This window comes from Podarcis liolepis (genome assembly GCF_965112155.1).
Source record: "Podarcis liolepis genome assembly, chromosome: 4".
NCBI classification, from domain to species: Eukaryota; Metazoa; Chordata; class Lepidosauria; order Squamata; family Lacertidae; genus Podarcis; species Podarcis liolepis.
This window is the reverse complement of record NC_139558.1, coordinates 83,789,010-83,933,188: the sequence shown is the minus strand read 5'-3', so window position 1 is coordinate 83,933,188 and position 144,179 is coordinate 83,789,010. Positions and strand designations below refer to the sequence as shown.

Sequence of the window (144,179 nt, the reverse complement as noted above, 5' to 3'; positions counted from 1 at the left end):
GCCCCTGACTCCCATCTGCAACTCCTTCTGCCCCTGGAGGGAAGATGCTGGAACCTGGATAATGCCTCAGCTGCCAGGTGCTAGAGGAGGCAGCCATCAACACCTCTACATATTCCAAACACAGTGTTCCTCATCTGTGGGTTTTTTAACCGCAAGCTACATTAAGAGAACCCATCTACTTATTTGTTTTTAAGATGCACACCTTGTCTTTCGATCAAATTACAGTGGTACCTCGGGTTACAGACCCTTCAGGTTACATACGCTTCAGGTTACAAACTCCACTATCCCCACCCCCTACGCATGTAGGAATGGGATTGGGGATGGTCTGATGGCCTCGCCGCTGCTCTCGGCCCTCCTTCTCAGCCTTCCACGCCTGAACCACTGTGCACTGCTTCCCCACCACCACCACCAATGAACCAACAACTCAGGGGCTGCCCAGGCTCATGGAGAAAGGAGATAGAAGCCTCGGAGGAAAGGGAAACGTGGCGGTTGAGGTCAAGGCGGTGGCCGCCCCTCTGCCACCACCATCCTTGCAGCATCAATGTAGTAATTAATTAATTAATTAATCAATCAATCAATTAAAGTGTCCCCAGATTCATTGAAAAAAAATCTGGTAACCTTAGATTATTGTGCATGTATCCCGGGCTTGCGCCCCACGCAGGGGCTGGTTTCACCAATCCCTAGGTACCCCTAGTGCCTCTGGCTCTTCCAATGAGCTTCAATTCCTCCCCTTACATCCTGTTCCTTGTAGGTTGCCTTGAGAATACAGTGGTACCTCGGGTTAAGTACTTAATTCGTTCCGGAGGTCCGTTCTTAACCTGAAACTGTTCTTATCCTGAAGCACCACTTTAGCTAACGGGGCCTCCCGCTGCCGCCACCACGCGATTTCTGTTCTCATCCTGAAGCAAAGTTCTTAACCCGAGGTACTATTTCTGAGAAGAGAAGACTCCCTGGAAAAGACCCTGATGCTGGGAAAGATGGAGGGCACAAGGAGAAGGGGACGACAGAGGACGAGATGGTTGGACAGTGTTCTCGAAGCTACCAGCATGAGTTTGACCAAACTGCGGGAGGCAGTGGAAGACAGGAATGCCTGGCGTGCTCTGGTCCATGGGGTCACGAAGAATCGGACACAACTAAACGACTAAACAACAACAAAATTTATTTATTTACACCCTGCCTTTTTCCCTAACAGGACTCAAGGGAGCTTACAGATAAAAACAAGAACTACTAAAAACACAGGGGGGAAATGATCATAAAAAAGTTAAACAGAATTAAAACTATATACGTATATGAGACCTATTTAATACATGCCATCCATCTTGTTAGGTTTTCTGAGTTCCAACATTGTTTCCTCTGTTGTTTCATCCCTGTAGTGGTTAGCACTTCAGTAGTGTTTCTGATATCTCAGTGGTTCTCATGTGCTCTGGCAACATGTGCGCAAGAGGCAGATGGGGCGTTCTTGTGCTGTCACACTCCCCTGACAACGTTTGCGCCAACTCTCCCCTCTCCCCAGGATCCACACCTACAGCACAAATACCTGCCAAATGGGTTTGTTTCTAAATATATCCCATGGGCAGATTTTCGCTCACCTGCCTGGATCGGCTGGTCTTTAAGAAAAAGGACCAGGAACAAGCAGCTTAAGGAGTGCGGCATCCGTACCACCCATTTAAGGCACATTGAAAGCAGATGGCTTCCTCCAGCAACTCCCAGGAGCTGCCATTTAACCCTCATTGAGCTATAATTCTCATCAGCACCCGTAGCAAACTACAGCTCCCGGGATTCTCTGGAGGAAGTTACGTGCCTTAAATGGACTGCAAATGTGTGGTGTGTTGATTAGACATACACATTGGCTTTCCACCGAGAACTCAGTTCGGAAACGGTGCAGCGAATGAGAAAAATATATAGCAGGTGAGAGAGAAAATAATGGAAGTGTAAGGCTGTATTTGCAATGAGCATTTCCCAGAAGGCAATGGCTGGAGTGCAGGGATTAATGTGGAGTCACCTTACAATCCTGCTAGTGTAATAAATGGATTGATGGGGATTGTGAGAACAAGAGAAAAAGGCCCATATCTGTTGGGGGGGGGGGATAAAGGATATCTACACTCTCTGCTCAATAGGCTGGGGTGGTGATGGAGGAATTGGGGCCATTCTTGACATCTGCTTCAGTCTGCAAATTACAAGGGATGTTGGCTCATGCCTCACGCAGTTGCTGAAGCTGTCATCAAAAGTGACACATTCAGATGAAAACTGCAAAGAGTAGATTATCCAGAATTCAATCTAAGCAGCTAAGCAGGGAGGGAGCACTGTTTAAAAAACATTTTGAGTAGAATTATAGAAGTTGTGGGAAGGGGGCTTGAACGTCTTGCTGTCAAAACTGCTACTCAAAGGATTCTGCAGCCCTGGAATTGGTTTCTGTTATTTATCTTTTTCATTTCTATCCCACCTTTTGCTCCAATGAGCTCAAGGCATGCATGGTTCTACTCCTCCTCAACTGAATCTCCACAACAACCCTGCGAATAGGCTGAGAGGCAGTGATCGGCCCAAGATCAGCCAGTGTGCTTTATCGCCAAATGAGATTTGAACCCTAGTCCCCCAGATCCTAGACCAGGGGTCAGCAAACTTTTTCAGCAGGGGGCCGGTCCACTGTCCCTCAGACCTTGTGGGGGCCCGGACTATATTTTTTAGGGGTGGGAATGAATGAATTCCTATGCCCCACAAATATCCCAGAGTTGCATTTTAAATGAAGGCACACATTCTACTCATGTGAAAACACCAGGCAGGCCCCACAAATAACCCAGAGATGCATTTTAAATAAAAGCACACAGTCTACTCATGTAAAAACATGCTGATTCCCGGACCATCCACAGGCATGATTTAGAAGGTGATTGGGCTGGATCCAGCCCCCGGGCCTTAGTTTGCCTACCCATGTCCTAGACTGATACTCTAACCACCAAGGAAGTTATTTTAGTGATAAATCAAAATCTACCCTCTTCTGACACCTGTTAGATCTAGTTTTGCCCTTTGGTGGAGCAGATGATCAGCACTGGCCCACCCATGAGGTGGACTGAAGCAGCTGCCTCAGGTGGCAGAATCCTATGGGGTGGTGCCCTCCCAGGTGCTCCACGCACCCCTACCGCCACCAGGGTTCTGTGGTGAGATCTTGCCAGAAGTCGCCACCACAGGAGCCATGTGACCCCAGTAAGTGAGGCTCTGGAAGCAGGGCTGTCTTCTCATTTTGCCTCAGGTGGCGAAACGGGATGGGCCGCAGTTGCAGAGGACAAGTCTTTGCCCCCCAGAGGCGTTCCCAGCTACTAAAAGGGCTCAGGGCACAGGCCCATGACTCAAAGTCGCAGAATATTTGTGTCAGGAGATGGCAGAATACTGCACCACTCTCCATGCTTCGCCTTCAATGGCCCTACTAGGTAGAAGAAGAAGAAGAGTTTGGATTTGATATCCCGCCTTTCATTCCATTTAAGGAGTCTCAAAGCGGCTAACATCCTCCTTTCCCTTCCTCCCCCACAACAAACACTCTGTGAGGTGAGTGGGGCTGAGAGACTTCAGAGAAGTGTGACTGGCCCAAGGTCACCCAGCAGCTGCATGTGGAGGAGCGGGGAAGCGAACCCGGTTCACCAGATTACGAGTCTACCGCTCTTAACCACTACACCACACTGGCTCTCCAGGTAATGAGATGGACAGATCAGAGAGAGACTCTGAGGACCCTGAAGACTTGGGGTGGCGATGGGGAACTTGTCACAATCTGGTAATTGCATCGTATGGGAATTTATATGCACAGATGCCTCTGGGAAATTAGAAAGAAAGGTGGTTGGGGTGTCACCAACGCTGTGCTTTGTAGTGCACCCACCTCAGCCTTTCTAAGGAGGAAGGGCAGAGAATCCAGGTTGCAGATGAACTAACCATGTCCCATTGCTACCACCACCTGGCCCCATCCATCAGCCAGAGGACAAAGGGCTGCTGTGTTTGTTTCTTGGGGTGTTTGTTTCTCATTGTATTATTGCCATCTATTTTAAGCCACCTTGAGAATCTTTTGAATCTTCAGGTTAAATAGGTCCGATCTCTATTTTAAAAAGACAGAAAGCTGTGTTCTACATTATCTGCCAGGAAAATGGAAATAAGAACTGGGGTCATTTATTACGATCACCATTGTTTTCATAAAACAAAATACAAAACCACTCAAATAGCTACTGTCACTACACTGAAGGTTGTTCATAGCTTATAAAGTTCACGTGGAAAAAAATTCTTGACAGGAGGGTGGACATTAATTAATCTAAATTGCAACAGAGAACCTGGTATTTGAAATGCTCCAAAACAAAATGAATTCTTCCTCATTATTATTGATATCATGAATGTCAAAGGGATTAATAATTGTTAGCCAGCTGTCACTGGTGTCAAGTGAAATTTCTTCTAGGACATTTGAATTATTAACTATTTCTTCAAGCAGATTGCTTTGGTTTAAGAGGACCCATGCACCAGGAATCTTCAAATAATCAAGTAAGTATTCTGAGAGAGATCGCACAAAGGGGCAAAGCCCCTGATGTGAAGTCCTTTGGCAGATCCCCACTATGGCCCATTGGCACCCTGAAGTACTCTGAAAATTTCAATCATGTTCAAGATCTGGAAGCCAAACCACTAAGTAGGCAAAGGTCCAATATATACCAGTACATGATTGTTAGACATGGTTTGGGTGGGAAATCTGGCTTCCCAATTCAATTGAGCTCAATACCATAATGAGCTAAAACCTTAAGCCTTAAGCCATGGTCATGCATGCCTCAGGTACCATCAAGGATGGATGACTTAGTTTCTCTACACAATAGTGCCTTTGAAAAACATCTGCAAATTTAAACCAATAGCCATTTTATAGAGCATGTGACTCCTTATCGATTTCACCAGATGCTGGTCCACTTCTGAGCTTAATTCTATGTTCTGGTTACTATTACCTATAAAGCCCTAAACATCTTGGGACTCCTCCTCCTTGGGACCAACTCCTCTCACATGATCCTGTCTACAGTGGTACCCCGCAAGACAAATGCCTCACAAGACGGAAAACCCGCAAGACGAAAGGGTTTTCTGTTTTGGAGGCGCTTCGCAAGACGAATTTCCCTATGGGCTTGCTTCGCAAGACGAAAGCCCATAGGGAAATCTCCGGGGACCTCTTTTAAATGCTGCGGTGGGGAGCAAAGCCTTTCCCCCCCTCCGGCCTTCAGAAGAGGTCCAGGAAGGCCGGCGGGGGCCGAAAGGCTTTGCTCCCCACCGCCAGCATTTTAAAAGCAGTCCGGCATAGCAGGGAAGAGCTTCCCGCTATCGCGGACGGCTTTTGAAGGCAGGCGGGGGGAGCAAAGACTTTCGCCCCCCGCCGGCCTTCAGAAGAGGTCCTGGACCTCTTCTGAAGGCCGGCGGGGGGCGAAAGTCTTTGCTCCCCCCTGCCTGCCTTCCCGGGAGAGCGGAGAAAGGCAGCGCCTTTCTCCGCTGTTCCCGACGGCTTTTGAAGGCCGGCGGGGGGCGAAAGTTTCCCCCCCCCCGCCTGCCTTCCCGGGAGAGCGGAGAAAGGCAGCGCCTTTCTCCGCTGTTCCCGACGGCTTTTGAAGGCAGGCGGGGGGGAAAGACTTTCGCCCCCCGCCCGCCTTCAGAAGAGGTCCAGGACCTCTTCTGAAGGCCGGCGGGGGGCAAAAGTCTTTGCTCCCCCCGCCTGCCTTCCCGGGGCAGCGGAGACTTCTCTGCTGTCCCGGGCGATCTTAAAATGCTGGCGGGCGGCAGCGAAGCTTTCGCTGCCACCCACCAGCATTTTAAAATCGCCCCGGGACAGCGGGGGCTTTTAAAATGCTGGCAGTCGGCAGCAAAGCCCTCCTGTCCCCGGAGCTTGCGGGGCGGGAGGTGGGGAGAAGGGCTTTTCTTCCCACCCCCAGCCTTCAGAACAGCCTTCTGAAGGCTGGGGGTGGGAAGAAAAGCCCTTCTCCCCCCCCCAGCCTTCAGAAGAAGGCGGTCTGAAGGCGGTTTCCCTAGGAACGCATTAATTGATTTTCAATGCATTCCTATGGGAAACCGTGCATCGCAAGACGAAAAACTCGCAAGAAGAAAAAACTTGCGGAACGAATTAATTTCGTCTTGCGAGGCACCACTGTATCTCCTTAAGTCAGCTGGAGAGGTGGTTTTGCATGTTCCACCTCCACCTGAGGTGCAGTTGGTGGAACACATGGTGAATTGGCAGAATCAATGCAGTACTTCCGCTGGTACAAATTTTGTACCATGCCAAATTCGGTGCCATTTCTTGCGGTGGTTATTTAAATTTATATACCTTCATCAAAAAGGCTGCAGGGCCATTTACAACATGGCGTAGACCAGGCATAGGCAAATTCGGCCCTCCAGATGTTTTGGGACTACAACTCCCATCATCCCTGACCACTGGTCCTGTAAGCTAGGGATGATGGGAGTTGTAGTCCCAAACATCTGGAGGGCCGAGTTTGCCTATGCCTGGCATAGGCCTTGGGCTAGAAAAATTCTATAAACTGCTCCGCGGAGTCTATGGAAGAATGGTCATATTTCCAATATCATCCATACAAAGTAATCCAATCAGACAAATCAGTTAAGCTTGTGTTCAGATAGACGGGAGCAAACTCGAGTCATTGATGACAGTTCTTTTGATCAAATTGCAGCTTAAGAGCTAATTAATTGATTGAGCGGTTGCAAGAAATTGAGTTTGATGGCTGTGTTGACAGACTCAGGGAAATGGATTGATTTGGCTTTAAATAATATTTATAAGGATGACAGCATGGGTATAGCATAGGTTGTCGCAGTCCTCATCAATTGCCCTTTTCTCTTATCCACCCTCATCATTCTGTCTCTGGAACCTGTTATGTATTAGCTTCTAATAATAGGTGATAAGCCAGCTACTCCGAAGTAGTGGTACCTCGGGTTAAGAACTTAATTCATTCTGGAGGTCCGTTCTTAACCTGAAACTGTTCTTAACCTGAAGCACAACTTTAGCTAATGGGACCTCCTGCTGCTGCTGCGCCACCGGAGCAAGATTTCTGTTGTCATCCTGAAGCAAAGTTCTTAACCCGAGGTACTATTTCTGGGTTAGTGGAGTCTGTAACCTGAAGCGTCTGTAACCCGAGGTACCACGGTATATATATAGCAATCTTAGTCATACTCAGTGTGGATCCTCTGAAATCAATGGACTCTACTCTGCGTATGACTAACATTAGTTATCACCCAATGATTCTGTAGTCTTACATTTATATATATTCTTATTTCTTTTCTTAAATCAAGCTGTGTACAAGTCTGTCTTTCAGCTTCTCGCCCACACCAGATGCGTGAGAAATGATGAGATCAGGATCTTCCAAAACCTGCTTAGGAACTGTCAGGGACTGGGCAGAGGAGGAATGGTGGAAACCACCTCCCCAGCTTGACCCTTTCAGGGAGGTGGAGAATGAAGACAGTTTAGATTTACAACAAGGGTTTGAGGGAGGGAAAGTTGGGAAATAATGGAAGAGGAGGGAGAGGAAGAGGAAGCACCAGGAGGTGACAGCTGATGGACACAGTGTCTTTAGAGAACACTCCAGACCCGCCCCCAAGAACCTGATTAGCCTTGAAAGTAGGAGAGCAAAAAGCTCAAAGACAGAGGGCATGTAACAGCACCCGTAGAAGAGATAATGCGAATGATGAATGAGGAAATGGGAGAGATGGGGAGTGGAGATTCACTCGGGACAACGCCATTATCCAAGAGGCTGGGTTCTATAGCCTCTCTCTGTAAATACTGATTTATAAGAGGACGGTAAGAAACTTTTCCATGTCTATGTACGTTCCTGGGCAACCAGCCAGGAGTCGCCGACAGCAGCCTGACAGAAATGATCGCTCAAATTCAAAATGGTTATTTTGCAGTGTTAAACACAGTGGAGAGCTTTGGGCTTTCAAATTTTAGCACTGTGGAATGCTAAAATTCGGCACCCCCTGACTCCCACACTCCGTCCAATAGCATTGTTGTGGTACCCAGTGAATCTGAGCTGGTCGTTGTTGTTGTTTAGTCATTTACTCATGCTGGTAGCTTCGAGAACACTATCCAACCATCTCGTCTTCTGTCGTCCCCTTCTCCTTGTGCCCTCCATCTTTCCCAACATCAGGGTCTGAGCTGGTCACACTACCCTAAAACCACCTCTGCTAAACATATTCACAAGTTGAAGTGGAAGGAGGAGCATGTTGCTTGTGAAGAGGGGGACCATCACACAGGCAGCTGCATTCACCTTTTTCAGATGATTGGGATTCCTTAAAGGTCTGCTTCGGGTTCTGCCAAGTGTAAGGAATCGATCTTTCGCTTTGGCAACACCTACCTACCCTTCTGACTCAGGCGGCACTCAGACAGCACTTCATTCCATTTTTCCAATGTAAATTTCCATGGTTGTTTTTTTTGGGGGGGGGTGATCTTTCACATGACAAAAAAGTCACTTCTGGAAACCTAGCGGAAGTTTGCCACTCGTTTTTGTGTTAATTTCCTTCGAGGGGAATTACAACCCTGTTCAACCCTGTTAACTCAGAAAATCATGGCAGTTTGGGGCTGTCCCCCCCCCCGCTCTTTTCACGGATCACACCACTGCTGTGATGCAATCCATGCAGTTATTTATGGCCATTTTCATGGGAGTGTCAGTGTTTGTAGAAAAGCAAAAAAAAAGAAGGAAAGGGTTCTGACCTCCCTTTATCTTCTCAGTCTCCTTGTTGGCACAAAAAGAGTCCACGGGAATATCCTTGCAGAGTTTTATTAAAAGTCTTTGTGCAAAACACGACTGAATACCACGACTGAAACACACCAGCACCAACCAACCCAAACACCAGCCAACACCCAAACCAACAGTTCTCACCTATATATACAGCCTGCTGCAAGCCGCTGAGTCATGCTGACCCAGCTTTATTCACATTAAAGAAACAGCGGCCATTTTAGCCGTGACACCCCTTCTGTTTCTTAAATGCGAAAAACCCCAACAGAAACAATACATTACAACAATACAACAATACATTATATACATAAACCCAGTTTTGTCATCAGTTCATTATGGCATGTTGCTGGCAAAGGCTTGGTAAACAAATCAGCAATATTATCTTGTGACTGACAATACTCCAGTTTGATTACCCCATTCTGTACACAATCTCTCACATTCGCATGACGGATAGCAATATGTTTTGATGCGGATTTCATTATTTCCGAGCCCGCTAATGCAATGCACATTGGCTATCTTCATACACTTGGATAGGCAAATCTACTTTACAATCTAGATCTTTTAGTATCTGTATAAACCACATGATTTCATTGCATGCTAGCGACAGGCTCCCATATTCTGCCTCACAGGATGAGGTTGCAACAAATCCTTGTTTCTTTGACCTCCATCCAATTATGGAATTGGCAAACATCATAACCATTCCACTTGTAGATTTTCTGGTAGCTACACAGCTTCCCCAGTCCGCATCAACAAATACTTCTAGTTTTTCATCTTGTGTACTAGATATCTTTAAACATACATTTAATGTCCCCTTTAGATATCTGATAAGCCTTTTCAAAGCACACCAATCGGCAGTACTGGGTTTAGATACACGTTGGCTCAGAACATTTGTAGCACATGCAATGTCTGGCCTTGACCACTGGCTTAAATACAACAGTGATCCTATTTTTGAGTGATACAACTCAGGCTGATCAAATTCATCATCACACAGTGTCTTTGGGAAATCTGGTGTCATGGGAGTCTGAACTGGCTTGCAGTTTTCCATGCCAAACTGCTCTATTAAATGAAGAATTTTCTCTTTCTGGCTCAATAGGAAGCTTCCATCAGCTTCCTGCCTTACTTCTACTCCCAAGTAATTGCTTACAGGCCCTAAAGCTTTAAGCTTAAACCTCTTCTCTAGTTGACTTGTGAGCTTCTGGATCTCATCTGTGGAACTCCCTGCCACAAGCAAATCATCAACAAAGACTAAGAGCATTAGATATTTGTTGCCTGTCCCCTTGGTGTACAAGCATGGATCAGCCACACTCCTTTTAAAGCCAAGTTTTACAAGGGCTTCATTTAAACACTGGTTCCAACACCTTCCACTTTGTTTGAGACCGTAAACAGCCTTTCTCAAACGCCAGACTGCACCATTCTCCTCTTCAAACCCAGGGGGTTGTCTCATTAACACTTCATGGTCTAAATTTGCATGCAGATATGCAGCATCAACATCAAAATGGTGCACTGCTAGTTGTCTTACAGCAGCAATGGAAAGCATTAAACGAAAAGTTTCACTCTTTACCGTGGGAGAAAACACTTCATCATAACTCTCCCCTTTAATCTGAGTGAACCCTCTGGCTACTAATCTGGCTCGAAAACATGGTTCCCCAGATGCAAGGGTTTTCCTTTTGTAAACCCACTTGCATGACACCACTCTGCCACCAGGTGGCGGCATTATGACCTCAAACACTTTGTTACGTTTAAAAGAGTCCATTTCTTCTTTCATAGCTTGTTCCCACAAAGCACGTTCCCCAGGGGGTAAGTCTAAGACTTCATTATAACTTTGTGGTTCCACACAACTCACATTGCATACTCTCACTCCTCCTAGGGTCAAACGCTGAGGAGGTACACCCTTGTTTGAACGCTGGGAGCGCCTAGGCACAACTACTTCTTCTTCCCCCCTTATCTCTGGCTCTTCTTCCTCTTCCTCTAGAGAAGTATTATCTATTGCCACATCTTTTGGGGAAACCTGTGCCTCCTCCTCATTCTGCTCCTGTGTTGCCAATGGCTGAGAAGAAGCCTCTTCTCTTACTTGCAGGGGCAGTAGGCAATCAGGGTTGGCATGGATCGCAGTCCATCTGTCCTGGTCAGCAAAGTCTGCACTTCGTGACAGAACCACGCGTCCTGGGCGTAAATTGAAACGCCACCCTTTGCCATAGGACTGATATCCCACAAACCGCAGTTTCTGCGCTCTAGCGCCCCCTTTCTGGCGCTGAGCTTTGGGAATGTTTACATGTGCCCAAGAACCCCAATTATGGAGCATTGTCCACTCTGGTTCTTTACCAAACAGCACACGATATGGAATATCTTTTATAGAGCTAGACCAGGTTCTATTAATCAAAAAGTTCGCGGTCAGAAAAGCCTCGCCCCACAGCCTATGGTTGTGGCCCAATCCTGCATCCACTAGCAGGCAGTCCTTTACTGACTGTATCACAGCCCCACGTCTTTCACACAGACCATTTTCAGCAGGGCTATAAGGGTTAGTCAAACGGTGAGTGATCCCCTTACGTCGCAACCATGCCCCAAATTGTTTGTTCAGAAATTCTCCGCCCCTATCTGTTTGCAGCTGCACAACAGGCCGAGCGAAGAGCTTTTCAACTTGGGCAACCCATTCTCTGAATGTGGGGAAACACTCAGATTTCTGCTTTAACAAAAACAGCCAACTAAAACGTGATTTGTCATCTATTACCAGAAAAGCATATCTGGCGCCCCCTTCAGTCTTCTGTGGAAAAGGGCCTATCACGTCACAATGGACAAGTTCTAAAACCTCTTTAGATACTCTGTCGCTTTTAGAAGCCACAGGCTTCCTCTTAGATTTGGCCATTTTACATACATTGCAATCTAGGAAACAGTTACAGCTATTTACTTTTAGGTTCTTGCACACCTTTTGCATTTCTGAAAGCACACGGAAATTGGCGTGACCCAGTTTTCTGTGCAGTTGATGTACACACCCCTTATGAACTGGCAAATTATCCTGAACCACCTGGGCTGCTTTAACAGGTTTGTCCTGCATTACATATAACCCATTTTCCAACTTTGCATGGCCACATACCTGAGTTCCATTCTTTATCAGACAGCCATCCTGCGTGAACTTAACACTATACCCTGCATTAATCAAACAGCTTACAGACAGTAAACAATAGTCCAAACTGCTGACAAACAGAGTCTCTGGTAGAGTAGTGTTCAAGCACTGCAGGAAACATGTTCCCTGGCCATCAATCTTGCTTCTACGACCATCAGCAAGATAAATTGAGTCTTTTCCATCAGCTGGCTTCTCCAGGGTCTTAAAGTCCTCCCGACTATTGCAGATAATCCTGCTGCTGCCAGAGTCCAGCAACCATGTTCCTCGAGGTATCTTCCTCTCCTCCCGAGAAAATGCAGACACAAACTGAGCAGAACGCGTGTTCTTCTTCTCTGAAGAGAACCCCTTCTGCTTACGTTTCTGTGTCGATTGCTGTCTCTGCTCCACGTCGTCTCCTGGAAGTCTTGCCCTGCATTGACGTTGGAGATGCCCGGGTTGGTTGCATCTATAGCATCTCCTCACCGCCATGGCCAAGTCCAAGCCTTGGCGTTGCTCCATTGGCAGATTCTGCTGCTGGCCCCCTTTGCTGTAACTCCTCCGCTCTTGGAGTTTAGCATGTCTATCTGACCTTCTTTCTGCTTCTTCGGTCAATCTGCCAACCACATACTCAAGGGTCAGATCTCGGGGACGCATACTCTCCATGCTGTTAATTACGGGCACCCAGCTTTCAGGCAAACTTGAAAGGATAATGTAGGTTTGGTCAGTCTCATCATAATGCTTACCTCTCTGCTGTAGTTGAAGAAACAGAGATTTCAGCGTTTGAAGATGAGTTGCCAAACTCTCACCTTCTTTCATAACAGTCCTGAACAGCCTTCTGGTCAGAGAAATGATAGTTCCAGCAGTTTCTCTGACATGCATTGCCCTTAATAAATTCCAGCACTCAAACGCTGTGCTGGCATTTGCTACATGCAATAACTGAGAGTTGCTCAAACACAGCATAATTTGGGCACGGGCCCTTTCATCTAGCCGTTTTTTCTCAGCAGAGTCCCGTCTCAAAACCTCAGTTTCAACACAGTCCCATAGTCCATCTCTCCTTAACAACTGCTGCATTTTAATTGACCAACTCAGCCAGTTGCTCTCTGAGAGAAGTTCAAAAGGGATGCCTCCCCCAATATTTACAACTTGGGAAGACTGGAAATCTGCCATCTCTGCTGGTGCTTGCTGAGCCCCTTCTGTAGGGCCTCCAGCAATCTCTCCTGACTCTCTCTTTAGAGTCCAACTGGATGGTCCTGTCTGGCACTCACCGGCTTCTAGCTGCTGCCTCTGTTGACCCTCAGGTCCCGCCTGGCTCTGCAACTGGTGTAGCCGCTCTGTGAGTCGCCTACTGTGGTCCTCTAGCAGTTCAAACTGTTCCAGCAGCCGACGCTGAGTGCTTTCCTGATCCTCAGATCCTAGCCACTCCAGTGTTGCTGCAGACAGTTACAGCTTGCCACCAACTGCTCCAACGCACAGCCACTGTCTCCGTACACCACCAGGACTCACCAGCTCCTTGCTGAAATGCTGTCAGTCGTTTTGCACTCTGCACATGCTCAGAAACACTGGGCCCATAACCTGTCAGTGTTTGTAGAAAAGCAAAAAAAAAGAAGGAAAGGGTTCTGACCTCCCATTATCTTCTCAGTCTCCTTGTTGGCACAAAAAGAGTCCACGGGAATATCCTTGCAGAGTTTTATTAAAAGTCTTTGTGCAAAACACGACTGAATACCACGACTGAAACACACCAGCACCAACCAACCCAAACACCAGCCAACACCCAAACCAACAGTTCTCACCTATATATACAGCCTGCTGCAAGCCGCTGAGTCATGCTGACCCAGCTTTATTCACATTAAAGAAACAGCGGCCATTTTAGCCGTGACAGGGAGAACAGACGGGCACATGCACATCAAGGTGTGTGTGTGTGACATGTCTGATGACACCCACTGTCGTGTCACACTGCAGCCACTGGTATGAATGACATTATTATTATTATTATTATTATTATTATTTATTCTTTGTACCCCGACCATCTGGCTGGGTTTCCCCAGCCACTCTGGGCAGCTTCCAAAAAATATTAAAATACAATAGCCTATTAAGCATTAAAAGCTTCCCTAAACAGGGCTGCCTTCAGATGTCTTCTAAAAGTCTGGTAGTTGTTTTTCTCTTTGACATCTGGTGGGAGGACGTTCCATTTAGTGCCATGTATAGTGGTACCTCAGGTTACAAACACCTTGGGTTACAAACACTTCAGGTTACAGACTCCATTAACTTGGAATCAGTACCTCGGGTTAAGAAATTTACCTCAGGATAAGAACAGAAATCACATGCCGGTGGCGTGGCGGCAACAAGAGGCCCCATTAGCTAAAGTGGTACCTCAGGTTAAGAACGTTTTCAGGTTAAGAACGGACCTCCAGAACGAATTAAGTTAATAACCAGAGGTACCACTTTAGCAGTATATTGATCAAAACGTCACAAGTCCATAACACAAAAGGTAACAGAGGGTGAAAGGAATGTTATAAACCAGGGCTAGCATTATAACCAGGAAAACTAATACAATAACCCCCACATCTGAATGCAACTTCAGAATTAGGCAGTGTGCATTTCTATGTCCACACATGCATGTGCAAAAAGGTGTTCAATTAGATTGCTTGCCACATAATTGCCTGATACCTCCAGTATTTCTAAATTCATCTTACGCTTTTGATAATCTACCTTCCTCTTCTGGGATTGGACCGCTGATCCTTTTCTACATTTCTTTCCATTGTACATTTAGAACATTTCAGGCGGTTTGTTAGCAACAGACGCAGTCCTGGAGTGAACTACACCGTCCTAGCTTTCATCTGCTGCCATGTCAAAGAACACCTGTTTGGTTCATTTGTTATCTATTAGCACATGCCAGAAATGCAGCCTGTGCGCTGGAAGGAGCCAAACCATCTGGGAATCTTGTCTTTGAAAAGAAGAAGAAGAAGAAGAAGAAGAAGAAGATTGTCAAAAGTAAACTGTTAAATCATTATTTAGTCATCTGTCACTCCGAGTGTGGAAATAAACCGGCCACTTGAAAAGTGATGGTTAAATATTTCATGTTATGATTATTATCAAAATTTATATCTTCCTCCAGGGAGCTCAGGATAGTATGAAACATTCCGTCCCCCTCCCTTTGGCTCAGCGAATCACATGGTGGCTGGCAGCTCAGGATCAACCAATGAGATTCATAACTGAGTCAGGATTTGAACCTGGGCCTCCTCATGCTGAGACCAGCATGCAAACTGCAATGGTTCCAATGCTTAGCTTCAGATCTATTGCTTCAAAGTCAGTGATCCCCAAAGTATCAAGACCTGATGACTGGTTAGCGCCAGCAAGGCTAATTCAGTTCCCATACACGTCAACATGTTTGTTCAGTTTCCAAACCAGAGCATACATCTTCCCATCCATGTGCCTGCATGAGTCATGTGACCTGCATGAGATCACAGAACTCAAAAGACACACTTTTGGGGGAATGTGCTGTCATTGCAGGGTGCCATTTGAGATCGCAGCCCCAAAAGCGCTTTTTTCGAGGCGCAATATTGTGGCAAAATCACACGAAATCCGGGCAACCAAAATGGCCGGCGTGCTCTCGTGGGGGGAAACGGGATGTCTCATTTTTTCTGGAACACTTGTGGGGTATGTAGTTCAGTTCCATCATGGACTGAGTCAAGAAACAAGCTGCTCAGCCCCACTCCCTTGAATTGGAGGGCCTTGCATGACACCACAGAAGAACAAGGGCAGGAAATGCTGCCTGAATACATAGGAAGCTGCCTCATACCAAGGCCACATTCAAACCGTACACTGAATGCACTATGATACCACCTTAAACAGCCATGGCTCCCCTCAAAGAATTCTGGGAGCTAAGAGTTGTTAAGAGACCATTTGCCTCACAGATCTGCAGTTTCTGGAGTGGTTTAACAATCAAGCCCTCTTCTCAGGGAACCCTGGCATTCTTGTAACCATTAGTTGGAGAACCGTGTCATATGATTCAGATAACTGCATGTTTTGAAGGTTAGCTGATTTCAGTGTACATTTGAAGAAAGGGCAAATTTGATAGATTTGCCCTGAAAGATGAACAGAGTCCAATATCTCCCCCATCCCTAGATATAAGTATTCTAAATAAATATATGGGGCATGCTACTGTACTTTAAGGTGTGCTGTGGTGTGCCTTGAAACAGAAAGTCACCATGTTGGATAATAATAATAATATTTTATTATTTGTACCCCGCCCATCTGGCTGGGTTTCCCCAGCCACTCTGGGTGGCTTCCACAAAAACCAAAAATACACTAAGATGTCACACATTAAAAACTTCCCTGAACAGGGCTGCCTTCAGATGTCTTCTGAATGTCAGGTAGTTGTTTATCTCTTTGACATCTGATGGGAGGGTGTTCCACAGGGTGAGAGCCACTACTGAGAAGGCCCTCTGCCTGGTTCCCTGTAACTTGGCTTCTCGCAATGAGGGAACCGCCAGAAGGCCCTCGGCGCTGGACCTCAGCGTCCCAGCAGAACGATGGGGGTGGAGACGCTCCTTCAAGTATACTGGGTCGAGGCCGTTTAGGGCTTTTAAGGTCAACACCAACACTTTGAATTGTGCTCGGAAACGTACTAGGAGCCAATGTAGGTCTTTCAAGACCGGTGTTATGTGGTCTCGGCGGCCACTCTCAGTCACCAGTCTAGCTGCCGCATTGTGGATTAGTTGTAGTTTCCGGGTCACCTTCAAAGGTAGCCCCATGTAGAGCGCATTGCAGTAGTCCAAGCGGGAGATAACCAGAGCATGCACCACTCTGGCGAGACAGTCCGCGGGCAGGTAGGGTCTTAGCCTGCGTACCAGGTGGAGCTGGTAGACAGCTGCCCTGGATACAGAGTGGATGCATCTTTCAGAACGAGATCAGTGTCTTCATTTCTCTGTCAGGATTAGGGCACTGACACCCCTCTGAGGTGGAGAGAAGGATGCACTTAGTTGACATAGGAATAGCCTGTGGCAGCTGATAGGCATGAAAGAATTCCAGAATTATTTTCACAAGGAAGTAGCTTTAACAGCTTCTCTCCGGTAACCACTGAAAGTATCCTTTGTTGCATTTTGTGACGCAGTTGTGCACGGACTCCCAGAGAAACCGCCCTGTTGTGCCTAACACTGCAATTTTGTCCCATAAACATTTCGGGATTATTAATTTTTACCAATGCTATATCTTTGGCTCTTCCAGGCATAGCTTTCTCTGTGCATGTGCAACTCAGTGGCAATTGCCAAACCGAAAGAATGTAATTCACATTAAGTAAGTATGACCTTCTGTTCTACAGAGACGAGAGCAATCATATTCATCACCGGCCGAAGGAAGTTGAAGCGAACAGCCCTGGGTAGAATGGAACACTGCCATCTTCTGTTTTGGCTCAGCAGTTGATCTATGGTTCTGCTAGGATTGAATTATGAGTGTATTACAGGAGGCTGCTGGGTTTCTCCTTTGAATTGTTGCTGTTTAAAGGCTGGTTTGTTCATTCAGCAGAATCAAGTGGCAAAGCTTTTTCTAGAACTGCAAAATTGGGTCAGGGAGCTCATTCAGCTCAGTGGGTGTCCATTTCCAGCTTCTCTCTCACACACAAACTCACCCTACCATTGCAAGCGCTGCAAGCAAGGAACTCCCTTTAACATTATAATATAACAAATATAATATAATATAATGCTATTGAAGGCAGGCCAAGGGATAATGTTGTTGTTGTTTAGTCATGTCTGACTCTTCGTGACCCCATGGACCAGAGCACGCCAGGCACTCCTGTCTTCCACTGCCTCCTGCAGTTTGGTCAAACTCATGCTGGTAGCTTCGAGAACACTGTCCAACCATCTCATCCTCTGTCGCCCCTTTTCCTTGTGCCCGCCATCTTTCCCAACATCAGGGTCTTTTCCAGGGAGTCTTCTCTTCTCATGAGGTGGCCAAAGTATTGGAGCCTCAGCTTCACAATCTGTCCTTCCAGTGAGCACTCAGGGCTGATTTCCTTAAGAATGGAGAGGTTTGATCTTCTTGCAGTCCATGGGACTCTCAAGAGTCTCCTCCAGCACCATAATTAAAAAGCATCAATTCTTTGGCGACCAGCCTTCTTTATGGTCCAGCTCTCACTTCCATACATCACTACTGGGAAAACCATAGCTTTAACTATACGGACCTTTGTTGGCAAGATCACTGCCCCTTCATGGATCACTGCCTTGCCGTGGCAAAGGGGCTTGAATAACACAGAGAAGCTATGAGCTATGCTGTGCTGGGCCACCCAAGATGGACAGGTCATAGTGGAGAGTTTTGACCAAACGTGATCCACCTGGAGCAGGAACCGGCAAGCCACTCCAGCATCCCTGCCAAGAAAACTCCATGGACAAAGTCAACAGGCAAGGGATAATACAAGGCTCAAAAAGGAGAGGAAACAAACTGAATCCAAAACATAGAAGCAAGGTGCTGGGGACTGTTTAATTTTGAAAATGCTCCAATAAAACTTTTATCTGCTATGTTAATTGAAGTATATGTTAACATAAACATTAGCCAGACTTGGTCACTCCTGGTCTAGGAACACAAATCTTGAACCACCCTGAGATCTAGGGATGGAGGACAGTATACAAATTTAAAGAAGAAGAAGAGGAGGAGGAGGAGGAGGAGGAGGAGGAGGAGGAAGAAGAAGAAGAAGAAGAAGAAGAAGAAGAAGAAGAAGAAGAAGAAGAAGAAGAAGAAGAAGAAATCCTTGCCCCAAACACAGAAAGAGGATTTCAGTCCTGAGAAGCCCTCTCTGTCTTTGTATTTTTACCGTGTTGGTTTCTGCTCCAATGATGGGCAATGGAACGGAGCAAAATCAAAGACCAGCTTTACTGGAGACCATGTTGAGATTTTTTTAAAAAGTGGATATGCACACAGTGGACACCTCTATCACCCCAATCCTCAAAAACCTGTCATCTGTACTTGATCTCTCCTTTGTTGTTTTAGCTTTCTCTTTGAGAAGTTTGGAAATCACCAGAGGAAATCCTAGGAGTAAGTGGAAAGAGCGCGACAGAGTTAAGTACCAAGGATCCTCTGCAAAATGTTAATAGTTCTCAGCATGATATTTAGGAGAGAAGGGGATTTGTTGTTGAAGCTTAAGCCAATGACAGACAGTAAGAGTGCATTAATTAAACAGCGAGGTGTCCTACAGAGACTTGCACAGTAAGTAGAGGTTATAGCCAAGGTTATTTTAATAAAGGACAAAATGGACACAAGAATGCCGTGGAAAGGGGGGTTGCCAAGAAAAGTTCCTTTCTTCTTAGTGAATATCCCCCCTGCCACCACCGTATTTATTAATGGGAAGGACAACGTCGAACTCTACGAGGACTTGAACTATGGGGAAATGGTATGGAACCCACAAGCCAAACTAGCTGCTCCTAAGTTTTACCTCACCATATTCCCCTGGAATTTCTCTCACGTCGTAACTTAGAAATGGTGCTTTGCACTCTTAACAAACTGTGTCCTGAACGCACACATGTGTCTGCTCATCCACTGGGTGCAATCCTGAGCAGAATAAGGGTTGTACCCAATGCTCATCCTGCTCAGAGCCGACCCATTGAAAGTAATAGACCTAAGTTGCCCGCGTTCATTCATTTCAATGGGTCAACTCTGAGTACAACCAATATTGGATTCAGCCCTAAAATCCTCCTCTGCTCCTCTTCCCCGATTTCCACACAAGAGCATCAAGTTACAGAAACGGGTGCTTCGACTCACCCATCAATCAAAGCTCAGCCTCTAGTGGCACAGCCCTCAATGAGAACAAGCTCCCTTCTTCCTTTGTTTCCTCTGTTCCATAGGACAATCTGCTTCCATGAAATATACACCAATCCTTCAAAGAGGATGGACTTGCTCCTTTGAAAGATCCCACCAAGGGATTCAAGGTGGGCTTTTGTCAACTCACTTCCACTTTTCCACCAGCTTTGCAATGCTCAGTCTGTCTTCCATGTCGCTGTCACCAAGGAATGTCTAGGCTGTCCATCATAATGGAGACATTCAAGTTACACATTATGATATTATTCATTTGAGCCCATTAATATTCCTTCCCTGCTTCTGCCTAATGAGTTTCTGATTTGTAAGCTTTCCCTACTCCCAACCTGGCTCTGCCACTGCCCAGGCAGCTATTGTTTACTTCCCATAATCCTTCTCAGGGCGCCTTCTGTTGTCCCTCCTCATATCTTCTCAATGCGCCATTCATCCTGGAAAACATTTATCGAGGATTAATTTGCAATAAATTGCTGCCGTACCCTCATCTTACTGAAGTCTCTGGTAGGATATAGATTGTCCTTCTGTCAAAGAGCTAAGGGTAAAACCATTAATCTAACTCTCTCCCACCCCTCTTCTTCCCGCTTCCACAGAGGACGGGATTTGCATTCTTTAAAAATAAAATATGGCTCTGATTATTCAGCTTTGAGCTTTTTGTTTAGCGTCAGGCTGAAAACATTTGCCCCAATCCAACCAGTGGAAATGTGCCTGGTAAGGGATGCTGCCCATGTATTTTTCTGGGCTGAACTGAATATGAATATGTCAGGGCTGGGCCACGGTAATAGTCTGAGATAGGAGCTGGGGATAAATTCAATTCAGGTTACATTTAAAGACAAATCGGTCAAGTTCAAACTTCCTGAAACAATTTGAAGACAGAACCGTGGCCAACCTTCAAAATTTGCTTATATGATAATATTACAATATAGTACTCCAATCAAAGAATTTTTACCCCCCCCCCAAAAAAACCCACATATCAGAGGGAATTGTGCATAAAATTCAATATATTCATGAAAATGACGTTTGTTGTGTTATTTTGCTTGCAAAATTGTCACCTATTTAAGCCTGAGAGATATTACTGAGGCAATTTTTACCAAACCTTTAGGTTAGCATGACTAACTGTTCTCATTATAAATAACCTAGAAATGGGACAGCAGTTATTGGGGGTGTATTTATTTAAATCAGAGAAACATCATTAAAATTGGGGGGGGGGACTGTCATGTGAGTACAGCTTGTGTCAGCTGCTGAGCCTCTACCATTACTTGACTGAATAAAATTCTCTCCCATACTTACCAGTAAGAGTCGCTTTCTGCATGTGTTGGAGCGCAGTCAAAACCTCAGACTTTCATCTCTCTCTTACCCCCAATGCCTGTGTTGGGAGCCCTGTGCAGAAGTTAGTAACAACTGTGCATAGCCTGCATTCAAGGGACACCGTCCCCCATCAACAAGCATTCAACTTTGTTGGACTGGTCATGTTGTGCAGATGCCTGATTATCGTCTTCCAAAGCAACTACTCTATTCTGAACATAAAAATGGAAAGTGTAATGCTGGTGGTCAGCAAAAAAGGTTTAAAGACTCTCTCAAGGCAAATCTAAAAAATGTAGTATAAACACCAACAACTGGGAAACACTGGCCTGCGAGCACTCCAACTGGAGAACAGCCTTTACCAAAGGTGTCATGGGCTTTGAAGACTCTTGAACTCAGGACGAAAGGGTGAAACGTGCTAAGAGGAAGGCACGCTTGGCAAACCCTCACCATGATCAACTCCTGCCCAGAAACCTATTTCCCCACTGTGGAAGGACGTGTTGATCCAGAACTGACCTCCACAATCACTTAGGGACTCACTGTTAAGACTGTGTTCATGGAAGACAATCTTACTCAGCTACGAGTGATCGCCAGAAAAGAAGAAGGTTCCTTCCTGGAACCAACATGACAAGGTTGCTTTCATTTGTTCGTGAACTGCCTGGGTCTTTCTTCTTGAAATGGAAGAGGGCATATAAATTATTCTATTAATATTAAGTAAATAATAATTGCTGACATCTAGAATCATAGAATCATAGAATCATAGAGTTGGAAGAGACCACAAGGGCCATCGAGTCCAACCCCCTGCCAAGCAGGAAACACCATCAGAGCACTCCTGACATATGGTTGTCAAGCCTCTGCTTAAAGATCTAGTAAACTGATGATAAAGCACACCCCCATATTCAAGCAGAGGACAAGGATTGCTGGACCCGTCTCGGTCATTTCTGGCTCAAGAATTTGCATTGGCACATGGATGCATCTTTCCCCATTTGATGAAGTTGATGAGCTATAAACAGTTGCAGTGACTGGCTTTTGTTTGGCTTCATCATGTGTTGTTGTCATGACCTCTGCAGAACATGCACAATGTTTAGCTTTAGGCACAAAGGTTACCGCTTCTTTTATTTTCAAAATAATATATCAACTCTGCCAAACGCAGAGAGATCCTGTGGAGGTTCTTTGAGCCGAGATCTCATTCGCCCTTGCTGCGGGAAGTTTGTCTGCACACACGCTCCCCACTGCCACAACTTAAAAAAATAAAATAAAAATGGCCGCACCGTGGTACCTGCTGGCCCATTCCTCCCAGGAAGAGGGGATTGATCACTCCAGAGCAACCACTTCATGCAGCATTTAAGGACATTAAGGACCCAGGAAATATGTTGGTGCAGCTTACGCTTCCGGCATGCTAAGTAACTGCCTGTGCTGCTCCCCACTGCATATCTTAATGAAATGCTGACAGTTTGGCACCTCATTGGATAACAGCATTCCGGATTATCAGTCACAACTGACAGCTGTTCAGGAAAAGTGTACAAAATAATCTCAGAGACAGGAGCTTCGCCACGGCCACACGGTGCATTATTTATATCCTAGTTATAGGTGGCAACAGAAAGCCAACATTTTAGGCACAGTACATCTTTAGATCTAGCAGGAAATGATGCACCACCAATTTGTCTCTTGGTACAGAAGGATCGGTGCAAGGTTTTAAAAGCAGCATTTGCAACTGCCCCGTCTCTGGTGCCGGGCTGGGCGTAAGGGGAAATGGTGCTTTTTTTACTTGTAAGGAGCAGGCAAAGGGCATCTCTAGTGCTTGGTGCTTGGGCAGGAAATAAAAGATCCCTCTGGCTGGCCTTTAGAAAGGATCTCGAAACTTACAGCCAGGGGAGCCTGTTGAAGCTGCTTGCTGGCTTGCGAGGAAGGGCAATGACTGCTGTAGTTGGAGGCGAGGGTGATCCTTTTGCAAGATCTCAGCAGGCCCTGCATCTCATGCAACCTGGCAGGATTGTGGGGCGGCCTTTAAAAGGACCAGTCGCAATCCTGCCTAGGCTTCTTGATTTGATTTATGATATTTCTATATCGCTTCTCATTCAAACCCCAAAGTGGCTTACAAACAGTGAAAAACAATAACATGGTAGAATCATAGAATCATGGAACTGTAGAGTTGAAAGAGACCCTGAGGGTCATCTGGTCTAACCCGCGCAACGCAGGAATCTTTTGCCCAATGTGGGATTCAAACCTATGACTCGAAAACTAATCCAGAATGCGGCAGCTAGACTGGTGACTGGGAGCGGCCGCCGAGACCACATAACACCAGTCTTGAAAGATCTACATTGGCTCCCAGTACGTTTCCGAGCACAATTCAAAGTGTTGGTGCTGACCTTGAAAGCCCTAAATGGCCTTGGCCCAGTATACCTGAAGGAGCGTCTCCAACCCCATCGTTCAGCCCAGACACTGAGGTCCAGCTCCGAGGGCCTTCTGGCAGTTCCCTCACTGCGAGAAGCCAAGTTACAGGGAACCAGGCAGAGGGCCTTCTCGGTAGTAGCACCCGCCCTGTAGAACGCCATCCCACCAGATGTCAAAGAAAATAACAACTACCAGACTTTTAGAAGACATCTGAAGGCAGCCCTGTTTAGGGAAGCTTTTAATCTTTAACAAAGTATTTTAATACTTTGTTGGAAGCCGCCCAGAGTGGCTGGGGAAAACCAGCCAGATGGGCGGGGTATAAATAATAAATTATTATTATTATTATTATTATTATTATTATTATTATTATTATTAACTATGAGATTAAAAGTCTCATGCTCTACTGACTGAGCTAGGAAGAGACAGGTAGATCTAGCAGCAGCAGCAGCAACAACAACAACAGATTTAGGGTGTAGTGAATTAATTGTACACTATCCCTGTGAAAACAACCCAGACTCTGGCTTCTCTCTTTCCTTCTGGTCTAGTAGAAACCCTTCTATTGGTCTGTACCTTAGAGTCCTGCTGGGGGATTGCATACGACCCTATTAAATTAACTTGTTTTATTATATAACATGTGTGTGAAGCCAGAATCAGTAGCTAAGTTGCAACAGCCAACATTTGGTGCTAGACCTTTCATGGCCACCTCGTCCCGCTGGAAACAGACCATAAACCATCGGAGAGCATACTCAAAAATCATCTCACTTCAGCACCACCGAGACCTCCAAAGCTCTGCAGAGCCAAACACAAATCTGGAAAGAAGAACAGAAAGACTGCAGTCCCCCATCTCACAGTCTTCCACAGAGGCCCAATTTGCTAAAGAGAGGTGACCTTGAACCACTGAAAGATTGTACCTCCTGCCTCCTGCACTCAGTTCCATAAGGCAGGTCCTGCTGCGCTAAAGGCAGAACATCGCAGCAAGGGAAAGACTCCCCTGACCCCATCTACTGGCCTGAGAAGGAATAGCTGCCGGGAGTGGGAAGCTCCCATCCTTGCCAAAGGCCAGCTTATTCTTGGTCTGTAATACATGTTGTTTCCATCCATCATTCAGAGGGCTAAAATGTATATTGTGTGTGTTATTATTAGTATGAGCTCCTTGTAAGCTGCCTTCAGAATCATTTAACTGAAAGGCAAGGTATAAAATCTTCAAAATAAGATGGGATAGCTTAGTCAGTACAACATGAGGCTGATGATCTCAGGGTTGTGGGTTCAAGCCCCAGGTTGGACAAACGATTCCTGCACTGCAGGGGTTGGACTAGATGACCCTCATGGACCCTTTCAACTCTTTCATTCCATGTTTTTAGGAAAAAAGTAGATTGGCTCTCAACAGGGCAGCCAAGAGGCAGGTCCAGAAGGTACTAGTGTACCAGGCCTAAGGACAGCAGTGGACCTGAGACACGAAGCTTTCATTCTGAAAAAGAGTAAGTCTCTTGCCCTCCTAGAAAGAAAAATATGAAGCAGGTAACTTTCTGTGAAATGTGCCAGTCTTGCTGCTTCTACCTTCCAGTGTTTTTAGCCAATAAGTGAAGTCAGAGTTGTGATTGACAAGTGAGATGTTTGGACACCAGGTGATAAGAAACACCAAGGTCCTAAAGCACACCTTCCAAGTGTCTCTATTTTCCAGGGACTTTGCTGATTTAGGGGAGCCGTCCCAGTTTCTGATTTGATCCCAGAATGTCCCACTTTTCCATAGGATGTCCCTATTTTCATTGGAGAAATGCTGGAGGGTATGGAGTTATTGGACTCCCAAACTGTCTGAAGGCAATCCTGTATAGGGAAGGGTTTTTTTCATGTTTAATGTTTTATTATTTTTTTTATATGTTGGAAGCTGCCCAGAGTGGCAGGGAAGACCCAGTAAGATTTGTGGGATATAAATAGTAAAATTATCGTTATGGAATGGGACATCCCTATTTTCATCAGAGAAATGTTGGAGGGTATGAAAGAGCTACTGTTTTCCCTTCCCCATTGCATTTTCACTGCTTCTGTCTCATATTCCACTCCTTGAAAGCTGGAAGTGCAAGTGTACATGGTCCCACAACACTTCCTCATCTCCACCAGTCCGTCAATGGAAATGGCAAAGACAAAGGCAGAGAGTGCTGCTGCATTGAGCTTTTCTGCCCAAAAAAACACTACAAGGACAGAATGGCCTGCACAAAAACAACAGGTTCCTAAATCAATCAACAATCTTGAGCAGGTGATAAACACAGAGTGTTGCCCATGATCAACATTCTAGTAATGAAGTTACCAGTTGCTTGGGAATTCTAAGAAACGAAAAGATTTCAGAGCAGCTTTTAAAACAGTGGTTAAAATCAGAGCAGTTTTGATAGGTTCAATCTGCCATCTTGAATCAAAATGGCATCCAAATATATTCAGACATAGACGAAAACCTCCTCCTTGATCTTAGGAAGAGTGGCTGGGGAAACCCAGCCAGATGGGTGGGATATAAATTTGTTGCTGTTGTTGTTAACCATCATGCAAAACGTAATTATAGCCTAAGATTTACAATGCATAACGAACACACAACTTTCCTAAATATATAGTAGTTCATAATTTAGGATCATTTTGGTGTGCTCATCCTCCATTCTACCCCATAAATATCTTTCCCAAATATTTGACAAAGAAAACCAAGACTCAACCCTATATTTAAATGATTCCTATCCCTAAATTTTGTCTGTGAGCCTCCCAGCCATTGCACAGGTTTGCTCCTCGTAGTTGTTTGGTTCTTGCCATCCCACAAAAAGGTCATGCCTTTCCTTTCTCATACCCAAGTAGGCCATTTGGGCCTTATTTTTAGAAAGGATTTATTCAGGTAGTAGCAGGTGACCTTTCTTACACACTGTATTGATTGCACTGCAATGTCTCAGGCTGACAAGGTGAAAATGGCTACAGTATTTTACAGTTTACAGTGCTTGTTTATTTACCTGCTTATGTAATACATTCATGCACTGCCTGGGCTTGATTGATTTATTGCTTGCGGCCTGGCTAGGGGAATTTCTTCAGCTGCTTGCTTATATGCGGCGCTCTCTGTGAATTAACAAATTATGGATAAGGAATTCACCCAAGAGCATTGTGTCTGCGCTTTGTATACGAACAGCAGGTGTGGGTGCGAAAACTGTTCCTAGAATCATAATGCTGGACTGGGTGATCCTTTAGTTTGATCTAGTTCTTACTATGGAAGACTGCAGCTATTTATTATCTATTTCATAAAAGTATTTATTTGCCACCCTCTCATAAAATATTAGAGACGTATATAGCATAAGAAAACAAAAAACACTGTTAAAAAACAGTGCAAAAGAATCATTAATGTGGTTGGCTAATCAAATAACAGCAGCAAAGGCCTGTTGTGCTTGTAGTTTCCAAGACGTCTTCAAAGGTAGCCCCACATAGAGCACATTGCAGTAGTCCAAGTGGGAGATAACTAGAGCGTGTACCCCTCTGTCGAAACAGTGCGTGGGCAGTTAGGGTCTCACATACCCTCCAACATTTCTCTGATGAAAATAGGGATGTCCTATTCCATTGTCGTCGTCATCATTTTATTATTTATACCCCACCCATCTGGCTGGGTTGCCCCAGCTACTCTGGGCAGCTTCCAACATATATAAAAACATAATAAAACATTAAACATAAAAAACTTCCCTATTGGGGGCTACCTTAAGATGTCTTCTAAAGGTTGTATAGTTACTTATCTCCTTGGCTTGGAGGTTGCATAACTCTATACCCCCAACATTTATCCAATGAAAATAGGGACATCCTAAGGGAAAGTGGGACATTCTGGGATCAAATCAGAAACCGGGGCAGCTTCTGTCAATCCGGAACTGTCCCTGGAAAACAGGAACACTTGGAGGGTCTCAGCTGACATAGCAGATGGAGCTGGTAGACAACCGCCCTGGACACAGAATTACCTGTGTCTCCATGGACAGCTGTGAGTCCAAAATGACTCCCAGGCTGCACACCTGGTCCTTTAGAGGCACAGTTACCCCATTCAGAACCAGGGAGTCCCCCACACCTGCCCACACCCTGTCCCCCAGAAACAGTACAACAGATTCACCTCCATCCGTTGACTGCCATCCAACCTCCAACCACCTCCAGATACCTACACAGGAAAGAGTTATTGCCCTTATGTCCTGCTTATGGGCTTCCCCAGAGACATCTCGTTGGCCACTAAAGGGAAAAGGATGCTGGACTAGACAGGTCTTTGGTTTGATGCAGCAATGTTATTTCGATATTCTTATGCACAGTGCAGCTCTCAGGTATGTGCCCAGCCACAGTCCCACTGATATTTTTTTAGAATGTGCTCCAACCTAATACTTTATTAATGCATCCTATTTGCCCTCAAATGTGAGCGGCTGCTGCTGTATGAGAAGCTATCGATTATTATTTTGGCCTGCAAAACAACAATTTTGAATCTAATCACTCAGAAGCTTTGGAGAAAAGTAACACGAGTAAAAGGGAAAGCATATTGCTGAATAATAAATGAAACATAACCATTCAGATTATGGTAGCGAGTCAAAGAAAGGTGACTCATATTTCTCCTTAGTTTTTAGCAGAAGGTTTAGACTTCAGCTGGGCAGAAGTAGGACCTATGCCTCCATTCAGCGATCTGACTTCTTCCACAAAATATTACTATTATCGAAGAGGGACGCGGGTGGCGCTGCGGTCTAAACCACTGAGCCTCTTGGGCTTATCAATCAGAAGGTCAGCGGTTCGAATCCCCTTGACAGAGTGAGCCCCCGTAGCTCGGTCCCAGCTCCTGCCAACCAAGCAGTCTGAAAGCATGCCAGTGCAAGTAGATAAACAGGTACTGCTGTAGCGGGAAGGTAAGCTGCGTTTCTGTGTGCTCTGGTTTCCGTCACAGTGTCCCGTTGTGCCAGAGGTGGTTTAGTCCTGCTGGCCACATGATCAAGAAAGCTATCTGTGGACTAACGCCGGCTCCCTCGGCCTGAAAGCGAGATGGGCACCACAACCCCACAGTCGTCTTTGACTGGACTTAACCATCCAGGGGTCCTTTACCTTTTTTTACCTTTACTATTATCAAGGTGACGTGACTTTGAGACTGCAGTGACATCTCAGAATAATATTACATGCTTATGCGGCAAAGAGTAACCATCAGGTATAATTCCAAAGCCCATAATTAATCAATGGAATGGAATATTTATATTTACAGAAACAAACCAATAATAATAATAATAATAATAATAATAATAATAATAATAATATACTTTTAAAAACCTCGGTATGTCTGAAGCCACTAAACTTAATCCTGCTTGCTGTCAGCGCCTCATCCCTGCTGCCCATATGGCTGCAAAGGAATGAAGCAGGGGCAGTATGAAAATGAAACCGACATTAGGCAAAACAAGCTATGATTACTTTGTCTGCAAGCCTAATCCTGGTTTGTGCAACAAACCATAGTTAAAGCAAACCACAGTTAAGCATTACATGCAAATGCAGCCAGTCTAGCTTTTAAACAAAACTTTTAAAAGTATTTTTGTGTAATATTTTAGCAGATTCAGTACTTTTGAATCTATTAATCTCTGACCAATGGTTCAATTAAATGTTGCTTCTTTAGTAAAGATTTTTCAAATAACCTTAGAAGAGGGCAGGTGCCTTTCCCAAGTCATATCAACTTGCCCTGAACAGGATTAGATGACGCAGTTAGCTAGATTGGATAGCTAAAGCATTAAATTGCAAGGTTTAAAAGATCTACTCCTTGCTTTTATATCACAGCTTCTGTTTCTTCTGTGAAGCAGCACCACGGAACAATGTACCAAAGTGATTTTTTTCTGCCATAGGTGAAATCCTGGTGGTGATTTATGATCCAAGCTTTAACAGTGACTTGGCAATGCTCTTGGAAGCCGGAATCCAGAGCACATTTTTCCTTTTGTGCTCTGTGATGTGAGTGTAGTGCACATTAACAGCAGGCATAAATTGTAATTTGTCCAATATAATTAAGGATAATCTCCAGAAAAGAATTAATAAGTTTGTGCTGAATCAAGAGGCACTACAACGATGGCAAGGTTGGCTGAAACTCCACACCGCATTTTAATCACAGTAATGCAATTACAAGCGTTTTTTTTCCTTTTATTGAAAACAAATGCTGTCCTTTGAAAAGAAGAAAAAGCCAAAGAATGCCATTAATTATTGGTAATGATTTTTTATCTCTCTTCTAATGGTCGAGCAAAATGAATGTGAAACGCAGGCCCGTAATTAAAAGAGGCTCCCAAGTGAAAGCATTGCACATCTCCAATGCAAATTCTTCTGTTCCCAAATCATCGTTACCGAAAATGATGCGGCGCTTCCCATTCAGGAAATTCTACAAGATTTTGCGGTAGAGATAAAAACAAGAAAAGGGAGTCATGTAGGCAGTAGTGATGAGTGCCTGCAGTCTCTTTGTGATATACAGTATTAACAAGCGTGGGTTTTCAAACCATGACACTTTGACATCAGGTGTCCATTTCTCCTAAGCAGTGGTGAGCTGCCAGCTGTTCAGTAAGTAATATATATGGAGGTGGGTTTTTTAATGCATTGTACTTAATTAAATGTAAATGTAAAAATCAGCTTACTATCCTGGACTGGTTGGACTCAGAGAAATGATGCAAAGAACCAGCTGGGGAACCCCCAAGGGAAGAAGGCTCAGAGACTGTGGATTGGTGGTAGGACGATGATGAGTGGTCAGAGGGAGAAGAGGGAAAAGGAAGCTGGAGAGGTGACAGGACTTAGTGAGCGGGGGGAGTCTGTGGTAGAGAGCAGTCCAGAATCAGAGGCAGAAGCTGAAGCTGCAGAGGAGGGAGGCCAAGAGGCAGAGATGAGTCCAGCTGGTGAAGAGTCACAGGTGTCTCTCCTTCCTGCTGTGACAAGCTCCCCTCCCCCTGGCCTCCCAGAACCAGGAGAGGTGTGAAGAGGGTGGAGAAGTTAGCTTCATGCAGACACAGTCTCCGACTGCTTGGGGAGAACCCTGGAGAGGAGACTTAGGCAGCTGTAGGAAGATGGGGACGTTCAGTTTCAGCAGCTGCTTCATGAAGGCAAGACCTACCGGAGAGGAGTTGCTATGCTCATTAGGCCTGATACTCTTGTGCAGATCCTGCTTTTGCTAATAAAGCGTTATCTCCGATTTGCTTGGTATGTTTTACTGCCAGCTCACTCCCATCACTCATTCTGCGTTATCTTGTAACCCATTCTTTGTAACTTTGGGTTGAGCTGTAGCTCGGTGAGACAGCATCTCCAGACACGACTGAGAGAGACTTCTGCCTGAATGGATGGAGAGCTTCTGCCAGTCAGTGTAGAAAACACTGGCCTAGATGGACAAGGGGCTGGAATCAGTATAAGGCAGCTTCCTATGTTTCTAACCCTAAAATATCATGTGATAGTGAAGCACACACAAAAGGTGCAGAGGAAGAATGACTGCTGGGCAGGCGTGCCAACGTTATGAGGCTGTTATGAGATGGACATCAACAACTTGTACAGCCATTAGGGTTGGAAGGAAATATCCTGGCAGAGTTTTGCTTATTAGAATCATAGATTTGTAGAATTGCAAAGTTGGAAGGAAGCCCTAGGGTCATCAAGTCCAACCCCCTGCAATGCTTGGAATCTCAACTAAAGCACCCTATCGCTAAACTATTAGTTTGTATCCTTTTCTGATACCGGCTGTGTTTGCCACTGCAAAATTAACCATTGCTCCACAGACTTGCACCATACTACAAATCATGCGGCTGGCGCATGAGAAGGGCAATGGAGCATTGCCGTGCCGTTGTCTGTGCCGTTGATGCAGCGCATCCCGCCAGCCGAGAAGGCAGTTGGAAAAGCTGCATCATAATAATGCAGATATCAATGGAATCCTGCAGGGTTTCAGGCTCGGTGCACCGCCAAGGCCCTGTAGCGATCTTTATAGTTCAGGTTTTCTGCTCCTGTTGCTTTCATTATCATTTCTTCTCCCCCTGTCGGAAATAAGATATTTGGAACGCGGAGTCTTAAGTGACGGTCCCAGAGCAGGTGCCATTCAAAAGCAACAGAGATATTTCATGTAGAACAAAATACTGCAAGGTGTGTCGAGTACCAAAAAAACAAAAAAAAAAAAAAATACAAAAAAATGCCTGGAAAATGTATCAGTCTGAAACCAATGAAATAAAATTCTACAAAGCAATACATATTGTTTACAAAATATAAAAGAGCAGAAGCTAAGGAGGAGAGAGAGAGAGAGAGAGATGTATGGCAGTGGTAGAGATTTTGGTGGCTTTGGGGGCCTCATTAGGCACAGCAGGGGTCCTAATTTGGCTCATGAGGCCATTTCCCCCAAGCCACACCCACACACCCAACATTTAACATCATATATACAGTGGTAACTCGGGTTACAGATGCTTCAAGTTACAGCCACTTCAGGTTACAGACTCCGCTAACCCAGAAATAGAACCTCGGGTTAAGAACTTTGCTTCAGGATGAGAACAGAAATCGCAGGGCGGTGGCGTGGCAGCAGCAGGAGGCCCTCTTAGCTAAAGTGGTATCTCAGGTTAAGAACAGTTTCAGGTTAAGAGCGGACCTCCAGAACGAATTAAGTTCTTAACCCGAGGTACCACTGTACATCAAAATAAAAAGAATAAAAAAAGAAAATTATCCAGTAGCACCTTATAGACCAACTAAGTTTGTTCTGGTATAAGCTTTGAAGAAGTGTGCATGCACATGAAAGCTTTTACCAGAACAAACTTAGCTGGTCTATATAAGGTGCTACTGGACAATTTTTATTATTTATATTTTTATTTCGACTATGTCAGACCAACATGGCTACCTACCTGAATCTAGAATGATGTCAGATTCGGGGCAAGTAAAGACACAGCTGTGTAGGAACAGTCCGGAGCCTTAGAAAGAGCTCCGGCTTGCTCCTAGCAAGTGGCACTTGTGTTCAGCATCTGTTGAATTTGGCAACCAATGCCAGTGCTCCTGGGACCGGTTTCACCTCCCAATCAGAGCTCCTGAGTGGCTCCAATCTCTGATGAACAGCAGGGAGCAAAGTCAGCGCTAATCAGCCAATTAGCTCTTTTTTTAAGCCTTGTTGGGCCCGGCTCCACTCCAAAGGTTCTCTAATCAAGAACTCAAGAGCGCAGCTGATGTATGTGTGTGGTTTTGTGTCAGCGTCGCTTGTGCAGGTTCTCTTTACTACAGTGGTACCTCTGGTTGCGAACGGGATCCATTCCAGAGGCCTGTTCGCAGCATGAAAGGAACGCAACCCTCAGCGGCAAGTCTGCACACGTGTGGGTTGCGATTTGCCGCTTCTGCGCATGCATGTGACATCATTTTGCACGTCTGTGCATGCGCAAGCGGCGAAACCCAGAATTAACCCTTTCCAGTACTTCCAGGTCGCCGCAGGACACAATCTGAAAAAATGTAACATGAAGCAAACGTAACATGAGGTATGGCTGTATTCACTTGTGTTCCTTTGGTGGTGAGAGAGGTTGGGGTTGGCCCACGGTGTGGTTGTTTGTTTGTGATTGGCTGTGCCGAACTTTGTTTTCATTTGTGAGTGGGGTGGGTGGGTGTTTTTCAATCAGGTTAGCCATATTGATTCATATGCTGTTGGTGGGTTCTTGTCGTCGTCTTGTTGGGCTGTGTATGTGATAAAGGGGAGCCATGCCGGGGTGAAGGCACCTTCTTCTATTTGTCCCGGTGTCAGTTTCAGTTTATTGGTTCGTTTTTCTAATAAGGCTGTTTCCCACACTATTTGGTACCATTGCTTGCTCCTGACAGGTCTCTCCAGTGTCTGGCTATGATGTTACTGGCTACTGAGAGTAGGTGGGTTATGAGCTCTTTATGACGTGAGTGGGCATTATTATCTTGGAAGATGTTGTGATACAGGTATGTAAAAAATGTAACTTGAAAAAAGAGACATTGCACATTGCACTTAACTTGTTTTAGAGGGGGAGAACAAGAAAAAAAATGGTCCGGAGGACCATGGTCCGGTGCGTCCAATAGAGCGAAAAATACGGTACTTTTGTAAACCAAGAAATCTTTAATTTAAAAAATGTTGTTTTTTTTAAAAAAAGAGCACAGCTGATCCAAACCATAATTTCAAGCCCTGGTTTGAGTAGCTAAGGTTTTCCTTTGCAGCATGATTCGAACTCAAGCCATGCTGCAAATTGGGCAGCAGGGGTGGGAAGGGTCACCTGGCATCACAGTCGGAGGCTTAGCCCACCTCTCAAAGTGGCTCCCCAAGGGTGAGAGGGAGTTAAGAATCCAACCCACTGGGCTGAAAAGGATCCCTACCCCTGATGTACAGAGACAGGTGTAACCTTGAGGTCCTCTCTTTCCAGATACATTTCTCCATCATCTGCACCTTTTCTCTTTTTGAAACATTTCCAGCAAAATGTTGATAGGAGGAGGACTGGCCTAGCTGGGTCTAGTGGGGATGGGTGAGGGGGAAGCGTAACTCTCATCAGAGTTTAGTTTGATTCCACTTGCTTGCTCCTGTACAGAAGTTAACAGTTCTCTCTGCCACGGCTCAACCTTGATATTTATAATGTCCCTGTGCACCCTACCATATGGCTATAATGATGAATTAGTCTTCATACATTGCTGAAATGAAGCCTAGGTACGTATAACCACATCTGCGAAACATTTAATCCCTATGGCTTCTCCATTCCTCCTCTGTCATCAGCCTCACAGTCAGTGTCTAGATTGTAGGGTTAGAAGAGACCCCAATACAGGAATGCTGGCTAAAGCATCCATGGCCATCCAACCTATGCTTATGTGCTAATATGCCTCCTCTTTACTTTCCAATTTCCTCCCCCCCCCCCTTTCCAATTTTCACAATCACCAGGTTGGTGCAATCTACGTGTGTGTGTTAGTGATTAACACCAAACTCCCGTGCTAAATGGAATTAAAGTTAGAAGACTCGCTGAAGGTTCCAAATAGTTCAAACTCATGGCTTCGACTCCTGTCTTCAGTGGAGAGTGTGAACATTTGTTCCCTCACTTCTTTCCAACATCCTTGTAAATATTTTAGAACTGTCAACATATTTCCCCTACGCTCATCTGTTCTCTAGACTAAACAGACCAAGGAGTGATTTGTCTTCTAACCCTTTCAGAATCCTCAAAGTTCTCCCCTTGTAACTTGTCAACATCCTTCTTAAAATCCTTCTTAAAATGGTGTTGTCCCGTCCCCCCCCCCCCAATAAAACAGACAAGGCTCAGAACAAATGAATGTTGTTTTTCTTTAAAGATCCGGATCTGAAATAGATATGCTTGCAAGGATGCAGTGTCTCTCAGCAGGCATGTAGCAGCAGGGAGAAAAAAATCATGGATATCTGAATCACTGATATCCTGGTCAAAGAGACACTTTGTCCTAGAGTTTGGCAGGTAAACATATAGACTGCAGTGAAGCTGATGGGAAACTCACCAATGGGGATGTGAATTGCAAAGATAATTTACAGGTTTTGTTGCAGCAAAGACTTAGGTAGCATCAAATATGCTTTCCTGCTTTTTGTAAACAGGTGTGTTTATTCTGCTCCAAATAAGAGTTTCTTCTTCTCTCTCTCTCTTTTGAATGGGCACCAAGGTTTGTAATGCAGAGAACCAAATCAATTTGCAAATTGAAATGCAGCCACCCTCTGAAATTCACACGTCTCCTAATTTTGCAACGTGAACAGCAATATTATTTTGGGAACACGTGTGCCAAAAAGCATTATACTGGGGAAAACTGCTTTGCAAAATTATGTATGTTCACAAACGGATGCTGAAATGTGGAGAAGTGAAGGGTGGGGAAATGAGAAACCAAAACTGACATATTTGCTCAGCTTTAGTCATCGGTGCGTCTGTCTGTTGTGCAAACTGTGACTGCTGTTCTGCTGCATCTGTCTCTCCCCTTACTCCTTTGCAGAACTCACAGCAATCTATGTGTGTCAGAAAATACAATCCCCTCTCATGCCTTCTAATTTCATTCTAATGGCCTGAGGGGAGAGAAACGCCTGAGTGATCGTTTAATTGTTTCTCGCAGAGCAGCAGGCAGAGCAAAAGTATAAATATGCAAAGGCCACTTCATTTCAGAGGAGTGTGGATAACTAGCAGATGGGCAGCTGGACGTGAAGCTCTTTCTTATCAAGAGAAACTGCCCTCCCCAGTACAAATGGCACCCATCTGGCTGGATACCACAGCCCGCTTGGGGAGAAGGGGGCCAAAGGATTGTGGGAGATCCTAACTTCATTTGCATGTGGCAGCAATGATAATCACTATCACCGTGTGCAACTTTTTCCATTTCTTCACTAGCACACAACAATGCATGCTTTAGTATGCTGTTGAGAAGCATTCTGCACCCCTTTGCAAGCTCTGCCTTCATGCACCTTCAAGAATAAAAAGCTTGTAGCATTATGATTTTTATTTAACCAAAGTTATAAACCCGTTAATGAGACGTGTGTGCTTAACATAAAATAATACAAAACATTCAAAAGAAAATGCAGATAAAATCAACAGACTTTCTTTTAAAGGGGAGGGAGGCATAATGGTTTGTATTCAAAGTAGCACTAAAGAGAATATTCCAGCAGTGCAAGGATTTTCCTGGAACTTTCTCCCATCTCCTCCTGCCTCTTGCCCCCTAAATCTGTTCTGGGGGCTCCCCTCCAACCTTCCAGAGCTTTCCAGCCCAGTCACCTGAAAGGCCTTCAGCTTTTTCCACCCCAGCTGGTCAAAAAATGAACATGTAATTAACAACTACTTGACTCTGCTTATTTCCTCCTTCCTCCTGATCCATTTTCCTTTGGTGTCATGTCTTTTTACATTGTAAGCTGCCCTGGGAGCCCTTTTTGCCTGAAGAGTGCGATAGAAATCCAACAGCAACAACAATAGGAGTCTCTTCCTTCCTCTTTAATCCAAGAGCACACAGTTCTGGCCTGCAGCTTATCCTGCAGACCAGGCCCTCTAAACTGGTATTAAACAAACTTCCTATTTCCCTACCAAGTCACTGGAAAATGAAGAAACTTGAACTGCCAACCTAACTGGTTAGTTTTTGTATTCTCATTGGCCCTCGTCCAAACATTCTTATGTGTGGCAGTGAGTTTTGTGGTTGCTTCAGAGGGCAAAGAGCTTCCAGCTTAGCAGATGGACTATTCTATCAGCTTTGACAGGACTGATCTCCTATTTGCAGGGAGAGAGAGAAAGAGAGAGAGTGCTTTTAATTAGTCCCACCTGTAGTTGTCTCTGCCTCCGGCAACAGTTAATGCCTGAGCCATTTTTGTACCCACAGATCACCATTTACTGGGACAGTGGGAAAAACACAGCTGCATATTCTCCAACGAAAATACGGACGTCCCATTCCATAATGATAATTTTACTATTTATGCCCCACACATCTTACTGGGTTGCCCCTGCCACTCTGGAGAGCTTCCAACATATATAAAAACATAGTAAAATGTTAAACAGCCGTGTCATGTTTATGATAATATTTTATTCTCTTGTCCTTTGTAATGTTTTATTTTGAAATCTTTAAGATAATATTTTAGTTTCCTGTGAATTATGTTGCCTTGACTGTATACTTTATATTTGACTTTCTTCAGAAGTGTTTGATCCTGGATTGTTTTATTGATGTTTAATATGCTGTAAACCGCTTTGAGATTTTTCTTAAAAATATAAAGTGGTATCGAAATGAAAATAATAAATAAAATAAAATAAACATTTTAAAAAACTTCCCTATGCAGAATTGCCTTCAGACTGCTGGGGGGGGGTGTCAGATAACTCCATACCCTCAACATTTCTCCAATGAAAATTTGTTGTTTAGTCATGTCCAACTCTTCGTGACCCCATGGACCAGAGCATGCCAGGCACTCCTGTCTTCCACTGCCTCCCGCAGTTAGGTCAGACTCATGTTTGTATCTTCGAGAACACTGTCCACCATCTCGTCCTCTGTCGTCCCCTTCTCCTTCTGCCCTCAATCTTTCCCAACATCAGGGTCTTTTCCAGGGAGTCTTCTCTTCTCATGAGGTGGCCAAAGTATTGGAGCCTCAGCTTCACGATCTGTCCTTCCAGTGAGCACTTAGGGCTGATTTCCTTCAGAATGGATAGGTTTGATCTTCTTGCAGTCCATGGGACTCTCAAGAGTCTCCTCCAGCAACATAATTCAAAAGCATCAATTCTTCAGCGTTCGGCCTTCTTTATGGTCCAGCTCTCACTTCCATACATCACTACTGGGAAAACCATGGCTTTAACTATACGGACCTTTGTCGGCAAGGTGATGTCTCTGCTTTTAAAGATGCTGTCTAGGTTTGCCATCGCTTTTCTCCCAAGGAGCAGGCGTCTTTTAATTTCGTGACTGCTGTCACCATCTGCAGTGATCATGGAGCCCAAGAAAGTAAAATCTCTCACTGCCTCCATTTCTTCCTCTTCTATTTGCCAGGAGGTGATGGGATCAGTGGCCATGATCTTCGTTTTTTTGATGTTGAGCTTTAGACCATATTTTGCGCTCTCCTCTTTCACCCTCATTAAAAGGTTCTTTAATTCCTCCTCACTTTCTGCCATCAATGTTGTATCATCTGCATATCTGAGGTTGTTGATATTTATTCCAGCAATCTTAATTCCGGCTTGGGATTCATCCAGCCCAGCCTTTCGCATGATGAATTCTGCGTGTAAGTTAAATAATCAGGGAGAGAATATACAGCCTTGTGGTACTCCTTTCCCAATTTTGAACCAATCAATTGTTCCATATCCAGTTCTAACTGTAGCTTCGTGTCCCACATAGAGATTTCTCAGGAGACAGATGAGGTGATCAGGCACTCCCTTTTCAGGGACATCCCTGGAAAATAGGGACACTTGGAGGGTCTGCAAGCGCACAATGGCTGGGGTCTGTTTGAATCCATCACGGCACCTATGGAAGAAACAAGACACTCTTGGGGTGTTAATGCTGTGAACCCCTCCTCTGTAGGCTCAGGTTGTATATATGTGTAAATAAACCAAAGACCACAGTCTCCGCTATGCCTCATTTCCAAAAGGAAACACGAACCTTGGGCAAAGTGTTTGGAAACCCCTGGAGTCTCGCACTGTGGTTGGCGTGCAAAAATAGTATGAGGAATTCACACTGAAATACTGATGAGAGGCCTTTCAAAAACTTGTAGAGTGTTGTCAAAATGTGAACTTGGAAGATTAAAAAAATGAGAAAGGAAGAGAAACGGACATTGACAGCTTTGCTCACCCTTACTCACAAGGCTTTTCCACTGTAGGATTATTTGGCGATAAGATGAATGAGGATAGGAGCAGAACCTGTAGATTTTTTGCTGTCCTCTGCCAAATATATCTTCTTCTTCTTCTTCTTCTTCTTCTTCTTCTTCTTCTTCTTCTCCTCCTCCTCCTCCTCCTCCTCCTCCTCCTCCTCCTCCTCCTCCTCCTCCCTTTCTCTGGCTTGTTTTCTGAGCTCTCCATCATTACTGAAGGCAGAAATGTGATTTTTAATTTTTCTACTCCCGTACCCTTCATCCAAGGATACATAGGCTGCTGTCCTAGAAAGTTGCCACAGTGCCCTCTAGTGCCTTCCTAAGAGCAAAATATTTTCTTTCTATTCAGTATTGCCTCTGCCTTACTGTGTATCACAACCTTTTGAGGCAAAAGGGATTTCTCTGCCTTGGAAGATGGTGAAGTCTCCTTCGTAGAGGTTTTTAAAGCAGAAGGCTGCCTGCCCAGCTCTCAGGGACGTAGTAGTAGAAGATTCCTTCGCAGGCCGTGGAGCAGGGAATGGATTGGGTGATCTCTGAAGCACCTGACAAGGAATCATAGAGTTGGAAGAGACCCCCGATGGTCATAAAGTCTAACCCCCTGCAATGCAGGAATCTCAGCTAAAGAAAGAGAAGGTATTTTTGCTGCCGGTGCCTCGGGGGGTTGGGTGGGGCTTAAGCATGAGACAGGTCTCTTTCTTTTTATTGCGTTTTATAATTTTATGAAGCTAAAAATGAAAATAAGACGTAACAGAAAAAGAAGCATCCCATAATCCCCACCCCTCACCTCCCTAGCCCTCAGTCATACAGTTAGATTACAAGTTACTTAATAATTATTAGGCTCTTGGTTTTGTTTTGTTACTTGGAGTCATCGGAAGGAGTCTGGGTGGAGTTTCGTTTCTCCGTTGCAGTGGAGATTGTCAGGAGATTGTCCTACACTCGAGTAGGACCTTGGCCGAGACACATGCCCGACTGGCATGTTCTTTCCCTCTTGATCAATTGTTCGGGAGCTTCATTAGCTTTCTTCAGCCTGAACATCACAGCGACCGATGCCAACAGACATCCGCAGAGTCTTCACAGCTTGGGTGACAGACCTCAACAACTCAGCATTTTGGCTAATCTACTTTATTTACATATAAACACACATGGAGCACTGCAACATGGCTCTCTCTCTCTCTAGCATCAGACAGCAAAAGGACAAAGGACAATAGTCCCACATCACAGAACACAGTAACACAAACATCCTGTCTCCGTCACTTCCCACTTTGTGGAGTCAAAACATATACTGTCATGTGATAGACAACAATCCCATGACTGCAATCATGGAGCAGGAATTCTAACAGATACAGAAGAAGACCAACAACCTGTTCTCATGATGCTATTTGATGCTCATACATTGATGCTATGATAGCCATATCTGTCTTTGAATGGGTGATAATTGGTCTGCCCCATGATTGTCATTAGTATATTTAATAAAAGGCCACCAAACCGTAAATAAAAATCTATTTGCTTTGAGCGACATGGATGTCTTTTAAAAAATATTTCCCTCATTGAAATGTTCCTCCATTTTTGAAGGAAGCAGTCTAATAAGCAACTAATAGCAGCTTGCAGGTGGTTTGAACACCAGCACTAATTGCAGCATACTTGGTGTGACCGAGTGCTGGAGCCAATCCTGTGACCCTGTCAGTATGTCAATACAGTCCCAACCTTGGCCCAGCTGCATCCAAATAAGACCCCCTAGTCCCCACATGGAACTGCTCTCAGAGCAGTTTAACAGTCAACCCTTGTCCCAGGGAACTCTGGGAATTGCAGAAATGGGGGGAGAATAGGAGTCTCCTTAAAAAAAAACATCAGAATATAATAATGAGGATAATAAATCAGAAATGGAAGTTGAGGGAAGTCCAAAGGGAGGGAGGAGGAGGTTATGCAAATTGTATATTATGGATATAAGTATATTTGTGATGTGAAGAAGAAAATCAATAAAATGAGAGAGAGAGAGAGAGAGAGAGAGAGAGAGAGAGAGAGAGAGAGAATGAATGAATAAGAATCTCCTTACAACTTTCTTTGTGGGAAGCAACAATTGCCTGGCAATGGAAATCTGAGAGCAGCTTTCTCAGCATACTCTCCAACATTGCTCCAATGAAAATAGGGATGTCCTATTCAATTATTATTATTATTATTATTATTATTATTATTATTATTATTACCCACCCATCTGATTGGATTGCCCCAGAGATTCTGGGCAGCTTCCAATTGATATAAAAACATAACAAAACATTAAACATTAAAAAGCTTCCCTGTACAGGGCTACCTTCATATGTCTTATCTCTTTTGCTCGAGGGTCACATAACTCCATAGCCTCCAACATTTCTCTGATGGAAATAGGGACATCCTAAGGAAAAACGGGATATTTCAGTTTCAAATCAGAAACCGAGATGGCTACTGCAAATCCAGGATTGTCCCTCATAAATAGGGACCCTTGGAGGGTCTGCTTTCTGTCCTAAGAAATGTATTGGGCTAGAACTAGAAGTAAATACATACTCAGCTTGATGGTCATAAAAATACAGTCAAGGAATCTGCTATGGTGTTACTAGGCAGGGAGTTCCGAAGTCCCTGCGCTGCCACAATAACAGACTGATTTCTCACAAGAGGGGGACGAGGAGGAGGAGGAGGAGGAGGAGGAAGAAGAGGAGGAGGAGGAGGAGGAGGAGGAGGAGGAGCAGTTTGGATTTGATATCCCGCTTTATCACTACCCGAAGGAGTCTCAAAGCGGCTAACTTTCTCCTTTCCCTTCCTCCCCCACAACAAACACTCTGTGAGGTGAGTGGGGCTGAGAGACTTCAAAGAAGTGTGACTAGCCCAAGGTCACCCAGCAGCTGCATGTGGAGGAGCAGGGAAGCGAACCCGGTTCACCAGATTACGAGTCCACCGCTCTTAACCACTACACCACACTGGTATTATGGGATACCTCTAATTGTGCCAGTTCTGCAGATCAAAGGATTGAGTTGGCATGGGTAAGGTGATCTTGAAAGTAAACTGGTACCAAGCCTTTAAGGGCTTTATACTGTATACTAACAGTAACACCTTGAACTTGACCTGGCAGCAAAAAGACAACCAGTGGAAGCCTCTAAGCAGAGGTCTTATATGCAGAGATATGCAAACACTGGGGTTTCAGGGTGGGATACAGGTATCTATTCTGCGGCTCGTGCTTACAACAAATCAATCAGAGCACAATCTCTGCTATTAAAACATGTTGTGAGCAGTTTTGTGCAGAGAAATAATCCCTTAAAGAAAACAAAGAAAATTAATCTCAGTAGTGCTATTTAAGACTACAATCTTATACATTCTTTTCTGGAAGCAAGCCCTGTTGAATATATTGGGACCTACTTCAGAGTAAACATGCACAACCCCCAGCTTGGCTAGTCCCAAAGATGCTTACAGAACCACTACTGTTAACATTTCTATTGTTAGTAGTTATCAGAAATACTCATGACTACCCACTAGAGGACACCATCCCATAAGCTTAGAGAAGCAAAAACAAGCGAAATGCCAGCTCGAGTTCCATTTACTCCTCCACCTCCCTTAAAACCCTACAAGTTTGCTGTTGAAAATGGGCAGAGTCCAGGCAAATGAAGCTCTTGGGAACAAAACTGATTTCAACAGGAGAGATTTTGAGCAGATGCTATATTCTTCTATTGAGATCAAGTGTACTTAACAACCGTTTCATCTGATCTTGCTTATGCCTTAATTTGTTATCCATTGAGCAAAAGTGAGAAGGCTCCCTTCATTTTCAAAAATTCTTTTTTCTTTCGTAGGGTCTGTTTTCAGTTTTATCATAGAAGCAGCAATCTAGCCCAGGGGTGTCCAAGAGACTGTGATCTACTTCTTGTTGTTGTTGTTCAGTCGTTTAGTCGTGTCCGGCTCTTCGTGACCCCATGGACCAGAGGACACCAGGCACTTCTGTCTTCCACTGCCTCCCGCAGTTTGGTCAAACTCATGCTGGTAGCTTCGAGGACACTGTCCAACCATCTCGTCCTCTGTCATCCCCTTCTCCTTGTGCCCTCCATCTTTCCCAACATCAGGGTCTTTTCCAGGGAGTCTTCTCTTCTCATGAGGTGGCCAAAGTATTGGAGCCTCAGCTTCACAATCTGTCCTTCCAGTGAGCACTCAGGGCTGATTTCCTTCAGAATGGAGAGGTTTGATCTTCTTGCAGTCCATGGGACTCTCAAGAGTCTCCTCCAGCACCATAATTCAAAAGCATCAATTCTTCTATTGATGTGATCTACTATCACTATAAAAGAAGTGTCAGTGCTCTACCCATTGGATTGACCATAGTTGTTGAGCTTTTTGAGGGGAGGCTTCACCAAACTTATTGAGCTATTTTTAGGGGGAGAGACCAGAGTTGTTGAGCTCTTTTATTTTTATTTTTTCAAAAAAATAATAATGGGGGGGGAATCAATGGAGATCACATGATCGACCAGGGACAGGCTGCGATCGACCGGTGGGTAGCTATCGACCAGTTGGACAGGCCTGATCTAGCCCATTCTGTGCTAATTGGATGGTGGATAGCTTGGTCTCAATGCAGCTGAGGAATCCCCAAAGTGAGGCTGCCACGAGTCCCATTCACCCTTTTAAGCCAAACCCGCCATATCTTCTTTATTTTTTGAAATATTTAAGCTTTCATAAAAATGCAGCAAGGCAGTATGCAGCATACGAATTACAACATCAATAAAACATTGGGGGGAATCAATAAATATTGATTGTTAAAAGAAAAAAAACACTACACATTACAAACCCTTGTGTTTTTCAGGGACTTCTCAAAGAAGGCAGGAATTTTCTTTTTCCGTGTCTCAATCTTCAAACACTTTAACTCTGCATTTGGCATCCATATTACAGAAATCAAACTGGTACAGCTATGATGATTAATTGAAACAACGGGACTGGTGGCATATGTTGAGTGTACTAACATTTTGTGTGTGTGGCGGCCACTTCATGCCCCACTCCAAATGTCCCAGAATGGGGCAATGTGCAAAGTACAGTGCATGCTGGGAAAATTAAATGGCAGCAACCAAGAGGCAACTGGTGAAATCTGCTCCCTTGTCAGTGTCACAGATGAGACCGACGCTTCAAAGAGTGGTGCAACTACAGGTATGTATCTGAATCCATCCTGTTGGGTTTGAAAATCCTTTCCGTTGAAAACAACAAGCACTCTCTAGAGAATTTGACTTCTTCTCAGTATATTCATGTGATTATTGAATATGATGACAGCCTGTTTTTAAGTTAATGCTTAATGTTCAGAGCCCACTCAGAGGAACTTGGAATCAATTCATGTACTTCTCCAAGTGTCTTTCTAATGAGAACATTTTATTTATGTTCTCAAAAGGATGTGGTTACTCATCATTTCAGGCTCTGCTAGGATTTTACTAAGATGTCATATTGGTAAAGGTAAAAGGTAAAGGACTCCTGGACGGTTAAGTCTAGTCAAAGGCGACTATGGGGTGTGGCACTCATCTTGCTTCAGGCCAAGGGAGCCAGCGTTTGTCCACAGACAGCTTTCTGGGTCATGTGGCCAGCATGACTAAACCGCTTCTGGCGTAATGGAATACCTTGACGGAAGCCAGAACGCATGGAAACTCTGTTTACCTTCCCGTCACAGCAGTACCTATTTTTCTCCTTGCACTGGTGTTAGGTTGGCAGAAGGTGGGACAGAGCAACAGGAGCTCATCCTGTCACACAGAATCAAACTGCCGACAGCAAGCTGAAGAGGGAGCAGGTGGCGCTGTCATATTGATATAACCCATCTCTGCCTGCCTGCCAGGGAAATCCAGTAAGCAGGCAAAGCCTAGAAGCCCACAGATCTGCAAAGCAATGTTACCCCTTCCTTGTTATTTTTTCATGAACGACAACACTTTGCAAGGCCACTGACTGATATGCTCTTGTAATGCACTCTTCCTGTTTTCCCAGCATAGCAATGACGTTGTTTGCTGAATGACTTGTTTGCTGAAAGCGAGAAGAAAATAAAATAATGCTTTTAATGTTGTCCATTCAAACACCGGAGGCCTATGCAGGCAAGCAGCAGAAAAGTGGGGGTGGATGTTGTTGTTTTTTAAAAAAATACTTTATTGTCACTTGTACAACTTGTATACAGTGAGATTACACGAGCACCCCCCACTCAGCTCTGTTAGTCTTAATTTCCCTCGTTTACTGACGCACACCCACCAAACCCGAAAGTCAGTTGTCCTGAAGTTATCTTTTCATTCAGCAGCCTAACAGCCCACGGATAGAAGCTGTTCTTTACCCTGTTGGTGCACCCTGCTGGTGCAACTAATGATGCTTCTATATCTTCTATATCTTCTGCCCAAGGGCAGGAGATCAAGAAAGTGCCGGCCAGGGTGTGAATCATCCCTGAGAATTTTCCTCACTCTCCTGAGGCAACGTTCTTCCACGATGTCATCCAGCGTATTCACGGGACAGCTAATAATAATAATAATAATAATAATAATAATAATAATAATAACAGTAAATAATTTACACCCCGCCCATCTGGCTGAGTTTCCCCAGCCACTCTGGGCGGCTCCCAATCAGGTGTTAAAAACAGTACAGCGTTAAATATTAAAAACTTCCCTGAACAGGGCTGCCTTCAGATGTCTTTTAAAGATAGGATAGCTGCTTATTTCCTTCACATCTGAAGGGAGGGTGTTCCACAGGGTGGGCGCCACTACTGAGAAGGCCCTCTGCCTGGTTCCCTGTAACCTCACTTCTCGCAATGAGGGAACCGCCAGAAGGCCCTCGGCGCTAGATCTCAATATCTTGTGCTGTATTCACCACCCTCTGTAGGCACTTCCTATCAGTTGATGTCAAACCAGCATACCACACTGTGATGCAGTATGAAAGGACACTTTCTATAGTGGACCGGTAGAAGGAGATCATCAAATGTTGATTGACATCGTTCTTTCGCAATACTCTGAGGAGATGGAGTCTCTGTTGCGCTTTCTTAACCACCTGGGTTGTATTGATTTTCCAAGTAAGGTCTTCACTGAGATAAACTCCTAGGAACTCCCCTCCCCGATGTACAGCGGGACTAGTTCTCCTCTCTTCCTCTGAAAGTCCAACACCATCTCCTTTGCCTTGCTGATATTAAGGTCTAGGTTGTTAAGAACATAGGAAGAGTCTGCTAGATCAGACCAGTAGCCCATGTAGTCCAGTGGCCTATTTTCACAGTGGCCACCCAGAAGCCTATGGGAAACCTTAAGCAGGACCTGAGAACAAGAGCACTCTACCCTTCTGTGGTTTCCAGCAACTGGCATTCAGAAACATTGCTGGTTCCAACTGTGGAGGCGGGGCATAGTCATCATGGCTAGTAGATGCTGATAGCCTTATCTTCCATGAATTTGTCCAATCCTGTTTTAAGTCATACAAGTTGGTAGCTCTCATTGCCTCTTGTAGGAGAGAGTTCGACAGTTCCACCATGTGCTGTGTGAAGAAGTACTTTCTTTTGAATTGCCTCTCAGGCTATTTGTCAACTATTTGTCAATTCAAAACAAAAATTTATGGAAAAGTGGGATAGATATAAGATATACGTTCAAAAATACAGTAAAGGTTCGCTATCTATGCTAGCATTCGATTAGCATTGGAGAGAGACTGAGTTGAGAAATAAGACCAAGGGTACATATTGATATAGGAATGTATTAGATAAAATGTAAAGAAATATACAATAATAAGAGTACATTCATTTGTAAAAAAGGGGATATACAACGGGATAAACAGGAAGTCCAAAGTGTTGGTACATATATGATTTTGGAATAGTTTTTTTGTTCTTGTTTTTTTTCCCTTTAGGTACATAAACTTTGTATATAAACTTTGTATACATGCTGAAAATTATATTATAATAAGCCTTGTAATGTAATATGATAAGGTTTACCGATGTAACATAAGAGCATTAATAAATAAATAAAACTCAAAAGAAAAAGAAGTATTTTCTTTTATCTGTCCTGAATCTTTCAACATATGAATGCTAGTGTTATGAGAGAGGGAGAAGAAAGCTTTGCTCTATCTAATTTCTCCATGCCAGGCATAATTTTATACACTTCTGTCATGTCACCTCTCGCTCACCTTTCCCCTAAACTAGAAAGTCTCAAAAACTGCAACCTTTCTTTTGGGTTGCATGCCTGAATGCTCCCAATCACCAAAAAAAAAAAAAAACCCACCCCAAAAATCCTCTGCACCCAGCAAACAAGCACATCAAGGAGAAAAGCATTCTGAATCCTTCTCCTTAACATGCTGATTTTCTAGGTGTAGGATTGTCTTTCACAGGGGAACATTAAAATATGAACTAATAAACACACCATTACACTATTTAAACTTGCATATTCCAGGGAAAGGTATGGTAACTGATTGTGCTGTTTGTAGACTCTGTGTTGAGTTGACAAGTTCTGGCAAGAAGTTGTTTTAGATCTCGATATCTAGGGCTGCAATCTAGCTGGGACTTCTGAGTAGATGTGGTTATAATTGTCCTGTACATTTCCCACCCCTTGTGGAGCCACATGTGGGGGATTAAGTTTCAACAGGGCTCAAGTTTCAACAGCCATCAGAATGCATGCCAAAGAGGGTAGAAAGAATAAGGAAAGGAAGAGCAAATGCCCTTTAAAAAAGAGGGGGAGTTAGCAAGAAGAAGAAGAAGAGAAGAGTTTGGATTTGATATCCCGCTTTATCACTACCCGAAGGAGTCTCAAAGCAGCTAACATTCTCCTTTCCCTTCTTCCCCCACAACAAACACTCTGTGAGGTGAGTGGGGCTGAGAGACTTCAGAGAAGTGTGACTAGCCTAAGGTCACCCAGCAGCTGCAGGCGGAGGAGCGGAGATGTGAACCCAGTTCACCAGATTACGAGTCTACTGCTCTTAACCACTACACCACACTGGCTTTAGAAGATTTAGAAGAATACGCATCTTTTAATGCTAAAAAGAATTTGAACAAAAATGCAGCCAAGTTCCAGAACCCAAATAGGAATGTTAAAAACTCCTTTTAAAATAGGAAAACCAGGTAGTTTTCTACTCATAATGAAGACTCTGGGATGTATGTCTAAGAAAGCAACAGTTTGTTGGGGGGTGGGGAGTGTGTGGGAGAAAAATACAATGCATTGCCTTTGGCCTTCACAACTAAGACTCCGGGATCTTAAAACCAACCATCTATTGAAATGACAAGCCCCAAAATAATTGTGCATGGGGCTTAAAAGCTCCCATAAAAGCAAGCAGAAAATTGATGACAATTACTTGTGAATGGCAGGTACACTCTCCCACTCAGTGTGGGGGCAGAAGATATGGAAATTTAGTTCATCATTCCCCTTTGTTTCATGGATCTTGTTCATCAGATCTTCTATGAACTCATGAACGATAGGGGCTTTTAACTGAACAAGTGAAAGAAGTTATGACTACTATGTAGTTATGCCTATCCCCCCGCCCCACCATGGTATAAGTTGTTATTCTTTTCCCTGAAAGAAACATCCTGGCACTTCTTCCGTGGAAAAATATGGACATCTCATGAAGTCCATTAACAGAGCCAGCGTTTATGTTGTGTGTGTGTGTGTGTGTGTGTGTGTGTGTGTGTGATGAGTGACAAATCCCATACATATGAGGCTCTCTTAAAGAGAAGTGGAGCTACTTGAGGGAAAGGAGGTGATGTTGGCTCTGAACAACTAGTCCTCCTCCAGCATTTCACCTCACCAGGTGTTCCAGCAAATAAATATTTCATTATTTGAAAATAATGAAGTTCTATAGATCCACCAAGAAAAGAGAGAAGAGAGGTGGTCTTGGCTCTGGGCCATATGTACTTTTGAATCTCAGAAATACAGTGGTACCTCAGGTTAAGTACTTAACTCGTTCCAGAGGTCCGTTCTTAACCTGAAACTGTTCTTAACCTGAAGCACCACTTTAGCTAATCGGGCCTCCTGCTCCTGCCACGCTGCTGGAGCACAATTTCTGTTCTCATCCTGAAGCAAACTTCTTAACCCGAGATACTATTTCTGCGTTAGCGGAGTCTGTAACCTGAAGCATGTGTAACCTGAAGTGTATGTTAACCGAGATACCACTGTACATGGACTTTCTCAGAAATACACTAAGAAAGGAGTGAGTGTGGAAAAGAAAGTAGCAGAAAGGGACAATTGATCCACTCATCAAAAACCATCAAAACAAATAATCTGTCACCCTAAATGGAACAGTTTGGATCCCAATTTTCCCCAGCTTTTGGGATTATCCCCATATCAGATAAACCCGAGTTTACAGAGGGAAAGCATTAAGATTGGTGTCATCTGAGAGCTAACGTCATGTGGACTACACAAATTAAATGGAAACACAAACAGCAGCAAACACACAGGAAACTCTGGCTTGGACAAACCTTAGGTTTTCTTGCTTTCAGCCTAATGTGCATCCTGGGGAGGCTGTAATCATAAAAGGATATAAAGATCAATTGGTATCTGTTCTTTATATAGTTCAGATTATGTCTGAAAGAGATCAAAGTTGTAGAACACAGTTTTTAAAGGGTTGCTATCCCCTGCAGATGTTACAATCTCCTCTGACATGATTATTCACTGATAACAATGTTTCTTCCCAGAAGTAATGACATTGATTAGATCTGAGTGTCTATAAGGCTTTCTTTTGGTGATTTTCCCCTCCTGCTGATTTCCCCTTTTTAAACTCAGGCAGGGTGATTAAACCTGACTCATCTATAAAACACAGGCACAAAAACATAGGGCTCACACGCTTGCTTTGCTTGAATAGAACGCTAACTATCTTACCACATTTATAGATTACCAAGTAGAATAGCTACCTTAAAAAAAAAGAAAGAACTGGAACAAGCTGTTTTTTAAAAATAAGTAATCAGTTTCATGCAATCTTTCCATCTACTCTTCAAAAAAAGCTATTAGGGTACTTATTTTGAAAAGGGTTCTATTTTATGGGTTTTTGTCAAGCCATTTTTTCACTGAGATCCAAGAGAATTGAAGCAGGAACAGAATATACACTTGTCCTCACATTTTTTCATTCCCAATATACTGAGTGATTGACTGAGTTTAATTATATGCCGCCTATCAATCCAAAACATTTACAACCAAGATCCACTTATCAAAGTTCAAAGTGTTGGAATCGGGGGCAGGGCGGGGGGGGGGGAGAGAAGTAAGTTTGCAAGACATAAAACCAATAAACTCAAACAGGACGAAGGTCAACAATTCGGCAAACAGAGAATAAACTCGGTGTTGCAAAGGGAATCATAGAATCATAGAATTTTAGAGTTGGAAGGGCCCCGGAAATTATCTCTTTCAGCTTCTGCCTTCTGGAAGAAGATATAGGGTTATAAAGACCAGGACTAGCCGCCTGAGAAACAGTTTCTACCCCAATGCAATTCTGGTTCTAAACGCAGTATAATGAGTCTCCATAGTATATTGTATTTTAAAATGGGGTTTCAGAGTTTTCAGGGGTTTTTGAATGTCTTTTGTAGATTTTTCAATTTCATTGTTCTGCATGGGACAATGACAATAAAGGTATCGTACCGTTTCGTATCTCGCCCAACCCCCTGCAATGAAGGGATAATCTAGACATAAACAGGAAAAAGAAAATGAACAAAATTCCAATTATTAATGCAAGTCTTATTTCACTCCAAGGAGCATCCACATCGGAAGGGAAGGGCCCCTGGAATGGGCAGGGAGCCAATCGGTTTTACGGTGTCTTGGAGATGAACCTTTGGCATGGGACTCCACCACAGCTCTTAGAGAGAGAGAGAGAGAGAGAGAGAGAGAGAGAGAGAGAGAGAGAGAGAGAGAGAAGAAATGGGAACAGAAACAGTATTGGTAGGAGCACTTTAGCAGAGATGCTAAACACCTGCTCTTCCCATCCATCTTATGCCGCTCCCTAAATCTTTCCACCTTCTAAATGCATGCATGATACGATACAATACAATACAATACAATAATCTTTATTGCCATTGTCCCACACAGAACAACGAAATTGAAAAAAATCTACATCAGACATTCAAAAACCAACAAGCTTGCTATCCCAGCTATCCCAGCCTGGTTAACCCCCTAAAAACTCTGATACCCCATAATTAAATACAATATACTCCCACAGAGACTACCTTACACTGTGTTTAAAACCAAAATCGCATTTGGATAGAAACTGTTTCTGAGGCAGCTAGTCCTAGTCTTTATAACCCTGTACCTTCTTCCAGAAGGCAGAAGCTGAAAGAGATAATTTCTGCAGCTTTCTTATGGCACCTGGAAGCATAGATTTGATCCAAGGTGGGAAGAGTGCACCCAATTATTCTCTCTGCAGTCTTTACAACCCTGGACAGCATTGGTTTTTTCCCTGACCGTGCAGCTCCCAAACCACACACACAGACCACACAGTGTGCTGCAGCTAGAGGCTGTGGGAAAAGTGTTACTGTTTAAAACAAAAGTTCCAGTTTGAAATCTTTCTAATCATATTTTGAAATATGATTGCAACAGAAACTCTTTAGAAAAACGAGGCAGGCCTCTGGTCCTGCATAAAAGAGGAAACCATTGCATCCAGGAACCAAATTATTCATGGCTTATGGAGCCTTCCAGGAACTCATGAGGGGAAAGTGTTAGAATTATTAATGTGCAGAATACGTAAACAGGGATGAGAGATATTCTGCTCACGGGAAGGCTGCTGTTGTGAAAAATGAATATACTCTGTGTCAGGGTCAAGCGCAGCATATAATCTCCTTTCCAAATAGCCAGCTGACTGGACGCTCTTACATATCTGTCGTTACACAACTTTACATTTGATGCACAACTGCAACAAATCAACCAAAGTTCAGCACTTTCAAATCCCTTTGATTTCAGCTGGAGCATATAGAACCATAGAGTTGTAGAGTTGGAAGGGACCCTCAAGAGTCATCTAGTCCAACTCTCGCAATGCCGGAATCTCAACTAGATCATACATGACAGATGACCAACCAAGCGCAGCTTTAAAATCTCCCAGGAAGGAGAGTCCCAAGGGAGTCCATTCCACTGTTTGAACAGCTCTTACTGTCAGAAAGTTCTTCCTGATGTTTAGTTCGAATCTCCTTTCTTGTAACTTGAAACCATTGGTTTGAGTCCTACCTTCCAGAGCAGGAGAAAACAAGCTTGCTCTCTCTTCCATGTGACAGTCCTTGAGATCGTTGAAGATGCCTATCATATCTCCTCACAGTCTCCTGATGAGAATCCCTTCAATTCCTTCATCTACATCATTTACATCATCTGATAGGAAGTGCCTGTAGAGGGTGATGAATACAGCATAAGATATTATGGGCTGTCCTGTGAATCCACTGGATGACATCGTGGAAGAACGTTGCCTTAGGAGAGTGAGGAAAATTCTCAGGGATGATTCACACCCTGGCCGGCACTTTCTTGAACTCCTGCCCTCAGGCAGAAGATACAGAAGCATGATTAGTCGCACCAACAGGGTAAAGAACAGCTTCTATCCGTGGGCTGTTAGGCTGCTGAATGAAAAGATAACAACAGGGCAACTGACTTTCGGGTTTGGTGGGTGTGCGTCTGTAAACAAGGGAAATTAAGACTAAGAGAGCTGAGTGGGGGTGCTTGTGTAATCTCACTGTATACAAGTTGTACAAGTGACAATAAAGTGTTTCAATTTATAAAGATGTTGAACAACAACGAGCCTAGGATAGACCCCTGTGCCACCCACCACTTGTCACTTTTTTCCAGGAGGACAAGCAACCATTAGTCAGCACTCTTTGTGTTTGTTCAGCCAGCCAGCTACAAATCCACCTAACCATTATCTTATCCAACCCACATTTGACCAGCTTCTCCGCAAGAATATCATGGGGGGCCTTTGTGAAATCAAGATATATCACATCCATAGCATTCCCCTGATCCACCAAGCTTGTAGCTCCAAAAGGAAGGAAGGAAGGAAGGAAGGAAGGAAGGAAGGAAGGAAGGAAGGAAGGAAGGAAGGAAGGAAGGAGGGAAGGAAGGAAGGAAGGAAGGAAGGAAGGAAGATTTGTCTTGCATGACTTGTTTTTGAGAAACCTATTCTGGGTCCTAGTAATCACAACATCCTTTTCTAAGTGCTCACAGACTGACTGCTTAATTATCTGTTCTAGGACCTTTCCTGGTGTCAATGTCAAGCTCACCAGTCAGTAGTTACCTGGATCTTCTTAGGCCTGCCATGAAATGAATAGTGTTGAAATTTGGTTGGATTGCATCTATACTATGGGACCCTGAACTTCATGGAAGTACAATGTGATAATAAAACAATGGCACTCTCTAATCACACTAATTCAGTGGTGTACACGGAAGCAAATGCAGTCATGCATCCCAAGAATATACATTAGAGCAGATGTCACCAACAAATCTGTGCTGGAAGAGAGTGTTTCACAACATGGGGCTGGTGACACTAAAAGCCGGACTTCTCATTGAGGCCATTTGGGCCTCTGTAACATGGGTGACAGAGTGCTCCTCTCAGTAATTGAACTGGGCTTGAGTTGTCCGGAGCTTTGTGTATGAATACAAGAACATTGAACCAGTCCTGGTAGGATATGGGCAGCTAATACAGATGTTTTAGCAGAAGTGTCACATGCTGTCACTCAGTATAAAGGGACAGAATTGCAAGGGCTTAGAGTACAGAGGCTATTAAGTGTATTTCATAGTCCTCAAAATACAGCTCTGTGCAAGTATTCGTGTAAGAGATTGCCACTGGAAATTATATAGAATGGGTTGCTTTGCAACACACTCAGATCACTGTCACCTTTCATCCATGACAACCAAAACCAGAGAAACAAATACTTTCATTAATTTAAGATTTATTTCCCATTCCTGGCATGAGTTTAAGCACTCTAATTTGTGCTTTTCTAATGCTGTCAGCAGATGTTTGCTTTTTTCTAACAAAGAACATTTTATTATTTGATGCTGGTTTCATTGATACACAAGGGACAGTAATTGTAGGGTGTTTTGATAGATGAGCTATCTACCTTGACAAGGAACACAGAAATGCAGTAGCAGCCTGCTTTAAGATTATGGTATAATTATTCCCACATTCTGAAAATAACCCAGAGACAGGAGGTTGTCTCAAGTGGCAAAACATCCCAGACAAGCCCTGGTGAGGGGAGTCTTCAGTTAACTATAACCACCAGGTCTTCAATTAATACAGCTTCCCATGTCATCTAAATGGGGAAAGTATGGTTAACGGCTTCTGAACAAGCCAAGATATTATGCCATGGTTTGAGTTGGGCTAGTATTATGGCTTGTTCCAAAGCTGCTGACCATAGCTTCCCAGTTCAGACAAAATGAGAAACTATGGTTTGTTGCTTACATTGTAAATGAAAGATTTCCTTATTTGCTGACTCACGCAAAGAGAAGAACAAGGCGGAATTGTAACTCTGGGATGGGTAAACCACAATGACCAGACTTTAAAGAGTGCTTTAAAGGAATAGTGTGTACGTCTGATTGTCTGTATGTGGCTGTTGCACTTGACACCTCTGAAATTGCACTCTTTGGGTACATGTGGTGGTTGACAAAATGTCAAGCATACAACAATTCAAATATATGTCTTTAATTATTTGTGTGTCTTTTATGTTGTTGCTGCTTATTCTTCTTTCAGGGTGATATCCAACTTCATGTGAGCAGACTTCTACTTGCACAGCAGGTCTTCTCCTTCCCCTTCTTCCCGTCGCAGTCCTCAAATCTGCTCCAGAGGACGCCCCCAACCCTCAGGAAAATTTCTGGGAGGTGTGCAGGCATGGTGTAGCCAGGATTTATTTTAGTGGGTGGCAAGCTTTATGTTGCGGGGCGCATAACCAAGTTATCTGTGATGCAATCCGTCAGGTAAGTATTTTTATTTATTTACTTAATGGGGGGGGCAGCTGCAAAGAGAATTCTGTTCCATTCACACCTGGATGCCACTGAATTCAAGCCAGTTTTGAAATTGTTCCTGTAGACTCCCTTTTTTAAAAGTGTTAAGAACCACCTTGAATATTAAATACAGGAGGCAACCATTTTGCTCACGTCTAATTGATGCACGACTGCCGACACGTGGGTCCTTTGGGACCCGAAAGAGGGCAGAATGGGGGCAAACGCATGCAGGGGAACCACCACACAAAATGGTTGCCACCTGTACACTAATAATAATAAAGTAACCCACCCATCCTACTTTTTCCTCCATAATTCAGTGACTCCAAACATAAATGTTGTAGCCGTGTGAACCAGCTGAATGACTTGGATGAATACACCCATCCAAATCATATTCTACTTTTCAACAGATGTTAAGCATTTTGGTAATTTAAAGTGTACTGATGGGCATAAACAGTCCCATAAATGAGACATTAACACTTTGAATTAACTAAGGCAGCTGGCCTAACGTTGTTGCTGAACCATCCTGAGATCTATGGATGAAGGGCGGCCTACAAATATAATAAATAAATTTCTGCAATGAAAACCCTCCAGAGCTCAAGGCCGGGCTGGCCCAAGGCATTTCGGCATCTGAGGTGGACCCCAAAATGGTGACCCCTTGCCTGCCAGAGAAAAAAATGGGTGAGGGAAGATCGCAGGGGGGGGGGGAGGCGGTAAAGAAAAATCAACATTGGGATCTGCTGCTCTGGTGGGTCAAGCTGCCTGATCACTTTGCTATATGCGTGGGCTGAGCTCCACCTGGCTCAATGCTACTTGGACGACACGCCCTCTGATCTAGAGCTGTGCTCTTCTTACTTCCAGCTTTGAGGGACTGGTTTCATAGATTGTAGAACTGGAAGGTACCCCCGAGCATAGCTGTCAACTTTTCCCTTTTCTCGTGAGGAATCCTATTGGGAAGAAGGGAATTTCCCTTTAAAAAAGGGGAAAGTTGACAGCGATGCCCCTGAGGGTGATCCAGCCCTAGGGAAAGAAGAGGATTTGTTAATGCAGAAAGAAAAGCAGTTTCTTTTCTCTTGCAATCCGTAAGTGAGCACTGATGCTAAAAACAAATGATGGGCTTTAGCTCTAACAAGCCGCCACAGACGTCTTAGGGTGCCAGTCTCTCCCCACCCCACACCCCACCCTACGCCAGGCACCCCGCTATGTTGTCACTTTGTCAGCATTTGTGTTCGGATGCAATTCTTACCAACCTCCCTCCAGCAGGAGGAGGTTTAGCACTGAGCTGAGAGAGCAGCTTTTGAGCACTGCCTTCCCTTGGCAAAGAGGAAGCCTCCTTTTACTAAACGGCGGCATGAGAGGAAGCAAAGAAGCCAGCATGATGCCTCGCAGGGAAGAAGGAGAGAGGCTTGTCCCAGAGCTCTGGGCGCTACAGGAGAGAGCATTTAAAAAGGTCCCCCGGAATCTGCTGCTGACACGAGCCAGTTTGGGTTCCCACGTTCAGTAAGGACTCGCTTTGGGCTTTTTTCGGATAAGAGCGGGATGAGGAATTATTGGGATGGGGGCAGGTGCCGGGTGCTCCGTCTGCAAGCCCCACCTCTTTATTCTTCCAAATTTTAACCAAATCACGACCCTCCCATAGCTTTTTTTTTAAAAAAAAGCATCCTCACAAGAGGTCCGCCGTATGTAATTCGAGCACTGGCAGAAAGGATCGAAGGGCTGGACGACTCCCATGAGAATCCAAGGGAAGAGGATGATGGAAGCAGAGACCCATAGGTAAGGGGTGCTGTTTGGAGGTGGGAGCGTACAGCAAGGTAGGAGAGGGGGGCAGAATTGCTGGGGCTGGATAAGTTTGGGGCGAGGGGGCTGGTGAGGTGATTTAGAAGCCTGCTTATGGGGTGGGTCTGTGTGCTTTGAGAGATCAGTGGGGAGATTGAAGTTTTCTGGCAGGCTGGGGCGTACAGAAAATGTGGGGAAGTCCTGGACGTGGACGGAGATCAGGCGGGGGGGGGGGGAGGTTCGGCAGAGGGAAATCTAAAAGCTTCCAGGGATCCAGTTCGTGGGAATGCAAAGGAATCTTCTGGCGCGTGACGAGTTATAGGGTAAAAGCAACATTTGGGATCCTGAAGGCGGGCAGCAGAGAAGGGCAAGGCATGGGCTGGGTGGCAGGGAGTGTGTGGCCGTCGGAGGGTAAGGGCCCGCACCCAACATTGGGTGAATGAGTGTAGTGGTGTAGGGACAGGCAGGGCGAGTGGGCTTTCAAACCATGCCCTAAGCATAATAAGAATAAGAATATATGATCTCCGCCAGTAATTTCAGAGTGCAGTCTCAGAGGGTAGTAATGCTGGGTTGATTCATTCATTCTTGGTGTGTCACTGGAGTCTGTACGTGTGGCAAACAAGGGATGGGCTGCATGTGCCAGAGCTCAGCCCCCTGGCCTTGGAGCATGTGCAGAGAGTGCCTCAACCACACCAACGCTTGGGTCACCACCACAAATGTTGTTGTGTGTGTACCCCCCTCCCACCGCGCCTAGGACCGTGGCTCACTTTTTGTGGGGGTTTGGGGCACTTTACATGGGGAGCGCTCCACTGAAAGCCCCCATGGCGAGAGCAAGAGAGGAGAGGGAGGCGGACGCCATGGGGCCCTTCCCCCTGGTTTATTATAGCTGCCCCCTTCCTAGCAGGTGGCTCCGCGGGGAGGTGTCTGGCCGAGGAAGGCCGCCGCCGCCGCTCCTGTGGGGCGAACGAGGCCCTGGCGACGGGGGCGGCGTCTGGAGCCGAGGAGGCCGCGGGCTTCCCCTTCCCCGGGTGACCCTGTCCGGGTGGCGAGTGAAAGCCGAGGCCGCCGGGAGACTCTTCCCGTTGCGACTGGGCAGGCGGGAGGCGGTCCTGCGGAGGCCCAGCCGGGAGAGCGCCGGTGGTTTCGCAAGGCCGAGGCGGGCGCCGGCAACTCCTCGGGGTCGCGTAGGGGAGCTTTCCCCGGACCCCCGGCCGCGAAAAGGTCGTGGCGCGGACAGAGGCCGGGTTGCAGCCCCTCCGGGGGGCGGGGAGGAAGAGGAGGGGGGAAAGGGCCGCTTCGCCTTGAATTTGAGGAAGGTGAGAGACCGTTTCCCGAGCCTCTCATATTTAGCTCAGGGACTGGACAATGAAGCCTTCCCTCTTTTTTTCTCCGCCACCCGCTAACCGGCATTTCCCACCCCTTCAGCTGCAACGCTTTTTGCCCATATTCCCCCGGAAAGTTTTTAGGGCGTTTTTTTTTTTCCTTTCCTAGGATTTTCCCAGGCCCCCTCCTCCCAGTCAGGCTATTTCGCTTCAAAATGAATTTATTTGCTTCCCCCCCGCTCCCGCTTCTTAAGTCCTTTGATTCCTTTATTTGAGGACTTGCTCGCCTCTCCACCAAGGAGCTGTGTTTTATAGTATAAGCCTAAACAGTATTTGGATAGGAGTATGTCACAATGAAGTTGTTATTGTTATTATCATCATCATTTACTTTATTATTATTATTATTATTATTTATTTTCTTCTTAGTGAGTCTGGTTATAGGATTGTACTGGTGGGCAGAAATCCTGAATGTTCACATACTTGGAAGTAAGCCCTATTGAATTCATTATTAAATTGGGCTGTTAGAGGCACACAGCTATCCTGCAAAGTAGGTCACACTCAACTTTTTCCTCTTGGATACCTTGGGTATATTTTCCGACTGATAATCAGTGAGGTGCAGGTGACAGTAGTTGGTTTGGGGAATCCATTTTTAAAACCTCACTCAGCCCTGAAATTCAATGTGGGATTTTGCAGCCCATCTCATTCTGAATTACTTCATAGGTTTGTTGTGAGGATAATAGAGGTGAGGGAACAGATAAATCAACCTGAGCTTCTTGGAGGAAGGGTAGGATAAAAAGCTAGTGTTTCCATTTACAATGTGATAAAACAGTATTTGTAAATGTGCATGCACTGATTTGGTGCACATGTGTTGATATTGTGGCAGAATGCAAATTGTGAATCAGACCCGAGAGAGTATAACTTGTTCAAAGCCACCTAGCAAACTCATAACTGAAGTCTTGAATTTCCTTAGCCAGCACAACATTCTGCCCACAACCGTATTTCCTCTGTGGCTGTGTGAAAATCAGGGGGTGCTCCACCTGACCCAGTATCTAAATGACAGAATTATTGAATAAATAGATTATATTTCAACATTCCATCCCCTTTCAAGAACTAAAACAGAATGATTAGTGTTTCTTCATACACAGAACACACAGGTGATCAATGCAGTCCATACATATTTACTCAGAAGTAAACTCCATTGACGTTAGTGGGACTTACTCTTAGATAGGTTTGTGTATAGAACCACAGTCTTAATTGGTATCTAGTTCTGAGAGAGTTGGAATGTGGCAAATATGATTCTAACTCAATGGCTAGCTGTGCTACACGTTGATATTAACAAACATGACTAAGTTCGTTCCATTAATTTCAGTAGGTCTACTCTGAATAAAAAGTATAACACTACCCAATATTTTTAACAAGTTCTTTTGAGGCTAATGTATATACTATTTTAAAGTGTGACTATTTTAGGAGTAAAAATCAATAGTAAAAATATGTATCCATCTGATTAATAGCACTATTAAACATTGTATTTATGCAGTTTTTGAGAGTTGCTTGCTGTTCTGAATGATAATTGGAAGTCTCATCTTGTGAAATTATATACAGGACTCTCAAATATTTGAGATGCCATTTGCTGATACTTTTTGTATGGATAAAAGTTCAATACTGTATAATGAATTTCAGTTAAGTTGGTGAGAACTGCATCTGCAATTATTGTAAATATTTCATGATTTGAGCTGAAAGGTTTTCTCATAAATATTTCTTTCAACTGTAGTGCCTCTAGTCTTTTGTCTTTAAAAAGGTATGTTCCTTAGGTTTAAAAAACGACAACTGTGATGAATCCCCAAAGTTCATGTTCTGCTGTTTAATTGTCAATAATTATTCAACATAATTGGATAGTTTCTTTATTTGTCTTTTTTTACTTTCTTCTGTGCAGTAAAAACCCTTCAGATAGCTTCATTTGGAGCTCAAGGGACAGAATTTTATTTCTCCCAGTTCTGTTGTTGTTGGGAAAGTATATATCTAAGAGAACTTTTTAAAAATCAGCCCAGGGTTACTGTGGTTTTGTTTGTTCATAATCTGCATTGGGTCTTGGGATCTTGCAAGCATTTTCATAATTATATTAGCTATTACCGTAATTTTAGTTTTACAGATCTTGATACCTCATGTGGAATCCAGAAACAAGGCATCCAGATTTATTGTATATGCCTACCAGAATCAAACTGCTTTAAACAGGCGGTGAAGTAGCTGGGTGATTCATTGCAATCATGAGCAGATGGCAGAAATCTAAACAGGAGATCGATCTGGGTTTTTTGTGCTATCTGAGCATACTTGTCCACAAGTAGACATGCATTACTTACTTAATTAGCCCTGTGGCACATGTATTTTTTCCCCTTTTCAGGATTGACTGCCCAGCTGTTGCATGTTTAGGTAGAGGCAAATGCTTTTAGAAAGTGTAAGGCTGAGCTAGATGAGCTTATTCTTTCACATACCTTATGAAATAAACTCTGTTTCCACTGATTCAACATCAGAGCTGGTTTGATGGATGAAAGTCAGTGTGGCGAATGGTGGTTTTGTAAGGTCGGTCAGTTTTTCTGCACCAAATATAACTACCCAAATACAATACAATCACTATCTTTCTTCATATTTACTGCCCTACCCCAAATCTACTTATATGGCCAACTATTGCCCAGTCTCAAATATTCCATTCTTGGGTAAGAGGATTGAGCTGGTGGTTGCCGAACAACTCCAGGCACGCCTGGAGGATGCAGACCATTTGGATCGCTTCCAATCGGGATTCAGGCTTTATCATGAGACTGAAACTGCCTTGGTCGCGCTGGTTGATAATCTCCGGTGGGCTAGGGATGAAGGTGAAAGCTGTTTCCTAGTTCTGCTGGATCTCTCAGTGGCCTTTGATACCATCGACTATAACACCCTTCTGGACCGTTTCGAGGAGCTGGGGGCACTGTTATACAGTGGTTCCGCTCCTTCCTCCTAGGCCATGTGCAGAAAGTGGTGGGGGGGGGATGAGTGTTCAGACCCCTGGGCTCTCACTTGTAGGGTGCCTCAGGGTTCTGTCCTCTCCCGCATGCTTTTTAACATCTATATGAAGCTGCTGGGAGAGATCATCAGGGGGTTTGGGCAGGCTGGGTGTTCATCAGTATGCAAATGATACCCAGCTCTACCTCTCTTTTAAATCAGAATCAGTGAAGGCGGTGAAAGTCCTGTGTGAGTGTCTGGAGGCAGTTGGAGGATGGATGACAGCTAACAGATTAAGGTTGAAGATAGAAGTACTGTTTTGGGGTGATAGGGGGAGGGCAGGTGTGGAGGACTCCCTGGTCCTGAATGGGGTAGCTGTGCCCCAGGTGTGCAGCCTGGGAGTTGTTTTGGACTCACAGCTGTCCATGGAGGCGCAGGTCAATTCTGTGTCCAAGCTCCATCTGGTACACTGGCTGAGACCCTACCTGCCCACGGACTGTCTCATTAGAGTGGTGCACGCTCTATCTCCCGCTTGCACTATTGCAATGCGCTCTACATGGGGCTACCTTTGAAGGTGACCCGGAAACTACAACTAATCCAGAATGCGGCAGCTAGACTGGTGACTGGGAGTGGCCGCCGAGACCATATAACACCAGTCCTGAAAGACCTACATTGGCTCCCAGTACATTTCCGAGCACAATTCAAAGTGCTGGTGTTGACCCTTAAAGCCCTAAATGGCTTCGACCCAGTATACTCGAAGGAGCATCTCCACCCACATTGTTCTGCCCGGACACTGAGGTCCAGCGCTAAGGGCCTTCTGCCGGTTCACTCACTGCGAGAAGCCAAGTTACAGGGAACTAGGCAGAGGGCCTTCTCAGTAATGGCACCCGCCCTGTGGAATGCCCTCCCATCAAAAGTCAATATCTGACTTTTAGAAGACATCTAAAGGCAGCAGACCTGTTTAGAGATGTTTTTAATGGTTGATGTTTTATTGTATTTTTAATTTTTTTTGCTGGAGGCCACCCAGAGTGGCTGGGGAAACCCAGCCAGATGGTCGGGGTATAAATTATTATTATTATTATTATTATTATTATTATTATTATTATTATTATTATAAAAAGCATTTTTGCATTTTGCTCCGGGATGGGATCATCATGGGTCTCCACCTGTAGGGAAACAAATGACATTTCATTTGAGCCAGGAGTTGAAGGGTGTCAGTTTCTCCACGTGTCTGTTTTGGGTCACTGTGTTCAAACTTGTGATCATCCCTCCTGCCTCAAATTATAGTGTTACCTTGGTTCTCAAACTTAATCTGTTCTGGAAGTCCATTCCAAAACCAAAGCGTTCCAAAACCAAGTCGTCCTTACCCATAGAAAGTAATGCAAATCTGTTCCAGACTTTTAAAAGCAACCCCTAAAACAGCAATTTAACATGAATTTTACTATCTAACGAGACCACTGATTCATAAAATAAACAAGACAGTATTGTAGATGATTTAAAAAAATCTTACCTGCACTAATGATAGTCACTGTTTGGATGGGGAGCTTTTATCCCTTTCCACAGTCAATCAATCAATCAATCAATCAATTGGTAGCTGAACAGGGTTCCACACAGTCACAAAAACAAATTAACCAAAAAAGCCTCAAAAACAAAAATGCAAAATAAACAGCAAAAACAAAAGCGCCAAACTTAATCCGTTCTGGAAGTCCATTTGACTTCCAAAATGTTCAAAAAACTGAGGCACAGCTTCTGATTGGTGCAGGTGCCCTGGAAACAATAGCCGACAGCCGCATCGGACATTCAGCTTCAGAAAAACGTTCGAAAACTGGAACACCTACTTCCGGGTTTTCAGCGTTTGGGAACCAAGGTGCAACTGTACTGTTTCAGTAACTGCCTCAAATGTTTATCTGAATCTGCAACATGCAAGTATCCTCAGTGGTTAGAAATGTGATAGCTAAAGGGAAAACCCATGGCTCGATAAGAGTATGCATATTATGCGTGCATGCAAGCATAAGACCTTGAGCATCATTGGATAGATCTTCCTGAGCCCTTTTGTCTCCAAGACTTTTTGAAGTCCTGCCAGAGAGGAGGAGCCATATATTCTGAGCCATATAGGCAGCTTCATATGTTCATCTGTAATATGGCCTGATCCTACATGTACATTTTGAGGGTCTGGCAACTTAAAACTTGCAACCCTATCCCGATTGTGTTGGCTCAGACGTCTCATCTGTCTCTCTGTTATAACCTGATGACCAGGTTGTGATTCTGCAATCCTAAACATGTTTGGCCACTGCTTATGTAATTGGGAATTGGCAAGTGATGATCAGTTCTTTAAACACTGCCTCTTTGGTTGCCCCAACCCAGTCAGATGGGCAAGGTACAATAAATCTTATTAAATTATTGTTGTTGTTGTTGTTGTTGTTTGGAAAAAATCCTTCTTATTCCCTGACATCTTCACTTTGTATAACATGGTGAAACTATAACATGTGAAACATATACCATATTTTTCGCTCTATAAGACGCACCAGACCACAAGACGCACCTAGTTTTTGGAGGAGGAAAACAAGGGAAAAAAATATTCTGAATCTCAGAAGCCAGAACAGCAAGAGGGATCACTGCACAATGAAAGCAGCAATCCCTCTTGCTGTTCTGGCTTCTGGGATAGCTGCGCAGCCTGCATTCGCTCCACAACACACACACATATTTCCCCTTACTTTTTAGGAGGAAAAAAGTGAGTCTTATAGAGCAAAAAATACGGTATTTCCCCAGATAGAGAGGAAAGGCCATGGGGCAAGGTTTTTCTTTTATTTATTGAAGTATACACACACCACACACTTTCACCCTAAAGACAAAAGGCTCCCAGGCTTACAAATATCAGTAATAAAAACCTGCCCTTGGGCTTCCAATCTAAAAGACATGGCACAAAAGGAAAAGCGATTGGAAGGGAGGAGGAAAACAAAGCAAATCCAAGTACTAGCTCTTAGGGGGTTCCTGTATAAACGGAAAAAATCAAAGAGAGGAGGATCCAAAGTTGATGGACCCTCAGCTGAGCCAATGAAGAGGCCCTGCACTAGCTCCTCTCCCTCTGTTATAGCTCGATGGAATGGCTACATCAGAGTTAGTGTTTGAAGTGTAAGAACTTATTGTCCAGGATACTTGTTTTCTATTTTAAACTTTTTGATCAAGGCAAAAAGCCATTGTGAAAGTTAAGTGGATTCGTACTTTGTGTCATCAAGGTTATTTTTATTTGCGGTAGAATTTCAATTTCCTCCCCTGCATAACTGAAGACGAAACCAAGGTATTTTGCATAAGCTTCAGCGAAAGCATATCAACTACCTTATTTCCTCGTGGTTTATTCTTTTACAGGAATATTCATATGCACAACCTACGCTGTGTTTTCCATATGGTAATCAGTAGCCCACATTTTCTCACAAGACGATTCTTGCAAGTTCAATGGGATGGAACTCCAGAGAACGAGATCCTAGCATCCAGTATGATGGTCTGTTTGTCCTGAAATCCATTCAGCTAGGTAAGAACATCTGAGATGTGGCAGGAAGGGACCCATGCTGGTCTTGAAAAGTACTGTATGTGCAAAATTAATATGTAAATATAGCTGTGCTGGTGATGGGAAAAACCCAGTATCTTTGCGGTTTATACAGTGGTGATCTAAGTGGTTTAAGCCCTGAGTTGACAAGTATTTACAGCAGTGGGCCTGCTGTTTACCAAGATGCTTAAAAAATGCAATTAGTTGTTCTGACTGTATTTTCTAATTCATTTTGGCAGTCCCTAATGTCAGCTGAATAGCTAGTCCTTCAGATGTTATTAGAAAAGATTTCTATATGAACCCAACAACTAAGAGCATGCAGAAAACAGCTCCATAAATAAATTCACCATAAGCATGTTGAGTTTTCTTTCTTTCATCCACAGCTCTTGGCTAGAACACACAACCGAGAACCGTTTCCTAACAAATGTGTGTATTTCTACTGTGATCAAGGGGCTGCGACTCAGTTGCTTTATAAATTCTAGAATTTCACTGGGTTACTTGTTAATTGTAATGCTTAGACTATTTAAGTAAAAATTAATGGTTCAGCTGAGTTGATGGAAACTATTATCATTTCTATTTAGTTCACAGATAAACCAAATTTGATTGTTTATGTTGTTTGAAAGGGATATCTGTATAAGCAGGTGATGCTGGAAACTCAAACTATGGAGGATTTTGTGCTTTAAAGGATTTCAGTAGAATATGGGGAATTGAAAGAATTGTTTTCTGTTTCTTTGCAAGTAAAATTAATGCTCCAAATTTCTCCTTTTGGCACTTGCCTAAATCTAAATTTTCAGTAATGAGAAATGAATATGATTGATGGTTCCTTGAGACTAACCTTTTAGAAGCTTTCTATTGTAAAGAATTGGGGAAATAAATCTGACCACGAGAAAACATTCCAAAGTTTTTAAAGGGACAGTAATAACATAGGTCATATAAAATCTTCGTTTATAGTCTACAAAGAAGCCTTAATCTCTTGTTAAGGCCCCAATTAAAGAGTCAAATTTCCTCCTTGAAATATGTCCAGAAGCCAGCTAGCAGCCAGTACAACAGAAAGTACATTAACATCACAATCTTAGGCATGTCTACTTGTTATGTTTTACCTGAAATCCTTGAATGATAACCTAGGGCAGTCTGCTATCTTGGGTGTTAACACCTTAATGGAGAACATTTCCCATCATGTTGTCACTATCCTAAGTTGCAGAGTCATCTAGTCCATAAAGCTCTTTCAGTGCAATGCAATGCATCTCTCACCATAAGGAAGGCATATTGAGCTCAGTTAACTTACTTCCAAGTAAACAAATACAGGATTGTAGCATTTTATGCTTCTGGGCATATTTGAAGTTGCTGCATTTGCTTCTGCTGATGATAATGCTTATACCCATTGTATCAGGCATGGGGAACCTGTCCATGGACCAAATTACCCATGACAGGGGTCCTATTTGCCCTGCAAAGCTATTATAATTATGTTAGGTGTGGGGCAGGTAAAGCCTCAGCTGCAAAGCAACAACTGAGAGCCTTAAGCTGTGCTCCTGGTTGTTCCTCTAAAAGTTTGATGCCAAGTGCAAGCCCTGGCTGGGATCAACGCCGCTTAGGAAACCTCAGGTGGAGCAAACACTGTTGCAAAGGAAGTGCTTCACCCGACAGGCATTGTAGTATCAGGTGACTGCCAGATGGACTGCCCCACATCCTGTCAGCATGGCCTGAGGCAGCTGGACGCATGAGAATCCAGCCTGCCAAACGGATTCAGTTAAGCCCCCCTGAGTTCTATCTTAGGACAACCTTGCAAAAAAAAAACACACACAGAAAATTACTAGCCTGCCTGCTGTCTGTCCTTTTTTAAAAACAAAGCAGGAAAGCAGAATACCACCTTGCAGAGAGCCAAATGTGTGCAGAAGTCAGTTAAGACAAGCATTTATGGAGACAAGGAACATGTGTTATTTCAGACGCTTCCAAACACAGAGAGCCCCATAGAAAACATTGCACATGCTCTACTCGCAGGTGCATTCTGCCAAAACACGATTTACATAGGGGTATGCAATCCACAGGGACGCGGGTGGTGCTGTGGGTTAAACCACAGATCCTAGGACTTGCCAATCAGAAGGACAGTGGTTCAAAGCCCCACGACGGGGGGGCTCCCGTTGCTCGGTCCCTGCTCCTGCCAACCTAGCAGCTCAAAAGCACGTCATAGGTACCGCCCCGGCGGGAAGGTAAACGGCATTTCCGTGCGCTGCTCTGGTTTGCCAGAAGTGGTTTAGTCATGACCCGGAAGCTGTACGCCGGCTCCCTCGGCCAATAAAGCGAGATGAGCGCCGCAACCCCAGAGTTGGCTACGACTAGACCAAATGGTCAGGGGTCCCTTTACCTTTACCTTTACGCAATCCACAAGACATGATACAAAAGAAAGAAGATGGCCATATTCAGCTACCCACTCACTGAATGACCACTGACACAAACCATAAGTAAAACCAGCTATGCTATGTAAACCAGGGGTTGAAACCAAAGTTTGAATTGGGTTTGCAAGCCATGGTTATGCAGAACCTCCCCCCCTCCTTTTTTTTGTTTTGTTTGTAAACGGTGAATTTCATCTGGTTAAAAAAAGACACATTAATATTGGGAAGGGGGTGGAAGGGGAAATTGCTTTTGAGAGGGCAGGAGGGAGTGTGTGCAAAAGGCAGGTCCTCATTTTGCAGAACCACGCCTTGACAAAAACCAGTTTTAGATTAGCTGCGAACCTGAATAAAGCCTGAAACAGACTGTTACTTGATAACGGGAAGCATTGGCTTGAATCCAGTGCCACGCTACATAATCGCCCCATCGGTGCAAGGAGTTCCACTTGTGCAATGGGGCTTTCCCCGTTCTCTCCCTGGGTGCACCAGGCATCCTCCCCAAACCTGCTCTGAAGGGCTTGGGGGAAACCCCAGAACAGATTTAGGGGAAATGGACATCCTGAGCACTAGATTAGATACAAGCCATTATTAAACATTAGAGAGGGTGGCACAGCCCACTACAGACTGACTTCATATTTGATACTGATGCTGAACTCTTAACTTGGGATACTAAAAGAGAGGGTGGTTTAGTGAAGTGTCTTGCAATGAGGTGGCAGTGCTATTATCTTAGCTTTCAGAAATATGACAGAAAAGGAATGCAGTAGTTAGAAGTTTTAGATCAGAATCGAAGGAACTACCTGCAATATATTGCATATACCATTAGCTATAGCTCATATACAGTTATATTTCATTTGCCTGTGAAAAAAGACAGCCCATCAGCTTCTGGCGATAAGTACTCTTAAAATCTTGATAAGATCTACACGCCATGCTGTTCATTTAGCACTTACAGTGTTTATCTCAGTGCAGCTGAAGAGCACTCAGAAATGTGTAGGTTTCTCCCATGGGTACAGAAAAATGGGTAAGTTTTTTTTTATAAAAAAACACCACTGAACTCCCCCTTCTTTTATAAGAAACAGCTTTTATTAACACTGGCCCACCAACCATCTGTTGATAGTCGGGATTGGTAGTGTAAAGAAACGCTTGAATGTCATCTCTCTGCAATGCAAGATGTTGTAAAAATTAATATATATTGATGTTAATTGAATTGCCATTTCTAGTTTTGAGGGAATGGTTTCCAAATGCATTTATCATTGTCAGGAAGCTGGCAAGTGTGAACTTTTTAAGAAGTACGGTTGAGTCGAGAACAGAAGAGAGAGGAATAGAAGGTGTACATAAATGCAAATATCTAATAAATATTCTGAATGTGATTTTGCATGCTCAGTTTTCTGCAGAGAAACTTTGTGATGTGCTGACAGTAAACAGATTATTCAACAAGACAAGAAAGATTCCGTGTAATCTTAAATATGTTGGGTAAATTGATCTTCAAATCAATTTTGGTTGAGAGAAATTTTCGACTATTAGAAGCAGCATAAATACAGTGCTAAAGCAGCAAAAATCAATTATCTAGGTCTTCAGGCAAAATTTGAATCAGAAAAAATTCTAATTTCCTACATTAATTGAGAATATTTTAGCATGTTTGACCATATTTAATAACGAGAACAAAAAAGCATATTAATTTTATGTGCTGTATAAGTTTCTGAAATATCTTCTCATAGCTAAAATAGTGAAACTGAAATATTTTCTGTATCCAATCAGTTCAGTTAGGAGTGCAGTCATGACCTCCCCATGTTAATGACTGAAGGGGTTATGAAGGTGTGTTGGTGATTTACTGCTGTCGTTGAGACAAGGGTTGCCCATTGGGGTTGTGGTGCCAGTCGCCTTGGATGCACGGGGTTCAAACCTCTGAAGACTCCGCAGCTACACCAAGCTGGATCCGGTATAGTGAAAATGACAAGAAAAAGTGCTTCTCCAAACTCCACTTAGGATTGCTCTGAAAGTGAACCTTGTATGGTTCGAGTGTTGTATTCAGACTTGTACATGGAAATTACTCATTTTGGAATGCTTGTAAAAAAAAATTAAAATATAGCATCTCAGTAGCATACACTACATTATTTAGATTTTAACAGCACAATCCAATGCATGTTAATTCACGAGCCAGTCCCACCGAGCTGAATGTTTTCGTGTTGTTGCCTACAGTCATAAATATATGATTTTGCATTCCTATTCATAAGAGAGGAAGAGAAAAGGACAGCTGGGATTGAGGGGAGAGAAGCCCTGACAGAAGTTGTGAGGTTTGAACACAAGTTGGCAGGGCAATGTCTGTGCATGTTTAAGTGGCGTACAAGAAATACTTTATTGAAGGGCTCTCACCCTAATTAATATACACTCTTCATATTCTATTTTGTGATGGAAAATAGCAGGATAAAGTTTGGGAATCTGAATAAATCAGCAGAGATTTTGCAGATGATCTATTATTTTCTTTAATAGAAACTGATCATTATGCATAAAGTAAACTTTAACAAAGAGGCTTTTTGTATAATCTCCCATTTATAGTCATTTGAAGTATTAGAATGGCAGGGGGCATATGTATAATTCAGAAAAATGTGCGTCTTCCCCACCACTTTAAGTCTGGGTTTGGTGAAGGTATTTCTAGACATCAGAAAGCTTAAATCTGAATTTATTTCAAAGGATATTTTCTACTCAAAAGTAAAAGTACATGTTGATTATAAAGGGTCACCGAATATATTTTTCACATTTGTTTGCTGAGGCGAGCTTACTTGGAGGAATGCCTTGACAGTTGTCTGACAGTTTTGCCCTGATCTAAAGGACTGACTTCGTATCTCATTGGACCTCTGAGACAACTCTTGGTTGAGAAATGGTCGCTGCTACATTTATAGAATGTAGAAACAGTATGTTACAAGCAAACTGTAAACAGATCAAGACATTGGCAGGATTATTGTAAAAAACATGCAGTTTCAAAAATGTATATAAGAGAATAGATGATTAAAAGAATAAGTTAAGGCAATTTGGAGTATGCAGGATAGATCGAAAACAAATGTAAGGAAATGCAGAAAGGGGAAGGGAGTTGAAATTGAAAATGTTAAAATTATGGTTAAATAATGGTTGTAACGTACAGTGGTACCTCTGGATTCGAACGGGATCTGTTCCGGAGCCCCGTTCGCATCCTGAAGTAAACGTAAGACGCGACAGCACGGGTCACGTTTTGCTGCTTCTGCGCATGTGCGCGATGTCATTTTGAGCGTCTGTGCATGCGCAAGCGGCGAAACCCGGAAGTAACGCGACCCATTACTTCTGGGTCGCCACAGAGTGCAACCCGAAAATATTTATCCCGAAGCTACTTCAACCCGAGGTATGACTGTATATAAATGAAAATTATAAATAAAAAGAAAAAATAAACAATATATACTTTCACCAGTGTATGTTCAGAACAGGTCCAGCGTAGCAGACAGTGTGTTGAATTTTGGTTTGCTAGACCTTCCTTCAAAACTCAGCTCTCGCTGTGGGCTTGAACACTTACAAATATTATTGTAACATTATTACAAAGTGTTATTTTTTCCCCATGTTGAAATCTCTGTTTCCTGAATGAGCATCTATACTGATGGATATTGTAACCCATAAAAGTGATTAGTTTGCGCTAAATACGACTTCTACAACCTCAGATCATAACCTGAAACCTTAGACATGCTTTGCAGAATAATACTGGCGTAGAAACCCAGAGAGGCATTTGTTTGCCTATCCTTGTGCACATGTAAGCAATCAAAGTAAGATAAGGCTAAGGCTGCAAACTTATGCGCTCACTTTGAAGTATTTTCAAGTAAACAAGGCTAGGATTGGGGGATGTAAACATCCAGAACTTTCAGTCAATAAAGTTTGGCACAGACAGCTCTGCCGCTACTATCAGGCCCTGCCAGTAGCAAGCACTAGAGCCTGAAATGGAGAGTTCTGAGAACTGAACAGGGGTGGAACAGTCAAGTTTTGGATCCTCTCAAGCCTGGTGCTGGTGCAAATAATCCCCCGCTCCATTGCAACCAGTGGCAAGAGGAGAATAAAGGGGGGGGATCTCTGCATGATGGGGAGGAGGTAAGTCGTTATCCTCATTCTGTCCTGGCTAGTGCAAGCCAACAGGGCTTGGGATATGATGGAGAATCTGTATATGAACCCCTATGGACCCACATGTGTGGGTGAACAACAGAAGAACTGGCTGGATGCCTGGATTCAAAATGCAGGGCAAGCACACAGAGAGCCCCAGTATCAGGGTATTAACCTCATAAAGATAAGCAGCACAGGACAGCGTTGGGAATATAGGTTGTTAAGCCTTTTTAACCTGTTCAGCTGCACACAACAGCCAATCTCTTTCTACCTCTTGCAACGAGCAAACCACACACTGTTAAGTAAGTTTAAAATTCTTTACTTACAGATTCAAGATCTGTATCATACATTGTTCCGTGCAACAGCAAGGATAATACAGGCAGAATAGCATTGGATAGAAAAGTCACTTCAAACATGTGATCTGTGCTTGGGAATAAGCACAGACATGTCCTTCTCATGGCTTACATGATGCAGAGAGAGAGAGAGAGAGGAAGAAGAAAGAAGCTTCACTTTCTCTCCAGAGGAGAGGGGGCATGATCTAACTGTGTCTATCTAGCAAATACAACCATGTGGTTCTTAGCCACTTCATGCACTGACTAGAAATTATGCATAGTTATGTTTGCAGCCTCCTACCCTGTTCACCTCAAATTTGCCTTCAGGGAGATACCTTCTGCAGCAAATGTGGCAGGAGGACATTAGGACAAGAGAGAATGGAAGTCATGGAAGCAGAATCCCATTGGATACAGCCAACTATTCTTTCTGCAACCAAAAGCAACTTAAGAATTTTAAAATATTTTTTCCACTAGTGATTTTGTTACATAGGTAAAACTCTCAGCCTTAATTACTGTTCAGCTCTTTGGGTTTTGCAAGCTTCCGTTAGATGGGCTTGAATAAGAAGTGTGCTTTTGACTTCCTCCAACTAGAGGATGGTCGCAGAGGTGAACAGTAGTTTTGCCTCGGGGCCTGTTGATAAAAGCTGAGGTCATAGAAAATCTAGCTCCCTGCATAATACTAAAAAGGCAGTGGGGCCAGGGAGGGGAGGGGAGGGGAGGGGAGGGGAGGGGAGAGTATTAAGGTTTCTCCTAAGGCAATCTGCTCTGGCTATTGTGAGAAGCATAATATTGGATTAGATGTGAATGTCGCTTGTGCTGCGTTTGCAGTGCCACTTACTGAAATAATTGAAATCTACCAAGTGACACTTGCTTCTTTGCTTCTAGAGAGCAGGTTTGTGTCTTTCTCTGTGGTTTTTAAATTGTAAATTGATTTGGCATGTCCCTCTTGTGTTAACTTTAAGATTCAGTCTTTGTCAAAAAACAACAACATGCGCGCCTAATAATTTAATCTAGGCCAAAACTTGCTTGTTTAAATACCTGGCGAGGCTTTTGACTGTTTTGCATGGAAATTTGAATTTGCTGGAAGTCCATTTGGCGACTGGCTGCCCAATGTTCTTAACAGAGAATACAATTTGAATTCCTCACGCTATAAATTAAAAGCACACTGTTAAACATAAGGGTATTATCTAGAAACCATTTAACGCTGCCATATTTGTGTATAAATCAGATTAGCCCTGCTGAACTTGCTGAGACTTACTGATCCAATCCTAAAATTGTTGCAGCAACAAAGAATCACTTAAACTGGGGTTCATCAGCTGCCGCACCAGCAGTGTCACAAGCTGACGTCATAGTATCAATCTTCTTCCTACATTGCCAATCAACTGGTGCAGCCTATAAGTAGGAACCCAAGTTGTTTATTTTCTCGTCATAACCTGCCATTATTTTTGGCGTCCACTTACCCCTCCCCTTGCAGTAATAATAAAAAGAACTGTGCCCATTCTGAGTTCTCTGCAGTTCAGGAGATGGGAGGGATCTCTGCCTTTATGCTAGGCTGTTGCAGGAGGGAGGCAGCAAAGCACTGCTTGTACCTTTTGCAAAAGCCCAGCCCACAGACAGAGAAACCACTCCTTTCCTTTCTGTGTTCAAGTGCAGAGAAACTGTCCACCTCTTACCCAAGTTCTCTGCAGTAAATAGCGCAAATATCTCAACTCCCACATTCTCTAAGTGTGCAGGGAAGGGGCACTGGCTGAGGGTGCATGTGTGAGTGGTGGTCACTCAAACGACTTGTGGATACACATCCTTTTAGCAGTCTTCTAACTATTCTTTGATTTGGGAGCGAGGGATATCAAGGGGCAGATAGCTTTGTAGAATGTGGGTCATGTGCGACTAAAGTTTCCACCTGGATTGTAAGCTATTTTCTATACCTACAAAACAGTTTGCTGCCTATAACTGTATTATCAGTGTCAGGCATTTAGATGTTTTACCATGTGTGTGCCTATGTGAAAAAATAGTTCCTGATGGCTCCTTTGGTGGAAATGCATTTCTCAGATACGACTGACAAGTGCCAGTATTTATACATGTCGGATCCCCCAACATACACACACAATCTGTATCATGATTAGAGAATGAAATAGCTAGTAACTATGATAGCTAAAAATGGAGGCCCACAACCATAGGCATGGAATCTCTAGGGACAAAAAACAACCAGTGGTGATCACTGACTTAATAGCCTCCTATGTTATCTGACTAGTAGCCATTCTCAGAGATGAATGCTAGATTGAGTGGACCTTAGACTGAGTTATCAAATTCTTAGGTGGTGTATTAAAATCTTTATTATTCTTATACTCACATCCCAATGTAATTCAGGACAGAAGATGCAAGCTGATGTATATATTTTTCAGTTTCTTTGTTTTGTCTGATTGTCCCAGGAAAAACAAACAGAGGAAAATCTCTGGTCCCTTGCAGAAGTGTGCATATCCACTCTGCAGGCCACTTTTCCCGATGACCTGGAGTAACCTCTTGCATTTCAGCATTGTGTTTTAAATATAGCAGTGGGATAATGGCTAGACTGCTCAGTTTGCTGGATCGGAAGGCTTTGGTGCAGAACTGGAGCTTTCTTTGTTCCATCTGCTCTGTGTACTTTCTGGTAATGCCATTATACCCTGTCACCAATGTGACAAGAGACCCACATTGTTTCCTGCTTAGGTTTCTTTGTTGTCCTTGATGTTTCCAGTAGGAAATCTAGTATACTAGTTAAAACTCTTAACATGAACGCTTTTACAGCATGATTTAATAAAATTGCACTAACATTTATGTGCGTGTGTGTGTGTGTTGGCCAATGTCCAGGATCTCTCTAGGAAGAATTTAGAAATGACTCAGAGAAAGCTATCAAGACACATCTAAATAATATAGTAGCAATATGGTTTGTTAACTTCGTCATATGCGCGAGTGTGCTGATTGTAAATCACCCACCCACATACTGCTCAGTTAAGATGTTACAGTACCCAATTGGAGAACCATGTTGTGGAGATCATGAAGCATGTGCTTTCTCTCCTTCCTCCCCTTTCGTGTGAAAGTTCATTGTTGTTTCCATGGCTTGGGTTAATCTTCGTTTCCTGCAACACCTGACTCAAAACGAAACAGCGGTATGTGTTAGCTTCAGAATTTCCTCCCAATCATGGTTTGAATTGGGCTTGAAACCATGCTTTTGATGCAGCCTCATTTAGCCCTTCAGTGTAGTTTGCACAGTTTAGATGTCACGGCAAAGTATAGTTATCACGAACCATGGAGGAAGGGGAAAGGCAGGGTGCATGAGCCTGCATGCATATCTGTAATCTCCAGCCTATAGTTGCAATATTTTATATTGCTTTGCACAAAATGAGCCACTGGCTGAAACGTTCCGAATTTGATCCAGCATGGCATTACATACCCAAAGGCAATAACAATTTTGAACTATGAACTGCTTCTTTCCTTCTGATTTCCTCAATTTGCAATTCCTGGGATCTTGAAGAGCTGGGACTGAAATCCCGTTTGGAAGTTTGGGCTCATCTTGTAATGGGCTTATACCATCCAACCATTTAGTTAATTGACAAAGGGAGTGGAACAAGCAATTGGAGGCATGACTGAGATCTTATAAGCCTCACCATCAAGGCCAGCAGTCACCAGAGCAGGATCAAGCATGTCCATTGCTGAATGGGAAATACAGTTTCCAGTGCAGCCTTGTGTTCAGGGAATTGGAGAGGGACCATAGCTTAGCGGTAGGGTGCATACTTCGCAGGCATACGGTCCCAGGTTCAGTCCCCACCATCTTTAGTTAAAAAGGTAATTGATTAGCCTATGGCACAAAAGACACTAATGAGAGTCACTGTATGGCAACAGTGGGTTAGGTCACTGGTCTTCAGTCTTGATCCAAGGTGGGTCTCCAAATTCATGTTTGGGTTAAGAGTGGGTTCTGGGTCTGAAAAGTTAGAAGTTTACTGTTCTAGGCAGAAAATTGGTCTGCAAAGCTACTGTTACTATCCATTCATTTCTGCCTCTCATAAAGTAAATTTGCTTGGGGTAGGATGGGCAGGAAGGCAGAGGGTGAAATCTCCTGGGCCTTTGTCTCTCTGGGCTTTTAAAGAGCTCTTAAACAGACCCTGAGTTGCTGTTTGTTTGTTTGTTTGTTTGTTTGTTTGTTTGTTTGTTTGTTTGTAAAGTAATGCTGATTAGAAGGTAAATCAAGGGGAGCTCATCACTAGAATAATCTTGTGAACTATGGATATTCAGGGATAGATTGTTTTAGAATGAAGCATTTGGAATCCTGTAACTGAAGTGCTTTTAGAACCACCACCACTCCAGTAGTTATTAGAGTTGCATGACAAACATTTCCAGTAACTTAAATCAAGCATAAATAAATAAAGCTATATTTTATTTTATTTTTGTAAAAGGTACATAATCTCTGCAAAATGCTGTTTACAAGAGTCCTGTGGCATCTTAAAGATGCATATATTTATTGTCACATTAAGATGCAGTGGTCTAGAGCCCAGTCTGTAAGATGCAATGAATCAGATATGCACACGTGTGGAATAATAGTAAAAGGAATGATTTCTGTGCATGATTAACTTTGTATTCAATCTATACAATACTGTTAGCCTAGTCTCCGGAACAGGGATGAATGTGTGTAAATATATTTCATTGAGTCTTTAAGTATACTCCCAGAGGTAGTGTATATATATAAAAATGCAATCTAATTTTATTTTATTTTTTAAAGTATACTCCCAGATGTCTTTGCAGTTGACAAGATTTATTCATTATATTTCTGTCAAGCCTTTTCTTCAAGGAGCACAAGATGGTTCTCCCCCCTTCCCATTTTATCTTCAACCCTGTGAGGTAGGTTAGACTGGAAGATGGTGACGGACCCAAGGTCACCAGTGTGATTCAGAGCTCAGCAAGGATTTGAACCCACTCTCGCAGGTCCTAGTTTGACATTCTAACCACTATGCTTGTCTGTCAGCCTTTCCATCACTCCAAAGTAAGCAGTTCATCAATTTTATGTTATTTTAAGTACGGTACTTCTTCCCTCGCTCCCCTTGAATATAATTCCCAGGGTGGTTTTCAAAAATTTAAACACCACAAAATATAGGCACAAGAATAACAATGGCCCAGATTCAACTGACCCAGCGCACTAGCAGAGGGCAGTGTAAGAGCTTCTGCTAGCACAGTAGGGCTTCCCCCACGCCGCCCCCGCCAAGTACCCACAGCTCCCTCAAATTCATAGAATTGGAAGGGACCCTGGAAGTCATCTAGTCCAACCCTCTGCAATACAGGGATCTCAGCTAGATCATGCATGACAGATGGCCATCCAACCTCTGCTTAAAAACTCCCAAGAAAGCAGACTCCACAACCTCCCAAAGGAGACTGTTCCACAGTTGAACGGCTCTTACTGTCAGAAAGTTCTTCCTGATGTTTAGTCGGAATCTGATTTCTTGTAACTTGAATCCGTTGGTTCAAGTCCAAGAGAAAACAAGTTTGCTTCATCCTCCGTGTGACAGCCCTTCAGTTTAGGAAGATGACTATCATCTCTCTCCTCAGTCTTCTCTTTTCCAGGCTAAACGTACCCAGCTCCTTCATCTGTTCCTCGTAAGGCTTGGCCTCCTCTGCACTCATTCCAGCTTGTCAATATCCTTCTTAAATTGTGGTGCCCAGAACTGGACACAGTATTCAAGGTGTGGTCTGACCAAGGCAGAATAGAGTGGTACTATTACTTCCCTTTATCTGGACACAATGCAGATAGAATGCAGCCTAGAATAGCATTGGCTTCTTTTACTGCTGCACCACACTGTTGAGTCATGTTAAGCTTGTTGTCTACTAAGGCCCCTAGATCCTTTTCACATGTACCATTGGCAATCCAGGTGGCCCCCATCTTATATTTGTGCATCTGGTTCTTCCTTCCTTAGTGTAGAACCTTACATTTGTACCCACTGAAATAAATTTTGTTAGTTTTGGCCCAATCTCTTAAGGATATCTTGAATCCTGATTCTGTCTTCTGTGGCATTGGCTACCCCTCCCTGTTTGGTGTCATCTGCAAATTTGATGAGCATCCCCTCAATTCCTGCATCCAAGTCTTTTGTAAAGATGTTGAACAACACTGAGCCCGGGAAAGAACCCTGTGATACCCTAAGAAGCAGAATTGCTTGCAGTAATGGAACCAGCAAAAGACCGTGATATTGAATTCCTCCCAATAACTGGGTATGCTGCATTTTCTCAGGTGCAAAACACATTTCCTTTAGTTTCTAAGAGCACTGTTGAACTGTTCTGTTGTTCACATGCTGCACACATGGAGAGGTGCGCAGCCCTATGAAAAGCAACTAGAAACAGCTACACCAGAACAGTGATTCTGCTAGGACAAAGTTTTTGCAGCTAGGTAAAACAGACTGGGATCCCTCATTTCACCTACAGATGTTTTTAATACGCTTAACATTATCCAATACCAGTAACTGAGGTAGTCTAAATACCACAGCAGGGACTGATTAGCTTTTTCAGATCACTGCCTTTATTTGCTGTTTGCAAAGAAGCTTAATCCAGTGCTGGCGACCAGGCTTCCTGCTGTGGTTTGAGGTAGTATTCTCTTATTCTTTGTATCCATAGTGGCAAAAATTAGAGAGGGGGACTCCTGCTCCTGATTGAAAACCTCAAAATAGTGAATGACAGTCTCAGGATCTGGGCGATTTTCTTTTCCTGGATCATTTAAAATATATTGGTTGGTTAGTTAGTTGTGAATTTGTTCACTGCCACCACTACTACCAGAGAGAGTACATACAGCAGTGCCTATAGAATGGATTCTGAAGTTTAAGATCTATAACTGTGAAGAAATGGAAGAGTTGCATATATTACATTGCATTGTATATGCAATAATTCATATTTTTATTTTGAATTTTTTATGATTTAACATTTAACTGATTTTAATGAACCGGACCTCACAGTAAAAAAAATATCATTTTATCTTTCAGTTAAGCACCAATCATTATTTTTCTGTTGATCTCCTACGCCTGCAGGAATAAGCAAAAGGTTATTTACAATTTTCAGAATTCATCTCTCTGTAGCATAGTGTCTTCTTAAATCCTATGCAGGAGGGTAAACTACAAGGTTCTTTAGAACAAAACTCCCCTTGAAGGAGTTGCTGTACTTGTCATTGCCCTTGTCATTCACACGTTCTGAATGTCAAAAACGAGTAGACGGTCACATCAAAACAGCATGTTGAATTTTGACTGTTATTTCTCTTACAGGCAGAGAGGATTTTAACCAACGGTGCCCTTCCATTTACGAACGGTACTTCTGTCATCAAAGGCGGGGGTAATTTTTGCATATTCCCACTTCTCCTCGCAGCCCCCTGTGCAAGCCCTCCATCTTTTCCATAAGGTTTGGGGACCCATGGGAGGTAGTGAGGGGAAGAGGGAATAAGCAAAAAATTGCCTCTTTCCTCCTTCCACTGTCTGAAACCTCCACTGGATCAAATTGGAGGAGACACTGTTGGATAAAACCCATTAAATGTTATGAAGCCCACTAAGCAAACTCACTGTAGTATTATCTCCCCCTCCTCGAATATTTCTTTATTTCCACATGCTGTTAGAAATTTCCCAACATAAGAGACTGCAAAAAGTGGCGCTTGGTTTTCACGTTTGTCAGCTCCTGGTTCCATTGCTACTCAGATGCACCTAGCCCCTTGTGCGTTGCAGTTATGTAGGTTTTTCAAGAAACCACAGAAACAAATGCTTCAGGAAATCGAACACTAATTCCGCACATAAATACTCTGAGTGCTTTCCCCACTGCCTGTTTGAGTTTACTTTTACTTTTTTACTTTCTTTTCTTTTTTAAGCCGGAGAAGAATGCAGGTATAATTGTGCCGCTGTTCTGGGTACTGTTGCGCTCCCCCCTCCCCCGCCCCCAATAATAGAAGCGAAATGTCCTTTATGATCGGCATGGGCTGTGTTTTTTGTTTTGAGCTCTTCTAGTCGAACCTTGCAACTTTTACTATATAAAAAATAATTCCCTTTCTTTGTTTCGCGAATTAGAAACAATGAGGAAAAGCTGAAGTCTGCCCAGGCCAGGTGTTTCTTGTTGGCAGCCTGCTCCCTAATGACTCTGGCTCTCGTACAGCAGCTGCCTGCTAGTCTCTTTTGTGTGGCCTATTGTTGCTGCACACCCCTCCTTAATACACATGCTGCCCGGGGCAGGCCCTGAGAATGACATCAACTTGCTTCTCTTAGAAACCTACAAACCTGACGCAGGGTGGGGAGGCTTTTCCTTGCATCTGCCTGGCCAACTAATTGTCAGCCTTTCCTGGCCTCCGATTGGTTGCTGTTCTGCTCGGTAATAGGTTAAGCAAAGACATTGCTATTCCATCTGGTCAACCATTCATTGTTCTGCTTGCCTGCCTGGAAGTTTGCAGCTGAAATCGTGTTAAGGAGTTGCTTCTGGACCTGCTGCAAAAACATAAATAAATTGCCCGCCTCAATATCTCTGTGCTTTCCAGTTAACGTAAGTATTTGGACTTGTCTTTCCAGGGATTAAACGCTTTTACTCCTTTTGACCCATCAGTATGTTCCTAAATAAAAGAAGCATAATATGTGTAAGGGATTTTTTTTGGGGGGGGGGAGCTGTAAAAGCTGCAATCCCCCCCTTCAAAAAAAATTGGCATTTAAAAAATGTGTTATTTTAAATCTCATTCATTCAAGTGAAGAAATGTAAGAGAAATAAGAGTGACACATTACCAGAAGCTTGTACATAGCTAATGGACAAGAAAAAAAAATTCATTAGAAGTGAATTTGATTATTTTTTTGGTAGCATTTTGCTGACTCGATAAACGTTATCCTTAGTAAAAATGAGCAGCTGGAAGAACACCAGTTACCTGTGTTGAAAGGATGGTTTTGTGATAAATTAAATTAACCTTCATGTGACAACATAAATTATTTTATGGTCAAAGAATTTAGTCCAGCTTCATGAAGGTGCAGGGAGGATGTAGAGTATGTGTAAGTGTCATATATATATATAGTGTGTGTGTGTGTGTGTTGATTTTTTTCTGGTGGTTTTGATTTGCTGTTCAGCCTGTTTTATATTTTGGGCTCAGATACTAGGCTGAAGAACACTTTTAACACTTTAATCTTTGAGCCAATGCCAGAGTTCCTCTTGGGGGGGGGGGAGAGATATCTTTCTGGTAGGGAACACCTGAAAGGGTTAAAAAGAGTTTGCATTTCTACCAAATGCCCTATTGTGTGAACATATGCATAAGTCTATTGAAAGTTTTCAGAAGATGGGCAGGCCACCAGTTGCTGGTCTCCTGCAGTTCCAGTAGACATCTGTTGCCCTAGAGCATTAACCAATCTGTTCAACGGGACATCCTTCCTTTGTTAGAGTGAGGGCTGTTGTCTGCATCACTCTCTGAAATACAATGGTAATTAAATACATAAAGTCCTGCAGCAGATATTTATTACATATTTATTATTTTGATTTGCATTGTTACAATGTCTTGGCTATTTTAATAATGCATAGCCTGAGCGATCCCTCCTTTCCCCAGCAAAACATGTCATTTAAAGTATACTAATATTCTTAGCGTTGTTGATTAGTGGGAACATTTACTACTGAAAAGCAATAGACAAGCCAGGCAGTTATGGCACATATATCCATGAACTTACTTGATGTTGTTACTTTCCAACATACTGATTAGCACTTACCTTTCTTGACTCAAGAGGCAAAAATGTAAATAAAACCTGGTAGCTGGGCTTAAATTTTAAGTAATCATTTTAGTGCACATCCCTGTGAATTCAAGTCAGGATTTCAGTTTATCCCAATAAGGCCACTTTCAAGACATGACTGGACAAGTGCTCCCCCTCTTTTCAGTATATGGGCAATTGACCCCACTGCATTCATTTGTGACTTAAGGTTTCATTGGAGGTAATATACATACATATATATCACAGAATGCATCAGAAATTGTTTCCAAAGACTGACATCTTATGGATGTGCAGCTGCAAATTTCTTGTGTAAAGTTACAGCTGCAGATTTCTTGGAAGAGATAAAATACACAGCTGTGGAATAGAGATGTACCAGTAGGATTGCTGTTTGGGAAATAGAAGCCATGGCATCATTAAGTTTTATTTGCAGTGGACTCTCAATAGATAACTACCTTAAGGCTATAATACTTAGCACTTCCTAGTAAATCCCATTGAAATCAGTGGAGCATACTTCTGAGTAAACATGTGCAGGCTTCTGCTGCACAAAAAGGGGCTGTTCTTAATGTCTGAATAAAATGCTATGCTTTTCTATTTGTGTTGGTTTGTTAGCTGTTAATCAGTACTTTATCTCCCCCAAAAAATGTTCTGAAGTGTCTGAGTACAAGCATGTTGTCCATTACATTTCCTTAAGTTCTGTTGTCAAATGTGTTACTAGTATGACTTTGAGGTATATTAAGCGTACAGTTGCACATTAATTATAAAAAGCCCTCTTTGTAATGCCTGGGTGGAGATATATGACTTGTATGCAATGGCTGAATTTGTAAATGCCATGCTCTTTCCTCATTTAGTAGCCATTTCACATTGTCTTAGAAAGTTTCCGAATGCTGAAAATTCCAGTGAAAGTTTATTTCTAAAATAGGCTTCCTTTTCTGGTCCGCATCTCTTAACTGACTTTACTCTGGATCAGATGAAAAATGCTTACACCTTAAATGGGTTGCAATGGAAACCAATGGTAGTTGCTTCCAGGTGATGTTATTTTCAGTGCCCAGGAAGCATTTTGCAGCGCATGGGTTTGGCGGGTGAGCCATTATCTCAGTGTATTACTATTGCGATACATGAGCCAACCTAAACTTTTTTCCAGCCAATCTTAAAAGTGTTGCCCATTAAATATACTTCCTCCAGTCAGAGCAGATTGCAGGGTTTATGGAACAATGATGTCGGAGCTTCCAGATTGGTTTGGCAGCTGCATTGTTCTCCGAGGGTATACCAGACGCACTTAAGTCCCCGTCTTTTTTTTGTAGGCTTTGTTCATACCAAATTATTCTTGCACTCTGCTAGCATTCATGATGGCTTGTTAAAGGAGTGCATCCTAGCAACGAAAGGCTGGTTGCTAAGCAACATAGCTTTCCATAGGTTTTTCTTGTTTAAGATACTTTTTGGTGGTAGTTTTATGAAGGCCGCCAAAGTGTGGGTTTTGAACTGTATTCTTTCATTAGGATACTGTTGTGATTTGTTAGTGGCGATGGGGCTACGAGTGAATTGCAGCAGTTAGTAAATCACAACGTTGTTCAACTCGGCTTCCTGAATTCACCATGTATTTGTACTGCAGCACTGTCTGAATGAACATGGAGATCGTTATTTTTATAAAATCAAGCCTGTTAGGGCTTACTAACATTGATATCCTCTTAACAGGTATTACCGCAGTTGTGCATCCATTAAACAAAATTAAGAATTCCAAGAAAATGGGGGGGAAAGTTATTTTTGTAAGATTAAAACAGATTGGACAGTAAAAATGCTTTTGTCTTTTTAAATGAGAAACTGTATATTTAGGATGGAAAACTTTGCTTTATTAACCATCATGATGCAGCTTTTAGAACTAATTTTTAAAAGCTAGTGAGAAGCACCTATGACTTTGAGAGGAGAGGGGACAAAGAAATATTGGGGGTAAAAATGAATTCTGAAAGGAGAACAAATTGTGCATCTTGTTAACTTTAACCAAATCAATATTTTAATTATAACTGTTTGGATCCCCTCCCCTTAAAAAAAATCCTCTAAATTACATAAATTGTGAGTCCTTTGGGGACAGAAATGTATGGTGGTTTAAAAATTACTGTTACCCATCCTGAGTTTTCAAAAGATGGGCTATACCTTTAAAAATATGTCATCCTTTGGAACTCATTTTAGACAGCAATTTCCTAACTTTGTGTTATGATAATAAAAATATATTTCTTCTCTATTATTGGCCTCAATCCACAGGCTGTTGTATGTGAAGATTTCCTGTGCCAAACAGATGGTAGGTACTATCAAGCACGGAAGTGTTAGTCACCTGTTGAGGAGAGAGGGAGTTCCTGGAATAAGTACTGTTGCCCTTGCTCTCTCACTCACTCACACTAATATATATATATATATATATATATATATATATATATATATACGCACACTAATATATAATATATATTGCACATATCCAATAGCTCTGGTTACAAGGATTTTCTCCACACAGCACATGGGACTTCATCTGGAAGAGTATTCACCAAGTCCAAACTTCCTTTGCACTTATTGCCATTTCTGGATTGAGACAGATGTCTTTAAAGCATTTCTTTTATCTAAATGTTCAGCCACATAAATGGCATTATACATTTAAATAGGGTCCATTTTAAAGCAATCAGTGTGCATAGATGCTTGTGTATTCAAACATCCCACCCGTTGTATCAGGTGGGATGGGCACACGGTGTCTTGATGTCTGCAGTCCTGTTCCATCTTGTGTACAGAGTTGAAGCCGTTTGTTGACTACTTGCTAAAATAAATGAAGATTTCACAGCAGCTCTTGGAATTGCAGCCTTCTTAACCACTGGTTTAGCTTTATTCCCAAATATTCCCTGCTTGAAGTGCTGTAGGTTTAGACTTCCTGGTGTGTTTAAATCATCAAATTTTGACTTACTGCGGAAGGCAGTATTTTTCTGACAGTGGTAATTGTTCTGCTTTTGTATTAGAATTCTTACTTAAAAACAAACAAACCAATTTTTTTTAAAAAAAAAAATACAGGTAAAATGTCTTGTTTCCTTGCTTTGTGGCGTCAGACTTCTGGAATTTTGTGAACACTTGGCATTCTTGATATTCCACCTGTAGTTTTTGCCTGCTCTACTCTTGTGCCTCTTGTTTTCTCCTGCACCATAGTCTAGATCTTGTCAGTTAATATAGCATGAATGCTCGAAATAACTTCAACACTCCATAAAAACTAAGAGCAGACAATTGATGAACATCCTGGGTTTTGCTCCTAAGAAACTTGGCCGGACACTGGAAATTGGTATAATTCACATCCATATCAGAAGGTTTATAGAAAATGCTAAATAGGAAAAAAATGGGTGAGGTAGACTCCCAGCTTATTTATAGATGAGAGTGATATAGTGTGCCAGAGTTCCTAACCTGAATGGTGGTAAACATTGAATGTCACATATTTGCAGTCCTGTAATGGCAGTTAAAACTGTGTGACGGGAATTGATATGACTTGATAATAACTCAGACAAGCACTGAAAATTCATATTTGCCGATAAATATGTATTTGGACATTTATGCTGCACTATAATAATCTAAATGTTTAGTAAATTCTGTCTCACTGGTAATATGTCGTAAGGATTTTGAGTCCTCTTGATTTAAAGTACAGTATGATTGAGCTGTCTCATTGTTGAAACAAAAGAGCTTTATTGACTTGGGGCCTTGACATCTGCTTGAAAACCTTTACAAGGGTCAAAGGCCAGCACTAGTTTGGCCAAACTCATTTTGGAACCTTGACAATTTAATATTTGCCTGTGATACAAGTATGTATTGGACCTTTCACAGAGCTGAGTTCCAAATAGATCTCACCAGGAGGTGATTAAAAGAGAGTGATTTGAATCTCCCTTTAGGAACGCAAAAATCTAAATCTTAAGACAAGTTCCAAATGGAAAGAAAATACCTAGTTCTAACATTATTATTTCTTCTTTAGGAATACAGGATACTTTATATCCCGGAATACAGGAAAACCAACAAAGTGGAGTCAAGTACATGCAGCAGCTTCATGGGCTTGAAGGATCACTTGAGGCATGACCTAGGCCACCTCTATGAGGACAGCACTGAGACTCAAATAAGTGCCATTGCACCTTGGTCAATGGTAGAGAAACCAGCCATGGATAAAGTTAACTCTAGGAAGGAGGATACTAACAAGGAGACTTCTGAAGAAACTGGAAGCTCCAGTTGTGATTCTGAGGAGAGCACAAATTCCGATAATGAATTGGAACGACCAGCTATAATTGGACCAGAATCATGCTTCTTACCTAAGACTCACAGACCACTGTGCAGGTCTCCTTGTTTAGAACCGCATATATTAAAGCGCAATGAAATCTTGCAAGACCTTAAGCTGGAGGAAGCTCAGATAGGGTCTAAAGAACTGAAGAAACCTCCTGACGTGGTGAAAGAGTATCAAACCAAACTGGAGTTTGCACTTAAGTTAGGTTATTCTGAGGAACAGGTTCAACTTGTCCTGAATAAGCTTGGTACTGATGCTTTAATCAATGATATATTGGGAGAACTTGTCAAACTTGGAAATAAAACTGAGACGGATCAGAGTGTAAGTAACATTAACGCTAGCATAATGCGAGAAGCATCTTCTGTTGAGTCTCAGAGATCTGACTCCCCGCTTCCGGAAGATGTGCCAGTGGATGGTGATAACCTCAGACCTATAGTTATTGATGGCAGCAATGTGGCAATGAGGTATGTTACAGTGGAATGATAGCCGTTGTCTTTTGGGGTTTGAGTTGTAACAGGTGAGCATATTACTGCCCTTCTGTTACTCGTGACGTTACATGATCAGGGATAATCAATGTGGTGCTTTCCAAATGGTGTTGGATTACAGTTCCCCTCATCCCAGACGATCAGCCATGCTAACCGGGATTGATGGGAGTTGGTGCTCTGACAAACGCGGATCCCTTCTTCCAGCTCTGATTCCAACATCTGCACTGCTTTGGCTACCCCTGCATATAGGTAGACTGCCAGCCTAGCAGTTTGAAGGCACACTAGTGCAAGTAGATAAATAGGTACCACTGTGGCGGGAAGGTAAATGATGTTTCCATGCGCTCTGGCTTCCATCATGGTGTTCCATTGCACCAGAAGCGGTTGAATCATGCTCGCCACATGACCCAGAAAGCTGTCTGTGGACAAATACCGGCTCCCTCAGCCTGAAAGCGAGATGAGCACCACACCCCATAGTCGCCTTTGATTGAACTTAACCGTCCAGGGGTACTTTGCCTTTTTTACTTTTATCTATAGGTAGAGTATAATCTACTCAAAATAGTTCCCCCATCAAGTAAGAAACAAACAGAATAGTAAGCAAACATTTACATTTCTAAATCGCAATATGCACCATTACTTCATGAACTTGAGCTACAACCTGTTAAAAAGAGTTTAAAATTCCAACGATAAAACTTGCTGAAAAATATGGGAGGTTATGGAGTCCTTCATCAACTTCAGTGTCACAGTAGCAAACAAAAGCTTGGTGTAAAGCATACTATTAGCAGTGCACAGGAGACAACCTCAAACATTTAGACCATACACACGTTCTGTAGAAGGAAAAAATAAAAATTTTATTACTGTTATCACACAAGATTAGTCCAAAAACACAAAAGTAGCAATAAAACTCAATCCTATACACAATTAGGGGGGGAAACCTACCTCCTAAACTACCAAGGGCTTCTAAAACATTCACGAGACTTAGACTGCAATCATTTTCTCACTTACCTGGGAGCAGGCCCCATTTAATTCAGCGCAACTTACTTCTGGGTGGACATGTATAGAGTTGCACTGTGAAAAATGCCTGAATGGTTAATGGCTGGAGATATATTCCGCTTGAGAAAGCATAAGGAAAGCTATATTTCACTATAGAGAGTAGGCATTCTCTTGGAGATGGTTATTTTGAATCCCCCTTGTGTTGGAAAGCCGTACATGAGAGCTTTCTTTGCCTTTCCATGCAAAAGTGTATTCAGAACTGAGGAAGAGATTCCCTTGGTTTCAACATTAGAACTCTTGGGCATTCAATGAAGCTGACTGTTGGACAACTTAAGGCAGATAAAATTGTGTACTTCTGTACACAGTGCACCTTAAGCTATGAACTTGCTCTCAACTCAAATGCTTTAAAAGAGGAGTAGGCAAATTCAAAGAGGGCAGTGCTATCCACTATCAACATTTACTAGCCACAATGGCTATGTTCTGCCTCCACCGTCTGAGGCAATATGTCTCTTAATACAAGTTTGGAAATTGCAGTTGGGTGTAGGGCCCTTTCACTCATGTCCAGCTTTGCAGACTTCCCACAGGCAGCTGGTTGGCCCCTCTGAGAACAGGGTGCTGAGAAAGATGGGCCAGCAGACTTGTCTCACGTTCCGTGTGGGGTTTTCTGTATTTTAACAGGGGGAGCAGAAATTTAATAGAATGAAAACCGAACTAAGATTCTTTGCATGCACAAGATTATCCAAAGTAATGGCAGATATTCAGTAGGGACGCAGGTGGCACTGTGGGTTAAACCACAGAGCCTAGGACTTGCCGATCAGAAGGTCGCGGTTCGAATCCCCACGATGGGGTGAGCTCCCGTTGCTCGGTCCCTGCTCCTGCCAACCTAGCAGTTCGGAAGCACGTCAAAGTGCAAGTAGATAAATAGGTACCACTCTGGCAGGAAGGTAAATGGCGTTTCCGTGCACTGCTCTGGTTCGCCAGAAGCGGCTTAGTCATGCTGGCCACATGACCTGGAAGCTGGACGCCGGCTCCCTCGGCCAATAAAGTGAGATGAGCACCGCAATCCCCGAGTCGGCCACGACTGGACCTAATGGTCAGGGCTCCGTTTACCTTTTTAACAGTACTGCAAGGGCGAATACAGAAAGGAAAATGTACGTGCGCACGTATAAATATTGAGCTAACCATGTTGGCTCAACAAAGCTCCTTATACCACTATTGGGATGTGCAAAACAGAATGTGAAATGTCAGGAAATACGATGATAGGATGATAGATGAATATAGCGGATCCAATTTATACATCACAAAAGTGTCCCCAGTCTGTTTTTATGACATATAATGTATTCAAAGTATTATATTAGACTGTACTGAACTAATCGCTTGTGACTGTTTCCATATTCTTCTTGGATTTTATTTGGCGTTTAAAAGCTCAGCAGAGATGAGTTTGGTGCAGACTTCCTGCAGGAAGAGCATGCTTGACAATCAAACTGAGATTCTGACTAGATAAAATGGGAAAGCTACATTTATTTCTGGCAAATATGTGGTTGATAGGAAACATCCCCAGTTCCTTGTAACTAAGGTGGAGATGGCTTGAGCTATGCTTGCTCTTGCAGCTCAGATGAAGAGAGATTTGAGAGTGTCTTCTGTCTTGAGGGAGGCATGAAGGAAAAGAGGCAGTGAGGTCAGGTCAGCAGCTGCAAGTCTCACACTGAAGGAACATCAAGAGGTTAGGAAAGGAGGACAGCTTAGGAAACTTGGAGATTTATCTCCATCTACCCTTCCCAAGCAGGTATATTGGCCTACAGCTCTTCTCATAGTAATTTTGTCCCATAATACACTGGTAGATATAGACATTATGCAGAAGCGTATTGTGTTTTAGAATCCAAATGTTCAGACACCAACTCCTGGTTTCATATATGCCGTCCCCCCCAGCACCTGTGGTGCTTAATTCAGGTTTCTTCACCCTGTAGCATGGCAACCTTGACTATGCACAGTTCCCTAAGGAATTCCAGGATCTGGTAGATGAAGCAGAATGTTAATTGACACTCTTTCTGAAAAGCTACGTACTATATATAACTAGAAAACTTCACTCCCCCACCACCATCAAATTGATCTAGCCTGCCTCTTATTTTATTGGAACGACTCAAAGAACCACTAATGAAATATTGGTTGGCATCCACTGGTGGATTTGTCCAGATGGAAAGTGCTTTGGCAAGCTGGGGCACCCAGTTTTCACCGCTCCCACCTACCTGCTGTAACTCTCCACTGTGACCCTCCTGCTATGTTCTGGAGTATCCTTTTCCAACTTGGTCCTTTTCAGATGCCTGGATTACAATGTCCCTTATCTGATGATCAGCCATACTGGAGCCAAGACTGATGTAAGCTGTAAGCTAAAACATCTGAGGGCAGCATATTGGGAAAAGCTGTTTGGCATTCTACCCCCACCCCCGAAACAGCCTTGGGAGGAGGGCTTAACTAGTTGAGGAGAATTGGCATAAATTGGGTACTCCAACATGCAGAACCACTCCCGAATATAACCCAATATCTTTTATCTGCTAAAAGGACAATTTTATGTGAATTGAATGTAATTATATAGTTGACATTTAGCCGGAATGCTGAAGCTGATACAACCAAATTATTTTTTTAGTAAGCCCTGTAGTAAGGATAAAGAACTGATCTTAAGATCCTAGTGAAGGTAATTGCAGACTCCCCACTGCCTTTAATGGAATCAGGCTTTCGTTGAGCTGACCTTATAGCTGCCTTCGGAGTACTGAACCACGCTAAGCTTGTTTTTAAAAGTACATCCAATTATGTCAAGTGACATGTTCCCATTTCCAAGAAGCTGCTGGTGGCTAAAGTAATCGACTTTTACATCCCCATGACATTTGTTTTCCTAGCTCAGGGTACAAAGAAGGGCCTTTTGTTCCCATTGCTGCCAAAAGACTAACTCCCTGCCCCCCGCCCAAATAATCGTGACTTTGCCATAACATCTCATAGGTACAAGTCATGGGGGAAACACAGTTATAAAATCAGTGGCAATATATTTCAGAGCTAAGCTGCTCGCCGTCCAGGTATACTTTCTCTTTACAGCTGCAGATGACTGACACTTAATTGCATGAATTCAAAGTAATTGTGCATTTTGCTGGATACAAAGAACGAGGGTGACTCATCACTGATGTGATTTTTGCAAGAGCCTTGACTTCAGTTCCAGCTCTAAGCCAGCAAGGCTTTTCAGCAGTGATTCTCAAACTTCTCCCTCCGAGCCGTGCTTTCAGAATAACAATATGCTCGCCCCACACCAAATTTCTTATTGATAAGAAATACACTGGAAAACAAAAAAGAAACAATTCCTTGCAGTGCTTGATTGGTAACATAGAACGCAACTGCTTTATAATGTGATCTAGAAAGTATAAAACAATGCAGCTACAATATTCATTCCAAAAATAAAATTATAAACAAGCCTCTTGTGTCCCTTAAGTATGCACACAAACTCAAATGAGAGGCGTGAGCTTGCTTTTGCCAGGTAATCTCATTTATATTAGGCCTAATTTGAAACAAACAAATTCACCTCATCAACACAAAGGAGCCTTTCTCTTTTCTGATCTTTCATATTTGTCAAGAGTTGAAAATCCTTGTTCACAACAACATGGCATGGAGAACTGTAGAAGAATAGTCAAGATATTCCCCAGCACTCTGTTGAAAGACGATTCTGGATCACAGCTAGGATTGTCCTCAATATCGCTTGATGCTTTTGCTCTCATTTTGAAAAGTCTGCAAATAAAAAAACACCATGTTGGTAATACATGGTAATACAGTACTACACTGAAATAGGGACGCGGGTGGCGCTGTGGGTTAAACCACGGAGCCTAGGACTTGCCGATCAGAAGGTCGGTGGTTCGACTCCCCGTGACGGGGTGAGCTCCCATTGCTTGGTCCCTGCTCCTGCCAACCTAGCAGTTCGAAAGCAGATCAAAGTGCAAGTAGATAAATAGGTACAGTGGTGCCCCGCAAGACGAATGCCTCGCAAGACGAAAAACTCGCTAGACGAAAGGGTTTTGCGGTTTTTGAGCTGCTTCGCAAGACGAATTTCCCTATGGGCTTGCTTCACAAGACGAAAACGTCTTGCGTTTTTTGCAAGTTTGTTTCCTTTTTCTTAACACCCTTAATACAGTTGCAACTTGACTTCGAGGAGCAACTCATAGAACGCGGTGTGGTAGCCTTTTTTGAGGTTTTTGGCGATTTTTGAAGCTTTTCCAAAACTTTTCTGACACCGTGCTTCGCAAGACGAAAAATTCGCTAGACGAAAAAACTCGCAGAACGAATTAATTTCGTCTTGCGAGGCACCACTGTACTGCTCTGGCGGGAAGGTAAATGGAGTTTCCGTGCACTGCTCTGGTTTGCCAGAAGCGGCTTAGTCATGCTGGCCACATGACCCGGAAGCTGTACGCCAGCTCCCTCGGCCAATAAAGCGAGATGAGCACCGCAACCCCAGAGTCGGCCACGACTGGACCTAATGGTCAGGGGTCCCTTTACCTTTACTACACTGAAATGTTCAAACGTTTCTTTGGTTGTCCATGAATCTTCCTGCCACACCGGTGTGGCTCCCCATGTCCTTAGACAACCACTGTTTTACAGTCATAATAATGTATCGATCAGATTAGGTTTTGTACTTTATGAAAGCTAGAACTAAGTAGCGGGTTTTAAAAAGGAAACGTAGGACCAAAACTCACTATGCAGCCTTTACAGGAATAGTGCATTCCTTTCAAAGTATGTGGACTTTGTTTTGGGTTATGCCCTATGTTTTCTGAAGGAATGGTTTTGGTTCCATAGGTGTTACAATGAAGCATTTTTAAGAAGGGTTTAGAATTAATTCGGGTGGTAGTCAACTAAATTTTACTCAAGAGTAAACCCATTGAAATTAATGAACGTGACTAAGTTAGGTCCATTAAATTCAGTGGGTGTACCCTGAGTAAAGTGGAATAACACCCTTTATAATTACCATATAAATCAAATCAGCACCTTTAAACCTGAAGCAACTATAAAACCCAAAAGAAAATGCACAGCAAAGTGAAAATCCAAAAAATAGTGGATCTGAATAAAGTTTTTTTTGTAATAAATTATTGGTGTTTGCCAATGGGAATGGAGTAATTGGTAGGCTTCTCTGGGGTGCAAATGATATAGTTGCTTCATGAATTCTAGCACAGAACTATCTGATGATTCCTTGAAAATAAAACTTCCCCTTCAAATGATAAAAAAGCCAGCTTGGTCCCTTATTCTTTGGAGTTTGCCGAAGTCCTGCATAGTTGATATTGCTTGAACTCCTCCCAAATGAGAACTTTATGGTCAATATAAAGTAGACATATATTAGCACATATTGGGATGATCATAGACTGCATTTCAGAACAGATCTTTTAGGATTTTAAGCTGTACCTTTCTAACTACTTTGGATGGGTGCTTTAAAGTTAGCACACATCCCAGCTTTTTTCTGATCCCATAATTTTAATGGGAAGTTTCCTTTTGAAGAGCCAGGGTAGCATGAATAACATTTGAGATATCCTGCTAGCAGTTATTAGCAATTGGCTTGCTGAGTTCTCTTTCCTGATATGTCGGTTGAAAGGAATAAACTTACAAAGGGAGTAAAACAACATCCCTGTTCTGTATACACTAAAGATGTTTCCAAACTTAAAGCATGGTTGCTTTTGGGAATGTATTGTTGGTGTTGTCTTGATAAATAACTTTTTATATACTTCTGACTTTTTCTAATGATGTGTGGCCCCCACATCAAGGAACTCAGTCCTTCCGCTCTTCCCGATTTCAGAATTTGTATGTGTGGACTGGAAAGTGACTTCAACAGTTATGCATTAAGGAGAAAGTGCTAGTCAGAAAATACCAATATGAAATTCAACAGGGTGTTCCTGGATTAAGAAGCACTAAGATTTGACAATGTGAAAGAGAGATCATTTAAACTGATGTGTCATTAAACTAGAAAGAAGAAATTAACTGAAGCCTGAGTAAATACTTTGTAAGGGAACAGAGCGCTTATGCCACCTTCTTCTTCTTCGTCTTCTTCGTCTTCTTCTTCTTCTTCTTCTTCTTCTTCTTCTTCTTCTTCTTCTTCTTCTACGGCAATCACTTGTAGCCGAGTAAGATTGTCTTCCATATACTGGCTGAATGTTGTCTTAACAAGGAATTCTGTGTATTACATCCTGCTATTTTTTCCAAAACGCCCAAATCCGTAAGAACCGCTGTTTGCAAGGATGCTCTTCACATTCACTTTCCAAGGATAGAAGTGTGCTTCTGGTAAGCATGGCTGTTTCTGAAGAAGTATATGAAATATTGGAGTTGTGAAGTGCACACCTGCTTCAAAGAGGAGCTCTTCTGAGCTATGCGAGTCTTCTCTCAGAAACATGCACAGGTAGTATATATTCCATTATTTGCTCTTTGAGCTGTCCAAAGACATATAAGCAACTCTTGAAAATGCCACCTTTACTATTTTTGTGGTAACACAGGGACTATTTCTGCATCTAGCTCAATATTGGCTGGCAATGGTCCTGCAAGATTTCAGACAAGAGACTCTGTTATGTACTGAGTTGAACAGGATCCAAAATGCAGCAGTCTGATTGGTCCTAGAACAATAGGATTCAGAACTCTCGACTCCAAGTATATTTCAGTCTCCAAGCCCTGTCGGAAGCCACTGGACCTGGGCCTTTCCTCATTCAATGTGTGTTCTGTACCAGTGAGCTGCAGCCCTTTCTCTTAACTTGTTACGGCCTGCTCCTTGACTTCTGGTGCTGAGGGGAAAGCCACACTCTTCCTTGAGGGGGGTGAAAGAAAGATGGCAGCCGGGTCACGGAAAGACTCTTGTAAATATTTCGTCCCTGGAAATGAGGAATTATCCTGTTGGGATATGAACTGCCAATGAGCTGGCTCTGGAAAAAAGACCACCAAGATGTTAGTATTCATTTATTTACTATTAATCACATTTCTACCCCATCTTTCCCCCAAGGAGCTCAAGGTGATACACGTTGTTCTCCTCCCTGTTTTTATCCTTGCATCAGCCCTATGAGGAAGGTTAGGCTGAGAGGCAGCGACTGGCCCAAGGTCACCCTGTGAACTTGGTGGCCAAGTGAGGATTCAAACCCTGGTTTGGCAGGTCCTAGTCCAACACTCTAACCACTACACTGCCCTGGCTCTCTTTCGTACTAGCAAGACATTTTTTTCCCCCCAAGGGCAGAGTATTCTCCCAAGTTTTCAACCGGGCAACCCATAACCCACTTATAAATGGCTCTAATATAGCTGTACCCCAGGTTTTATTAGGACAAACTTGCATAGTCGCTTGGAAGTATCCAAACCAGATTTTAGCCATATTGAAATATGTGATCATAGAGGAATATCCTGATAAAACTGTTGCAGGAGTTTGCAGCTACACAGCATTTCTGCCCTTTCTGTGAGAGTTGCCACCGACCACGTCACCTTGGTAATTGCAGGTCTTGGCTGCAGTTCACAAAAGCTATGGCTGTACCGTGAGGTAAATGTAACTTTGTGCAACACTCAGAAGTCATCTTTTCAGATTTGAATATTGAGGACATAAGATCAAAATAAAAAAATTTGGATTCTAATAAATATAGTTTGTTCTGCAAGCATATGTATGTTCCTGACCGCCGCCGGACTCCCTGCTTTCTGTTTTAATTCCAAGTTGGTGCAGCTGTGTGTGAGAGGAACTCCCAAACTCATGTGCACTGTCGCGCGCGTGTGGCTTGGTTTGCTCTCTTTCTGAGTTGTTACCAGCTGGTGTGAAATAGGCTTCATGTTTCTGGTTTAACATGAGAGGTAAATGTGTCCCATTTTCAGATATCTGTGGCTAGTCAAGGTGACTTGGGCTCTGCATACGCTGACATTCAGAGCTTTAGTATCTGTTGTGTAATCAGCATAGTCTTTATTAGATAATTGAGCTGCTTTTTGGGGAGACACATTTTCCAGGTACTTTGAAATGAAAAGGCCAGTTGTTACGGGTTAATATTATTGGCTGTGCAGTATGTACAGTACTTATTGTTTACAAGCCATTCAGCTGCCTTGTACAGGTTCGATACAGCTTGTGGCTGGGTTACTTGAGAGACCCACCTTATCCTTTAAGTATCCAAGAGGTCACTGCTTTTGGCAGGAGAGTCCTCCACAGCATCTTGGAGCAGGAACTGCATTGTGGCTGCCCCTGCTTTCTTCCAACAGATACAAAATGCAGCCACTGTTTATAGTTTCCAGAAGCAACTGGAAACATTTTTGTTTCATCAGGCTTTTCCATCTGGACGTTCTATGCCTTGGGTGGTTATTTATACAGTTCTTAAACCTATTTTTAGCTGGTGTTATTGTATGATTGCAAATCCCCTTGGGACTTAAGCAAAAGGCAATTCGTAAATTAATAAAACAAACATAATAATCCAATGTATTTGGTATATTCCATTCATATTCATATGGAAAAAAGTGAAGGTTGTAATACAGGAGGACAGTGATTTTGGGGATGTTTATTTCAGCCATGGAAACAAAGAAGTATTCTCTTGTCGGGGGATCAAACTGGCGGTGGACTGGTTTTTGGAAAGAGGCCACAAAGATGTCACGGTGTTTGTGCCAGCATGGAGGAAGGAACAGTCCCGACCGGATGCTCTCATCACAGGTATACGTTGCTCTGCCTTCAACAGCTGGATTTGAAAAGGGTTGCTGGTCAACCAACTTTTACTCAGAGTAGACTATCCATTAATTTCAGTGAGTCTGCTCTGAGTAAAAGTTGAGTGCAACGCTGTGGGACTCCAGAGTGCACAGAATTTTGCATGGTACGCATCAGGCTGGCCTCATACATTTTGCCATAGAGCTGTGAGTTATAATCCAGACACCATATGAAATAATATCACTACCTTACTCCTGATCCTGCGATTTGCCTCCCCGCTAAAGTACTGCGAGACTAATAAATAAACATGTAAAGTGGCCAATAATTCATTCTCCTTATGGTTGTAACATATTGCTTGTACAGAGAAAAATTCATATGAATGAGTCTGTGCAGGGTTGTAGAGCCTCTCAAAAGCTGCTTGTTAATTATGTAAGGCCCTGGCACTGAAACCTTGTCCAAGTCCTTTTGAACATTTTTCAGAGTTGGGCCATCTTATTTTCAGTTTGCTTCCAAAGTTTGAATGAAAAGCCTTATATTCTAGTCCTAGGATTCTATTCTGTTTCTTGTATTTGAGTTTCATTAAATCATGATTATGAATCATAAATCCTTGGAAAAGGGTATGCACATAATGCCAATAAATTTTAGACTCCTCCCTTTAACACTCAGTATACACAAGGTGAGCAAAGCTTCTTTAGCATGCATTTTTCTGGGAAGATTGTATCATTGGGAGAGGGAAGATGCTGAAATCCTGATTTTGATAGACATTTGGTTTAAAAACATAGCTTGTGCTTAATTATATTTTAAATGGGAAACTTTTTTCTGTTCTTCTGTTAAGTATCTTTGAAATCAAGAACCCCTGTTTAATATGTGTTACTAGAATTAACTTCAGTATTCCTTGCTCCTAAGTGTAAGCAGGACTGTAGATCCTGGCAAATGTAATTTATGTTTATATATTTTTAATGTGTTGCTGAATATTAGTCATCTTCTTCCAGCAGACTCAGAAGTGCTTTTGTTAAGTCATTCTTCTCTGAACATCTGCTCTCTTGTAACAGAGCTCAGTTGTAGGCCGAATAAAGCATTGACCTCAGTGCTCTGCTTTCCCCCCTTTACTATAACTAGACCAAGAAATCCTGCGTAAATTAGAGAAAGAGAAAATTTTGGTGTTCACCCCATCCCGCCGTGTTCAGGGGAGAAGGGTGGTGTGCTATGACGACCGGTTCATAGTGAAGTTGGCCTTTGAGTCGGATGGCATAATTGTGTCAAACGATAACTACAGGGATCTTGCAAATGAAAAGCCAGAATGGAAGAAGTTCATTGATGAACGGCTGCTGATGTATTCATTTGTAAATGACAAGTAAGTTGTGGTTTTTTTATTTAAAAAATCTTGCTGGGAAATAATTGGCCTCAGGACTTGGAGCATATACTGGGTTTTATAGGCATACATGCACACCTGGTAACATTTCTGCACATGCAATAAGCTTAATGGATCTTGTGCTTTGGTGGTGGTCAGCTTTTTGCAATAATAAAAATGCAGCCTGCTCTTCTTTCATGCAGAGCATTGATGAGATCCCTGTCCCACTGAAAATTCCTGTAGCTACATATAGAGTTGCAGCTCTAATCTTTCTTCACCTATTCCAAGCCAAATCACTTCTTTACTGTGGTATGAGCAAGTGGTCTTTTGGTACATGAACCAAAGCAGCCCTTTTCCCCCTGGCAAATAGTTGCATTCATGTATTCAACAAGGGACACGGGTGGCACTGTGGGTTCAACCACAGAGCCTAGGACTTGCCGATCAGAAGGTCAGCGGTTCGAATCCCCGTGACAGGGTGAGCTCTTGTTGCTCGGTCCCTGCTCCTGCCAACCTAGCAGTTTGAAAGCACGTCAAAGTGCAAGTAGATAAATAGGTACCGCTCCAGCCGGAAGGTAAACAGCGTTTCCGTGCGCTGCTCTGGTTCACCAGAAGCGGCTTAGTCATGCTGGCCACATGACCCGGAAGCTGTACACCGGCTCCCTCGGCCAGTAAAGCGAGATGAGTGCCGCAACCCCAGAGTCTGCCACGACTGGACCTAATGGTCAGACGTCCCTTTACCCTTTACTTTTATTCAACGATTACCTGCTCAGAACAGACCCGTTGAAATTAATGAACGTAACTACACTAGGTCCATTAATTTCAATGGGTCTACAGTGTAAATGTTAGTTTTATGACTCTATGTTCATGGCTGCTTCTAAAAACAAAGATAGGATCAATGTCTTAGAACACCCTTTGCCAGCCTCGCCCTCCAGACCAAAAAATGTGGACTGCACCAAGTTAGCAAAGGCTGTCTTGGAAAACAATTTCTCGAACTGATGAGACCTTTTCTCCTTCTGAGGCTTCATGAATGTAGGTTGCTATGACATTCGACTCAAGTACTGCTTCCTCTGTTTTAAAGATTTCTAAATAGTGCTGACTGGTTAGGTTTTTTTAAGTAAACTGCTAACCTTGACATTTGGTTTGAAAAGTCTTCTGCGTAGAGATCCACAAGCTGGAGCTGAGTTTAAGGGGGAAATATGTAATGCTATGACGTTAGCAGCTAGAGTAGCCTGGCTTTGTGAATTAATTGAGTGAGGCTAGAGTTTCAGTCTTAAAACATAGTCTTAATCATGTCTACCCAGAAATAAGTCCTATTGAGTTCAGTGTGGCTTACTCCCGGGTAAATTGAGTTAGGATTGCAGCTTTAGTTTACAAGGCTGTTTTGTTTTCCAGAACAATATATGGAATGCATCTGAAATAATCTGGGAATACTTAATATCCTATTTAGAAATAGAAAGTGGTATTCTTTTCAGATGTTAAGACCGAGAATGTGGGTTACTGAATGCCTTGTTCATTTAATTATTAAATATGTATATATCTTGATAGATTTATGCCTCCTGATGACCCCCTTGGCCGCCATGGCCCAAGCCTGGATAATTTTCTGAGGAAGAAACCTATTGTACCAGAACATAAGAAGCAACCATGTCCATATGGTAACTTTTTTTCCTTACTAAACACTAATTATATTCTAAGAAACAAGGCCCGATTGCTTGTTTGGGTCTGTGTAAAACGTGTCTTTGTAAAACGTTGCTGCAGAATTTTGTTACAACTTCCTTTCAGTAATAGGTTCTTGTCCTGTTGGCTTTGCTGAAAGACATTCCCAGAGTTGGAATGCATATTTCTGGAACTGTGGTTCACAAAACCATTGTGATCATGAGCGTATAATATTCCCCAGACCTAAATTTAAATCCCTGCCTGATCAAGACAACATGAGTTCCTCATTTTGAAAATGGGAGAATAATAATAGCCTGCAATATAGTGGCTACATAGTTAGAAATCAGAATAATAAACAGACCAGCATATGCTTTATGGTGCTGCTGCGAAATTGTGTACATGTGTGTATAAACACACACACTCTCTGTGTTCAGCTGGTATTATTGATGACACATCTTATCTAACTGCAGAACGTTTAACTATCCTGAAAGCATCCTTGACCTGTGATTCAGTGTTATTTTCAGTCCCTTTTGTCTTCATGCTGGTGTAGAATCACATTATCTCTTTCTCTCCCCCCCCCCCAACTCGCTCACTTAAATCTCCAAACGTCAAATTTGCAGGGAAGAAATGCACTTATGGACACAAATGCAAATACTACCACCCGGAAAGAGGAAATCAGCCTCAGAGGTCAGTAGCGGACGAGCTTCGCGCCATGTCCAGGAGCACAGCTGCCAAAGCTGCTAGCGAAGGAGGTCTGGTGAAGAGCAACAGCGTCCCTTGCAGCACTAAGATAGATAGCACTTCGGATCTCAAGCGAGCCACTCCAAAGAGGCAATCAGATCCTAGCATAAGGACTCAGGTCTACCAAGACTTGGAGGAAAAGCTTCCCACCAAAAACAAGTTGGAAACCAGGTCTGTACCTTCCCTAGTTAGTATACCGAACTCTGCTGCTGCAAAACCCCAAAGTCTTGCACCTTTGAGCAACGGCCTTCCCTCCGGAGTTCATTTCTCACCTCAGGATCAAAGAGCGCAGGGGCCGTATCCTCCAGTGTTGATGGCAACCAAAAACCACGGAACGCCAATGCCTTATGAGCAGTATCCCAAATGTGACTCCCCTGTGGACGCCGGCTACTACTCCATGCTGAACGCATACTCCAACCTAAGCATCTCTGGCCCGCGAAGTCCCGAAAGGCGTTTCTCTTTGGACACCGATTACAGGATTAGCTCGGTAGCTTCCGACTGCAGCAGCGAAGGGAGCACCAGCTGCGGCAGTAGCGATTCCTACATGGGCTACAGCGACCGGTCCTACATGAGCTCTCCCGACCCCCAGCTGGAAGAGAACTTGAAGTGCCAGCACATGCACCCCCACGGCCACCTGAGCTCGCAGCCCTTCCTGCAGGGCTACCACGAGACGCTGACCAGGGTGCAGAGCTACAGTCACGAAGAACCAAAACACCACCACAAATCTCCGCTTCCCTACATGGCGGTCCACCTCCAGCATCCCGCCGTCGGCGCTCGGTCCAGCTGCCCCGGCGATTACCCGGCTCCCCAGAGCTCGCCCCGCTCCAAGGGCAGGCACCTGGGGAGAGCCCTCGTCTCCACCCGAGTAGACAGCATCTCGGACTCGCGTCTGTACGATAATTCCCCGCTGAGGCAACGGAAAACGTACTCCGGCCAAGACGGACTCGGCAGCTGGGACAGGCAAGGCTACGGGGTTGACGCGTACGGCTACCGCCAAACTTACTCCTTGCCCACCAACCCCAGCCAGCCGTGTTATGAGCAGTTTGCCTTCCAAAGCTTGCCTGAGCAGCAGGATCAGCCTTGGCGGATCCCTTACTGCGGGATCCCCCCGGACCCGCCGCGGTACCAGAACAACCGAGAGAAGGTCTACATCAACCTGTGCAACATTTTCCCTCTCGACCTTGTGAGGATCGTCATGAAGAGGAACCCTCACATGACGGACGCTCAGCAACTCGCTGCCGCCATTTTGGTGGAGAAATCTCAGCTCGGTTATTGAGGACATGAGGAAGATGCATCTTTGCGGTGTCTTAATAGTTCCGTTTCAGCTGTAACGCTGAGGGAGGTTTGCTACAATAGCACGTGTGATCTCCTTCTCAGCAAGGAGGTTATATAGTAATCCATTTATGTGAAATAACTGTGCCATGGAATCTGTATGGGCAACCCCGTGTGTTGGAAAGGACAGGTTTTAATTTAAATTCTCACTTGGATTTTATTTTTTATTTTTGAAGAATATTTCATGACTGGATAAGAATCCTTCCAGTTTAATATATTATTATATCTGTGGTCTCTTAATAGGTTTCTTTGGTGCATCGGGGGGTTTTATATGCAGCACTTTTTATAACGTCGTTACGTGTTTATTAAATTAATGGGTGTTTTTGTCCTTCAGAGTGCAAAAAAAGTTTTCTTAAAAAAAAAAAAAAGCTGCAGAAAACTAAAGAGGATTTTATGCACCCAGCAAATGGTTTTTTCCCCAAGCTAAGCTTATTATGAACTTTTAAAAAATTGCAATTAAGTTATTTTATTGTGTGATCTTTTTGCTATAATCATTTTATTTATAGAAAACAAAGGTCTTTTACAGCACTGACTATTTTTTTAAACAATGTCTTGAGTTACCAGTTTTAATGTTGAAATGGGTAACAGTGTATTATTATTAGTACTTTATAGTATGGCACTTTTTTGTTGGTTTTTGGTTTTAAGTGACATTATTTGTTTATCACTGTTAATTTTTGGTGCACGCAAAAGCAATCACTGATGGAGAAATCTGCCATGATTAATTTATTATGTAGAAGGCAAAAGCCTTAGATGCAGATTTTGAAGATGTTGCGCTTATCCAACTCACACTGTCTAGAATTAGGCTACCAATATATCAGTTTAGGCAACTTATCCACACTTTCATGAGTCAGAAGCTGAGATTTGTTTTTGTCGTGTCTCTTGCTCTTCTGATTAATGCGCAGGTATACTGGACAAAATGTGTTGGTTTTTTTCATACCTGTTTTTAAATGAAACCAATTGTTCTCAATGCAATTTTTTTTGTATATAAGATACTGTGTATTTTTCATGCTATTTATCAAGGCTGGCCTGAGAAGGTTTTATGTTGTGTTGACGATATGCAACATTTTTTTTATAAACTGCACTATAGTATAATATAGCATTGTAACTGAGAACAGTCCATCCTTTTTGTAAAATACTGTAGATGTTCTCAAAGTTAGTTAGTTTGTCTGGCCTGCTGTATTGTGCAGGCATGGCTCTTTCTGCAAACAACATAGATTTAGAAGCAGACAGAACCGTCTCTTCTAGTATTAGTAAGGGAGATTTCTGGTTTTTAAGTCGTGGGTTCTGCTAGCTCTTCTAAAATGTAATCTTGCATAGATAGAATAGTACTAGATCTTGCAGGCAGTAACTTATACATAGTGAGCGTAATCTTACACACTAGGATTCCCTGCAGAGTGACCTAATGTGATGTTTCCCTACTTTAGCCTTCAGCAACCTGGCCCCTTCCAGATGTTTTGTACTTCCAGCCCCAGCCAGCACGTCCAAAACATCTGCAAGGCACCATCTTTGCAAAGGCTGCTCTGGTTTATCATCTTATTGCTGATAAACCAAGCGCACAGCTGCAACTTGAAGACCCTCTAGAACCAGAAAGTTACCTTTTACTGTTGATACAAATTGTATCTTTAACTATGATAATTATTTTGATTTATAGATCTAACTTTAAAAAAAAGGAAAAGGAAAAACCACGCACAAATGTGTAAAGATAATTTTAGACTTTGGGCAACATTTTATTCCTTATTTAAATGAGAGGGGGGAAAACCCCTGTAGATTTCAAATCCTAAACAGTCATATAGGCAATTAGTTGGGTTCTTATTGTAAACAATATTCTCTCTTCCCCACCCACCTATTTAAATATACCTCTTCTTCTTCTTCTTCTTCTTCTTCTTCTTCTTCTTCTTCTTCTTCTTCTTCTTCTTCTTCTTCTTCTCCTCCTCCTCCTCCTCCTCCTCCTCCTCCTCCTCCTCCTCCTCTTAAACCACGTTGAATGAGATCATATATAAAAAAATAATGATAAAATGCTGCCTGAAAAGAATATCCAAGCACCTTTTGAATAGGAAAACATTTTTCACTACTCGTGCAACACCGTGTGTTGCGAGAAGTAGGATTTTGGTATACAGTAAATGCTCCTGCAAAGCATTGTGCTTATAGATGTATCCAATAATCTGAACCATGTTCAGCTACTTTAATTCAGGAACTGTTCTTCTACACAGCTTTCACTGTTGACTAGTGAGACAGGATCTCAGTTCTGTCAATTCAGCTGCCCTCCTCTGGGTACTGTCTTAACACTCCCTCCGTCTCCCCTTGGGGAGAACTTCTTGCCCTGTCTGTTTTCTTTCACTGTTTCTTGTCTATACGGAATGTGTTTTAAATGGAGAGGGTTGTACGCTGCATACTTCTTCCTGCGTAAGCCCTCCATTAAACGAATGTGGTTTGCATCAAAGCAGGTCTCGTTCATGGCGGTGGGCTTCTGGTGGACAGTTTCCACATGCAATTTGTGTGTTGTTTATAGCTTATACTGTAGCCTTGAACTTGTATTGACTTTCTATATTCCTTCTGAAGTATCGGTGGCTTCCTGACCCAGTGTCTGCAGAATGCAGAACTCCTGTCTTCTGGAATGGCACCATTTCATGTTTATGTCTGACTGCGGCGTGGAGCCTGATCCTGCACTGTATACTACAATGTGAAGCGAGCGTCCTCCGTGAATGTGTGGTGCAGCTTGTGACTTTTGCTGGGCTGAAGATCCCAGAACTCCTGGAAGCTCTGTTTCAGCATCTTCCTTCAGTGTTGAAATCTGGTCTTTTGTTATTGTGGCCTTCCTTGGGCTCCATTAAAAGCTGATGTAAAAAACAAAAACGCACTGTTTTCTGCTGCAAGAACTTTGCATGTGTGCTTTTTTACCTTACAAGGAGCTCCCAGGCTTTGAAGGACTCAAAGCTCCTGTCCTCCGTATGTCCTTTCCCTGAAAGCAAATGGTTGGCCAGGTATATCCACAGCTGTGCCATCTCTGAAGCGGATACTTAACTTGTCTCCGTCGATTTGACTATGACCGGTAGCAAGCCTTTCTGGATTCAGAAACTGCTTATCTGCTTCTCCAGGGAGCAGCATGTTGTTTTGCACACACCAAAAGAACTGGAGTCATTGGGCAGCTCTTACATGCAGGCAGCAGCACGGCTGCTTCGCATTTTAACCACGTTGCTTTATGCACACCACCTCCTGTGAACCTTGGCTCTTCTAAGTTGCTCTCTTTTTCCTTTGACGTTCCAAAACTCGGGACCCTGGGATGGTTTCCTGTAGAATATATATGGTAATAGTTTGCAGCAACTGTAGGACAACATGGAAAAGGGAAATGCTAGGAAGATGTCAGGTCTGTTTTATGCTGATTTATTGATGCAACTTTTGGGTTGGATCCAAATTTGCACACCAAGTATAAGTGAAAAAGCATGTCTACTCGTATATGGGGGAAGGGACAACACTGGCAGAGGCATTTTGCTCTTTGGGGAAGGAGTCTTCAGGGGATGGTGATGGAACTGGAAAGCAAGCAGAGCACCCATGTGCAGAGGGTGTTATAACTGTGAAGTTAAAATATGTGATATATGATCTTAGGAGGTCAAATACCTGCTTTGTTTTAATTTATTGCAACATACAGACATTGGTTCGCTCAGTCCAACTTTGAAATTTGAGCTGAGTTTTATGCCATTGTTATCATCACTATTGTTTGGAAGTACTTAACAGAAGGGATGGAAAATTTACCTGGAAACATTTCAGGGTTTTGGATTTATGGGCAAAATCATATGTGTGCATGAATGCAATTATACAGTGTACTTATATCATGCTCAACCACATAGAAACCCCTTTTAGATCTACCCATGATGGCAAGGTTAAACTCCTTGCCATTTTGTGCATGCATCTCATTAACATGTTTGGAACGTCTGGCTATTTTTTAATTTTTTTTTTACCTTCTAATATGATTCCAAAGTTATGAGAGTTTAACTCCTTTTGGTTTTGCATGTGCGTGTTTAGCAAATTCTGACACTATGAATAGGTCCATGGGCTTCATTTCTGAAAGTGGAGCTCTTCGTTTTCCAGTCCTGCTGTCTTCTCCCAGTCTAAAAGACAGTAGTTTTTCTTTTCAGAAGAAATGAGAATATACACTATGTGAATTTTCAAAATAAGGGGGTTTGTGGCATCTTTGGAGACTGTGGCAATTTCTGCAGCATCCACGATTACACCTCCTGGTGAGTTAGCAAGTTTAAATCCTTCCCAAGTCTCTTCTGAGAGACAACACAAAGGTTGTATGTGTTATATTGCATTTTAAGTGTAAATTAAAATGGAACGTGATTAAGGACTCATTCCTTGTGCGCCTTTATTCTGCCTTTTATTTAAATTTCCCCCTTCCTACCATTTCTTTCACCTCCTGCTGTTTCTCTGTCTTTATGGCTTTTGCTGTTTTTATTACTCTCAGACTTTTCATTCCTCTGTTTTCCTTTTCAGTCTTTCCACATTCTTTTTTCCTGCCTCTTCGTGCCTGCTTCCCATAAGGATTTGACTTTCTTTTTGCCCCATATCCATCCTCTCTTGGGAGATCTTTCTGCCCCTTTGCGTCTCAAATAGAGTATTCGCTGCCAACCACTGCTGTGGCCTCTGAACCCCACACCTTCCTAGAGAAGATACAGTTTAAGTTTTTGAAACTATCTGGATAAATCTGAGTGGATATTTCTTAAAAGTATTGGAATGGTAACTATCCAGTATGTTAATCGGATTGTTCATCTGTATTTTAAAAATAGCTTTTGGGAATATTTATTTTGATATATTGCGTGTATTTATCTGGGAAATTTATTGATCCTAACATTTTGAGGGAGAATAATGGGAGAACTCGGTCTTCTGTTTTAAAACTGGGGGAAGAGCAGAAAGGAAGTACATATTTTAATAGACGGTTTTAAAACAAACCTTTTTGGCCATACATCTTAAAAGGGTTAAAATCCAAAAAGTGATTTGCATTTTTCATGCTTTGTAAATGACAGAAATGTTCACGATATCACACGCACGCACACCCCTTATTCTGAGTGCAGACTGATCTGCATTCATCAGTTCTAAATGAAACTTTGCTTGATAATAGAGCTTTAATTAGACTTGAAACATCGTCGTTCAGAATTATGGAATTGCACTACTGAGGTGTTGATAACTCGAGACCTTTGGATGTTTTCCAACATTTACTGGACTTTCAGAGGCATGTGATATTTATCAGAATTCCTTCACGATTATCAACAGTATTCACATTTGGAGCATTGGCTATAGCAAACGCTTATGGGAGAACATTTTGTGACCTTAGGAATGTACATGTTGTGTGCCTGGAGGGGGGGGGATAATGTTTAGAAGATAGCCCAACAAAGTTCCCCAAGATTACAAAATAATAGCCTTCACACTTACTGAAGTTCTGTATTTGTACAGCTTTAAAATACTTAACTATGTGGTATAGCAGTAGTTTGAATTTTCTTTCCATCTACTTGTATTCCTAGTTGGATGGGCATTTTGCAATTATCCTGGAGCTAAATGTAAGGAATTGCTTCTGGTGATGACGAGATGTTTTAGTTACAAGTGTTCTTAAGGGGGGGGGTTGGGTGGGGGTCATCGTCATTGTCGTCCCTGCATATTCCCTTCAATTTGAACTGGTGGGATCTTGTCTATTTGGAAACTCATATCTGTAAAAAAAGAGGATCAACATGTCTATGAAAAGTTTGGTGCAGCAATTGTGTACTCTTCACTGGCTGTTCTTAAACTGTGGCTATTCACATCAAATAAAGCAGTACATGGGCATTACAAAAATAAACAAAGCATGTACATGGATTCTATTCTTGGACAAAAATAAAAAAAAATTGCAAAGCATGTATATGGATTCTACAAAAATATTTTAAAAATTAGCTTCCCCCTCCCTTCATGGTTAGACTCTCCTTATTTCATGCTGATGCTCTCTCCAGAACAGCATGAAATCGTAAGAACTATTTGCTTGAGTTGTCTCAGAGAAATTCCACAGAGTTAAAAGGATTTTGAACACTTTACATGATATTAGTAGAAAGTTGGATCATTTTAAGGTCAAATTCTTTGACACTTTCACTCAGCCTCTCCCCACCCCTCCTTTAGTAGCAAAAAGTATATCCTGGCATTTCAAATGAGAGGTGAACTATGCAGTAGGAGATCCTATATGAGCACCTTAGGCTAGAGAGATCACTTTTTCATTCTTGTGTGCTGCTGACATATATGAAGTGCACTATGTCATGGACTCATTGTGTGACCTTGGAGCAAGCTATGCTTTTTCTTCAGCAGGGGTGAGGAATCTAAGGCCCAGTGGCGTAGCGTGGGGGGTGCCAGGGGTGCCGGCGGCACCGGGCGCAACATTTTGGGGGGCGCGTTTGGCCAGCCCCCCTCGAGGAAGCGGGAACCTCTCCAAGGCGCAGCGCGCCGTCGGTGGAGGAAAAGAGCCGCGCAGCAGCAGCAGCAGCAGCAGCAGCAAAGCCGGGAGGAGGAGGAGGTTTTTTGCTCCTAGAAAGGAAGGGAAAATGCCTGTGCGTGTTACAGAGCGAATGCACTCATGCTTGCTTTACAGCCAGGAGGAGGGGGTGGAGCTGAGGAGGAGGGAGGGAAGGAGAGCCATGCCAGCAAAGCGGGCAGCAGCCGCTTACACTCGAGGAGGGACAGACGGGAGCCATAGCAAGCTGGAAAAAGCGCCGCGTAGCCGTGCGCTCTCTAAACGGAGCAATGAGGCTGCAGAGGGACGGCAGGGCACAGGAGGGCTCTGAGCCACAAGCGCAGTGAAAATCAGTAAAAAAGTTTTTTAAAAGGCTGCTGGGGACAGGAGGGCACGGGATAAGGGAGAGGGGGAAATTACCATTCTCCCAGCGTCTCAGCTGATCCGCTGAGCAGGACTTGGGTTGCAGGGGATTTGCCATTAGCTGCGTAAAGCAGCAAAGAGGGAGAGAAGGAGGAAAGCGGGAGAGGAAAGGAGCTGCTTACACTGCTGTAAGTGGCTGCTGTCCGGTTGGCTCCTTTAAAGCAACAGTGCTCTTTCCCTCCCCCCTCCCCCCTCAGCTCTCCGAAAAGCTCCTTCTCCACCCACCCCATGCGAGCTCCTTTTCCCCTTAGACCCCCCTCCTGCATTATTAGCCACATCCTTCTCCACCCACCCCACGCGTGTTCCTTGTCCCCTTAGCAGTGGCGTAGCGTGGGGGGTGCAGGGGGGGCGGCTGTACTGGGCGCAACATCTGGGGGTTAGGGTTAGGGGGCGCAAATCCACGGGTTAGGGGGCGCAAATTACTTGCCTTGCCCCGGGTGCTGACAACCCACGCTACGCCACTGCTAAGGCCCAGTGGCCTCAGGATTGTCCCTACATCCTCTGCAGCCTTGCTCCTTAACACACACACACACCAATGTTTTTGTGTGGCTGGAATATATTCTAGCACTGTGGTTGTGCCTCTGGCTTGCCTGAAGGATGCCGAGGTATTCATATTGGAGGAAACAAAGCTGAAGACAAATGATTCACTCCCTGGAGAGATTGGCAGGCCAGAGATTTCTGCTCAAAAAGCCATTTCATTCTGTACGCTGCTGCACCGCTCTGGCTCTCATGTAATTGTACTCCTTCGCGTAGGGGCAGACCATTCACAAGCAGAGGCCGAAAGTGAATGTTACAGGCTGAGTCATCTCCTTGCCTCTTGTCGCTTGCTGAGGTTTGGACAATTATACACAGCAAGGTTTCCAGCAACTGCGTAACAGGAATGGGTCACGTGGGGCCCTCTCAATGTTGATGAACGAACCCCACATCCCTGGCTAGGACTGGTGGGAGTTGGGGTACAACATCTGAAGGGCTGTAGGTTTCCCACTCCTGGCACAACAGCTACAGATAAGGAAGAATTAAAGTCACCAAGCAGGCACACAAGCATCAAAGATGCATTTATTCAAGTACATAGGTAGAGACAATTTGCAATATATGCATATAATGCCCATTTGAGCGATAGTGAGGAAGGGAATCAATCGGCTGTAGCACCTTAAGAGGAAAACTCTGAAAAAATTCCTTTGCCTGTGACAAATTATGTTGATTTAGGTTTTTATATGCCATCAAGGCTTAATATAAAATGTGTAAAAATGAATAATGTAAAGGCAAGAGAAACAGCAGTTACTTTTACATTTCTGATTCTGCCAGGGTTCATGCAGAGAATATTTAAAAGATCCCACTTTTAAAGAACAGTTTGCCGTCTGCTATATTGATTTCCATTATAGCTGCATAGTAAACAAAGGTTCTGATTCTTCGGCCTTTGAGGAAATAGTCACAGCCATATTTTAGGGGGGGGGGAAACAAGCCCCCGATCCAACGCTTAGGAAAAAAACCAGTTACGAGAACTGAACCAAGAGATCTCCAAAGCATGAGTTGCTCTCAGTCAAGAAAGTTGACATATACTTTGCACCTCTTGTGTGTTTAAAGGATTGTAAACTTTCCCAAATAACAGAGGCAGGCCTGGATAGACCTCCGGTTCTTCAGCTGTTCCTGAATAAGTTTCTATCCTAAGGGTTGCAAGAGATCGTACTTTTGTAACCTGCACAAAGACACAGAAGAAAAACCAAGCAGATTTAATAAGGAAACAGAAAAGAGCCACACCCACCACATTTATAGCTGCAGAAGCGCCTAGAATGAAAAGAGAGGGGTTGTTTCCAAAAGAAATTCAAATTTTGCTTTTCAGAAGAAGAGTGAAGAAGTTTAGACTGTGAGGCCTATCTGGCAGCAGTGGCAACTCTGCATGCACTTGGGCGTCCCGTTGAAATCAAGAGGGTGTCAGAGCTCACAAATTGACACTGCATTCCAGCTAAAATGTGCATTGACTTGGCATGCAGCCAAACATCAGCAATACTACTAACAATAAAAGTGTGACTTTTGGAAGGCTCTCCTATGCTTTGACTAGCCTAGTGAGCGCAAGGAGCTACCATAAGCCCTACTCACATGTTCAAAGGATACACCAGCTTCACCTCTAACCTTTGTGAGTTGAATCCAAAGGTCTCAAAGGGGATTCTTCAAGCATTCAGGAAAATGCCCTTAGAAGCCTCCCGGAGATCAGGGCCCCAGTGGTGCAGAAAACTCTGTTGCAGAGGAGTCTAAACACGCTCAAAGACCAACCACTTTGACCTCAATGTGCAACAGTTGGCAGCAGAGCCAGTGGGGATTTGGGGGTGGGGTGGGCACTTACAGCCCTGGACCCCCTCCAAAAGTTTTTGGAAAACCTGAATAGGGTGCTATACTAGCACACAAACCAACAGTTGACTGTCCTTGCCAAATATTTAAAGTGCCTTGAAGGTTAGCTAGCAGTTTGGTATGCTGACAGTGGTTATTCAGGGTATTTTCCAGCTTTCAAAACCCTTTTTTTTTAAAAGGCAGAACTCAGATTGAACCTCGAACCTTATAAATGCAACAAAAACACTGATCGAGCTATGGGCAGGCAAAAAGCTAAATATGACAGAGTAAGTTTGGTAAGTTTTGAGGCCTTCCATAACTATTCTTTTAGTATTCACCCTTTTGTTTTCCACTTTCCTTATTGCCTAAAAAAAGTTCAGTTTCACAATCAGATCATTGTTGACTCTGCCCCGTTTCTCAAAAGCTCTGCTGTTTCTGTTGATGGCAGCAATTGGCTGGTAAAGGGGCACCAAGATATAGCAGCTTCTGAATCATAGAATCATAGAGTTGGAAGAGACCACAAGGGCCATCGAGTCCAACTCCCTGCCAAGCAGGTGCTAGTTCATGACATCAGCACCCTATCAGTCATACCAATGTACTGATCGCTATGCCCTGTCCAGAGCTCCATTTTGCCTGCACAACATCTCTTGGACACAGCTCTATAAGAACACGTCTGCTTTCCTAAAGGCCCTATGAAAAGTGATTTTAAAACGGCATTTTGAAGAGCCACAGTCTCTTAACACTAGTATCCTGGCACGTGGAAGCAACACATTGGAGACCACCTGAATGTGAAAAGGATTTTTCCTCCTTAGTGGTGGGGCTGAATATCTGCTGGTTATCGTTTGCTGCATTTTCTCTTAAACACTGTAGCAGCTGTATGGAAACACTGCTAGCACAAAAGGTAGATTGTGCATACTTTAATAGGTGGAAAGCATGGTTATATTTATATTACGCATAGAGAGCTGCATATTGCTGCTTCACTTTAATGTCTCTCTCCCGAAAGACCTACTATATGTTGAGGGCTTAAAACTGATGTAATGGATGCCGAGTGTTACAACAAGGCATCCTGTGGACTGAAAAGCAGGTGCGTCTCTGTACGATGGCCAAAAAAGAAAAGAAAAGAAGACAAATGATGCATGGGGTGGGCATCATTATGGAAATAGAAGGGGTGCACTGCAGACAAAGCCGAGCCCTGCTGCTTTCAATAAGGCAAGGGGCTTTGTGAAAGCACATCCACACTGCAAGAAATGGCCCCCAAGGGAAAACAGAGCAGAGGTCCAACACAGAGCCAGCAGGACTGAAAATGGAGTGGGATGTATGCTTTGCCCACAGGTTATTTTGCATATCCCTGTCCAGCAAAGCAACTACGAGTAACCAACTGCACACACCAGGCAAAACAGAAAATCAGCATTGTTTTATGAATAAATCTTTTTTTTTTCCACCTCTTGTCTTTTCCTGGTAATGAATTGACATCGCCCGCCCTCTTTTTTTGCTTCCCCCTGGGAATAGTGGGAGAAGTCATCTTAATGTGACTTTTCCACCTCAAAATATAAACAGTAGGAAAGAGCCTAGTGGATTCAGAATATTTATTCCGCCCAAAGAAAGGGCTTCTGAAACTCAGAACATAAAATATACATTGGACATTTCTTCAGCCTTACCTTGATTCTATTTCGGCGAGGAAAGGGGGGCAGAGAACATGCATCTTATCCCATTAGGTGGAAAACGTGTGTGAAATGCAGTGTATGGTTGACGAGCCAGGATCTGAACAACGAAAACCTACACACAACAGTCCACAATGATAAACAACAAATACATTGCACAAAGGGCCATAGAAATGTATGCATGCCTGTTTTGTATGTGTAGTGATTTTCTGTTTGAAGACGGCCTGTGGAAAACCTAGTCTAGTGCTACAACCTCCATCATCATCATTATCTTCAGCCTCATTTATTTCTTCTCTCTTGTCCAATGACTGAGCCAAATAGTTGCCTTGCTACTGCTGGCCACCAGCCGGGGCCCTGGCAGTGAACTACAATGAATCCAAGATGAGCCTCAGCTATAAAAGCCAATGCCTTGGCTAGCTCAGTGATCAGTGCAGGACAGCCAAATGGACTGCTTGTTCTGCAAACAAGCAGGGGGGAGGACAGGACTGGAGCAGCCTTAGGGAACTTCCTAGTATTCAGCTTTACATCCTGTGCTCCCCCTGCATCTCCTAGGCAGTGGGAAAATCCTATTTTGGAGTCCTCCTGCACACTACCTGGGGAACAGAATTAAGTCACAACTATGGTGAACAGCTTTAATTTGTGCACTCGGACTGCAAGGACTTGAGAATTGTTGATGTATTACAAAACAGACGAGCATGAGACGGGACACAGATCAGTGATAGAGCATCTGCTTTGCATGCAGAAGGTTCCAAGTTCAATCTCCAACTAGGACAGTGCTCTGCAAAGCCAGTGTAGAAAATACTGAGCAGGATGGACCAATGGTCAGAGTAAGTACAAGGCAACTTCCTATGTTCCAGACTGGCTTGCATATATGAAAAGGAAAAAATATTTTGGGCATTCTTGATTTCTCAAATTACACGGCTTAAAAAAACAACGAACAAGTGAAGTCCCATTTTATATGCAACATTAAGTCAATGATATTCAAATGAGCTCCCTCTCAAATCTGTGTGTGATGCTAGCTGTGAGATCTTACGCTACTCATGCAACTCCATGTCACAAAGCTGGAGCGTACATCTAGGGAAAAACCTCAATTTTTGTCATATGAGCACCTGTTGCCTAAATAAGCTCTTTGTCCTCAACAGCAATTCTGTGCCAGTGATTCCTCTTTTTTGAACCTGCAATCACCCTTTTCCCTTCAATCTGTAGTGAGCAGTTAGTGCCCCCTCCCTCCATAGGAGTGTCATTTCTGCTTACATTTTAAATAATTCCCATTATAAGATTTGTCATCTGTGTTCCAGACATCCATTCACTAGTCTTAAGCAAATTGTGATTTGTTTTTTTTTCAGCAAAACCAAACAATTTTGCTCTGGAAAGATGAGATTAAATAACAACAATGGATCTCAGAAGAATGAACTGTAGTCTCTTTATTGTTAGCCAATGAATGTTATCCAAAATAATAGGTGTTATTAACTGTAGCTTAATTTTACAACACAAAAGATGCTAAGAAGGGGAGGGGAAGAAGAGGGGAAGCGTGTTGAAAATTCCTTCACCAAGTTATTTTCTTAATGCCTCTGCATCAATATGTGTTTCCTCAACAGTTGGTGACAACCATCACCATCACTTTGTTCACAGTGAAAAACCTCATTACAGATGTTAATTCCTGGTTGCTTAGAAAAAAGTCACACAGTTTTATATATGGATTAGATCCATTTTAAACTCTAATCTATACATTGTATATTATGAACAGCAAATCTAACTCGTATTTCCCCCCCTTACACTGATAGTCTGGCATTGTCAATGCACGAACACACATTTCAGGGAAGAGCCATACACTGCATTCCATTTGCTATGGCAAAATATTTTGAACACTTTGGACATATAGGTCTCATGATTTGCTGCATGAAAATGTGCAAGGCATCTGCCCAATTTCTCTGACTGCAAGCAAAAGTGCCCAGGGCAAACATTTGAGCATGTGCACAGCTTTTGCACACCCGTGCAAGGAAAATCAGCTACCAGTGTCTCTGTGTTCCTTTCATGATGTCCTCTCTCCAAGATCTCCCTTAAATTTAAGGGTGGGGTGGGGGACAACCCTCAAGAAGGTTCAATAAGGAATCCTTATTAAAGGATATTTAATAAAATGGCAATTTTAATAGGGAAGTGTAAATTTTGAGTGCATAATACCAAAAGGTTAGCTGAACCATCCTCAGGGAAAGCAGGGCTTTCTCCCAACTACTAATTAAAGAGTTATAAAAATGGTGCGTAATTTCATTCATAAACATGGTCCTCAAAAGTCAACATGCCAACTAATCATCCCAAAGAGCATTAGATAAGGGTGATTCAGCAATGGTTCTAAACATACATTCAATATTCCCTGACTGTATGCTGAACTTCAGCCTAAATGTTTGTTCATACAACTCATTTGCCCCTGTTCTGCCACAATTCCTATGACTGGACTCCCTGAAAAGTGCGCATATATATATATATATATATATATATATATATATATGCGCAATTCCCTTGCATCTTCAGTTATCATGGAAGGAACAACCTTGATGTGTAAGTGGGCCCTCAAAGCAAGTACAAGGCAGCATTGTTTTATGCAGACTTCATTAAGAAATGAGCCTCAGAGCAACGTTAATTTAGTACAAAGGAACCCAAGACCCAGAAAACATGCTCAAATGTTTCACACCCTCTCAGTGGATCATATACCAGTTCCAGGTTACTTAAAAAAAATAAAAATGGAAGATACATGGTGCAGAATTTTACTCAACAAAAAGGCAGCTGAACACTGTTTGAATACTACAAATCTATGCTGCAATAGAACAAAAGATTTAAAGAGTAAAGGCTCCTAGATTTGTGTAGTGTTTAGCTATGCAGAAACCTAGCATAATGCAGTTTGCGTTTCTATATGGTGTTTGAAAGACCAGTCATCATGCATATCGTAGTGAGGTAGGCTAGTGTCCCCTCCATGGGACTGATGTTTTCATATGCTCCCTTGCCAGAAAGGTCCAGGTTTCCCACATTGCAATTCATATGACAGCTTACAAAATGCAAGGAGAACCCAGAGCAGGGGTGGGGGACCTGAGCCCTCCAGATGCTATTGAACTAAGCAGCTCCCATCTTTCCTAGCCATGCTTGCTGGGGCTGATGAGAGCTGTAGTTCATCTGGAGGGCCAAAGGTTACCTATCCCTGTCTTAAAGAGTGTCTCGATTTTCCTACATTTATCTGAAAAACTGAAGACTTCAGCAAAACAGACCTATAAGCAAAAGACTTAATGTTCCACTTTTTTTTTAAGGGGGGAAAAAGGTATGCTGGAACAGCTACCTGCCATCTAGACCTTTGTGAACAGGCAGGCAAAGAAAACCATCAATGATGACAGGACGTGAAACACCAAAGAACTCCACCTAACAGAAGAAAAACAACACCCCGTAACCCCTGATAAATTAAGCAAGTTCTTGCAAATTCACTAAAATGAAAAAAGAAAAGAAAAATCCAAAGTGCACCCATGCCAAAAACTGTGGCCAGTTATAAGGTAAAAGCTAGTGTTCTTTCAAATCATTCCTGTTTAGGTTAACAGCTTTGTCAGAATAAGATGGTGCTACTCCTCCAGAGGACAAAGAATAAAAAAAACCACGTGATATGAGATCATGGAGATGTGACCACCACCTCTCCCAGAGAGCCAGAGCGGACAGGCTGCCTTATTGTTGAACGGCTTTCATGAAATGAGTTTTAACCACAAACTGGTATAAATGCTTTGGCAAGGTGGGGTGTGTTCCTTTCAGAAAGGCCTGCATTTCTCTGCTGGTGGTTCAAGCTTAATGAAGAACATATATGCAAAGTAACAGCTCTCACATTGCTTCAAATTCATCAATGCGCTGCTTCGTATTGCCTTGCCGGATCTGTCGAAGAGTCTTGTATTTATCGCGGCCGGCTTTAACGTTCTCCGCATGAAGGACATCGTTCTGGGTCTTCTTGGTGTCGTCTCTGGCTTGGGCCAGCTCGGAACTCAGGGCCTGTGGAACAAAAGGATTGCCAGTTTAGACGCTGCCAGTTCTGTCAAGTTCAACATTTCATTTGCGGTACAGGATTAATCTTCCAACCAAACAGCCAGAATGTATACATACATAAAACAAAGGGGTATACATGTGCAAAAGGGGAGATGATATATTCTTGTTCCTTTAGTGGACTATTTTCAGTAAATTCAACTTAAAACAAGGTTTGGAATATTTTTTTCTGGAGAACAGTTATCAGTCTCTCATGTATAGCTCCTCAATCACATATTCTTAGAAAGAATTGCAACAGAGGGGGACATAACGTGGTACAGAGAAGCAGACATATTGTATTAACTTTTGTGTTCACTGTTTGCCAGATTCACTGCTCAGGCCAACCTATGATACAGCAAAACATAAGCAGGTTAAGCTTTTTTTATTTTTTAAAATTACATTGGGTTTAGTGAACATTCTGTTAGTGCAAAGATTTCTACTTGCACAACAAAGCATCCCCCCCAATCCTCCTGTGTGTCCCAAAATCTGTTCTAGAAGTTCCCCATATTCTCTGGCACAAATTTGGGAAGGGAGACTGCAAGGGGGGGGGGGAGTCTTGTTACAGAAGTAGAAATTCTTGCTCTGATGGGACACCTTAGTTGACTACCCATCATGCTCTACTAAACTAACTTATTTACCTATCAGATGAAGGAATCATCTGCTTCTGTATTGTATGGATTTATCCTTCAGAATGATGATCTGTACAACAGCATTGCCAGGAAACTCACTTACTGGTTCTGATTGCCTTCCAAAGTAAATGGTCTCTCTTCATGCATTATTAAAGGGGCCTAAAGGCCGCTGGAAAGGAAGCTCAGCAGAATGGCCCCCTCCAAGAGCTTCAATTAAGATGGAATCTGATCTTAGCTTTCAAAATGCTGTGTTAACTAGCTTAATGCTCAAAATCCAAAGAGAATAAAAGCAACATTTGCGCTCTGTGGTATGAATTTGCATATAAAGGAACTTGCTTGTGTTGGGCATTATGAGCATTTTGTTATTTTCACATGGGGCTGCAGTACCTAGTTCCAAAACAAAATTTGTAAAGCAGCACAAGAGACAAACTGAACAACACTGTTCTCCCGACTGCATTTTCCAAAATACAGGCCACATCACAAAAATATGTTTCTTTTAATCGGAAGGAGAATGTCTAGATGTGTGGAGGGATATATTATGAATTTTTGCAAAGCAGTATGTACTGTGCCCAGGGCCCACTGAACCAAATGACTTCCTCTGCATGTTGAGCAGGAACGTCCCCTCACACCCACACCAAGATGGGATTGACAGGAGTCATTTCAAAAGCTTTGCAGGGGACTACAGTGCAAAGCAAGGCTGAGCATGCTCAAACCAGCAGAGCGCTTTTTGGTTTGTGGCCTATGTTATATGCCTCTGTAATTCTTCATTACCTGAAGCTGTTTCTTTACACGTTCATTCTTCTGCGTTTCTGTTACACGCTCTTCCTCACTCCTGTGATTCACAACGCCATCAGAAGCCAATTCAGCACTGGCCTCTGCATTATTCTCATCTTGTTCATCATGTTCATTTTCCGTGGGAGGAATTACAGGGGGAGGCGGAGGAGGTGGCGGAGGAGGAGCAGACATCACAGTCTTCAGCTCTTCTTTGGTCTTCTCCAGATCTTCTTGGGCTGCAAAGGCCTAAAAGGTAGTCATGAGGATTAGTCAACACGCTCTGCAAACAACCAAAATCTCCCAGCCTTATACTTTAATGAGATTGGTGTCAATGAGATTGAACCAACTTAGCCTGTCATTCCTTTAACATGTTTACGGGCCACAGAATATATGCTTAAAATTACTTTGAAAGTCTCAAGAGAAGACCAGAAGTCAACTGAAGCAGCTCCACACACCTTTCTGAATACCAAGTCAGCTGCAGCCAACTAATATAAAGGAACTGTGATACATCCCTAGACCCCAAGTACTCATTAAAATGATTAGCCCAAACAGCATTTTCAGAAGACTCTTAACAGCTTTCCCTGTCTCTAGGAGAAAAGTAGGATACCTATTTAGGATGAGATTTCAGAAAAGCATAAGAAGTAGGTACAGATAAGCTCATGAAGACATTTGTTTACCTCCTGGGGTTGGATGAATCTATATTCCATCAAGTCAATCTGCCTTCTAGCCAGAGATAAGTAGAAAGCACAGGACATATGCGAGTCCAAGTATTGCTCTCATCTCACACTGGGGCAAGGAGTATTGTAAGCATGCAGAAGATTTTAAAAAGCATTTTCCAGCAGAGAATTTGGCACCCGATGCTGGGAAATGCCTTGTTCTCAGCTCTGGCATGCAGTTCAGAATGCTTTGCCCATTCACAAATCCCAGCTTTAGTACATTAAAAATAATTACTTTGTGCTGCCATTCTGAAGCTTCTTCTTCTTTCTTCTTCTTGGCCTCCTCCAAAAGTGCAATCTTAGCAGTGAATTCCGCAAGTTCTGCCGCCTAGGAAGTAAGAAGAAAAAGTTATTAGCTCTAAGGCAACATCATGTATTGGTCTGCATTAAAGATGAAGCTGTAAAGAAATCTTAGTCACCTTTTCATAAGCTTTGTATAATGAACAGGCAACTGTTCAAAACTAAAATAGCTAGACAAATAAGAAAATAACCAAACCACTTTGGTGGTTTGGTTATTTTCTTATTAACCAAGCCACTTAATATTCCCTTAATACTGACCAGTTAATTCACCAAGAGCAATATAATAAAAATAAATTTTAAAAAAATGAGCCTGGTTATCATGTGACTCCAAAACTTGGGGAAAAAATAGTTATGAGGGCATCCTTTGGAGAAAGTATTTCATAAGGATAGTGCCACCATTTGAATGGTGGTGGTTTAAGGAATATCTGAACTTAATATTAACAAGATGGTAGAATGGATCCAGAGACATGTAATGGAGTTGATGGAAACAGACTTCCTCAGTCCCCCCCACAACCTGGTCGGAGAGGTTCCCCTAAGGTCGGGGTACTTTGCCAAAAGTGGTGGGCTATAGCAAGAAGGGTTGAGGGGATCCCCAAAATGAGAGAGGCAACCTTGGTGAGTGGAGAGAAGTCAGCTTCTACCTGCCCTGTTATGTGTGCTTTGGTTTGGATGCAACCTAGTGGATTGTTGACTCAAAATGCAACATACACCTTTCTCTCCCCACAGCACAGTACGGGGAGAGAAAGTACATGCATCTACCTTTTTTGTACTTAGATGACATCATGCAATTATGAACCTGCATGGTTTTCTTAATACTGTTTCCTCTTTGGATGCCAGAATTTTAACAAACTCCTTGAAAACAATACATCCTAACATAATCAGGCACATGTAACGTCTTACCAGCTGCTCCTGATTTTTCATTTGGTCAGCAGCCTGTTTCGCCAGAGCAGCTTTTGCCTCTTCTGCAGCTCTCCGATCCTTTTCCAGGCGCTCTGCTTCCTCTTTTGCTTTCTTCCTCTCCTGATCCAGCTCTAGGGCTCTTCTCGTCTGTTCTTCCAATTCTATGCAGAAGTTTAGAAAAGATCAGATAAATAAAAGGCAGCCAGACTGTGTCAATAAAACTAAATATTTCCAACACTGAATATTAAAGAGTTCTCTGTTATTTTTCTAAGAACAAGAACAGAAGGTCTCAATTGCTTTCAATGGAGATTGCCTAGGACAAGGGTGGGAAACCTTTTTGACCCAGTGGGCAGATCTTCATCTTAAACCAGATGGATCAGCTATGAGAGGCAGTTCGCAGCAGTGTTTGGTGGAGGTAGTAACCAAGCAGGAATGAATTTCCCAGCCATAAAGCAATGGAGAGGGGAGTTCAATCCTGATTTATGCCAAGTTCAACAGACCTAGGATTACATGTCTTCCAACTTGTTTTACACTGCAACTCATACACAGAATTATAGAATCATCGAATTGTAAAGTTGGAAGGTACCCAACCCCCTGCAATGCAGGAATCTCAACTAAAACATGCATGTAAGATGGCCATCCAACACATGAGATTATAATCTAATGTCAATTTTACATTGTACAGTGGTACCTCTACTTCCGGTTACGTATCCTTCAGGATACGTACACGGCAAACCCGGAAGTATTTTTCCAGGTTTCACTGCGCGCACATGGGCAGAAGTGCTCTACACACTGTGAGTATGTGCAGAAGCGGCATCTCCGGTTGCAGAAACCTCGGGACCCGACCGGAGCTCCGGAACGGATCCTGTCCGCAACTGGAGGTACCACTGTAATGGAATATTCCAATGTTTTCTCCACTTGACCACGTTGGCAGGAACTTACTCCTGTGAAAGGATGCAAAAGGATGCATTTCACTTAATTTCTTTTATAGCTATTCAAGAGAACAGAGCAATACTTTACTGTCCAGACTGCAAAAAGAACTGGCTCTCATACAAATCCACTAACCATCAAAACTGTTCACATTTTTCTCAGGAGAAATTATAAAAGCATCAGGTATAAAAGCCAAAGAAAGCTCAAATGCAAGCCAGTTTCCCAAATACATGGCAGCCGTGATAGCTCAGTAGGCACACAAACCATAGCAGTAAGGACGAAAGCTCAGAGAACATGCTTTGCACACAAGAAGGCCCCTGGGTCAATCCCAGGCAAATGAAGCAGATGATAAGCCCTCTTTCTGGGATGTTGGTGCCATTATCAGTCAAAATACGCAGTACTAGGCTAAATGAACAGTTAGTCTGGCGTGAAAAAAGTTCCCATTCTCAGGCGTCTGTGTCTAATTTTAAAGGCCCTAGATTTGCACATGCTTCTGGAAAAAAGCTTTAAGATATTTGGCGTTTTTCTCATTTACATTTTTTTGGGAGACTTAGGTTTTTGTAATCTTCCCAAGTATTCTGACTTGCACTGTGCAAAGTATAAGCCTTAGGCACTCAGATCCCCTCCCTGACATCGTTTGGGCACATCCATAGTATGCATTTGGCTTTTGTGGGTGAGTTCTTTGGGTTCCCAGGTGCATTCACTACATCATTTATTTGTTGCAGCAGCACACTGCAGTTCTCACAGAGCACCCAGTGTGGGAATTACTGCCTTCAGTGTCTTAATGCAAACTATTAAAAGAGATGAAAGAACATTAAAATGTTAGGAACTGCAAGAAGTCACTCCATTCAATAGCTGTGCTATGATTCAGAAAGTGAAGCACAAAAAGAGTAATTGGCTGCGCTAGAGAAATCTATGCAAAATCCTGCAAAAGCTATTATGTTTAATGATATAAAGACTTTAACCTTAAAGAGCAGAAACACGTCTGAAGTAAATCCAATTTAACTGTACTTTTCTAGCAGACTGTAAAATAGAACACCTCACTATGGAAGTGGGTTTATATCTATTACATTTTTTGCATGTTTCTTCCCTTCATTTCCTTTATCTGTTTTTCCTGACAGAGCCAACAGCTAGTTCTGAAACTAAAGCTTACTGCACACCTAGTGGCAGAATATAAATGATTTACCACTACATAACTGAATTTGATTTTAATCTAAGCTGGTATTTCTTATAAAGTGACGGTCCGCAATAAGGTTTAGACACTGCAAATTTGTACTCTTCACAATGTCACATAAGGTCTGTGTGCCACTGTCCATAAACTGCACTCAAGCAAAAAGGAACCAAAGGAAAAAGGGACACAACAATGTACAGGTAACTCACAACTTACGTTCACTTAAGTTGCATGCATTCAGTTTTATGTGCTTGCCAATGGTTTCTTTTGGGGGGGGGCAGACATTCAGGGGAAAAAAGACTTTGGCAATCCCACCCGCCACTGAACCCAATGTGTTTTGACTATACATGGTTTTGGCTTCATAAAATCACGTATTTTGAGAGTTGCCTCTAGTTTAAAATATGATGCAAGTTAAATTAGTGTATTGTTAAGCTAGCTGCTAACTTCCTTACATGATGTAATAAGCAATGTAACATAATAAACCTAACAGACACACAAACTTAATATTTATTGAAGGAAATAGATGTGAGGAACATGCTCACCTTTTTGGGCCTTCATCGTCTGTTCTTCAATTTGTCTTAGCCGTTCCATCAACTCTTCCTTTTCACGCTCTATTCTTTCCTTCTCTTTTTCTGCTATTTCCCTTTTCCTTTTCTCATTTTCTAGTTGTGCCCTAAATTAAATAAATGCCAACATCAACATAGCAGAGGAGCAAGTGATTTTCATTCTGAGTTTACAGTGCCTCCATCAAAATCCATTTACCCAAACACGCCAAATTTATTCTCACAATACAAGTCACAACATGATATGCTAGGTGGAAGCCCTGCAGCAATAATAAAAATAAAAGGTTTGTTCTGGCAGATGATCTCAAAGTTGTATCCTAAGTGTCTAAAAAAAACAAGGTGAAAGCTGGAATGAAACAAAATAGGCAAACAATCTAGCTAAAGATCAGCATCAAGTAGGGGAAGATGGTGCTTCTAAACTGCAGGCTTCTCATGAGCCTCTGGTTGGCCACTGTGAGTACATAATGCTGGACTAGAGGAGTCATTGGGCTGATCCACCAGGGTGCTTATGTTCTACACGTCAATCAAGTACCTACAAAACTTCAATCTATCAGGTAGTAACCCATAGGATAACACAATATTAGGTACTTCACAAAACAATTTAAAAGACAACAAACAAACTGACCCAAAACTGTGACGCTTAAGTATCTGCTCCTCACCTCTACCTAGACTCTTTGCACACTGGCAGTATATAGTAGCTAACTCATGGTAACATCCAAGTGGCAATTACATATTTGTCTGCATTCACTAACAGCAGCTGCAGTGTTACTATTTAGTTTACTTGGTGCAAATCTTCTGAAATCACTGTGGAAACATGCGGTAAACATGCCAGTACATGCCGCTTGTTTTTCCCCAAAGCATCAGTACTCTAGCAGAGTCCAATTAAGCAGGCAGCCTGCTGTCAGTGAACTTTGCTGGAGGACAAATCCAATTGTGACACAAAGCTGGATAAGGACATGAGCTTTCCTAGACACTACCCAGGGCTAAAGAAAACCAGGGGTTTTGATAAACACCCTTTCTTTCTCTCTATATAATTCATGAAACCAATTTGTCATTGCTTAGAACTGGTGTGCATCCATGTGTAAAGTACGATACCAAGACAACAACAGTTTCCACCACTGGCACTGATTTAATAGGAGTAATATCTGTTTTTAGAGAATTCTGTCCATGAGGGCAAAAATAGAACTTAATACTTTTTCCTCCTTAAGTCTGCCTCTAGGTCACATGTACTAGAGTGTTTTTGTTTGTCTGTCTGAAGTTATGAATGACAAAAGAATTCCAACTACTGTTCATACCCAGTTGTCAACATCATACCTCTCCATCTGTTTTTGGTGTTTTTCTTCCCTAGCCTGGGCCTTCATCTGTTGAACTTCAATTGTATCTGGCTTTCTCCTCCTCATGTACAGCTCATGATTTCCCATACACAGTGCCAATATCCGCTTATTAATTCTCAGACGTGGTGCATAAAACACAAAATCCTAATAAAAAAATTAAGTTATTGAAATCCCATTTATGTTCTAGGAACACATGCTTGTTAGGAATATGGACACTCTTAGCTTCTTCTTAATGAGATTCTAACTTCTTAAATAGATAGCGTAACACTTTCACTTCCAATGAAGCAATCTTTGGGACTAGTCATTAGCTGTTCCAGAACCGATCAATAAATGACTTGGAATTAGGTGGGATCAGTGAAAGAACTGACACCAAAGCATTAAGAATGATTAAATCCCAACGAAAGAGGGAAAAACTCTAAAAGGTTCTTTGAACTTGGTGACTGTAACAGGCTGGCAGAGGAAACTCAAACAGGATTTTGAAAGTTATGTACTTTGGAGGCAGGGAAAAGAAAATTCCAGGCATGGATTAGCTCCAACCCTACAGCGAACAATTAAACAATGTAAGTGAGAAATTCCAACACAAATATTAGCAAAAATTACATTAGTTGAGCAAGAAACTACTCTCCAAACTTTGGAGAGTTAAGAGCTAGAGAGGAAGGGGTTACAGATGTGTCCTATATTGATAGTTCAGGTCTAAAAAAGGAATTAAAAATATTTACTCACAGGGGCCTTTTTGTCGATGGGTTTTATCACAAACTTTTTGTCATTAAATGAAATATTTCTGATTTCACTCCAAGGAAAGCCGATCTTGGGAGTCAACCTTTAGCAAACACAAAAGAATCCTTAGTCACACACACTTTGTGAACAACCACAGTAAAACAAACTTAAGTTATAGGGTGAAAGGACAGTGTGCAATTTTATCTACCTCTGTCCAACAGGCAGGACCACTCATTTAACAGGTTTTTCTCTACCCACAATAACATCTACAGCTCAGATTCCGAAGAGCACACAATTAAAAACAATGTACATCGAACTCTATTAAGGAGGATGATCCATGAACAGTTCTTCAGGAATACTGAAACAGTTTTAATATTACTTACTTATCATCATGTTCATAAATATTTAAACCCAAAGCATCGACACCAAGCCATAATTCAGTTCCCTTTTTGTTCTTTATTTCAAAATAGTTGACTCCATACATTTCCAAATCTTGTGCAATTTTGAGGTACTCCATCATAGAATCCTCCCTGATCAATGAAAAGAACATAATTGATAACCAGATAAAATGCAAACTTCTATAGTCACTGTATAGGCAGAAGTAGTAAGGATCCTGCGCCCAATCTTACCAATTGTATCCTCAACTAAGTCTGAAGTGGGTTAACTGTGCACTTTCATCCATTGATTCCAATCGGATTTACAGCCCAATTCTATACATTATAATTTGGATGTCCCACCAATTTCAATGGGACATACCCCTAAGTATATGCAGATAGAACTGTAGCCCTAACAGAGGTCGATTACTACATAATAGATTGGACCCACTGTGCTTTTATTTATATTTTTATGATAGATTTAAAACAGAAGCAGAGAAAAGTAGCAAAAAGTTAAGCTAGTTATGTACAGAGGTAAGCTAAAACAGCTCTTTGGAGTAATATGTTTCAGCTACCAGCACTTCTTCTGTCTGTAGGATATATTAATTAATTAAAAGCAAGCTAAATTCAAAAGAGACGGGCTAACTATATCGGGGAACTTACCTTAACATCCCTCTGTGCTCTTCATGCCAGTTTTGTATTCTTTCTTCCCACTGCTCTTTTGTCAATTTATGCTGTTCCAAAACACTGTCAAAATAAAGAATAATCATGAAAAGAGTATCCTACTATTTATTTTATTATTACACAAAAGTTACAATCAGCGGCACCTTTCTAGATTTAAATTTATTTTTATTTAACAAAATTTATACACCACTTGATTGTAGCAAAACCTCTATGCGATTTACAAGAAGTAAATTTGAATATGTTGCAATACTCTGCCCTTTCCCTGTATTCACAGCCTGCAGGGAAGCTTACAACTATTAAAAAACAGTTAAGTAAATTAAAATACTAAACTGAAGACCACAATGAAACAAAACTAATTATAAACAGCAACAGTAAACAAGAACAATGCGTGTAGCACCAATTGTATTCAACTCCTTAAAAAATGCCAACAAATTTCAACAACAAAAGAAATCATAAACTCTGTACTAAGGTGTGAATGCTAGAATGGGGCTTGCCCATCTGACAACTGGCTTGGCAGGACTTTGACTTATGCTACTAGTCAAGCATAAGAAAACCAGGTAGTATCTAACTAGTGCAACAAGTTCCACTATTGTGAGGAGTTTCAGCTGTGCAATGGAATTTCCCTGCTCTCTCCTCTCCCTGTACACCCCATAAATCTGCTCGGGATTGTCATAAGAACCCCAGGAACATATTTAGAGGCCACACAGGGAGATGAGAAGAAGGGGAACATCCACGGCTCAGCCAACATTCCTTGCAGTAGCAGAAGTCTTTAGTTGGATACTGCCCCCAGTTTCTGGGATGGAGATGCATATTTTTAAATTTCCAAATTGAAGACCAATGGTGTAGGCCACCAGACAAGCTTTCCTATTAAAGTTATACGCTGTACCCATAGAATTTGCCAGACTTTTGATGCACCATATAAGTTTCTTACCGCTGGGGAAGAAGTCTGTCATTGGCCAAATATCCTAGCTTATGTATCTCTTTATTGTAATCTCCATACTTGGCTTGAACAGCATAAGAAGCTAGCAGAACAGCAGTTTCAGGAGGACAATAGATTTCATCATTTAAGATGGCTTCTTTTACTTGCAGAAAAAACAGTCTCTGGGTTATTTCTTGAATCAACTCTTCAGACACATCCTCAGGAAAAAACTTTGCCCTGAATTTGAACTGAAGAGGATTTTCTTTCCTTACATCTTGCTGTGTTACCTGAAAAGGAGTTTGCAGAAGGGTAAAGAGAATATGAGAGTATTGGGAAAGCAATCTAGTCACCAGTTGTTACATACTGTAATTCAACTCTAGGAAGCACAACATTGAAGGACTTGTGATTCACACAGACATCTAAATAATTAATTGTGAATTAGGAAAACATGACAGCTTTCAGAGGCTACATAAAGCCATTTAAAGTCCTTATTGTATCCCTGTGTTACTCCAATTTTCATTATACAAATTCAGTTCTGAAGACCTACACAGCAGGCTGATTTAGGAAAATCAACCTTGCATTCAAAGATGTACACAACATAGCAGTGGTTTTAAAAGTTTATCCGCAAAAAGTCTCTTGCACAGGATTGCCAGATATTGATGAGCTAATGAGCATCATGTACACCAGATTTCTCAAGTAAAGTGCACTAATTGATATCTGGCAAGCTTCGGTGTGTGTGTGTGTGTGTATCTGAGAGGTTTACCAAGAACTGCACAAAAAGATTTTTTAAATCCTAATGTTTGATACCAATGCAAGAAAAGGAATAATAGTTGCAGTATATATTCAAGTGGTCTGCTTTTTCATAAATAGCACATCAGGATTTCCCATTCCACTAATCCCCCCCCCCCAAAAAAAGACAATCAGTGGGTTCTCGGTTCAAACTTTTCCTTTAAAAAAAACTATGGCAAACTTTGGGGTTCTTCCAAACTAGTGGATGCCTCCCATCCTGTTTTTCTCAGTAGAGTGCTCATCTTTAGAGGGGGGCAAGGGAGAATGTCCCCCCCACACACACACACACCTAATGAGCTATCACCTCACATTTCTCTGCTTTCATTTAAAAAGAGCAACTTGAACCTGGCATGTGATAAAATGTACTGGAGCTATTCTTCTTATTTTCTGTGAGAAACCAGCCAGTTTGCCCCTCCCTCTATAAAAAAAATCCTGCAGAAGCCTCTGCACAGGGCTGCAATCCTGTCAGCACTAACCAGTGATGTTTGATTAGAATAATTTGTAACGTATGAGAGAAGAATGTCAAACCCTTCTCTTACCATTTTTGCTGCACCCCATCTCAAGTGCCTCAAAAGAACTAATGAGTTGAAAGACAAAAACAACTAGAATTATTGCCTTAGAGCAAAGTAGAAAGAACTCAGAGAACCTGAACAGACGTTATTCTACCTGGCTTCAAACACACCCACAGGAGATCCCTGTCCAAACTCTGTTTCCACCCTCAGCTCCTCTCACTGCAGGGAGAAATATTTGATTAAACTGATCCCACACTTATTAGAACATAGCTCTTCCAGATTGCAGAGAGGCACATCAGGCAGATGTGAAGCTACACCCTCTCTGATAAATTCCCAGGGTCAGTCTCAGCAAGACTAAGATCTGAATGAAAACATTTCTACAGGAGACAAAGAAAGTGGGTTCTATAACTTATCCACTTCCAATGTATTCCATGCAGTGTTCGAAACTCCCATTGTTCTAGGCACATTTTGTGACAGGGAATTTCATTAGCACAAGCTGTTTCTGAGCTGTGGGCACAGTACTGCACATAAGATTTCAAATTAAAACTGCATAGTAGAAGGAAAGGAGGATCTTTTTCTGCCTCCCCACTTCCAGCTACTCTCTGAAGACTGGTGAAGAGACCCTCTTAAGAATATTATTAGCGGGGTGGGCAGGGGAAGGACTAGACCATGTGAAAAATGAATGTAATATTTTAGCTGCAGTTCATTCATTTTCAGCTTTGTATTCTTGTTATAAAAAGTGCGCCTAGACATTCCGTTGTTGTGTCCATAACCTAGGTTTCAGGTGCCATTTAGCTCTAAGCTTTCATATCTCAGTTTCTAACACTGATTCCCTGTTGTGCATCATCACAAATATTAATACCACCCTATGGGAAACAAATCCAGAAACCTCTTAAGATTTCAAGTATGAACTAAATTCTCCATATAAACAGAAAAAAATGGATCAATCAGTTTAGAAATGTAATCGTTCAGAGCAGGGCTTCTTTATAGTTTATAGTTGGCCACCATAAAAAGAAAGAAAAGAAAATGGGCATCTGACTTTCAATTTTTTCTTCAGTAGAATAAGGATTTTTAGTGATTGAACTGATGTACTCTGTGAAGGCCATTTTACAAGCCAAGCTACAGTGCTACCTCGCAAGACGAATACCTCGCAAGACGAAAAACGCGCAAGACGAAAGAGTTTTCTGTTTTTTGAGTCGTTCCGCAAGACGAATTTCCCTATGGGCTTGCTTCGCAAGACGAAACGTCTTGCGAGTTTGTTTCCTTTTTCTTAAAGCCGCTAAGCCGTTAATAGCCGCTAAGCCGCTAATAGCCGCTAAGCCGCTAATAGCCGTGCTTCGAAAGACGAAAAAACCGCGAGACGAAGAGACTTGCGGAATGGATTAATTTCGTCTTGCGAGGCACCACTGTAATCTTGATATGATTATCTTGACTTGTAAGATGGTCTTAACAGAGTACATCAGTTCAATCACTAAAAATCCTTATTCTACTGAAGAAAAAATAGAAAAAATAAATCTAAACTGAAGATGTCAAATTGGTCAACTAACATCACAGGACGTACATGCATCTTTATTCTAAATGAAAGTGAAATCTAAACTAGAATACTTTTTTAACACCACCTACCATTCCTTCATTGCAAATTGAATTATTTTAAATAAAACAAATTATACATTACCTTTTTGTTCAACTTCAACCAAGTTGAGTATCCTTTGCTGTCTACATACTGTAGTCCAAAAAACCAAACTTCCCGTAGGCCAACTGTTTTTACAACCTTAAAAAAGAAGAATGACATCAATACTAGTCACATAAAGCTTCATGATTAACCCTTCAACGAGGGGGGGGGAGTGGTAGTAAGCTCTGCCACAGCTAAATAAGCAAATGGCTGGCCAACTTCACAGCAATATGGTTCTTAAAGGGCAAGAATGATCACAGCAGTAAGCCATTTTGTTGCAGATACAATAGCAAGTGCTGGTTAAAATGTGACTCCCAACTTCCCATTGTAAAAGCCTGCCATGTCTAAACCAGGACACTAGTACCTACAGGTGCAGCATTATCAGCCAAGGATCCATGACTAGCTGTACAATAAGTGTAAGTCACAGTTTGCTATGTCATGTTTGAATCAGCCCATAGTAAGACGATTACCTGATCAAAAAGCTGTTTTCCTGTTGTGTTGGGCTGGATAGCAAACTCCAGCTCTGCATCCATTGTGGTGACTCTTACATTAATCTGCATAGAACAAGAAGGTATTAAGTCGAAATAGATTTTCATGCTTTGATCAGCATTACTGTGCCAAATTATAAACTGACACAACATCTTACACATTCCAGGTAACTAATCAAAAAGTTAAACAACCAAACTAAGAACTGGTAAGAATGAAAAGTTTTTTAAAAACAACACAGAGTTTTGTGACCTTTGCCAGGAGTTAAAAATTGCAACCTGATGTGCAACAATTAAATTCCATTGTCACCAGGAAACTTACTGTATCTGTTTGATCTATCCAAACTCATTCTAAAGGATAGCCCCAACTCTTTCAGATTTGTAATGAACATCCTCTGTGGCATGAGTCACTAACTCAGTCACTAACTCTTGCTACCTGCAGGTTGCTCACCCCTCCCACCACTGAAATTAAGCTTGAAAGAAGCTTTAATTGTAGACAATAAACTAGATTGCTGTATCATAATATCATTTGGGATATTAACCCTGGTACTCCAACAAGCACTGAACACAAAATCTTATGCTTGGAAGAGTTTAAAAATTGTGAATAATATCTCTGTTTTGCGTTCTGAGGGACTGATTTACAGCCAATTTTAATCTCTGAAGAGATAGATGGCAGCCCAAGAAAGTATCTGGAAAAAGATGCTTAGATTTTAAAGATAACTTTAAAAAAGGACATTCTATGCCTTGAAAAACAGGCAAATACACAAGCCATGCATTTTAGTTAAAATGGCAATTCAGTGAATGAGATAAAATAGTAAGGATAATGGAGTGGTAAATGACTAGAGAGAAGTGGCACAGTCCACGTTCGCTGCACTCCAGGATTAGCTTGCCTCAGAGTTAGCTGAGAATGATGACTTGCTTTCTAGGAGCAGAAGTCAAAGAAGCTTGCCTTAAACAGATCATTTATGTTGTACAAAGTGTGCCAAGGTTCTGCCCCCATTGTAAATTAGATGCCTTTATCTCTAATGATCTAGCAGGGTGCATGTATGCACTGTACATACATTGTCTCTTTGAACTATGGCAACATGTTGGGAGTTTTTAAGCCCAGCCTCCAATATGGTTCTCAGTTGTTGTTATCGGAATAGGTTTCCTTCAGTGACAACCACAGAAATGTCATACTTAATTTGGCAGACTAGCATAAGCTTTGTAAGCTGACTGTCTTTCCCGACAGAATGTCTCACAACAGTCATGGGGATATAAATATTTTGTTCTATTCTGACAGGAGCATAGGAATTTTTTGCTGACCTTATAATACCCAGCAGTATTGCTACCAGGACCCAAAGACACCTTTTATTGTGCATACCTCAGAGCCTTCATGGTTTTAACTACAACCCTCTTGCTGTATGTATCAGAGGCCATAGGCTGTATTCAAAAGTCAGTGGAAGGGCACAGAAAAGCCCTACTGTGCTCTCCCATTCTGAACTCTTTACAGAAGCATTGCTGTTTCTAACACATTTGGAGCATAGACCTATGACAAAAACTTTTTCATGTGCTAAGCTAATATACATATACAGATTCAAATTTAGGCAAATGTTCAGAGGGGGGTGGAAATAAAACTGGCAATCAGGGCTTACAGCTATGAGGTGTCAACAGTATTTTCTGGGCCCAGTACACTGCACCTGCAACCTACTAAAATTGAGCAACTGCCTCTGTGCAAATTAAGACAGTGAGTGGCTGTGGATCTCTCTTAGCACTTCACTCACCCCACTGAGCCCCGCCTCTGTTATGCCCCATTACACCCCCGTTCTGCCCTCTTCCGTGTCTAAAAGGACCCACATATCAGAGATCATGTGTCAATTGGACTCACCTAAAATAGTCACCGCCTGTAGTTAATATACACCAAGGGTCACCAATGCAGTACCCACAAGCACCATGGCTTGTGTTGATCTCCCCTGGCAACCCTGGGCAGGGGGCCCCCAGACACCGAGATTTCATTTTAAAATAATAATAATAAGTATCTAGACCTCCTAAAAAGAAGGTTACGAAACAGAATGTGCACATATCCTTATAAGTAATCTATATTAAATGAGGTAGGCTAGCTGCTCCCTTCTGTAAGTGAAGTAAGAAATTCAAAAAGGAAAGCCCTTTCTAGCATGAAATAGTTAAGCCGAAAACTTCCCAATGACTATACTCTCTAATTTTGTTTTATGTCATGCCCACCATGACAGCTATTTTGTGTTATCACATGCCTCTGGGCCAGTCATTCTGTGACTAGTGCCAACAGCATGCTCTCAAAATTCAAAATGTGCCCACTGATACAAAAAGATTGACAACTGCAGGAACCATAGTTAAAGTTGAGGTATCTGACAGATGATCACTTAAACCTTGGTTCATTGTGACACAGAAAAGTCAAAAGCAACAGCAAGAGCAGCTGAACCTTGAGAGTGGTTTGAATTCTTTGTCACCCTTCACTTGCGGCTCTGTAGCTTTGGAACGCTGATGACTCCTTAACCATAGTTAAGAGGTGGGATGTATTCAAACATAACAATAAGTTACTGTTAAATTTAACTAAGGTTTATAACACAATTACAAACCTTGATTAATGAATGTCCTTTAACCATAGTTAATAAACCATAGTTAAACTGCTAGCCTGAGACATAACTCTTACTCATTGCTTAATAAACGATAGTTATGTGTTAATCAGGCCAATGATTCTCCCTTGAACACTTGTGTGCTAATATTTATAACACGAAATAATCTTTCATATTTGGCACTATTGCTTTCTAGTACAATTCATTTTATCAAAGAGTGATATTTTGCCTTCAGGATTCATAAGAAATGCTAGATTAACTGATGCATTTAATTGTTGGCTTACATTAATTGCAATGCTTTTTGATATAAACACTTATCTAATGTGCACAAGTAACATAGTATTTGGAAACAGATGCACTGCTAAAGCTGAAAAGGATTTTTAATTTTAATAACTGGGTTGCTTGACTTAATTAGCATGTATTTAAGGAGCATGCGAATTCATTTTAAATGCATGCATTCCAGAAGGCACTGTGCACTTTAAATATTCTTTTTGTGTATGGTTGAGACTCAAACGGAAATGATTAACATACCAGACAAAACACAAAATGCAAACACGTGGTAGGACATTTAGATCCTGAACATTCTGCTTTGAATTAGTACAGAAAAGTTATATACTGAATAGTACAAGCCTTTGAAAAATGCAGAAGTACTTATTTAACTTATAGTGCCAGGTAAGATTGACCCCTTCAAGCCTCGATCCTGATACTCCTTTAATAGCAATAGAAACATTATTTGTCAATAATTACAAATGTGCTTGAATGTAGAATGAAAGAAAATGCTACTGCTATTATTTCTTGCATGCTTTTTGTGGGTTTGTCAGTGTACAGTGGTACCTCGGGTTAAGTACTTAATTCATTCCGGAGGTTCGTTCTTAACCTGAAACTGTTCTTAACCTGAAGCACCACTTTAGCTAATGGGGCCTCCCACTACTGCCGCGCCACCGGAGCACAATTTCTGTTCTCATCCTGAAGCAAAGTTCTTAACCCGAGGTAATATTTCTGGGTTAGCGGAGTCTGTAATCTGAAGCATATGTAACCTGAAGCGTATGTAACCCAAGATACCACTGTATTTCTAAAATGAAAGGTTTGGGCTCTATGCCTCTCTGGATATCACACTGATTTCACTTCATTTCCTAAACCTGGAAGATATTCTCCCTAATGTCAGATATAAGAAGCTGATTATGGTTACTCTGGTGTGATGTACTCGGCACTTGAACAGAGATTATTACTTCATATTTTCGAAACTGAGCCATGCATTACAGGGTACATTCTTATGTACACTGGCTCAAATGAAACACATCATTTTTGTCTATTGATTTAATACTTTGATCTTTTAATTTAGAGAAGAGGTGTTATTTTAATCTAGAGAAAAATTGTTTTAGATTATAAAAACTTAAATTGACTGGGAGGAAACCGAATGCAACTGAAAGCAAGCGCTCCTCACATTTTTAACATATTTGTGTGTTTAGGTCTTGTTGTTTTTTACAATGGATGTGTAGGTGTAATCAATACATGAATCAAAAAACTGATGTTATGTGGTATGGCTTAATTTTTAAACAAGAGGCATGGAGTTACTCTTGTCTGAAAATCATTGTGATGAAAACAGCAAGGTTAAAAACTGCAGCCCTACCAAGTCAGAATGTTACCAATCACCACTGCCTACAGTACAAAGTTAACCTGCTCTTGCTTCTTGTCCCACCTACCACTGGCATGGGTCCCCTCCCTGAATGGTTGACCACAAGGGAATACAGCGCTCAGACCAAAAGATATCCCCCACCCCAGCTCTAAATGATGCCAGGTAGGAAAGCAGATCAGGAAAAGATTGTATCTTATGCAGGCACACACAAACTGTAAAAGATTATCAAATGTGCAGCTGCTACAACCCACCATACTCATGAAAGCTGCACACTTCATTGCACCCTGGCAGTGCTACTAGTGTTACTCTCTAAGCTACGCATTTTCTGCAGCAATCTTCATCAGAGATCCATGCATCATCACTACAGTTCATCAGGTTGAATACAAGTCTTTCTAAACTAGCTCACTATATTTGGATATACGCTTAAATAAGGAAAACAAAACAAGACTGTACTCTACACAACAGCAAGACTCCTTTATAGCTACAGATTAGAACAAAAGTGCCTTTATGGCACCCAGACAATAATATTGTTCAACTGCCTTTTAAATATATAGAAAATGAAGCTGCAGTCAGAATGGGTTATTCAAGGCCATAGGCATGGAAGAATATTATCAAACCAGACTTGCACGTAAGCAAACGTAGAAACAAAAAATAGGTATCAGAAACAATGCCAAGAAGCAGCACTCATAGGAAGTAGTTGCAAAACACCAAGTAGTACGGTAGTTTTTCATCAGATTACATAGTGTGATATTAAAATAAGTTTTACACGGGGCAGACATATTAAAGTAAATAAGTGTGACTAAGTTAGTACTGTATACCTATTGAAATTAATGGACCTAAGTAAGATTTAATTGACCACCACCCCATAGCTACAGAAAATTATGTCTCAATAAATAATAATTTTCCCTCTCACACAAACACAAATCTTGACCAAGAGCTAATCATTTAGAAAACCAAACAAAACATACACAGATCCATGCATCCTTAAGTTCAGTGCCTTCTCGCAGGCTTCCCATAGTCATCTGGTTTGTGACTGCATGTTTAGCATGGTAAAGAGGAGACTGAGGGGAGCTATGATAGCTCTTCTCCTATATCTATAGGGTTGTCACATGGAAGATGGAGCAAGCTTGTTTTCTCCTGCTCCAGAAGCTAGGACCTGAACCAATGGATTCAAGTTTCAAGAAAGGAGATTCCGACTAAACATCAAGAAGAACTTTCTGACAGTAAGAGCTGTTTGACCATGGAACAGATTCCCACAAGAGGTAGTGGACTCTCCTTCCGTGGAGCTTTTTAAGTAGAGGTTGGGCAGCCATCTGTCATGTATGATCTAGCTGAGATTCCTGCATTGTAGCAGGCTGGACTGGAGACCTTCAGGGTACCTTCCAATTCTACAATTCTATGATTACAGCCTCCCTTTGGAAGTCTCCTATGATGTTTCTATATATCAACTGAGAGAAAAGATATCAGCAGCAGTAATTAATAGTAATTATTAGCAGGGCTTTATTTCACCCGGAACTCACTGGAGCTGAGTTCTGGCACTTCTCAGGTGGGTGCCATTGCCATTACAGTCATACCTCATGTTATGTTAGCTTCACGTTACGTTTTTTTCAGGTTGCATGCTGCGGCAACCTGGAAGTAAGGGAAAGGGTTACTTCTGGGTTTCGTTGCTCGGGCATGCGCAGTAGCACTAAATCATGAAAGAGCCAAATTGCGCTGCGCACCTGCGCAGATACGGCACTTCAGGTTGCGGGCTTTTCACATTGTGAACAGACCTCCGGAATGGATCCCGTTCGCAACCAGAGGTACCACTGTATAAGGGAGGCGTTCATTGTGAGTTCCAACACCTGTTTTTCTAGAAAAATACCACTGATTATTACCTTACAAAAACATCTGCTACGAGTAGCAGACAACACACTGAGCTGAAAGCCAATGAAGTACAAGAAATAGATTACTTACTGGTTTCGGCATTTTCCCCCCTTTTCTGTGTTTCTGGTTCAGTTAAATCATCTGCTGTACCACAATCCTTGTACTTTTCTGTTGAAACAAAGTAATTATTTATAACTACATGCAGTTCACATTTCACTAATAAGATAACTGGCCTATTAATACTATAAATGTTCAATATGCTGTTAAGTATATACATATGCATCTGCTTTGCACAGCTACATTGATTTTACATGGAAGGAGAGGAACTAATTGGTGCATGAAAATTTCAGAAGACTGTGCTTAATTAGACATGTACAAAGAGAAAATTCTAGTCTTTACAGTTGGCACTTGGTCCTAACATTTTGCTTGTGAGCACCAAAACAAATTATTATTTCTTTGTTTGAAGCTGGACAGATCCACGTAAAGATTAAACGCAAAGGCTGCTGGAAGAATTCTATGGTATTTCCGGAAATCTACACTATCTACTTATTACTTAAGTATAATAGCAGTTATTTAGAACATTTATATGCCATCTTTCAGTTTTGAAAATCACACAGGGAGCTTCCAAATTAATGTTAATAAAAACTAAACAAATCCAATACCAAACACTTTGACAGCCACTACGCCAGACAGGCTATAGAAGCAGATTTCTTCCCCCACCACACCCATCCCAACCCCAGTCTTAGCTGTCTTACAAGTGATGGGAATAAACTGCTGTTAGTGCATCATCATATTCAAGTGTCTATATCCAGCTTGTACAATGTGCCTTGCTCTACCATAGCCTTCCACAACCTAATGTCTGCAAGATGCTTTGATCTACAACTCCCATTATTCCTACCCAATGGCCATGCTGATGGGGGTGCTGATGGTCACTGTAGACCAACACCTCAGGAGGGCACCAGGTTGGGGAAAGATTGACCTACATTATATGTATTCAATCCACTACACATTGTGGATGTAAGGATGCAGCATCTTATAATCAAGGCGGAAAATCCATTCCTCTGCCCTTGAACTCTTCATCAGCTGTCATTTTACAAACTACAGAAAATGCTATTTTTAATAGACATTTCCAAATAATGTTTGCCAAAAGCCTATTATTTATAAAAGACAACCATTTTATGTCTGTTGAATCTTTTTTTATCTTAAATATTCATGAGCATGGGAAGGCTAATGACTTGTTTTAGTATTATTATTTATTAAAGTTATTAATCACATTTTGTCATGGCAACTCAAAGCGACATACAATATCTTAAGCAAAAAACAAACACATACCTACAATAAACACACCATTAAAAAATGGACGTTGCACTGCCTGCCATAAAAATGACAATCCATGTTAGAAACTGAGATATAAAAGCTAGAAACCAAATGGCGCCTTTTTGTTATGGTCACCACAATATGTCTATGTTTTATCGTGTTTTTAATATTCTGTTAGGAGCCACCCAATGTGGTTGGGGAAACCCAGCCAAATGGGCGTGGTATAAATAATAAAATTATTATTACTATTATAGGTGTTTTTTTTAAAAAAAAAACACAAGATGGGGGATCTAGCTGATGATGCACTGGAAAAACAGTCTAGAAGAGATGTGACTGCAGTTTCATTCTAGCAAAAGGGGGGGGGGGAATCAAACCTCTTTTACTCAATCAGAGAGGGTAGTTTGCCAAAACCTGTATTTTAAAAACTTGAGAACAACTTTATGTAGAGAATTTATTTGGTTCTTTTTGCAATTTGTGGTATTTGAAGGATTGCAACTACCCCAAACAACTTGGTGTCATCAGCAAACTTTGCTAACTTGCCTCTAGGAAGGAGAAGAAAGATGCTCTGTCTCATGCTACAAACTTGGGTTCAAAAAGCAGACAACACACATCTAGTAAATCTCACTCACTGTCACAAATGGGCAGGATCAGAACCAAGAACTAGACCAAAATGGTTTTCTTCTCTATTTTAGTATTTATTCTACTTACACTCCTGCCTTCATACCAAATATGCCATCAGATACACAAAATCAAACTTCAGAATGGCCAGGTACACAGGAAGGGAACCCTTGCCCGCAATTTCCCCCCCTTTTTGTCATAATGGTGGGTGTGTATAAACCTCTGGCCAATGCCTGCCTGTAGGATGGTCTCTGTACAAAGGTCAGACTCACATCCATTGCTGCATCCATTTTCACCTCTCTGGCTAAACCTACCACAGGAATGCAGCTCTCCCCCTCCCCCCCATGTTCCCCTCAAAGCAGCTCTCAGGTTGAAAAAGGTTCTCCAAACCAGCTTCAGATTGATAAAGTACTTCACAAAAGGCTCATTAAAATCTGTTACATAATATAAAATTATAAACCAGGTTCTGTTTATGAATGAAGAAGGTTAAGCATATTAAGACTGCATCACCTGGCTACTCAGCAAATTAGTGCTGGTAGCTCATTTTCTTCAATTCCTTACTCTGGACTCCTACAAACTATGTTTTCTTAACCAGAATAAGAAAAAATATTTTATATTCCCAATTTTACCTCAATTTTCTGAACTTTGAAACCCAAAAAAGTACCGTATTTGTTGGCAAAAGTAAATGTGCCATCAAATCTAATGCACACCTTAATTTTTGCAACATAATTTGACCAAAAAAAGGTGAGCATTAGATTTGAGTAAATACGGTATGTAGAACAAAAATTGTTAAGACCTTCTACAGAGGCACCACATGCAAAGTGCCCTGAAGAAACCTTTATTACACTGACAAGGATCAGCTTTCTGCAAACAAAATCATGCCCGACAGACTTTTAGAATACTTTTAGTATGTCTACCTGGGCCTTTGAAATCCAATATATCTATTTTAAGATCCACCCTTATTATTTTTACTGTTCTTCTGTTATTTGTTTTAGCTGTTTTTAATATCCTGTTGTTAAATTGCTGTAACTTGCCCTGGGACCTCACAGTGAAGGGCAGGCAAGAAGTATAATAAACAACATGGGACCAGGAGTAGTCTTGTAAACAAGACTATAAGACTTCTACAAAGCTTTGAAGTTCCTCACCAAAGATGCCTTTGTAAACTTCAGAGCAAAGGCAGGAAAAATCAGACAATGGAGTGAAGCAAGCACTGGGGTCTCCCAAGAAGCACTGGAACTGGTGCTATTTAACACATCCATAAGCTATTTGAAAACAGAGATTTATAGGTGAAAACAAATAACTCAGGACAGTGAAGACCAAGCAGTCAGTGAGGAACTCCAAAACAATTTCTTCAAGCTGGGTGAATGGGCAACAAAATAGCAAAACAATTTGTAAAGTGAGGTGTACTGAGGCAAAATACACTAAACACATAAATACTAATGGGATCTGAACTGGGGTCTTCACAAATAAATCAATGTAAGTATCAACAGCAGTTGAAGGGGCTGATGGGGGGACATGATACAGGAGGAAAGGGTTTAAACTCCATGCTTACTTACCAATCCTTACACTCCTCCCAACTGCTATTTAAATAACAAAAGCAGGCACACTATATAGTAAAGATAAAGGGATCCCTGACCATTAGGTCCAGTCGTGGCTGACTCTGGGGTTGCAGTGCTCATCTCGCTTTATTGCCGCGTACAGCTTCCGGGTCATGTGGCCAGCATGACTAAGCTGCTTCTGGCAAACCAGAGCAGCGCACGGAAATGCCGTTTACCTTCCCGCCAGAGCGGTATCCTAGGTTATTTGTGGCTGATTAGCTGCTCTCCCTGTGCAAAGGTCAGAGGGGGCAGGGTTTCTGTTGAGTCAGGTGACTAGCTGTGGGAGGAGCTGGAGCTCTTCTTGGAAGCAACAGAGAACACCGTCTCCACCAAGGAGACAGGGGACACCCCTGAGAAGGAGGCTAGTTCACCAACACAGGTGCCAGATATATGGAGAAATGTGACTCAAAGAAGTAGGAAGCCCAGGGTTCGCTCTGATTGTTTAGAAATACACAATCGCTTTGAAGTCCTCTCCCCTAGCATGGAAGACGAAGAACAGACTCCATTTGAGGATCTCTCCCTCATTACAGTCGATCAGGTATATGAAGACGAGCAGCAAAGTATATGAAGACGAGCAGCAAAGTCAGTCCTCAGGGAATGTGCAGGTGACCTTGGAACAGATAGCTCACGGAAGAACCCCGACCAAACCTTAGAGGAGGCGTGTAGTGGTGATAGGGGATTCCCTACTGAGGGGAACAGAAGCAGTGATTTGTGGGCCTGACAAGATGTCTCGGGAGGTGTGCTGTCTCCCCGGGGCTAAGATCCAAGATGTAACTGAACGACTGCAAGGAATCATAAAACCCACTGACAAATACCCCTTCCTCTTGGTTCATGTGGGAACCAATGACACTGCAAGCAATAGCCTCCAGAAGATCAAGAGAGACCACGAGGCTCTGGGCAGGAAATTGAAGCAATTAAATGCACAAATTGTCATCTCATCTGTCCTCCCAGTTGAATGATGTGGCCCAGGGAGAGAGGGAAAAATAGTGGAAGTGAACAGCTGGCTTCGCAAATGGTGTAAACAGGAACGGTTTGGATTCTTAGATCACGGACTGCAGTGCTCTGATGGTGTTTCCTGCTTGGCAGGGGGTTGGACTCGATGGCCCTTGTGGTCTATTCCAACTCTATGATTCTATGATTTATCTACTTGCACTTTGACGTGGTTTCGGACTGCTAGGTTGGCAGGAGCAGGGACCGAGCAACGGGAGCTCACCCCGTCGCGGGGATTCGAACCGCCGACCTTCTGATCAGCAAGTCCTAGGCTCTGTGGTTTAACCCACAGCGCCACCATATCATCTACTTTGGCCCATGATCTGATCCAGTACTGATGCTCACTTGTTCTTAATAAGGGAATTGCAGTCTTAAAGCTCTGCAGCACTGCAAGCACTGAAGTCAAAGGGACTTAGGCAGCCTATGTGGAGAATTACAGCCAAAGTTCTCAAGCCTTAACTTTTAACTTTAATTACTTTGTTCATAAGCTTACCACCATAAAGGAGATTTGCATAAAACACTGACCCAAATAACTCACAATACAATTATTGTGCTCATTATGTAAATCAATACATTAAAAAGCCAGAAAACACGAAAAAGTAGATTTGTTTTCAACAATGGACAGCATCAGTCTTTGGATCAGTTTCATATGATGTCATTCTTTATTTGTCTATTATGGGTGCTTTTATCATGAACACATGATTGGCGCATGGGTGAGCTATACTGTGGCTAAAATTCTGTTTATGTTGGATTTTGCAGAACTTTTGCATTTAATTACTTTTAAAATGCTTCATCATCCCCACTTCAATCTGGAATACTTTCAAGTTCTCCAGATTCTTGGTCTACTGGCAGCTAGCTGAGGTCTGATTCTAGGATCCAAATTTCAACCTGTACCGGGGAGAATGGGAAGAATAAGGGGGCAAAGGAGGGGCATATGGAGACTGGTGATCATTTCTGACTCTGCAGCGCTCCAGCAGTCACCATTTCCTTCAGCTGCTGCATGCTTCTATGGACTTTCCCCCTCCTCCTGAAACGGTGACAGGCAAGGGGTTGGGTAGAAGTTTGGCAGCTGCCGACATGAGGAACGTGTTAAAAATGTACTCGTCCCCGTTCGCAACAAGTAGCTGAGCCGCATGACAGAAGAAGCTTCAAGTTCAATCCCCATTTCCGCCCCATCTCTTCTATTCTCTCCCCAATAATACCGACCACTATTACTACACATGCGGTGGGGGGGGGGGGCGACGGAGACGACGACGACACTCGATTATTCTCGTACAGCAATTTGCTAAACAAGCTTAACTGGGAAATAAGCCCCGCAAATAATTCCAACAGAGCTTCCTTACAAGCAGATGTGCATTAAGCCTGGGGTGTTAAAAGACTTGCAGCCCGATCCCACAACTGACTTCCGAGATGCAACTTTCTCCCCAGCTCCGGATTGTACAGTCTGCCCTTAAGCCAAGCATATCCAACAGAAATTAATTCCACGCAAACGTGCTTAAGTTCAGGTTGTTCGGCTGCAACCCTCAAGCAGCGCTAAGCAGGCAGGGATCGTAAACCCTATTGAGATTGCGTGCGTTTGTGGGAGCGGGAGGTTACTACAGAGTAAACACGCTCCGGGCTGCTCTGCCTGCCCTTTCCCTTTTTTTGCTAACAAAGGAAATAAATCAGCAGCAGCGAAGGTGGTCTTGTAAAATGCCGTTAGTTGGAAATGTAAACATTAGAGGCAGCCTGCAGCATATGACACTAACCTTCTGTGTTTGTGTATGTACACACACACACATATACGCGCACGCACACACGCATATATATGCATATAAAGACATATACATGCATACACATATACACACACTTATATGGAACAATTACGCCTTCCCGGACCAGTGACCCTCTCACACCAGCCCTTCTTTCCTTCCTTCCTCAGGGGCTGAGGGGAGTGGGCGGGTGGAGAAGAAAAAGGCGGAGAAGCGGAGAAGGAGTCGGGAGTCCCCGCGGAAGGAAATACCTTTTGGGGGGGGCGGGGAGTGAGTTGGATCGCTGTCGGGTGGGGAGGGGGGCGAGAGAGAGACGAGGAATAATCGCTGCTGAGGGGGGCGAAGGGAAGCGAAGAGTTTCTCTCTCCCTCAGATACATACATAAACAGTATTTCGGAACTACGATTCCCACCGCCCACATCCCCGTTAAGCTTGCGCGGGAGCCGGTAGTGCGCGCCGGGGGGGTGAGGGTGGAGGGGGCGTCTTCCCTCAGCTTCTGCCCCCCAGGTGTGAGGCGTGAAGATGAAGCGAGGGAGCGCGAGAGGGAAAGGGCGAGGCCTGGCAAAGCAGCACCGCCGGGGTCGGCCGAAAAGTAGCCCGCCGTTCTCCCTCACCTGGCGGCTGCGGAGGCTGAGGCAGCCCGGGGGCGGCGAACTCTTCGCTTTCCTCTTCCTCTCTGCTTCCAGGAAAGAGGATTGGGTCCCAAGCGGCGGCGGGGCCGGAGGTGGGAGACGGGGAGCCACACACGCACCACCACGACGGCGCCCGCGCAGCCCCCTCCGCAGCCGGCCAGGAGGCGCTGCAGGGCCGCTCCGAGCGTGGATGAGGTGCGCGCACTCGTGCGCGCTCTCGCTCCCGTCCCTCCTCCTCCTCTCCGTCAGGGCCTCGCTGGTGCTGCTACAGCTTCGCTGCCGGAGACGCGCCAGAAAGTGGCCGCTGACAGCTCCGCAATATGGCGGCGGCCGTCGGTTTAGAATTTTCCTTTTCCCTCCCCCTCCCCACCCTATCAGAGTTCTTGGCGCCTCCGCTTCCCTACCGGGCATGCGCGGACGGAAGCGGGGGAGCATGCGCCTTCCGCGAGGGTGAAGCCGCTGGTTTTCCCTGAGCTGAATTTGGGAGAAGAGGAGACGCGCGCGCGACGGGGGGTGGGATGGTGTGAGTAACGGCTGGCGGTAAAGGTCGGCGCGCGAGAAGGACCGTTGCTCAGGGTCACGTGGGAGCGGGTCTTGGGTCCCGCTTTGTAAGGCTGCAGCCACCTACACACCAATACATCCCGGATCCTGTGCATGTTTACTCAGGAGCTAAGTCCCACGTGGTTCAATGGGAATTGCTTCCAAGTAACCGGTGGATAAGTTGGAAAGAACTGGAAGTTGGAAAGTGCTTGAATTGCTGGAGCCGAGGAGGGGGACCCTGGCCTTTCTTAACCTGTTGCTACAGGAAGCTACAGGGTGCTAAGATTTGGCTAAAATTGTGGAGAGTCAAGAAGCAAAGCTTGTATGTTTCATTAAGGGACACATGCATAAAAGGTAAAGGGACCATTAGGTCCGGTCGTGGCCGACTCTGGGGTTGCGGCGCTCATCTCACTTTACTGGTGGAGGAAGCCGGCGTACAGCTTCCAGGTCATGTGGCCAGCATGACTAAGCCACTTCTGGCAAACCAGAGCAGCGCACGGAAATGCCGTTTACCTTCCCACCGGAGCAGTACCTATTTATCTACTTGCACTTTGACATACTTTCGAACTGCTAGGTTGGCAGGAGCAGGGACCGAGCAACGGGAGCTCACCCCGTCACAGGGATTTGAACCGCCGACCTTCTGATCGGCAAGTTCTAGGCTCTGGTTTAACCCACAGCGCCACCCGTGTCCCTCTGCGGACACATGCATACCCCTTTCCTTCTAGGAGTGTAGCACCGTCAAATATTAATAAGAAATATTTAAAGCACATCTGACATGGGTTGAAAGCACATGACTTTCCATCAAAAAATTATGGGGTGTGTAGCTTCCTCACAAGGTAACAATTCCCATGTTCCATAACTACAGTTCCCAGCATTCTTTGTGGGAAAGCCATGTGCTTCATATGTGAGTTGGATGTGCTTTTAAAAGTTTGACTTAGCTGTTGCAGAAAGGCTAGATGATGGCATGCACACAAATTTCATTTGTTTTTGATTAATCATGGGTTACCATCATGTCTGAACTCTGCTGTCCATTGGACACAATGGATTTCCCCCATTTTTTATTGTCATCTTAATTGTTTTATTATTTTTATTCCTGTTGGGTATGTTTACAGTCATACCTCGGGTTGAAGTCGCTTCAGGTTGTGCGTTTTCAGGTTACGCTCCGGGACGACCTGGAAGTAACGGAATGCGTTACTTCCGGATTTTGCTGCTTGCTCATGTGCAGATGCTCAAAATGATGTCATGCGCATGCGTAGAAGCGGCGAATCGCAACGCACAGACGTGGGTTGCGTTCGTTTCAGGATGCGAACGGGGCTCCGGAATGGATCCCGTTCGCATCCAGAGGTACTACTGTATTTGTATGTTGCCTCAAATATGCTGTAGAAAGGGGTCTTTTAAATTTATACACAAATAAAATCAGAAGGGTACAAATCCTGTAGCCATTTCCACATGATGAACATTGCTGCCTTGTGAGCAGTCTTACAGCTGTGTGATTAAAGATGGCCAAGTATGTAAATGTTTGATTTGCAAATCATTTGATCCCCAACTGTCAGGAAATATTCTGCTAGATGCACATAATTTTGTCCTAGCAAAATTAAGAAACACTGGCAAGTAACCATTATCAAAACAATCACTCTCTACATGAACAAGGTTATCTTAGGTAAAGCCACCAATAAATACAGCTCTACATACAATAACAAAGGATTGAAAGTATGGGATTGTGTTGACTAGCAGAGCTTTAACGTGTGGAGCTAACAGAACTGGATCAGAAAAAGCTATTAGCCCAGACACATTAAGGAAAGTGCCAATACTGGCACACAAACAGCCAGAACAGCATTTTTATAATTGAAAGTGCTTCAATAGGGACAAAAGTAAGGTTCTGCACTTAGGGAGGACGAACCAGATGCACAAATAAAATATGGGGAACACCTGGCTTACTAGCAGTACATGTGAAAAAGATCTAGGGATCTTGATGGACCCCAAGCTTAACATGAGTCAACAGTATGATGAAGCAGCAAAAAAACCAACAAAAAAAGCTAATGCTTTTCTAGGCTGCATCAACAGAAGTATAGTGTTCAGTTCAAGGAAACAATAGTCCTTCTTTATTCTGCCTTGGTCAGATCGCACCTGGAATACTGTGTCCAATTCTGGGCACCACAATTTAGGAAGGATGTTGACAAACTGGAATGTGTGCAGA

At 42.8% G+C, this 144,179-nt stretch overlaps 2 protein-coding genes across 14 annotated transcripts; one reads left to right on the top strand and one right to left on the bottom strand.

The window, feature by feature from the left end:
- Positions 1-55,563: 55,563 nt before the first annotated feature.
- ZC3H12C (zinc finger CCCH-type containing 12C) lies at positions 55,564-102,911 on the top strand. 9 transcript variants are annotated; one of them, XM_083499313.1, is made up of 7 exons: positions 55,565-56,178; positions 63,846-64,008; positions 84,551-85,314; positions 94,851-94,990; positions 96,101-96,335; positions 97,878-97,984; positions 98,606-102,911. In XM_083499313.1, exons 3-7 carry the CDS (start codon positions 84,623-84,625, stop codon positions 100,000-100,002), a joined length of 2,571 nt encoding a protein of 856 aa, XP_083355439.1. In that variant the 5' UTR covers positions 55,565-56,178; positions 63,846-64,008; positions 84,551-84,622; the 3' UTR covers positions 100,003-102,911. The 9 variants fall into 9 exon arrangements, with proteins under 9 accessions (XP_083355444.1, XP_083355439.1, XP_083355441.1 ...); XM_083499315.1 differs by lacking the exon at positions 55,565-56,178 and adding an exon at positions 56,431-56,504; XM_083499314.1 differs by lacking the exon at positions 55,565-56,178 and adding an exon at positions 56,519-56,592.
- A 9,428-nt stretch (positions 102,912-112,339) lies between these two features.
- On the bottom strand, positions 112,340-141,822 carry RDX (radixin). Of its 5 annotated transcripts, XM_083499686.1 has the most exons (16): positions 139,838-139,942; positions 137,617-137,733; positions 134,627-134,704; positions 128,429-128,512; positions 127,962-128,057; positions 126,314-126,351; positions 124,998-125,272; positions 124,046-124,129; positions 123,392-123,538; positions 123,015-123,111; positions 122,272-122,435; positions 120,937-121,067; positions 118,294-118,454; positions 117,329-117,421; positions 116,375-116,623; positions 112,340-114,944 (listed from the first exon to the last, which is right to left on the bottom strand). In XM_083499686.1, the coding sequence occupies exons 6-16, from the start codon at positions 126,314-126,316 to the stop codon at positions 114,780-114,782; spliced, it is 1,569 nt and encodes a 522-aa protein (XP_083355812.1). In that variant the 5' UTR covers positions 126,317-126,351; positions 127,962-128,057; positions 128,429-128,512; positions 134,627-134,704; positions 137,617-137,733; positions 139,838-139,942; the 3' UTR covers positions 112,340-114,779. The 5 variants fall into 5 exon arrangements, with proteins under 5 accessions (XP_083355812.1, XP_083355811.1, XP_083355809.1 ...); XM_083499685.1 differs by lacking the exons at positions 137,617-137,733; positions 139,838-139,942 and adding an exon at positions 141,425-141,777; XM_083499683.1 differs by lacking the exons at positions 126,314-126,351; positions 139,838-139,942 and adding an exon at positions 141,425-141,771.
- Between the last annotated feature and the right edge of the window lie 2,357 nt (positions 141,823-144,179).

What these genes read in the sequence shown, in the direction of transcription:
- ZC3H12C (XM_083499311.1), top strand. Translation starts at nt 56,976, where the DNA reads ATGGGGAGCGCTCCACTGAAAGCCCCCATGGCGAGAGCAAGAGAGGAG. An exon ending in GGCAGCAATGTGGCAATGAG is followed by an intron (nt 85,315 to 94,850) that starts GTATGTTACAGT and finishes TGTTTATTTCAG; the next exon opens with CCATGGAAACAAAGAAGTAT. An exon ending in ACCGGATGCTCTCATCACAG is followed by an intron (nt 94,991 to 96,100) that starts GTATACGTTGCT and finishes TACTATAACTAG; the next exon opens with ACCAAGAAATCCTGCGTAAA.
- RDX (XM_083499682.1), bottom strand. An exon ending in GAAAACAGCTTTTTGATCAG is followed by an intron (nt 128,058 to 128,428) that starts GTAATCGTCTTA and finishes TTCTTTTTTAAG; the next exon opens with GTTGTAAAAACAGTTGGCCT. An exon ending in GACGATGAAGGCCCAAAAAG is followed by an intron (nt 118,455 to 120,936) that starts GTGAGCATGTTC and finishes ACTTCTGCATAG; the next exon opens with AATTGGAAGAACAGACGAGA.